Raw genomic sequence first — 144179 nt, forward strand, 5'->3', positions numbered from 1 at the left:
ACAAACAGATGGAGAGATATACCATGTTCTTGGATTGGAAGAATCAATATTGTGAAAATGACTATACTACCCAAAGCAATCTACAGATTCAATACAATCCCTATCAAATTGCCAATGGCACTTTCCACAGAATGAGAACAAAAAGTTTTACAATTTGTATGGAAACACAAAATACCCCAAATAGCCATAGCAATCTTGAGATAGAAAAATGGAGCTGGAGGAATCAGGCTCCCTGACTTCAGACTATACTACACAGCTACAGTATTCAAGACAGCATGGTACTGGCAGGAAAACAGAAATACAGATCAATGGAACAGGATAGGAAGCCCAGAGATAAACACACGCACCTATGGTCACCTAATCTATGACAAAGGAGGCAAGAATATACAGTGGAGAAAAGGCAGTCTCTTCAATAAGTGGTGCTGGGAAAACTGGACAGCTACATGTAAAAGAATGAAATTAGAACACTCCCCAACACCATACACAAAGATAAACTCAAAATGGATTAAAGACCTAAATGTAAGACCAGACACTATACAACTCTTAGAGGAAAACATAGGAAGAACGCTCTTTGACATAAATCACAACAAGATCTTTTTTGACCCACCTCCTAGAGTAATGGAAATAAAAATAAAAATAAACAAATGGGACCTAATGAAACTTAAAAGCATTTGCACAACAAAGGAAACTATAAACAAGATGAAAAGACAACCCTCAGAATGGGAGAAAATATTCGCAAACGAATCAACGGACAAAGGATTAATCTCCAAAATATCTAAACATTTCATTCAGCTCAATATTAAAAAAACAAACAACCCAATCCAAAAATGGGCAGAAGACCTAAATAGACATTTCTTCAAAGAAGACATACAGATGGCCAAGAGGCACACGAAAAGCTGCTCAACATCACCTAATCATTAGAGAAATGCAAATCAAAACTACAGTGAGGTATCACCTCACACCCGTTAGAATGGGCATCATCAGAAAATCCACAAACAACAAATGCTGGAGAGGGTGTCGAGAAAAGGGAACCCTCTTGCACTGTTGGTGGGAATGTAAATTGATACAGCCACTATGGAGCACATTATGGAGGTTCCTTAAAAACCTAAAAATAGAATTACCATATGACCCAGCAATACCACTACTGAGCATATACCCAGAGAAAACCATAATTCAAAAAGACACGTGCACCCCAATGTTCATTGCAGCACTATTTACAATAGCCAGATCACAGAATAACCTAAAGGCCCATCGACAGATGAATGGATAAAGATGTTGTACATATATACAATGGAATATTACTCAGCCTTAAAAAGGAACAAAATTGGGTCATTTTTAGAGATGTGGATGGACCTAGAGTCTGTCATACAGAGTGAAGTAAGTCAGAAAGAGAAAAACAAATATCGTATATTAATGCATATATGTGGAATCTAGAAAAATGGTACAGATGAACCTGTTTGCAGGGCAGGAATAGAGACGCAGATGTAGAGAATGGACTTGTGGACACAGTGGGGAAGAGGAGGGTGAGATGAATTGGGAGATTAGGTTTGACATAAATACACTACCATGTGTAAAATAGATAGCTAGTGGGAACCTGTTATAAAGCATGGGTAGCTCAGCTTGGTGCTCTGTGACGACCTAGATGGGTGGGATCGGGGTGGGGTGGGGTGGGATGGAGGCCTAAGAGGGAGGGGGCATATGTATACATATAGCTGATTCACTTCACTGTACAGCAGGGAGTAACGCAACATTGTACACAATTATACTCCAATAAAAATAAATTAATTAATTTAAAAAATAATGAGCCTAAAAGGGAAAAAGGCTCCAAGTTAATTTTCAAATCCAGTTTAACACAGATGCTTGCCTGATCCCTGTCACCTTTCATTATTGGCTCTATGCTACCTATCACATGTCAATTATAATTCTCTCTCTCTCTCCCACACACATACACACACACACACACTCTCTCTCTCTCTCTCTCTCTCTCTCTCACATAATCTGAGGCATGGTGTACCTCCTGAGGTGTAGGGACCAACCCAGCCTTAGCCCCAGGCTGAGGCCCCTCTTCCTTCACTATTGTTCACAGCAGGGAGAGGAACGGGAATGACCATAAAGGTGAGAAGACATCAGCCCCAAAGCTGCTCTCATCCATGTTTATTGAGAGAATAGGGGAAGAGTACGAATGCTCAGGGCTGGGCAGCAGGTCCCCAGCCTGTAGGTGGCAGCATCTTGTCCCCAGGCTGGGATAGTCCAGCCTCAGCTCAGCCAGAGAACGTCAGGGCCCCCTGAAAAGGAGAAGCCAAGCTTGAGTGTGCTCCCCCTCCTGCCACTGCCACTGGGAGAGTGAGGCAAGACCACAGACACCTGAAGGACCTCAGGCAGGAAGGTACAGCTGCAACTCTGGGGAGGGTTCCCAGGTAGGTCATGACACATACTTTGTGCTGGGACAGGCATGGGCAGCATTCCTGTGACATGTACGTCCAGTACCTTACCCCTCCGGACCTCCACGGCCCCCCTGCCGTTCAGATATGACCATCCTCCTGATTCCTGCCCGGGAACAGCTAGCTCCTCCTGGGGCTCGGAAATGAGGTTTCCCTGACATAGGACCCAGACGCCTCTTGTAGGATTTTGAGGAGTGAAGTACTTCCACTCTGCTGGAGGATGGCTGGAGGGGGCTGCTGGCACAGGGAGGGTGCCCACATTACCAGCAGAGCCTTCAGGGCCCCCATGGCCTCAGGGCCCAGCTCAGCCATACACTTCCTGGAGCCCTCTGCGAGATGCTCCGCTGGGTTTCCCAGGCTGGCCAGGATGAACTTCAGAGGGTTGAAGCCTTTGAGAAAGGGGTTGGCTGCAGCCCCAGCCCTGGCCTCCACGGCAGGGGCGAGGGCAGACGAAGGTGAGGCCACAGGCTTGGCTATGAAGTTCACGAAGAAAGCAGCAGCTGCAAACACTAGAGATTGAGAAATGGAATATTTCCTGCCATATCATTAAACAAAAGATGTCATAGTCATCAGCAAATGCAGCCACTAGGAATGTGAGCTGGTGAGCCCTGAGGAAACTCAGGAAGGAAAGCATACCTGCCATTTAGCAGCCATCAGACTGCAGCCACTCCCTACGATGAGCCCTGAGGCAACTCAGGATGTGAAAACACAGGATACTGGCTCCAGATAACTGAGGCGCATATCAAAGGAATGATTTCAGTGAGCCCAGACTCTTGCATCTTCCCATATATAGAAAAGCGCTAAATTCCTTAACTTGGGATATCTGGTTTTCTTTAATTTACAATAAACTTTTGATGTTCCCGACCACCTGCCTTTTGTTGCAAAACTTCTACATAACCAGGTTTCCCCCCTCGCCTCCTCAGAGCAGTTTTCTCAGGGTTACTTGAGATGCTGCCTCCTGGGCTTAAGTCCTAAAAATTTCTGCTGAATAAAACATAACTCTCAACTTTTAGGTTGTGAATAATTTTTTAAGTCCACAAGATGAACTGCTCCCCGGGACCTGGGGCCCCAAGGAGGCCTGCTGAAGGCGTGTCTCCTACAGGAGGTGCCCAGGGTGCCTTTACAGCCTAACCAGCACCCCTGGCCACCCACTCCCTCCCTCGTTGACAGCTGGCCTGTGCTGAGTCCAGGCAGACCTGGCCGGTTGGGAGAGGCAGCTGTATAAGCAGAGAGCTGGGGCCCAGCAAGGAGGTGGCTGGACAGAAGGACATAGGAGGTGGCGTAAGAGTGGAGGGAGAGAAGGTGAACTCTGTGCAAGCAAGGGTAGGCTTCCCAGAGGAAGGGACATCTGGGCTGTGCCTTAAAGAATGAAGCAGAGAGCAGACGAATGTTCCCAGACTAGGGCCCGTGCTTGCACCAGCTTAAGGGTGGGAGAGCCTGGTGTTGGTGGGTAAAGAAAAGAAACTGGGGTGGGCAGGGGCATGAGAGGAGGCCTGAGGGCTCAGGTGGGGCAGACCCCAGAGGGCTTGAAGACCTTAGGGATGAGCAAGACTTCCTGCGCAGAGGGAGGGGGCGCCCTGGGAGGTGGTAAGCAGAGGAATGTCCTGGTTCCTCCAGGGCACTAGACGGACCAGCATGAGGAGCCTGGTGCCCAAGGTGCGGAGGCAGCAGGGTCAGGACTGGCTGGAGTGGAAGATGGGGACAAGCAGAACCACTGTCAGGGGCCCATGGCGAGGTGACACGAACCAAGACCTGAGGGCTCCCCAAAGCGGAGACTGGTTCTGGGGTAAGTGGGGACGATAGCACAAGGCGGGTAAGGAAAATGTGGACACAGCTGAGAGGTTTCTCCCAGTTTCAAACCGAGGAGATTCTGTCTTTCCCCACCTTCCTCTTCCCCATATCAACATGAGTCTCCTGCCATTTTCTCAGCCCAAGACAGGGACGTGGTGTCCCCTGCACTCTGTCCCCTCCCAGGAGCAACACCTCCGCTTGGGATGGAGAATATTTGCCCTAAGGAGAAGTGGCTGGGGCAGCTGAGAATTGTCAGTAAAATTTCCTCACTGTATGTGTGTGTGTGTGTGTGTGTGTGTGTGTGTGTTGGGAGTGGTGCTGGTTTGGTTGGTGCCGGAATGTTCTTATATGCCCTCTTGTCCCTTTGAGGCTTGGGGACATGGGTCTTGGAAGAGCAGGTATGGTTCATGCCAGCTTGGGGTTGGGGAGAAGTGTCAGTTGTTCCCAGGGGCCCCCGACTGCTCAGGTCCACCCACAGCTGAAGTGCCCCAGACCCACTGTTGGCCAGCAGTGGTGGGCATGGGGGGCGGTCTCTGGTCTGGGAGAGCCACATGGAAAGACTGAGGAGGGCTGAGGTCAGACCGCCATTTGCCGTGGGGACTTGAGTCAGGACTTTCTTCAGCTGACGTTCTGTTGTGGGGACTGCAGAGAGAACTACACTCCTACAAATAGCACACTGCAGGTTGTGGCATTGTCGGCTTCACCCAGACCCCTTCGTCCTCTGGTGGTCAAAGAGCAACCCTGTCTATAGAGCTTGGACAACACAACTGAGCATGATTCCCAATCAGAACTGGAACATGGCAGAATTCGGGGTTAGTGGGTCCTCAGAGTCGACGTAATTACTGACCCATTTCCCGGCTCTCGGGCTGCATCTAAGCAGCTTTCCTTAGGATACCAGGAGCCACCGCCACGTCCCTAACGGCCAGGATCAGTAGGTCCTGACACCCCCCAAGGCCCAGTAAGTCACACCCTTAGCTGTGAGAAAGAGTGGGTTTACAGAAGAAAGAAAAAGAGGGACCAAGTTTCCTACAGGGGAAGGAGATCTCAGCCCCTCTGCTTCCCTGCCCCCCGACCCCAGCCACTGCCTCCCCCGAAAGATGGCTCCTGCCAGCCAGTTCCCTGCCTTGGATGGTTTGATGGTGGGTCCCCTCAGTAGTCAGCCTGCTGTTCTTCCTCTTTTTTCCTGGTGCATGTCGTTCATCCAGTGTTGGCCTTCTCTGTGCCTTGGCTCTTCTCTCTCGCAGCTACAGGACCAGGGAAGCAGCTCCTTAGGCCTGCAATCTAGGCTCTGGGCTACAATCCAGCATATCGGACCTATGAGTTCAGGACCCAAAATACACTGGTGTTTTGGGGTTTTTTGCCACTGCTTCCTTGGGGGTCCCAAATGGACAGCTGAAGCAAGACAGAATCCCTTGCGTTCTTGGCCAAAACCCATCTAACGGCACCCCAATCCTAAAAGCGGCTTCACTAGGGGCAGATGACTTTTTCTAGCGCTTTATCTGACCTTCTGGATCAAATGAATTAATGAGGGCCAGGGCTCAGCCAGGGAAGATGGTTGAAGAGTTGACCTGGAATTACAGAGGCAGGGCCTGCTGGGATCTAAACCTCCGTGACCTTCTTCACCAGAGCCACACCACCATCACTGTGTGCCTAACTGGCTCTCACCTTTGCTTCTTGGTGCCAGGGCAAGCAAATATTTGTTACATCTGCGATGAGAAGGGGAATTAAAGTACTTAATGAGGTTACATTAAAAACATTTTTTGTAAATTTTTTTTTCTGATATTAAACACAAGTTCCTCATGTTTTATTTGTGGAGTTTTCCCTGCTGCTAATTGCTGATTCTTCCCAAACTGTCCAGTGGAAAGCTTCATCGCCAGGGTCCTCTATGGGATGTAGATTTTTTTATGGAGATGCTTTTGTCAAGACTTCTGTCCTGCTCCATTCCGGTGAAGGGGTTCTCATGGCTGTCACATCCTGGGAATTCCCTTTGCTCTCTCCTGGGTTGTGTGAGTCCCATTACCCTCCACTTCCCCAGAGAGTCAACCACAGGCTCCAACCAGGATGGGACATTGGAGGTCAGCTGGCTGTGTGGGGTGGGAAGGGGACACAGGCCTTCAGCTGCTCCCCCCTCATAGGACCGTCAACTGGCCAGTCCATTTCCTGCCCTTGCATGGCCTCCCTGAGCCCTGCACGGGGCAGTCCCTGTGCAGACTGTGGGCTGCCAATCCGTCCACCTTCCAACCCCCGGGAAATGATTGTTCTTTTGTTCATCTAATAAAGTTTTTAAGAAATTATTGTTGAGATGAGATTCACATAACATAAAAATAACCATTTCAAAGCAAACCACTCAGCGACACAGTGTTGTGCAACCATAATTTTATTGAGCTCCAGAATATCTCATCACCCCAAAAGGAAACTTCATACCCACTAAACAACCCCTCCCTAATCCTGCCTCCTCCCCGGCCCCTGGCAACCGGCAATTGGTTATGTCTGTCTATGAATTTGCTTATTCTGGATATCTCATATAAATGGAATCATACATTATACAACATTTTTTGTATTGGCCAGCTTCTCTCACTTAGCATAGTATTTTGGAGGTTTGTTCATGCTGTAGCATATGTCAGTGTTTCATTTCTTTTTATGGCTGAATAACGTTCTATTTTAAGAATATACTGCAATTTGTTTACCCACTTATCCATTGATGGGAGCTGTTTCCACCTTTTGGCTATTGTGAATAGTGCTGCTATAAACATGTATGTACAACTATTTATTTGAGTACCTGTTTTCACTTCATCGGGATATATACCCAGGAGTGGAATAGCTGGGTCATATGGTTATTCTATGTTTAACTTACTGAGGAACTTCCTAACTGTTTTTCCAGAGCCTGGACTGTTTTCCAGAGGGCCTGGACTGCTATATAAATATAGCAATGTATGAGGGTTCCAATTTTTCCACACCCTCACCAACAGTCGTTGTTTCTTGGGGTTTTTTTTTTTTCTATTGTAGCCATCCTAATGTCTATGAAATGGTATTTTATTATAGTTTTAATTTGCATTTCCCTAATGACTGGTGGCAATCAGCATCTTTTCATGTTCTTATTGGCCATTTCTTTATCTTCTTTGGATAAATTTCTGTTTAAGTCCTTTGCACATTTTTTTTTTTTTTTTTTTTTTTTTTTTAAAGAAGGTTCAACTTTTTATTTATTTATTTATTTATGGCTGTGTTGGGTCTTCGTTTCTGTGCGAGGGCTTTCTCCAGTTGCAGCGAGCGGGGGTCACTCTTCATCGCCGTGCGGGCCTCTCAGTATCACGGCCTCTCTTGTTGCGGAGCACAGGCTCCAGACGCGCAGGCTCAGTAATTGTGGCTCACGGGCCTAGTTGCTCCGCGGCATGTGGGATCTTCCCAGACCAGGGCACGAACCCGTGTCCCCTGCATTGGCAGGCAGATTCTCAACCACTGCGCCACCAGGGAAGCCCCCTTTGCACATTTTTAATTGGATTGTTTGTTTTTTGTTGTTGTTGTGAGTGTTAGAGTTCTTTATGTTGATCAATTTTGATTGGTCACTGATCAGTTTTAATTTTTTCTTTATTGGGCTGAGCTGCACAGCATGTGGAACTACCCTGACCAGGGATCAAACCTGTGCCCCCGGCATTGGAAGCCTGGAGTCTTAACCACTGGACCACCAGGGATGTCTGGTCACTGATCATTATTGAGTTAATTTTTTTTAATTTAATTTAATTTAATTTTTATAAGCAGGTTCTTATTATTTATCTATTTTATACATATTAGTGTATATATGTCAATCCCAATATCCCAGTTCATCCCACCAGCACCACCACCACCACACCCCTTCCCCACCTTGGTGTCCATATGTTTGTTCTCTACATCTGTGTCTCTATTTCTGCCTTGCAAACCGGTTCATCTGCACCATTTTTCTAGATTCCACATATATGCATTAATATACGATATTTGTTTTTCTCTTTCTGACTTACTTCACTCTGTATGACAGACTCTAGGTCCATCCACATCTCTAAAAATGACCCAATTTTGTTCCTTTTTAAGGCTGAGTAATATTCCATTGTATATATGTACAACATCTTTATCCATTCATCTGTCGATGGGCCTTTAGGTTATTCTGTGATCTGGCTATTGTAAATAGTGCTGCAATGAACATTGGGGTGCACGTGTCTTTTTGAATTATGGTTTTCTCTGGGTATATGCTCAGTAGTGGTATTGCTGGGTCATATGGTAATTCTATTTTTAGGTTTTTAAGGAACCTCCATAATGTGCTCCATAGTGGCTGTATCAATTTACATTCCCACCAACAGTGCAAGAGGGTTCCCTTTTCTCGACACCCTCTCCAGCATTTGTTGTTTGTGGATTTTCTGATGATGCCCATTCTAACGGGTGTGAGGTGATACCTCACTGTAGTTTTGATTTGCATTTCTCTAATGATTAGGTGATGTTGAGCAGCTTTTCGTGTGCCTCTTGGCCATCTGTATGTCTTCTTTGAAGAAATGTCTATTTAGGTCTTCTGCCCATTTTTGGATTGGGTTGTTTGTTTTTTTAATATTGAGCTGAATGAAATGTTTAGATATTTTGGAGATTAATCCTTTGTCCGTTGATTCGTTTGCGAATATTTTCTCCCATTCTGAGGGTTGTCTTTTCATCTTGTTTATAGTTTCCTTTGTTGTGCAAATGCTTTTAAGTTTCATTAGGTCCCATTTGTTTATTTTTATTTTTATTTCCATTACTCTAGGAGGTGGGTCAAAAAAGATCTTGTTGTGATTTATGTCAAAGAGCGTTCTTCCTATGTTTTCCTCTAAGAGTTGTATAGTGTCTGGTCTTACATTTAGGTCTTTAATCCATTTTGAGTTTATCTTTGTGTATGGTGTTGGGGAGTGTTCTAATTTCATTCTTTTACATGTAGCTGTCCAGTTTTCCCAGCACCACTTATTGAAGAGACTGCCTTTTCTCCACTGTATATTCTTGCCTCCTTTGTCATAGATTAGGTGACCATAGGTGCGTGTGTTTATCTCTGGGCTTCCTATCCTGTTCCATTGATCTGTATTTCTGTTTTCCTGCCAGTACCATGCTGTCTTGAATACTGTAGCTTTGTAGTATAGTCTGAAGTCAGGGAGCCTGATTCCTCCAGCTCCATTTTTCTATCTCAAGATTGCTATGGCTATTTGGGGTATTTTGTGTTTCCATACAAATTGTAAAATTTTTTGTTCTCATTCTGTGGAAAGTGCCATTGGCAATTTGATAGGGATTGTATTGAATCTGTAGATTGCTTTGGGTAGTATAGTCATTTTCACAATATTGATTCTTCCAATCCAAGAACATGGTATATCTCTCCATCTGTTTGTGTCATCTTTGATTTCTTTCATCAGTGTCTTGTAGTTTTCTGAGTACAGGTCTTTTGCCTCCTTAGGTAGGTTTATTCCTAGGTATTTTATTCTTTTTGTTGCAATGGTAAATGGGAGTGTTTCCTTAATTTCTCTTTCTGATCTTTTGTTTTTAGTGTATAGGAATGCAAGAGATTCCTGTGCGTAAATTTTGTATCCTGCAACTTTACCAAATTCATTGATGAGTTCTAATAGTTTTCTGGTAGCATCTTTAGGATTTTCTATGTATAGTGTCATGTCATCTGCAAACAGTGACAGTTTAACTTCTTCTTTTCCAATTTTTATTTCTTTTTATCCTCTGATTGCCATAGCTAGGACTTCCAAAACTATGTTGAATAAAAGGGGCAAGAGTGGATATCCTTGTCTTGTTCCTGATCTTAGAGGAAATGCTTTCAGTTTTTCACCATTGCGAATGATGTTTGCTGTGGGTTTGTCATATATGGTGTTTCTTATGTTGAGCTAGGTTCCCTCATTGACCACTTTCTGGAGAGTTTTTAACATAGATGGGTGTTGGATTTTGTCAAAAGCTTTTTCTGCATCTATCGAGATGATCATAATGGTTTTTATTCTTTAATTTGTTAATATGATTTATCATATTGATTGATTTGTGTGTATTTAAGAATCCTTGCATCCCTGGGATAAATCCTACTTGATCATGGTGTATGATTCTTTTAATGTGTTGTTGGATTTTGTTTGCTAGTATTTTATTGAGGATTTTTCTATCTATGTTCAACAGTGATACTGGTCTGTAATTTTCTTTTTTTTGTAGTATCTTTGTCTGGTTTTTGTATCAGGGTAATTGTGGCCTCATAGAATGAGCTTGGGAGCATTCCTTCAGCTGCAATTTTCTGGAAGAGTTTGAGAAGGATGGGTGTTAGGCCTTCTCTAAATGTTTGATAGAATTCACCTGTGAAGCCATCTGGTCTTGGACTTTTGTTTGTTGGAAGATTTTCAATGGCAGTTTCAATTTCATTACTTGTGATGTTTGCTCATATTTTGTATTTCTTCCTGGTGCAGTCTTGGAAGGTTATACCTTTCTAAGAATTTGTCCATTTCTTCCAGGTTGTCCATTTTATTGGCATGTAGTTGCTTGTAGTAGTCTCTTATGATCCTTTGTATTTCTGCAGTGTCCTTTATAATTTCTCCTTTTTCATTTCAAATTTTATTGATTTGAATCCTCTCCCCTTTTTTCTTGATGTGTCTGGCTAAAGGTTTATCAATTTTGTTTATCTTTTCAAAGAACCAGCTTTTAGTTTCATTGATTTTTGCTATTGCTTTCTTCATTTCTATTTCATTTATTTCTGCTTTGATTTTTATGTTTTCTTTCCTTCTACTAACTTTGGGTTTTGTTTGTTCTTCTTTCTCTAGTTGCTTTAAGTGTAATGTTAGGTTGTTTATTTGAGATTTTTCTTGTTTCTTGAGGTAGGATTAAATTGCTATAATCTTCCCTCTTAGAACTGCTTTTGCTGCATCACATATGTTTTGGGTTGTTGTGTTTTTGTTGTCATTTGTTTCTATGTATTTTTTTTGATTTCCTCTTTGATTTCTTCAGTGATCTCTTGGTTATTTAGTAGCATATTGTTTAGCCTCCATGTATTTATGTTTTTTACAGTTTTTTTTCCTGTAATTGATTTCTAATCTCATAGTGTTTGTTGTTGTCAGAAAAGATGTTTGATATGATTTCAATTTTCTTAAATTTACTGAGGCTTGATTGTGACCCAGGATGTAATCTGTCCTAGAGAATGTTTCATGTCCACTTGAGAAGAAAGTGTATTCTAATGCTTTTGGATGGAATGTCCTATAAATATCAATTAAGTCTATCTGGTCTAATGTGTCTTTTAAGGCTTGTGTTTCCTTATTAATTTTCTGTCTGAATGATCTATCCATTGGTGTAAAGTGGAGTGTTAAAGTCTCCCACTATTATTGTGTTACTGTTGATTTCCCCTTTTATGGCTGTCAGCATTTGCCTTATGTATTGAGGCTCTCCGCTGTTGGGTGCATAAATATTTACAATTGTTTTGTTTTTCTTGGACTGATCCTTTGATCATTATGTAGTGTCCTTTCTTGTCTCTTCTAATGGTTATTTTAAAGTCTGTCTTGTCTGATATGAGTATTGCTAGTCCAACTTTCTTTTGATTCCCATTTGCATGGAAAATCTTTTTCCATCCCCTCACTTTCAGTCTGTATGTGTTCCTAGGTCTGAAGTGGACAGAATATATATGAGTCTTGTTTTTGTATCTATTCAGTTAGTCTGTGTCTTTTGGCTGGAGCATTTAATCCATCTACACTTAAGGTAACTATCAATATGTATGTTCCTATAACCATTTTCTTAATTGTTTTGGGCTTGTTTTTGTAGGTCTTTTTCATCTCTTGTGTTTCCCACCTAGAGAAGTTCCTTTAGGATTTGTTTTAAAGCTGGTTTTGTGGTGATGAATTCTCTTAGCTTTTGCTTGTCTGTAATGTTTTTGATTTCTCCATCCAATCGGAATGAGATCCTTGCTGGGTAATCTTGGTTGTAGCTTTTTCCCTTTCATCACTTTAAATATGTCCTGCCACTCCCTTCTGGCTTGCAGAGTTTCTGCTGAAAAGTCAGCTGATAACCTTTTGGGGATTCCTTTGTATGTTATTTGTGCCTTTTCCCTTGCAGCTTTTAATATTTTTTCTTTGTATTTAATTTTTGTTAGTTTGATTAACATGTGTCTCAGCATGTTTCTCCTTGGGTTTATCCTGTATGGGACTGTCTGTGCTTCCTGGACTTGATTGACTACTTCCTTTCCCATGTTAGGGAAATTTTCAACCATAATCTCTTCAAATATTTTCTCAGGCACATTCCCTTTCTCTTCTTCTTCTGGGACCCCTATAATTCAAATGTTGGTGCATTTCACGTTGTCCCAGAGCTGAGACTGTCCTCATTTCTTTTTATTCTTTTTTCTTTTTTTGCTCCACAGTTTTTTCCACCATTATATCTTCCAGCTCACTTATTGGTTCTTCTTTCTCAGTTATTCTGCTATTGTTTCCTTCTAGTGTATTTTTCATTTCAGTTATTGTGTTGTTCATCACTGTTTGTTTGCTCTTTAGTTCTTCTAGGTCCTTGTTAAACATTTCTTGTATCTTCTCGAGCAGTGCCTCCATGCTATTTCCGAGATCTTGGATCATCTTTACTATCGTTACTCTGAATTCTTTTTCAGGTAGATTGCCTATTTCCTCTTCATTTATTTGACCTTGTGGGATTTTACCTTGCTCCTTCATCTGGAACATATATCTCTGTTGTCTCATTTTGTCTAACCTACTGTGTTTATGTTCTCCTTTCTGCAGGCTGCTGAGTCATGGTTCCTCTTGCTTCTGTTGTCTGCCCCCTGGTGAGTGAGGTTGGTTCAGGGGCTTGTGTAGGCTTCCTGGTGTGAGGGACTTGTGCCCATGCTCTGGTGGGTGGAGCTGAGTCTTTTCCCTCTGATGGGCAGGGCCACGTCAGGTGGTGTGATTTCGGGTGTCAGTGAGCTTAGTACGACTTTAGGCAGCCTGTCTGCTGATGGGTGGGGCTGTGTTCCTGTCTTGCTTGTTGTTTGGCCTGAGGCATCCAGCACTGGAGTTTGCAGGCAGTTGGGTGGAGTTGGTTCTTGATGTCGAGATGAGGACCTCCAGGAGACCTCACATTGATTAATATTCCCTGGGACCTGAAGTTCTCTGTTAGTCCAGTGGCTTGGACCCAACACTCCCACCACAGATACTCAGGCAGAAAGAAAAAAAAAAAAGCAACAAACAGAAAAGAGCAGAACAATAACGAAGAATAAAAAGTAAAATAAAATTAGAAAAATAAAAAATATGTTAGGAAAAATAACAATAAAAATGGAACAACAACAAAACAAAAGAGCCACAACAGCAAAAAAATAAAAAAGAAAATAAAGAAAATTTTAAAATAAAAAATAAATTAAAAGATAAGAATAAAAAAAGAAAAAATAATACAAAATAAAATAAAATAAAAAAATAAAAGATAAAAAAATTTAAAACTCCCTGGTGCCTCCTGTATCAGTGTCCTTGCCCCCACAGTGAGCTACAGCCAACCAACTCCTGACTCCTCAGTAGGCCTCCAAGACCTCTAGGTGGGTCTCTGGACCCGCTGTGTCAGCCCCACCTCTGCATGTGTTTCTCTCACCAGCGTCTATTCCTGAAGTTGGACTGGAGCACGTGTGCCTGCGCAGGACAGCTGGGATGCAGGCCTCCACAGGCATGCCTGCAGGGGCTGGTGCAGCTGGACTAGGACTTGGAGGGGGACAGCCTTCAGCCTGCCGGGACCCACATGGCCAGAGACCCTGTCAGGGGCATCACTCGGGCTGCCAGTTCCCACAAAGCCAGAGGAGGCTTTGGTGGGGCTGGGGCTCAGGCCCAGGATCCACTCTGCCAGAAGAGGCTGTGTCAGGGTGGTGTGTGGGCTCTTGGGACCTGCACAGCCCACAGCAGCTTTGTGGGGGCTGGTACTCAGGTCCACCAGGACCCATGTGGCTGGAGGAGGCCCCAGCTGGTGCAGGGTTCAGGCCTGGGACCCATGCAGCTGGAGGGGACCTGGGGGGCGGGGCTCCAGCCAGAAAAGGCCTTGTGGGGTTGGGGCTCAGACCTGGGATTCATGTGGCTGGAAGTGGCCTTAGTGGGGCAGGGAGTGGGGGGGGTGGGTGTTCAGGCCCTGGACTCCATCAGGCTCACCAGGGCCCGAGTGGGCAGGGGAGATGTTGGCTGCATCCTCTCAGATCCCCCAGTCCCCCAAAGATCCCTCTCCATCCCCGCTGATACCCCATCATGAGTGGGCCCCTCCGATCATGGGAACTTCTCCTCTCCCCCAGCGCCACCTCAGGGGTGCAGGTCCTGTCCTGCCTCCACTTTTCTTCCCCTCTTCCTTCTCTCCCATGTCCTACCTGGTCACACATGGATTCCTCCCATCCCCTAGGATGTCCGAGTTCCCCCACCAGCACCTAGTAGGTGCTCTACTTGTGAGGCGACACGAACTCCACATCCTCTTACTCCACCATCTTGACTGTGCCCCTGCATTCTGTAATAACTTTAAATGTAATAACTTTAAAACTTCAACTTTTATAATCTATAAAAATATTGCATCACTATTTCTGTACACCTGAAACTAATATTTATAATATTGTTAATCAACTATACTTCAATTAAAAAAAATTTTTAAAGAAACATATAAACATATATAACTTTGTTTTCAGTGATGGTATAATCAGCAGAGAGGAACTATTTCAAGTAACACAAAAACGTAGTAATTTGGAACTCTGCATCCTGTACCCCGAGGACAAGAAGAACTGTAAAAACAATGAAAGTTTTCTGATTGGTGTCATTGCCATACTGAGGTCATTCTTTGCATATTCTAAGTCAAATGAGTAATTATGTTAGTGTCATTGAAACCTGAGATTTCTGGCAAAGTTGAAAGAAGATGCTGATATGAGATGATTAGAGTAAAAACCTTATAGCTCAAGATTTGAACTGGAAGTATAATTATAATTGCCTGATGTATTTTATCCTTAGGGGGAAAAAAACCTCTCTTATCTCTGTCTCCTAAAAGGACCAAGAAACTGACTAATCCCATAACATGACTAATGAGAATTGTGGCCTCTAGATAACATTTCCCACTAAAGGAACCAAGAATCTTTGGAGGAATGCCTGGTTCCAGGCCTGAAGCAGGAAATGTGAAAGATGAACCAGGAACATCTTTCCATACAGAATAGAAGGAGGCTACCAAACACTATTGGGATTGTGCCAAAAATACACAGGGACCAGTTTGAATAAAGCTCCCACTGGCCAAAGATGGGGTAACTTGAACATCAGTAGTGGTAGTAAAAACAATGGATGAAATTCACTAAATATGTTCAAATCCATATGATTTTGATACAGGGGGAAATAGTCTATGTGGTAACCATTAGAGACACAAGTAAATTAACTCAATATTCTGAAAACTGATAAATATTTTTTAAAAGAATGCTTATCACTTTGAAATATGTACTGAAATATTTACAGATTAAATGATATGATGTCTGGACTTTGCTTTTAAATAACCTAGGGTGTGCACAACATGTGGGATAGTTGAAACAAGATTAGCTATGTAATGGTAATCAAAGCTTGGTGATGGGTGAATTGAGTTCATTCAGTTGTTCTCTGGACTTCAGTATACGTTGGAAACATTTCAAAATACAAAGTCAAAAAAATAAAAAGATTAAAAGTGAGAGAATATACACAACACATATAACTGATAAAAGGTAAGTATCCTGAGTATGTAAAGAATTACGTATCAGTCAGAAAAGGACAAAACCCTCAATAGGCATAAAATCATAAGAGGAATCTGAAATATAATTGAAACCACAATGAAATATTATTATATCCACCAGACTGACAAAAATTAAAAATCAGACAAAAACAAGCATAGGCTAAGTTGTGGAACAATGAAAAATACTCACAAAGTGCTCGTGGGAGAGTAAATGGGAACAAACACTTTGAACAGAGTTAAGCATACCTAGTAAGTCAAACATGTGCATGCTCTATCACCTAACAATTCCAACCCTCAAGTTTATACTCCAGAGAAGCTCTTGTACTCCAGCAACTACCAGAATGTTCAGAGCAGAATGATTTGTACGGGTGGGGGGAACGTGGAAGAAAACTAGAAACAACTCAAAGACACTTGCAGAGAAGAATGAATAAATATATTTTGGAATATTCACACAATACAATATCATACTACAGGGAGAACAAATTAACTACAGCTATTACAACTGCATGCATTAGCATGAATTAATCTCAAAAACATAGTGACCAAAGAATTCAAGTTGCAGAAGAAATCATACAAAATGAATTCATTTATGTATTATTTTTGAGATAATTCATATACCATAAAATTCACCCCTCTAAAGTGAATTCAGAGGTTTTAGAATATTCAGTGTAGTGCAGTCATCACCATTACCTAATCTCAGGACATTTATATCAGCCCCAAAAGAAACTATACCCATTAGAAGTCACTCTTCATTGGAGAAATATTTATTCAAATCCTTTAACCATTTTTAGATTGGGTTGTCTTTTCACTGTTGAGTTGTAAGAGTTCTTTATATATGCTTGAGACTAGACTCATACATGATTTGCAAATATTGGGTTGTCTTTTTTTTCCCTTTGAAGCACAAAAGTTTTTAATTTTTTAAAATTTATTTTATTTATTTATTTTTGGCTGCGTTGTGTCTTCGTTGCTGCTCGTGGGCTTTCTCTAGCTGTGGCGAGCAGGGGCTACTCTTTGTTGCGGTGCAGTCTTCTCATTGTGGTGGCTTCTCTTGTTGTGGAGTTCGGGCTCTAGGCACGTGGGCTTCAGTAGTTGTGGGGGGCGGGCTCAATAGTTGTGGCTCGTGGGCTCTAGAGCACAGGCTCAGTAGTTGTGGCACACAGGCTTAGTTGCTCCGCAGCATGTGGGATCTTCCCAGACCAGGGCTCAAACCCGTGTTCCCTGCATTGGCAGATGGATTCTTAACCTCTGTGCCACCAGGGAAGCCCAAAATTTTTTAATTTTGATAAAGTCCAGGTAATCTATTTTTATCTTTGGTTGCTTGTGTTTTAAAAGGTGTCTTATCTAAGTTAATTATTGCCTAATCTAAGGTCATGAAGATTTTTACCTGTCTTTTCCCAAGGGTTTTTGTAGTTTTAGCTTTTACATTTAGATTTTTTGATTCATTTTGAGTTAACTGTATATGGTGTGTGGTAGAGGTTCAACTTCATTCTTTTACTTGTACATATTCAGTGGTCTAGCACCATTTGCTGGAGACACAATTCTTTTCCCTATTGAGGTGTCTCGGCACCTTTGTTCAAAATCAATTGAACAATGTAAGAGTTTATTTCTAGGCTCTCAATTCAATTCCATTGATCTATATGCTTTCCTTATGCCAATACCACACTGTGTTGATTACTGTAGCTTTGTAATAAGTTTTGAAATCAGGACGTTTGAGTCTTCCAAATTTGTTCTTTTTCAAGATTAGCTGTTGGGGTCCCTTAGGTTTCCGTATGAATTTTTAAGATCAGTTTGTAAATTTCTGCAACAAACAAAAAGCCAATGGGATTTTGTTAGGGATTGCATTGACTCTGTAGATCAATTTTGGGAGTATTGCCATCCTAACAGTATCAAGTTTTTCAATCCATAAAAATGAAATGTCTTTCCATTTACTTAGGTCTTTTTTCAATGTTTTATAGTTTTCAGTGTACAAGTCTTGCATTTCTTTTGTTAAATTTATTCCTAAGTATTTTATTGCTTAATGCTATTGTAAATGAAATTGTTTTCTTAATTTGGAATTGTTCATGGCTAGTGAGTAGAAATACAATTGATTTTTGTATACTGATCTTATTATCCTGTAATCTTGCTGAACTTACCTGTTAACTGTAACAGCTTCTAAGATTTTCTATGTACATTATGTCACCTCCAAATATAGTTTTACTTTTTCCTCTCCAATCAATTTCACTGTTATCTGATTCATCAGCATACAATTGTTCATGGTATTCCATAATAATCCTTTTTATTCTGTAGGGTTGGTAGTAATGTATCCTTTTCATTTCTGATTTTAGTAAATTGAGTGTTTTTTTCTGTACAGTATGGTTAAAGGCCCATCAATTTTGCTGATCTTTCCAAAGAACAAATGCCATATGGTTTTACAAACAATAAAAAATGCCTTTTATTTCACTTTCTTGCCTAATTTCCCTGGCTAGAACATCTAGTAGAATGTTGAATATAAGTCATAAGAGTGGACACTTTTTTTTTTTTCTTCCTGATCTTAGGGGGAAAGTCTTCAGTCTTTCACCATTAAGTAGGATGTTAGCTGTGGGTTCTTTGTAAATGCCTTTATCAGGTTGAGGAAGTTCTCTTCCATTCCTAGTTTGGCAAGTGGGTTTTTGTTATTTTTAAATGAAGTGTTGTAGAATTTTGTCAAATACCTTTTCCGTGCCTAATCTGATAATCCTGTCATTTTGTCCTTTAAACTATTGATATAGTGTATTACATTAATTGGGGATATTAAGCCAAGCTTGCATTCCTGGGATAAGTCCCACTTGGTCATAGTGTCTGATCTTTTAACATTTTGCTGGATTGTTTTGCTAGTTTTTTAAGAATTTTGCATCTATATTCATAAGTGATGTTAGTGTGTGGTTTTTCTTTCCTTATGATAGCTTTGTCTGGTTTTGATATTAGGGTAATATTGGCCTCATAGAATGAGTTAAGAAGTGTTCCTTCTTCAGGTTTTTGGAAGTTTGTGAAGAATCGATATTCTTCTTAGAATTCCACCAGTGAAGTCATCTGGGCCTGGGCTTTTCTTTCCATAGTTTTTTTCATTACTAATTCAACCTCTTTACTTGTTTTAAGTTTATATAATTTTTTCTATTTCTTCTTGAGTCAGTTTTGGTAGTATGTGTCTTTCTAGGTATTTGTCTATGTTATTTAATTCATTAGCATAGTATTTCATAATAACACTTCTTCTGTAAAGTTAGTAGTAATGTCCCCCTTTAATTCCTGATTTTAGTAATTTGAGTGTTCTTTGATCAATTTTGCTGATCTTTCCAAAGAACTAACTCTTGTTTTGCTCCTTTCTCAATTGTGTTCCTGTTCTCCACTTCATTATTTTCTTTCTTCTGGTTGCTTTGGGTTTACTTTGCTCTGTTTTCCAGTGTCTTAAATTGGAAGGTTAGGTTGTTCTTGTTTTTTTGTTGTTGTTGTTTTTTTTTTTATAAGGGCAACCTCCTTCTTTTTTTTTTTTTTTTTTAACTTTTGGGTTTATTTATTTATTTATGGCTGTGTTGGGTCTTCGTTTCTGTGCGAGGGCTTCCTCTAGCTGCGGCAAGCGGGGGCCACTCTTCATCGCGGTGCGCGGGCCTCTCATTATCGCGGCCTCTCTTGTTGTGGAGCACAGGCTCCAGACGCGCAGGCTCAGTAATTGTGGCTCACGGGCCTAGTTGCTCTGCGACATGTGGGATCTTCCCAGACCAGGGCTCGAACCCATGTCCCCTGCATTGGCAGGCAGATTCTCAACCACTGCGCCACCAGGGAAGCCCTAGGTTGTTCTTGTTTTAATAAATCTATGTATTTATAGCTATAAATTTCCCTTTAAGCAGTTTTTGCTGCATCCCACCAGGTTTGGTATGTCTTTTCATTTATTTCAAAGTATTTTCTAATTTTTCTTTTGAGTTTTTAGACCCATTGGTTTTAGGAGTGTATTGTTTAATTTCCACATATTTCCAAAGTTCTCAACTTTACATCTAACTTCATTATGATTGGAGAATACACTCTATATGATTTTAGTTCTTTTAAATTTTGAAGCTTGTTTTATGATGTAGCCTATGGAATATTGAATAATGTCCCATGTGCACTTGAGAAGAATGTGTATTCTGGTGTTGTTACGTGGAGTGCTCTACACATATCTGTTAGGTCTAGTTGCCTTATAGTGTTGTTCAAGTCTCTTATTTTGTTGATCTGCCCAGTTGTTCTATCTACTGAGAGCAGGGTATTAGTGTCCAACTGTCATTGCTGAATTGTCCATCATTCCCTTCCAGTTAGTTTTTGTTTCATGTAGCTTGGGGTTGCTTATCATTGGTGTTGCTCATCATTACAGACTGCCCCCTTTTATTTCTAATAACATATTTTGTTTTCAAGTCTATTTTATCTATTAGTATAGCCACTCCAACTTTCTGATAGTTTATTCCCATCCTTTTCCATCCTTTTACTTTCACTACTTGTATCTTTAAATCTAAAGTGTCTCCTGTACACAGCATATAGTTGGATCATGTTTATTTTTATCCAGTCTGATCCCTTATTTTATGGCTGGATTAATCCATTCACATTTAATGTTATTATTGGACTTTTGCCTACCGTTTAACTTCTTTGTTTCAGTGTCTCACGTCTTTTTTGTTCCTTTATTCCTTATTTACTTTATTGCATTGACTATTTTCTAGTGTAACATTTTCTTTCATAATTTTTGCAATTTCATAATTGAGTTCATGGTTGAAAAGGTAGACTCAAATATCCAAATTGCTCCAAATATACTTCTTTTCCCATAACTGAATCAACTACTCAAGAAATCATTAAAACATTTTTTTGGATCCATATCAACAAAATGTTTTTATATGAACCTATTTAACATTTTAGCAAAAGGTTATCAATTTCTCTCCAAGTTAAGAACTTTTCTGCTCAAGTACTAATTCTTGTGCCAACTCTAGGTTAAATCAAATTCAAAGGGAGGGGTATTTGCATAATTTCAAAAGCAACTCTAAGCTTATTCAGTGTCAATTAAGTGTTTTTCAAATTTTCCTGGTAGCTTTTGCAGCAAATTTACAAAATGCTAATTACAATGAAAATTTATAATGTCAGAAACTATGCAAAATCAGCATTTCTTGATCCGTATCATGATGCTTCAATTTCAACATAAACTTTTGTACCTGTGAAGGTCACAAATAAGCTTTTCCTTTCCTTGGAGTTTTAATTTTGGTTTACTCATATACAGTGTGGTATCAGCAAGAAAGTGTGTATTACACCGACATGTTTTGCTCTTGATTACTGAGTACTTGGCATTCCTTTTGTTGCAAGAAAATCTGAAACTGGAATAGAAATGTAAACCATTGTTAAAAATTCTTAATAATTCATCCAATGAGCATTAGTAAGGAGGACAAGATTGTTAAATTGTCTTTTATCACAAACTGGTTATGGTTCCTGGATTTGAACCTATATATACTGATCAATTTTAACAATGGTGACACTTTTCAGAGTCTGTTTCAGAAAACTTATTTGCAATAAGCATCTAGGTGAAGCAAAACAGTAAGGGAAATCCAGGCTCATTAAAAAATTCCAAGAGATCCAGATTTTTGACCTAACATAGCAGAAGCACTTTCTGCAGTGATAGTAACTTTTTTCTTTGTATCTAGCAAAATTCTTCTGCAGATGTCAAAGATGCAAAAACATGCCACAAGTGATTTTTTTTTAGGCTGAGAATTCATATTTTTTTGTAAAATTGGAACTCCTTTAATACAAAGCATACAAAGTATTAACTGGGCAGTGTCTTTTACATCACAGCTCATCTAAAGATAATATAGCTTCAGTTTTTCAATTTTGAATCAACTCATCTTTAGTACTATTAGAAAGGTCTTATATTCTATAGGTAATTGCTGGCTTAACAGAAGATATTTTTGTAAAACACTGTCTTTTCCTCGTAACTTTCTAACAAAATTTCCATAATAGAAACCATAAATCCAACAGAAAAATTGTTTTCTGTGCATGAATACAAGCTCTTTTATAGCTGGCCAAGTATATAAGCTCTTATCCTGTTATAAACTGTTTAAAAACTTTCTGTTGGACTTTTAATTCTGATTTCAGGTGATTAATTTCATCTATTCTTTTTTGACTGTTGAAACATTAAATTCAATATGCATTTGAAGAAAATGTATCTTAATATTGTTCACTTTATTTTTTTTACACAAAGTTTTTCTTCTGCTCTGGTGCAGCATATTGCAATAATCATTCATCATAAAATTCATGATATTATCTTCCAGTCTTTTCCAGTTGTGGTACTAGCTCAGTTCTATATCAGTAGAACTGGTTTTAAATTTAATAATTTGTTCATATTTTTTGAACTAGAAAACATAATTTAATTATATTAAAATGAATATAGGTATCTCAACTTAATTACTAATTGTGACTTACATAGGCACAGTAACTCATGCTGTTTGAATAAAATATTCAAATGAATACATTATCTTGGTTAGTAAATCATTGTTAGAATGGAACCAATTCTTTGACATCAACTGATGTGTTTATGCATAATACAAACAAGCAATACACTGGTTCCTTATCTTACACAATGCAACAGATAAAGGGAAATATGGTCCTATCAAAATTAATAGTTTCATTTAACAAAAACCATTTTACAGTTCCATTCACACTAGCCATATTTCAAGTGCTCAAAAGCCATGTGGTTAGAGGGTACCATATTGAACAACACCGTCTAATTCATTGCATGAGGGGAAACTTAAGTGGGTTTAGAATTGCTGGATTCCTTCCATTTATGTACTTCTCTACTGAAGCATCTTCTAATGAATAATCTTACCTAGTGATCTCTGACAGGCAGTCTTTTTACACATAAGGCATTTTCAAGAATACAAAAAAGCCTAAAGGAAACAGGCTGAAATAATCAAATTAGCATCAAGTGCTTTTATCATTTTCCAGAATTACTTAACTGTCTAGTAGGGGCACATTGGATCTCTCTTGCAGACTAAAATCTGAATGAATTATAATGGGAAATGAAGTCAAATGCAGTTTGAGAAACAAATTTGTTTGACTAAATGTTTTGGTGAGGTCAGTAAAGGAAAAACAAGGCCCTTGGTGATAAAGACATAAGAGATGTTGAGTCAGGATTTGCCTAATGGAAATAATGAATGAATGAACAAAACTCACTTACCTGTCTTTTCTCCCATGAATGAGGCAGGAATCAAGGTTTTTATTGATTCTATTTCCTAAATGTGTCAAGTTTCCCTTCATTTCTACTCTTACTGCTCTGCAAGCTGTCCTCAGCTTATCATCTGTCAACTGGACCACATCAGAAACCAGTTAACTAGTCACTGTTTTAATCCACTCTCCACAACACTGCTAGAATGACCTTTCTAAACACAAACTGGGTAATGCTACTCCCATTTAAAACCCTGTGTGGTTCTTTACCACCACCTACAGGATGAAGTTCACACTTCAGTACATGGTTCAAAGTTCAAAGGTGCCCACTGTGTTCCAGACACTCCACTAGCGCACTTCCCACTGAAAGACCTTCATCATGTTCAAAATCCATTCCATTCATAGCTATACACATTTCACAAAGGCATTTAATACAGCTCCTATTATTCATCCAGTAAACAAGTTCTTAGTCCTTCAAAACCAGTTCTACAGTCACCTGGAAGGCTTTATAGACCCATGTAGACAGAGATTTGCTCCCTCCATACCTGGTGTATCTTTAGCACATTATAACACTAGATTATAATGACCAATGAACAACCTGAAGTCAGAGAACGTCTGATAAATCTCTATTTCCAACCTAAACATAGTATCTGACAAGAAGAAATTCTAAATAAGTACTGGTCAGTATGGTGACTAGGAAAAGTAGATTAAGGACAACTCTGATTCATCGCAATGGACTAATTACATATAGTCCTCCCACTCATCAGGTCTGTTCAAAGTCACCACTAGCAAGCATCTTGTTAATGGGGAGGGGAGATGGTAACTCCCTATATAAAGCTCAGAATGTGAGCATATACCCCTCACACCTACATCATTGCTCTGAGAAGCAGCCACCTGCATCAGTATGAATATTAAAAGGAAAGCAAGTCCTGCATTTTGCAGCTTTCTTCTGCCTGAATTTGATCACACCAGCGTCCCTTTTCGATGTCTTTCATGGATCAGGCTTTCAAGAATTACACAAAGCTTGGAAAAAAATAGCACTAGCAGGACTGCCATGAAGGGGAGATACTGAAATCACCAGGGCTATAGGGTTGGCAGTCAAAAGTCATTAATAAATTAATGAAGCAGTCATGCTGAGTTGGCTCTCTGGGACCCCACAGCTTAAATTCACTTTGCTAGTAAGCCTGAAAAGTATCTGGCAGTAGGAGCTCTTGAGACCACCATCTCCAGTCACGTTGGTGTAGCGAACAAAGTTTCTCACAATGGGCCCAAAATAATTTAATAGCTTTTGAGTAGATTAGAGTGAACAGAAGTGTGCAGTTCAAAGAAAATGAGAAAATGGACATCTCCCTACTCATTTGATTTATTAAACTGTCAATGTTGCTAAAGTAACTGTAGAAACTGGTCTTCAAGTCACCTGGTAATCCAGCAGTCTTCTCAATTCCTAGCTATAGACTAGTTGGTTAGACTCATTTGAGGAACAATCTATCTAGAACATTTTTTATTATTTGGAGCAAATTATTAACTTATAGAAATAGCCTAAAATTCTTGTAAAATTCTAGTAAAAACTATCTTCTATAGGATTCTTATAATATATAACCTGTATATTAAAATTGCCTTTAAAGTATTTATGAAAGCTTATTTGAAACTCAATTTAAATTTGAATACATAAATAATACTCAAAGAAGGGAATTCTCAATATATATAAAATTGTTACCTAAAACCTAAAAACTTTATTGCATATATTTCAGTTCATGTTTCCTTAGACACTTGTTCCTCCACAGAACATTAACTAGAATTTATAAATATGGGCATATTTCATTAACTTCTACAACATTTTTTTGGCAATCATAAGGAAGAACAAGAATTCTGTTATAGAGATAAAATTATATATTAAGGATTAGGTAGAAAATGCCTACTTTAAAAACTGGACATCTCAGCAAACATTCATTTTATCTAATTGTGCTGTGATTTTAAAGGATTTTTTTCCCAGCATCTATATAAAAATTTACATTTATTTGTTAAAGAAGTAGTTTCTAAAAATGGACTCAATGCTCTGAAGAGTTGGGAAGTCAGACAATTTTAAAGTTTATATATACAACAAACTATACATGTAACAATTAAAACATTTAATGAATTAATATAACCCCACCAATACAATGTTTGCTACTGTATTAAAAGCATTTATTCAAAATATGTCAACCTCCTTCCAAAGGATGAAAGACACATGAGCCCATTTCTTATACTATGAGGTATATGGTAACAACAACAAAATTCCTAAATACAAAAGGATCATCAGTTGCCTAAATATAAAATTGAACTTTGGCAAAGATATGAGTGCTATGCAGAATAACACAGCCAATAAGGAGATCCTTAAGTTTGCACCATCTCCCTATATCATGGCACTGTCCCCATTCACTCTTCCCTTTCAAAGGGTGAGTTATAACCCTGTCCCAGATGACTCAGAATTTTAAATAGGTGGTCTGCTGATTAACACATATTTTCTCAAACCTCAATACTACAGCTATACAAATTACACTTTAAAAATATTTGAAACAGATAATTGAATTTATTGGTTGACTATGAGTAGGAAAATACATCGGTAAAGAAAAGAGACCCTGTATATAAATATAATACTAGCTAGTTACAATTTGACCAAGAAGGTTCCACTGAAAAGAAGAGTAAAAGCCCTTGTTACCACCAGTCCATAGGTCATATTCAGTTTCCCACTACCCTTATCAAAGAGCTGCCTAGGCAAATGGGACATTCTTTGAGCTTAGTGCAGATAATGTGCTGGGTTTTGTTACATGAATGGTAAACAAAACTTAGTCCAGTGCATTACACAATTTAATGTACTGTAAATAAAGACTAGATATTCTATTTTAAACACTACTTCAACATACTGGTTACTAAAATTTATGTAACCAAAAAGAAGAGCAAAGTGAACATCTCAAAATACTGTTTACAAGTAGGGGAGAAACACTTGCTAAAGGCTTTCTTTGAATTATCTGCAGCATTTGTACCGGGTATTCTTATTGGTTCATTAAAAGAGCAAATTGTTATAACTGTTTTGCTTAGGTTGGCTTTTATACTTATATAGCATGACCCCAAAACCTTAAAAGTCACTATGGAAACTAATTCCGTAAGTTTAAATAGTAAAAAATGGAATACTAAAATTGGAATTTATTATTGAAAACCAGAAATCTTTTAAGAGCTTTGAAATTTTAATTTCAACATTTAGAAGTGCATTCCACCCAATTTAATAATGTCCTTAGGTTTCAAAGTGCTAACTCAAAATAAGTTTTCCTGGCTGTCACCAAATCAAGTAAAAATAAAAGCACATTTCTTGGAGATGTTCCCTGCCTATCTTCTAGGACTATTAAAGTCGCAATCAACAATTTATTTCTACAACTTTAGTTTAAATTATGCCATAAATTAATTTTGATGAACATTGTTTAAATTCTTAAAGCATAAATAATTATCACTAATACAGTAAACTGTACTTCAGGAGATTTACAAGGAACTGATCGCCTCCAAATTTCTGATCATTAAAAACAGAAAATATACCCCAAATTTTCTGTAAAACATTCAATAAAATGGATTTATCCAGAAAGAATACTGAAATTACATTATGGCAACACCACATTAAATGTATTTGTTACAGAATTTTTGAAGAAAACCTATACTGTGAAAACATACTAGTTTTTATTGCATTTTAGGGAGTACGGATTATTGGAAATTATTCAGGACACAGAAAATATTTAAAACACAAATGCTTGCTTAACAGTCTATTTTGGTGTGACCATTTATTCCCTATAGACTTAAAATATTTTTCTCTCTTTTAAAGGTTACAATTGTAAATCTACACTCTTGGTTCAATTTATCACTATCTAATAAGGTGGAGAAGCTGTTCAAACTGACCCACAGAAGGTAGTCTGCCACAGAATGCAGTCTGCCTAGAAGAGGCAAGAACAAATATTTTCAAGACGTAACAGGCCATTATATCTTACTATGCTGCCCCCAAATTCAAATATTTTGTAGACAATAACAAACACAGATGAAAACATTTTGTGTAAAGCTCAAACCTTTAGCATCTAACAAGTGCACTCTAGTTCCAGCATCTATGAAAAGAATATATCCTCCATAAACAGAGTAAGTGCTTCTCCCCTTCCCCTTCCATAAAGCTCTCTGGACCTGTTATTACATAATGCAGATCATAGGAAAAGCAGTTTCCTTCATCTCATCAGTCCAACCAGCTCCAGCTTGCCCTTGCTGGAAATTGTCATGATGCACATTACCAACACAGTGTTTAGGATAAATGAGTAAACACACCTTTTATTCACACTTTACAAACAAAACAAAAAACCCAGAAAGAAACCCCATAAAAGTTATGCATTGGTTCTATATCAGTAATACCAACTTTCCAATGTACTGACTATAAACTGGATGTGTTCGGTGCCAGCACAACTTAAAACAAAAAGCAAAAAATAAAAAACCATCACAACAAAATGTTAAAAAAAAAAAAAAAACCTTCAAAGGAAAAACCAGGTCCCAGACAAAGATTCAAGATCAAAACCTTTTGGAGAATTTTTTCTTTTTTTTAAAGAAAAAGAAAAAGAAAAAAAAAAAAGAATCATTTACTTAAACAGTATGTGATTTTATTTTCTCTTAAAAACAGAATAAGCACATTTAAGTGCTAAACATTTTTCATAAAATTTTAAGTCATTATCCAAAATGACTCACTCTGTATAAAAACTGTTATTAACATTCAACAATTTCTTTTCTTAATGCTCACATACATGGTGTCCTTTTGCTCCCCTGCCTGCAGTTGAAACAAAAGCAGTTAGACCAAGTTCCCTGTGAATTCATTTGATTTTTTGGAGAGAATGAATGAATGAGAACAGAACATATAGGAGTTAACTTTGCGAAGTTAAAGCTGGCTTTAATCTCTACTAACAGCACTATGGGCAAAATACAAGGTATAATATAACTTTTATCTTGGTTGACATGTTAAAATGACTTAGTCACTTTTAAAATGATCTGAAGTATTGTCTTAGGGACCTGTTTTGAAAGTACATCTCATTTATTTTATACTGCTTCATAAACGGAAAATTACTTTTTTTTTAAAGGAATGATTTCTAAAAAACATGGAAACTAAGGAATACATGGAAAACAAAAAGAATTCACATGATAGTAGTACTCTGGGTGATGAACAGCACTGTGCAATGACACCAAGAAGCAGTGCTTGGGTCTGGTGAGTAAAGACCCAGGGACCCACCCTATGAACATGTTCCAAAACGTGATATTCAATGCTTCACAATGGAAAAAAAGCCACAGCCCATACAAAAGCATTTTCATAAAACTCTGACAAATGTTAAACAGTATTTAAAAATATAAAAGAGGATGCACAGATTTTCTCTGCATGCACAGGCAGTGCTTGGTGAGAACAAATTCAGGCAGGCACAGTGGAGATAGGACAGGAAATGTCTCAAAAAGGAGTTAAGAAGCTGTCCCTAAGCAGCTGTAATTCTGTAACTTAAAAAAGCTGAGGATTTAAAAATATCAGAATGTACATATATCAACCATTACATTCAGTCCATAATGCCTACAGATCATTCACTGCTCAGCTTATCTGTCCTGGTAGATAGTTTTTTGTAAAAACCCAGGAATTCATGGGTAAGTTGCCTCTGGTCCAAGAAAATGTCCTAAACTTTAAACAGATTTAGATTTAAAGAGCAATGTTCTCAATTTAAAAACAAAGTAGTACAAAAGGGCTAACAAAACCCTAACAGTGCAAATCATCAGCAGAGAAGGTCTGTTGCAACTTCTTTTACAAGCTGGCCTTTATAACACATGAAACAGGTAAAAAAAACTTAGCCTTAGATTACAATACAATCATTTCCAAATCTGATTTTTTTAGTACAAAATTTCATAAATCAGGTCTTCTATGGATCATATACAATCATAAAGGCTAAATTTAAATTCTATATTTTACAAACAAGTCTGAAAAAGGAGGGAGTAAAGTATGGAAGAATGATCTCTGGATGTTATTACTGGCCTCAAAAAAGTAGTGCTACAGATTTCTGTGCAAAGAGAATATGCTGTTCAAACATTTTCCTATTTCAAGGCATGAAAATATTATATTGGATAGAAGAAACAGGAAAATTACTTGTAACAAATTAAAGATAGGTGCAAACACACCAGTCCCTGTCTAACAGTATATAAAGCATATCGGGCTCAGAATTTGTCTGTTTGCTAGCACCTGGCTTTCATACTATATCCTTATCAAATAATCAGATTGAAAACTCAAATTATCATTAAGAAAAAAAAAAATCCCTAGTGGCCATACCTCACTCCCCTATATTCAGATTTTTTACGAGTTTATGAGTGAAACTGAGGTCATCCTCTGAAGGTACTTGACTACCTCCTGCCAGGAAGGTGAATGCCGTTAACTTGGGGCAGGAAAGGCAGTAAGAGCTCCAGTTGTGCAAAAAGTGAGAAGTGGTCAGAGGGGATGAGTGGGTGTGGGCAGCCGCTGATATTGTTCTCAACTAGCCAATGGTGGTCCAGAGGTCCCAGGATGCCTAAAGTGTTCAGCTGAGGTTTAGAATAGAAGATGTAGTCAATTATACCCTGAAAAACAGAAGGTAAAAAGAAAAAAAAGACAAGGCCCCACATAAGATAACACTTGAATACTGAGAACTTTCAAGACATATCCTTAGAGTCAAACAAAGAAACTTATTAGCCTGTAGGAAAAGGCAATACTACCTAAACCAAACGGCATCCCCAAATGTGAGAATGAAGAAAGTTTAGGGATGATAATCATTCTTCCTCCTATCTGGATCTTTTCAAAATCTTTAACAAGACCTAAAGAATCCTTCATGATAGGGCCTCTGCTTCTCTTTCCTAACTTAATTTGTGACACTTTTCCTTGCTCACTACTCCATTGCCATACTAGCCCTTTTTGGGGAGTAGGGAGGTGTGTGTGAAGTGGGGTACATTCCTTGTAGGCACCAAGCTCTTTCCTGCCCCAGGGCCTCCACACATGTCTGGAACACTATCTTCTACTTGTCAACTGGCTAACTCCTTCTCAACCTTCAAGTGCCAAGTGTAATCACTTTCCCAAGGCCTTCCTGAATCCTGCCCTCACCCACTTAATAGTTCCTACCACCTCTGATTCTTTTCCCTTGCTAACGCACACCCCAAGCTGTAGCTACATACTCATTTGTGTGGTTGAGACCCACCTCTCCCACCAGATCGTGATTCCACGAGGGCCAGGCTGTCTCGGCTCTTAACACCCTCGACAGTACCCTGGCGCAGCATCTGGCACACAGCTAGGTTACTCCTGGTTTGCTCCTTTCCTCCCTATAACTTCAGACTCTCCTTTACATGCTCTTGGCCAAGAGCATTTAAGCATGTTCAAGAGTCTTCTTCCTAACTTTCTATCAGGAGCAGGAACAAGAGGGAAAAAAAAAAATCCCTAATCTCTCCCACCTTTTAATTATCACCCTCACCTCTTCTTCAATCAACCTGCTTGAAATAAGAATCTAAAAGTTGGTTTTTCCTACATCATTGCTCAGTTATTCTCCAACTCATCATATTCTAGTTTCTCTGACTAGCTCTCCAGCGAAACAACTCTTTATCAATATCTTTCTGAAGCTTAACACTCACACCTCTTTCCCTAGAAAGGCTTTCTTTCCTTGGCATTTAAGTTCCTATACTGTCCTGGTTTTCCACCTCTCTGGTTACTGTCATTTACATGTTAGTTTTCCCCAGTCTACTCCAGTCTCTCTTCAACTCTACACACTCATCTGTTCCCAGGGTTAAATCATTATCTACAGTACTGTGGATCCTCCAAAGCCAAATAAAAAAAATTGTCAGTTTTCAACAGTTTCTCAAAGGAGTCTAAACAACCTCCCCTCTAAAATTAAGAACCAGTTAACACAAGTATTTACACTATTCTAATAGACAATCTAACCCGAATGATTATTTTCTCAGCAGGTTAGAAATGGAAAACTAGGATTTTAGAGAGCATAAATGCAAAAGGTAGCTAAAAAGGACAGTTGAACTCAAGTCCTAAACAACCACAGATAATAAAAATGAGGAGAATTACTAAGGAAAAGGCTCCATATTGTAATCCATTAATTGTAACAAGGCATATAAATAATATATATACTAGAAATTTAAAAATGGCTAATAATAAACGACATTTGGGTTCTCAAGCAGTACAGTTTCAGTTAAACTGAAATAGAGATGGAACACCTCATCTCAACTGACAGCAAATTAAATACGATGGTCCTGCATATCCAGCTGTTAGTAATGAGCCTATATAAAAAAAAAAATTGTCCCAAAAAGGTGACAGTTAACTCAGGATTTACTATCATTATTTCATCTGATTTCTTACCTTGGAAATGATTCTAATAGGTATCTATAAAGTAGGGATGGGACTCTAATCACATGGAATTCTACATTAAGAGTAATAAAAGAATGCTGCTGTCAACTAATTCGAGATGGCTTAATCCCATTCTGAGCATTAACATTTAAAGCCATCATAAAGTTATAAGACACTTTAAAAAAATGAAGGCTTTAAAAGTTTATTATCTCTGAACTCACCTTAAAATCAAACGTGTAATTTGTGTAAGGCATCAGGCCACTCTCATAGGCACTCTTCAACTTGAAACCATGAGTGATCCTTCCATTGGTTGTCCCATTTTTCCCATTACAACTGAATTTTGTAAGACTTTCATTATATCTCAGTTCCTTAAAGTCTTTATGATTTGTTTCTACTCCACCAGTGCTCAAATATTCCACAACACCTATAATGAAAATAAATGTACTTTTTGCACTGTCAAGTATAATACACAGCGTACAACACATAACTAAAAACATAATTCTGTAGTAAAGTTTTAAATCATACATAGTCCCACTTTCTAAAATGTTTCACTGTTTTTCACATTTGCCAAAACTTGTATAAACCCATTTTTACATGGTTTTAATCACAGTATACTGAATATTCTATACTGTATCACATGAACTTATGTTCATATGTCTTCTCAATTATTTTTTTTTAATGATTGCATAATACAACTGGGCTGATGTATAGTATTTAAGCTAGTTCCTTATTTTTTTTAAATTCATGTTATTTCTACCTTAAAAAAAAAAGAATACTATAATCAACATCTTAGTATGTAGGTTTCTGCTATGCTTAGTATAAAATACCAAGATTAGGATTCATTGTGCCTAAATATACATTGGGTTGGCCAAAAAGTTCTTTCAGTGTTTTCTGTAAGATGGCTCCAGTAGCACTTAACTTCATTCGAAACGATTTTGTTAGATTGTATGTGACAGCTGTCATATCAGCGTGCATTTAAAAAAAAAATTCTCAAAATTGGTGAATTTTTGTGTAGCCATTTTAATATTGAAGATGGAAGAAAAAAAGCAACATTTTCAGCATATTATGCCTTATTATTTCAACAAAGGTAAAAATGCAACTGAAACGCAAAAAAATGATTTGTGCAGTGTATGGAGAACGTGCTGTGATTGACTGAACGTGTCAAAAGTGGTTTGCAAAGTTTCGTGCTGCAGATTTCTCACTGGATAATGCTCCACAGTCGGGTAGATCGGTTGAAGTTGATAGCGATCAAATAGAGACATTAACTGAGAACAATCAACGTTGTACCATGAGGGAGATAGCCAACATACTCAAAATATCCAAATCAAGCATTGAAAATCATCTGCACCAGCTTGGTTATGTTAATCGCTTTGACTTTTGGGCTCCACATAAGTGAAAAAAACCTTCTTGACCAATTTCCGCGAGTGATTCTCTACCGAAATATAATGAAAATGTTCCGTTTTTAAAACAAATTGTGACGGCTGATGAAAAGCGGATACTGTACAACCATGTGGAACGGAAAAGATCGTGGGGCAAGCAAAATGAACCACCACCAACCACACCAAAGGCCGGTCTTCATTCAAAGAAGATGATATTGTATATATGGTGGGACTGGAAGGAAGTCCTCTATTATAAGCTCCTTCCGGAAAACCAAACGATTAAATTCCAACAAGTACTGTTCCCAATTAGACCAACTGAAAGCAGCACTCGACAAAAAGCGTCTGGAATTAGTCAACAGAAAACGCATAATCTTCCATCAGGATAATGCAAGACTGCATGTTTCTTTGATGACCAGGCAAAAACTGTTACAGCTTGGCTGGGAAGTTCTGATTCATCGGCCGTATTCACTAGACATTGCACCTTCGGATTTCCATTGATTTCAGTCTTTACAAAATTCTCTTAATGGAAAAAATTTCAATTCCCTGGAAGACTGTAAAAGGCACCTGGAACAGTTCTTTGCGCAAAAAGATAAAAAGTTTTGGGAAGATGGAATTATGAAGTTGCCTGAAAAATGGCAGAAGGTAGTGGAACAAAACGGTGAATATGCTGTTCAATAAAGTTCTTGGTGAAAATGAAAAATGTATACACACACACACAGCCAACTCTGAAAGAGTTACAGAACAACTTCACCATCCCTGGACACTATTTTTCCAATATGCGATGCATAAGATGGGTTCTGCAAATATTTAACTTTCATTTAATTAGTTAACAAGACTGTACACTTTCCCATGTGTTTGCTATTAAAATACTATATTTTGTAACATGGAAATAGGTCCTAAGAGCTGCATTATTTGACAAGAGTCTTGGCCCCTCAGATACTTTGTAGCTAAAAAGAGGATGCAAAGCATGTAGAGAAATTGCCGGTAATCCCCAGATGGCTTTGAAAGAAGAATTATGGATCTTAGACACCTTTATTTCCCCTGAAAACGAATTTTAACATAGTTTCTAACTTATTATCTATTCTCTCATCTATTGTGATAGCAGTGATGTGCTACTGAATTTAACCACTCCAAGTGTGTGAATGTCTGCGTGTGTGTATGTGTGAATGTGCGCATTCTTGCATGCATGTAAGTCCAAGGAAAAGTATTCTTGTGCATGTGAGAAAGTATAAACAAGGAGCTAAAAGACAAAAAGAAATACTCAGTTTGATATTACAAGGACTATGGTTTTTACTCACTGTACTATCTATGGAAAAGTATTTAAGAATAAGGCTTTCTGTAATCTTCTACTTTGTGATTACAAATCAAGATTCTTGATCTTTTTTTGTTAAAATCACTTGCCTGATCTGTGTAAATAAAAAACTCTCAATTTCCACCTAAGGTGTATTTTTCTAATCAAGCCCACCAAAACTGGAGATCCTTTAATATATGGTCAAATTTAAACTGGATTTTATTACCACATGCTGGAATCCCAAAGAGTCTGTCTTAATAACCTTTTCAGAGTGTGCATTACATATAACCTGGGGATAATGAAATACAATTATATGTTCTTTAATAAGTTACTTCAAGTTATCACCTACATGTTTACTGAAGATGATTAACATCCTTCCTCCTGAGGTTTTTCATAATACCATTTCATTATCAAAATGGTTCCCCTACTCCACAACACATTTTTTTTAACCTGATTCATAGCTGCCACTATAAACTGAATTTTCATTTTGACTAAATTTGTAATTATCAGAAACAACACATTACAAAAACATTTTAAGTCAGTAAGTATTCTATATAAAACAGAATTGTTTTGTTTTGTTTTTACCAGAGTCCGGCAAAGAATTAAGATCTGCACACAACACCAGTGGAATAGTTCCAAATTCTCCCAATGCACTGGACTGGAGGCTTCTCGAGGCTTTATCAATGATGTTCTTCACTTCTGAGAGGAACATCATTGTTTGAACCAACTTCACATCAGAGTATTCAGGGTCCCAGTGCATATGAGCATTAGCCACGAGAATAAGTTGTTTTTCTGTTCCAAGAGGTGGCTTTCCAGCTATATTAGATAAAAAGAAAACAAACAAACAAAACCTGTCCATAACCCCATATATGCTCACAGGGTCTGAAAGCAAGTAATATCTCAGAATCTTGGGAATAATAAAGAAGGCTAAAATTTAGTTAACAATCTCCCACCTGATGACTGAATCTACCCTACAACAAACCTGAGAAATAGACATCTAACCTCTCGGTTGAGTACTTCCAGCATAGGGTACTTGAACAGAGACAGCCCATTCTATTTGGGACAGCTTGATTTTTAAATAGTTCCATCTCCTTAAAACTTCTGGTCTTCTAGATGTCCTAAATTGAGCATCATAAAATTAAATTGACACCCTTTTTCTTAAGATATATTTAAGATAGTCACTAAGTTCCATCTTTCATCTTTTCTATCCCTCAGATTAAATATCCCCATTTCCAGCTGTTCCTCAAGTGACAGAAGTTTTCAGTTCTTAGCATGATGGTCACTCTAAATATACATTTAATTTGAAATAAGTGGTCCATTTCTCCAAAACTCAAGACCTTTAAAATAATGACTAAAAGGTCAGGAAGAGAAGAAGTCAGCATACAGAATATTCTTGTTGCCAAGAAATTATATAAGTGTATGGAGTTCTTCTCTCTGAGCAGTCATTTTAACTAATATTTACTTCAGCATTTTATGTGAAAAATTCTTGAGGAGAAAAGAAAGCTGTTTTTTTCCTTTGGCTTTACCCCTTTTAAGATTTGAAATACTTTTCTGGGCAATGCTTCCTCATCTTGAGCTTTGTGGTAAAGATAAATGGATATAAGGTTTTAGAATCTAAGATTTAAATTCTGAGTTTCTTCAGGTGTTAGACAAGACTATTAATATGTAACAAATTTTCTGTTTTCTATTAAATTTTGGAGGTCAATTTCATAGGAAGTGGAAAGGTCACTCACATGACATTTCAATCAATTCCTTTCGAAGTTCTAGCAGTACAGCAACTCCAATGTTATCTTTTGTCATGACTCTGTTCAGCATAGCTTCAGACCCTTCTGAATTTGCCATTGCTAGCTGATTAAATTCAACAGTGTGTTTCTGAACCAAAGTAAATCTAAAACAAAAACAAAAACAAAAACACACACATAAATATAAAATTGAGAATACCAAGACATTAGCTTTGTGGAAAATGCAATTTTCCCAAACTTCCTTAACAGATATGATGGCATGTAAATTACATTATGGAAAATCCTCCACACTTAACACCAAGCTTCCCATGTCCATTTAAGTTGTTCTCAGCCTGTTACGGATACAAATAACATTCTGATAAACTTTTACAACTTAAGATAATGTAGTCATCTTCTGTTTAGGTTTCACATTGGAAAATTCCATCTTATAATTTTAAAATAATTCTCTTCCTAAGTACAGGCTTAAGAATCTCTCCACCATCCCAGAGGGAATGCAATTACAAGGTGTTTCAAGTAACAGTTGGAGTTAAACCCTAGCAAACACCTGAAGAAACAGCAGCACTTTCAACATGTCCTCCAAAACACTATTTCTGATGAATCAAAACAAAACCCTCTAAGTCAACAGTACTGTTTTCTTGAGTAATAATGTAACGCCTCATTCTTTTACTTGCCAACTAATTTCCATTCCCTTGGCCCCCACCCTGCAAACAGAGAAAGTTTTCTTTTTAAGAAATAAGATGACTGGGAATTCCCTGGCGGTCCAGTAGTTAGGATTCTGCACTTCCACTGCAGGAGGCAAGGTTCGATGCCTGGTCTGGGCACTAAGATCCTGCATGCCATGTGGCTCAGCCAAAAAAAAGAAAAGAAAGAAAGAAAGAAGACGACTTACTTTTCTGTCTTAAAGAATATTGCACAGCCATCAACATGTTTTCTTTCTTGTTCTGACATTGTCCTAGCTCTAGATTTAGGACTAAAGAATCCATTATAGCCACGTTCTTTCAGTTCTACCAGAAAAAAACTGTAATACTGTTCTGTTTCAACCTCCTGAAAAATTGTAAATAGCAGAGTTATTTCATAAGACAAAAATCAGTCCTATGCATTACCTTTATATGTACAGTTTGAGAGCTTAAAATAATTTCAAAGGACTGATCTGCAGAATGAAGAATTACATTTTTTCGATGTAATTTACCTGAAACCAATCAGAACACCTACTTGTCATTTTACAGGTACCAGTTGATAAGGTCAATTCTTTGTTGTTTAGGAGTAAAGAATAGAAAGACATACACCCCTGTGCATATACATTTCCTTATATTTTAGAATTGGCGTAGAACAAAAATCAGAGAGGTAACAGGAACTCCACAGATCAAATTTCATGCCACAAGGAGAGTGACTTGCCCAAGGTCATCTAAGTTATTATGAGAGTTGGACTGAGAACCCAGTTACTGTGCACCAGGTTCAATGCCCTTTCCACTTTGACCTAACTATTCAATTACCACTGGTAGTAAAGCAAAATTATACCTTGATAGTGCCACAATTTCAGTAACATTGCCACCCAATTAAAAAATAGTGTACAGGGTGATCAGGGAGGAAAAAGTAAACATTTAGCTGTCATAGCAAACACTTAAAACCCAGCTTAACCCATTTGCTTAATTTGGCAGCACACTGCTACAAAGCACAGCAGGCAGTGAATGCTCCCAGAATTCACTAAATACAGAAAAAGTCCATATTTTAAGAACTGCTAAAGCTAGGACTTCAAATGTGTCAGTGTAATGCGTTCCCAAGCTGTTCCTTGCTTGATCAATGTTGGGGCATTTCTGCAATTTAAACAAGTGCTCTTCTGATGACTTACCTGAAGACTTATGACATCAGCATTGCAACTCAAGATTTCTTGAATAATGGCCTTTTTCCTGTAGTCCCAATTTAGTGCCCATGATGGACAGTAGCCATATAACTGCCGGGTCGCATATTTATCACAAAGAACATTATAGCACATGACAGAAAACAAGGCTGTAGGAAAGATAACTTTACTTATTCACACACGTGGCAGAAAAAAAAAAACATAATTAATTTCAATAGTTTTCACTTAAATGCTAAGTTTGACTTTATTCATTCAATATATATTCACTGAAAAGCTACTATATTCCAGACATGGCATAAGTAATGTTAGAAAATAAATGAAGGACAGGTATGTGGACAAATTATAATATAAATAAATAATGTGTCTCCTGCTACAGAGGTACACACAGAAGGTTCAAAAACTAACAGAATACGATCTTAAGTCCTTCAGCCTCTAAGACCAGGGCTCCTCATTTCTATGTTCCCTCCACCACTTCAACAATTGTTAATGTAGAATGTGGAAATGTGACAGGTAGTTTTCTTAACAGGCATCTCTACTTTTCTTCTACAGAGCAACTACTATTAATTCACATGAAAGAAAAGGGGTATTATAGACCAAATCCTGTTGCACACATCACAGAAGTGCTCAAACTATTTTCATAGAATTTTAAAAGGAGATTAGAGGTCATTAGTTCGATTTCTCTTTCAAGTAGGTGTTTTGGCTATCTTAAACTTTTGTATTATCAAATACATCTGGAACACAGTACAGTTTGGAAACTTACAGTATAGAAAGATTTTGGTGTATTTATTATAACTGAATTTGATCAATACTTTAGAGCAGAGTTCCTCAACAGCAGCACCTCTGATCTCTAGCCACAAGATGCCAAGAGCACTTCTACCAGTTGTTAACAATCAAAATATATCTCCAGGCATTGCCAAATGTCTTCGGGGGGATAAAATTGCGTCTGGTTGAGAAGTACTGCTTTATACCAAACTTTCCGTAGCATAGTATAGAGGCCAGGTAAACAAGTCTTCGTTATTATCTCCCAAACCAAATCAACCTTAAGCATTCTACTGTAACACTGCCCAAAATCTAAAGCATACCAACAATACTATTAGGTTTACAAAGAAAAAGTAAAAATAAGATTTAAAAAATTAGGCTACCAACCAGTTGGCCGTGTTCTGTCTGGTTCTTGTAACATAATCCAAGATCTTGGAGGTGGTTGTTCTGTTGAAACTAGTTGAATATAAAACACAAAATTAAACAATATTCTTACATGTCTTTCTAAAAAAAACGGTTTAATCAAATGACCACTTACTTCTTTTTGCAGTACCTGCCAAATTATCAAGCAAATAGTTCAGTAGCCTTCTTGTTCCATCTGGTTCCAGATAGAGGTTCAATATATCCTGGGTAAGTGGATTTCCTGGAAATGTTTTTTAAATAGGTAAAATGAAACCAAGACAAATACTAAAATATTTCAAAACTGAAAAATATGCCAAAATTATCAGATCATCTATAACAATGTATATTAACTATATATATTAACCATATATATAACTGTATATAAAAAACTATATATTAACGCAACATACCAAACTAGAACATTATTTTTTTCAGCTTTTGATGTGAAGAATAAAAATCATTCATACATTCATACATTCTATAGAAGTATCCAAAAAATGATTATTAATGGACTGATGTCAATATAGAAGATATCTAATAGTGCTCTGCATCTGACCCTGCCTCATCAACACTTTCATAATGATCAAAAGAGAGTAAAACTGGATTGGGGAAGAGGTGGAAGAAGGACTAGGCAAAGGAAAGGTGAGAGCCAATATAATGAATCACAGAATCAAAATTTAAGAACGCTACAAAGTTAATAAGAAAACAGCCTAATGACAAATGCAGTCTAGCACTTAGATTTTTTAAAATTCTAATGAATAAAGTAACAGGATGGGACAGACTTGGTTTAAGATTAAGCCACTAATGAAGGGGGAAACCCCAGGGCAGTGATCCAACGGTAAATTCAATCACTGTTTCATAAGTGCCAAAAATGAAAGCAAATGCAATGATTTACATGTATTGTTAATAGTCTCAAATTCTCTCAGAAGGACTTCTTATGTACAAGTAACAGCACAGTACACTGTTTCAAAAGCAAAGTTCCTATCCATGCTCCATTTTAAGAAAGGCTAATAAATTCTATAGATGGAAGATAGGTAAAATGATGAGAGACCTTAGCCATTCCAAATTAAAAAAAAAAAAAAAAGGTATGGAATATAAGAATGATCACCACACAGAGAAAAAAGCGTTTTTTTTCCTTTTCTCTTGTGAAAGAGTAGACTCAAAAGGCAGAATGAGGACCAAGCTCAGAATAGAAGTGTTTGTTAAACATTAGAATTATTTAAGATGAAATGCCCTGACCTGTGAGGTAGTGGAGTATCCTTCATTAAAAGCTGGATTACACGGATGGGAAGAATCCTAAGTTAGGATTTTAAGAACTGTAAAGGTAAAAACATGCTCCTATAAGTGCAAAGTATATATTTGTAGGAAGACAAGTAACAATAGTATCATTCCCCATATGTGTACAGTTCTTTACAGCTACCAGAGTCCTGAAATTTTCATTTAGTCACAATCCTTTGAGACAGGTAGCTATAACCTGAAAGTTACCAGGACCCTGTTAAGGATATCTCGAGAAAATGAAGTCAACCAAAAAACTTCTCAGTACCAGGTAAGCATCCCATTCTAACTAGACCTACATTACTGCTGTATTTTTACTACTTTCTAGTGCAAAAGTATTTAAAGGTAACTGCTGAGTACTTATAACTATGTGATCCTCCCTTCTAAGATCTTTCTATAAAATTAAAAACGATCCCCAAACCCAAACATCTATTTTTGACTCTCTAATAAATGCATGAAGCCAAATGGTATATTTCCCCCAACATCTGCTTGTTCTTTGGAATTCCTTTAAATTTAAAATTAATCTACTTTTCATTGCCTAGAAAAATAATACACATAGGGTAAACTTAACAAGTACAATACAATTCTGGAATTAACACATGATATTGAGTCTCAGAACTAAGGAACAAAAGTGAATGAGAGAAGTCGTTTCTGGAAAGATGAAGTAAACATACTTTTCCCTATTTCTCCTGCTGAATACAACTAAAATCCCATTAATTATGTGTAAAGAAATGTAAGACTCTGAAATGTGGTAAGAAGGCAGAATGTTCAGAGACCTCAGGACCTGAGGAACAACACAGTGGTGAATTCCTTGGGTTTACTCTTTGTCTCATATATCCCAGACACAGAGCTAAGAAGCCAGCAACACAGACACACCAATGGGTACAGAAAAAAAAATTCCAACAAATGCCAAAGGGCCAGGAAAGGGCAGCCTAACAAAACAAAACTTTTAGATAGTAACAGCTCTACTACAGCTAAACACCAAAGAAACATACATGGCATCCTCTCTACTCATGCCAGCAAAGACCAAGCAGGGAGCTTAGACTTCCACCCTTATGAGGAAGTAAGGAGGTACCCCAACACCCCTAGCGGGGTAGGGTCAGAGAAGGCCAAGAAGGTAGCTGGGACTTTTATCCCCTCCAGGCAGTAACAAGCACCTCCTCCTCTGCCCTGTGGTGTCAGCAGAGACCAAGAAGGGAAGCCTGGACTTCCACCCCAACCCGCAGTAATGAGGTGCTCTTCCACCTCCTTTCTGGGGATGACATCAGAGGAGGCTGAGGAGAGTCAAGACTTTTACCATCTCCCACCAGTAATGAGGTCACCCCAATGCAGTGACTATGGAGACCACATAAGGAGCCAAAACTGCCACCTGCACCCAGCTGACCCTCAGGTGTCAACAAAGGCTAAGTGGAATCTTAACTCCTGCCTCCCCTGGCAGTAAGGAGATGGTGTTCTCCATTTTCCCTGCCACAGCAGTGTTAGAGAAAGCCAGCAAAAAGGTTTAAATAAGATCCAGAGTCTTATAACATAATGTGAATATGTCCAGCTTCAAATGAAAATCACTAATCATACCAAGAACCAGGAAAATTTCAAACTGAATGAAAAAGATAATAGATTCCAACACTGAGATGATAGAAACATTAGAATGATCTGAGCAAAACCGAGAAGGCATGATAAAAATGCTTCAATGAAAAACTACAAACATGCCTGAAATAAAACGACAAAAAACAAGAAGACTCAGTAAACAAAAAGAAAGTTTTGGTAAACAAATGAAATGTAAAAAACCAAATGGAAATATTAAAACTGTAAAATAGGATAAATGAAGTAAAAAACTCAGTTGGATGGGTTCAACAGCAGAATGGAGGGTCAGAGGAAAGAATCAGTGAACTGGAAGATATAACACTAGAATTACGCAATCTGAACAACAGAAACAGATTGAAAAAAATAAATGAACAGAGAGCCTCAGGGACCAGTGGAACTACAACAAAAAATTTAACATTCATGTCCTCAGAGCAACGGAAGCAGAAGAGCACAGGGCTGAAGACGTACTAAAGAAATGGTGAAAGCTCCCCCAATTTGGCAAGAAACCTAAACCTATAGATTCAAGAAATTCAAACAGGACAAACCCAAAGGAATCTATACCAAGCAACATCATAATTAAACTTCTGAAAACTAAAGACAAAGGAAAAAATCTTGAAGGCAGCCAGAGAAAAACAACCTTATCTGTAGGGGAAAAACAATATGAATAACCACAAATTTCTCATCACAAACCAGAAGAAAGTGGCATGGTATTTTTCAAGTGCTGAAAGAAAAGAACTGTCAACCCAGAATCCTATATCCAGTGAAAATATCCTTTGGGAATGAAGGAGAAACAAAGACACTTTCAGATGACAGAGAACTAAGAGACTCTGTTGCCAGCAGACCCTCCCCTAAGAGAACCATTAATGAAAGTTCTCTAAATGGAAAGGAAATGATAATAGAAGGAACCCTGGAATATCAGGAAGGAAGAAAAAAGATTATGGTTTAATAAAGGGGGGGCAAATATAATAGGCTTTCCTTCTCTTAAGTTTTCTAAATCATGTTTGGCAGCTAATTGGGGGAGCAGGCAAATAAAAGGTCATAAAAAGAGTTATGGTTTTTATACGTCACTCAAACTGGTAAAGTAGTAACACCAGAAGACTGATAAATTAAGTTTATACACTGAAATACCTAGAGCAACCACTGAAAAAGATAATTCAAACACATCACAGACAAATTAAAATGGAAATGTAAAAAGATGCTCAAGTAACCCATAGGAAAGCAAGAAAAAAAACAGAAAAACAAAAGGAGAACAAACAGAAAACAAAAAATAAAGTGGCAGATGTAAGCCCCAATAAATCAATAATTATAGTAAATGTAAATGGTCTAAATAAACCAATTAAAAGACAGAAAATTGGCAGAGTGAATTTAAAAACATGACCCAACTATATGCTATCAACAAGAAACTCACTTCAAATATATATAAGCAGGTTGAAAGGAAAAGGATGGAAAAAAATCATGCAAACATTAGTCAGAGGAAAGCAGGAGTGACTATATTAATATCAGATCAAGTAGATTTCAGAGAAAATCACTACACTGCTAGTGGCCTTATGTAACGATAAAGGGCCAATCCTCCAAGAAGAATTAGCAATTCTAAATGTGTATCTATCAAACAACAAAACTGCAAAATATTTTAAGCAAAAACAGTTCCATCCAAAAACTGATGGAACTGAAAGGACAATAGAGAACTCTACAATTACAGTTGAAGATGTCAACACCCCTCTCTCAAAAATTGATAGAACCAGACAAAAGTCCACAATACCATCAATCTAATAGATACTAGACAAATATATTGGTTCTAATTGCTATTTATACATCATCTACACAATAACAGCAGAATACAAAACTCTTGTCCAATGCCAAGGGACAAATACTAGGACAGATCATATCCTGGGCCATAAAACCAAATGTCCACAAATTTAAAAGAACTGAAATTATGTAGAATGTATTCTTCAACCACAATGGAATGACACTAAAAATCAATAACTGAAAGACAATAGGAAAATCTGCAAACACTTGGAAAATTCTGAATGATCCATGGGTCAAAGAGAGAGTCTGAAGGGAAATTTCAATATGCACTGAGCTAGTGAAAATAAAATTTGTTGCTGGACACAGCTAAAGCAGGGCCAAGAGGGAGAGTTACAGCACTAAATGCATACATCAGAAGAAAAAAGTCCCAATTCAATAATCTAAGCTTCTACCCTAAGAACCAAGAGGAAAAGAGTAAAACAAACCCAAAGAAAAAGCAGCGTAGAAATACTAAAGAGCAGAAATCAGTGAAAATGAAAACAGAAAAATGGAGGAAAAATATTTTAAAGCTGTTTCTTTGAAAAGATCAATAAAACTGACGAACCTTTAACCAAGACTGATAAAGAAAAAGAGAGACAAAAATTACCAATATCAACAACGAAAGGGGGATAAGGGTATCACTACAGACCCTACAGAAATCAGAAGGATAAGGGAATACTATAAACAACTCTACATACATAAATTTAACAACACAGATGATATGGGCCACTTCCCTGAAAAACACAACCATCACAACTCACCCAGTAGATAATTTAATAGCACTACACCTAGTAAAGGAAATGAATTCATAATTTTAAAACTACCAGAAAAGAAATCTCCAACCCAGACTGCTGCACTGAAAAATTCTACTAAACATTTAAAAAAGGATTAACTCTAATTCTACAGAATCTCTTCTGGAAAACAGAAGATGAGGGAACACTTTCAAATTCATTTCATAAAGCTAATATCACCTTGATACCAAAACCAGGCAAAGTGAGTATAAAACAAACAAAAAACAAAACTACAGACAAATATCTCTCATGAATACAGTCAAAAATCATTAAAACATTAGCATACACTTATCAGCAATAAACAAATTATACACCATGATCAAGCGGATTTTATTCCAGGAATGCAAGCCTGGTTCAATATTCAAAAATTAATTACCAGGCTAAAGAAGAAAAATTATATATCACATCATATCAACTGATGGAGACCAAACATTTGACAAAATTAAATACCCATTCATGATTTAAAACTCTCAGAAAAAGAAGGATAGAAGGAAAAATCCTCAAATTGATAGGGCATCTACAAAATACCCATGCTAACATTATACTCAATAATGAAGACAGAATACTTTCTAAGATCAGGGAAAAGGGGGGATGTCTGCTCTCACAACTCTTATTCAACACAGTGCTGCAAGTTCTGGTCAGTGCCATAAGGCAAGAAAAAGGAAAGAAAAACATACATATTGGAAAGAAATAAACTTCTCCCTATTTGCAGGTGACCAATTTTCTACATAGAAAAAAATTTTTTAATTACCAAAAAATCTACAAAAAACAGAAAAACCAACTCCTAGAACTAGAATTGGGTTCAACAAAGTAGAAGGATACAAAATAAAAATACAAAAATCCATTATATTTCTATATACTGGGAATGAAAACATGGACAGCAAAATTTAAAATACATTATCAAGTATAAATCTAACAAAACATTTACAGGACTTTTATACCAAAAACTACACAACAGTGATGAAAAAAATCAAAATCTAAATAGATAGAGAGACATAACACGTTCATTGACTCGAAGACTCTACATACTGAAGACGTCAGTTCTCCCCAATTTGACATACAGGTTATCAAAACCCCAGTAATATTTTTTGTAACTATAGATAAGATTATTCTAAAATGTATATGGAAAGGCCAAAGAATTAGAATAGCTAAAACCATTCTGAAGAAGTAGACTATAGAGGAGGAATCAGTCTATCTATTTCAAGAATTATTACCCTATTTCAAGTTCCAAAAACTACGTGATACTGGCAGAAACACAGACACACAGATCAATGAAAACAACAGAGAATCCACACAGATTTGTCCAATTGTCCAGTGCAAAAGCAATTCAGTGGAGGACAGACTTTTCAACAAATCTTGCTGGAGCAACTGGACATGCACGAGCAAAAAACAAACCTTGAATTAATCCTCACGTCTTTTCACTCAAAATGGATTACAGACTTAAATGTAAAACAAAATCATAAATCTTTTAGTACAAAAAACTGGAGAAAATCTTTGGGATCTAGAGCTATTTCAAAGAGTTCTTAGACTTGACATCAAAAGCAAGAGCCATAAAAGGAAAAACTTAAAAACTGGATTTCGTCAAAATTAAAATTTTCCTACATAAAAGACCCTGTGTGGTATTGTGATTTATATTAAGAAATATGTATTTGGTTTTCATCCACTGTTCCTGGCACACATATCCTAAAACCTCTGATATTTCCTAAGTGATCAGAGTGATAAAGATGCCTCGTTATGTTAATGAGGTGACTTTTGGCCTTACCTGAAAGACGGGGCTGGTTGCCAAGAGAACCCACTATGTGATTAGAGAGTTGGAACTTTCAGTCCCACCCTGCTAAAGGGAGAGAGGCTGGAGGTTAAACCAATCACCATCAATGGCCAATGATCTAATCAATTATGCCTATGTAATGAAGCCTCCATAAAAACCTGAAAGGATGGGGCTCAGAGACCTCTGGGTGGGTGAACATGTGGAGACTCAGGGAGAGTGGTGTGCCTGGAAGAGGGCATGGAAGCTCTGTGCCCTTTCCCCATAACTTGGCCTATGCATTTCTCCAATTTGGCTATTCCTGAGCTATATCCTTTCACAATAAACAGGTAATCTAGTGAGTAAATGGGTTACCTGAGTTCTGTGAGTCACTCTAGCAAGTTAATCAAACCCAAGGAGGGGGTCATGGGAACCTCCAATCTGTAGCTGGTTGGTCAGACGCACAAGCACAGATGACAACCTGGGTTGTGACTGGCATCTGAAGTTGGAAGGAAAGGGGAAAGGGGCAGTCTTGTAGGACTGAGCCCTTTACCTATGGAAACTGATGCTATCTCTAGGTAAGTAGTGTCAGAACTGAGTTGAATTGTAGGACACCCAGCTAGTGTCCTAGAATTGCTTGTTGGTGTTGGGGGAAATCACCCACCCACCCTCCCACCCTATTAAGTGGATGAAAAGACAGGCTATATACTGGGAGAAAATATTTGCAAATCGCATATTTGACAAAACCATAGTATCGAAAATATATAAAGGACTCCCAAACTTCAACAGCAAAAAAGTAAACAATCCAATTAGCGCATGGGCAAAGGAATAAGGAATATTTCACATACAATGCTATACAGAGGACAAATAAGCACATGCAAAGATGTTCAGTACCTTTAACTGTTGGGGAAATGCAAATTACAACTACAATGAGATATCACTATACAGCTATCAGAAAGGCCAGAATAAAAATAGTGACAAAATCAAGCCTTGGTAAATTTAAGAAAATTGAAATAGTATCAAGTATCTTTTCCGACTACAATGCTATGAGACTAGATATCAATTAGAGGAAAAAAATCTGTAAAAACCACAAACACACGAGGCTAAACAATACACTACTAAATAACCAAGAGATCACTGAAGAAATCAAAGAGGAAATCAAAAAATACCTAGAAACAAATGACAATGAAAACACGATGACCCAAAACCTATGGGATACAGCAAAAGCAGTTCTAAGAGGGAAGTTTACAGCAATACAATCCTACCTCAAGAAACAACAAACATCTCAAATAAACAAACTAACCCTACACCTAAAGCATTAGAGAGAAGAAGAACAAAAAAACCCCAAAGTTAGCAGAAGGAAAAGAAATCATAAAATCAGATCAGAAAGAAATGAAAAAGAAATGGAGAAAACGATAGCAAAGATCAACAAAACTAAAAGCTGGTTCTTTGAGAAGATAAACAAAATTGATAAACCATTAGCCAGACTCATCAAGAAAAAAAGGGAGAAGACTCAAATTAATAGAATTAGAAATGAAAACGGAGAAGTAACCACTGACACTGCAGAAATACAAACGATCGTGAGAGATTACTACAAGCAACTCTATGCCAATAAAATGGACAACCTGGAAGAAATGGACAAATTCTTAGAAAAGCACAACCTTCTGACACTGAACCAGGAAACTGAAAATATAAACAGACCAATCACAAGCACTGAAATTGAAACTGTGATTAAAAATCTTCCAAAAAATAAAAGCCCAGGACCAGTTGGCTTCAGAGGCAAATTCTAGCAAACATTTAGAGAAGAGCTAACACCTATACTTCTCAAACTCTTCCAAAATATAGTGGAGGGAGGAACAATCCCAAACTCATTCTACGAGGCCACTATCACCCTGATACCAAAACCAGACAAAGATGTCACAAAAAAAAGAAAACTACAGGTCAATATCACGGATGAACATAGATGCAAAAATCCTCAACAAAATACTAGCAAACAGAATCCAACAGCACATTAAAAGGATCATACACTATGATCAGGTGGGGTTTATCCCAGGAATGCAAGGATTCTTCAATATACACAAATCAATCAATGTGATAAACCATATTAACAAATTGAAGGAGAAAAACCACATGATCATCTCAATAGATGCAGAAAAAGCTTTCGACAAAATTCAATACCCATTTATGATAAAAACCCTCCAGAAAGCAGGCATAGAGGGAACTTACTTCAACATAAGAAAGCCCGTATATGACAAACCCACAGCCAACACCGTTCTCAGTGGTGACAAACTGAAACCGTTTCCACTAAGATCAGGAACAAGACAAGGTTGCCCACTCTCACCACTATTATTCAACATAGTTTTGGAAATTTTAGCCACAGCAATCAGAGAAGAAAAAGAAATAAAAGGAATCCAAATCAGAAAAGAAGAAGTAAAACTGTCACTGTTTGCAGATGACATACTATACATACAGAATCCTAAAGATGCTACCAGACAACTACTAGAGGTAAGCAATGAATCTGATAAAGTAGCAGGATACAAAATTAATGCACAGAAATCTCTTGCATTCCTATACACTAATGATGAAAAATCTGAAAGAGAAATTAAGGAAACACTCCCATTTACCATTGCAACAAAAAGAATAAAATACCTAGGAATAAACCTACCTAAGGAGACAAAAGACCTGTATGCAGAAAACTGTAAGACACTGATGAAAGAAATTAAAGATGATACCAATAAATGGAGAGATATACCAAGTTCTTGGATTGGAAGAATCAACATTGTGAAAATGACTATACTACCCAAAGCAATCTACAGGTTCAATGCAATCCCTATCAAACGATCAATGGCATTTTTCACAGAACTAGAACAAAAAATTTCACAATTTGTATAGAAACACAAAAGACCACGAATAGCCAAAGCCTGAGAAGGAAAAACGGAGCTGGAGGAATCAGGCTCCCTGACTTCAGACTATACTACAAAGCTACAGTAATCAAGACAGTATGGTACTGGCACAAAAACAGAAATATCGATCAATGGAACAGGATAGAAACCCATGTACGTATGGTCACCGTATCTTTGATAAAGGAGGCAAGAATATACAATGGAGAAAAGGCAGCCTCTTCAATAAGTGGTGCTGGAAAAATGGAGAGCTACTTGTACAAGAATGAAATGAGAACACTCCCTAACACCATACACAAAAATAAACTCAAAATGGATTAAAGACCTAAATGTAAGGCCAGACACCATCAAACTCTTAGAGGAAAACCTAGGCAGAACACTCTATGACATAAATCACAGCAATATCCTTTTTGGCCCACCTCCTAGAGAAATGGAAATAAAAACAAACAAATGCAACCTAATGAAACTTAAAAGCTTTTGCACAGCAAAGGAAACAATAAACAAGACGAAAACACAACCCTCAGAATGGGAGAAAATATTTGCAAATGAAGCAACTGACAAAGGATTAATCTCCAAAACATACAAGCAGCTCATGCAGCTCAATATCAAAAAAACAAACAACCCAATCCAAAAATGGGCAGAAGACCTAAATAGACATTTCTGCAAAGAAGATATACAGATAGCCAACAAACACATGAAAGGATGCTCAACATCACTAATCATTAGAGAAATGCAAATCAAAACTACAATGAGGTATCATCTCACACCGGTCAGAATGGCCATCATCAAAAAGTCTACAAACAATAAATGCGGGAGAGGGTGTGGAGAAAAGGGAACCCTCTTGCACTGCTGGTGGGAATGTAAATTGATACAGCCACTATGGAGCACAGTATGGAGGTTCCTTAAAAAACTAAAAATAGAACTACCATACGACCCAGCAATCCCACTACCAGGCATATACTCTGAGAAAACCATAATTCAAAGAGTCATGTACCACAATGTTCACTGCAGCTCTATTTACAATAGCCAGGACATGGAAGCAACCTAAGTGTCCATCAACAGATGAATGGATAAAAATGTGGCACATACATACAATGGAATATTACTCAGCCATAAAGAGAAACAAAATTGAGTTATTTGTAGGGAGGTGGATGGACCTAGAGACCGTCACACAGAGTGAAGTAAGTCAGAAAGAGAAAAATAAATACCGTATGCTAACACATATATATGGAATCTAAAAAAACAAAAAATGGTCCTGAAGAACCTAGGGGCAGGACAGGAATAAAGACACAGATGTAGAAAATGGACTTGAGTACACCGGGAGAGGGAAGGGTAAGCTGGGGCAAAGGGAGAGAGTGGCATGGACATATATACACTACCAAATGTAAAACAGAAAGCTAGTGGGAAGCAGCCACATAGCACAGGGAGATCAGCTTGGTGCTTTGTGTCCACCTAGAGGGGTGGGATAGGGAGGATGGAGGGAGGCGCAAGAGGGAGGAGATATGGGGATATATGTATATGTACAGCTGATTCACTTTGTTATACAGCAGAAACTAACACACCATTGTAAAGCAATTTTACTCCAATAAAGATGTTAAAAAAAAAAAAAACAGTGACAATACCAAATGCCAATAAGGATGCAAAGAAACTGGATCACTCATTTATTACTGGTGAAAATGTAAAATAGTACAGCCACTCTGGAAAACAACCTGGCAGTTTCTTAAAAAAACTGACCATGAAACTAACCGATGACCCAGCAACTGCACTCCTGGACATTTATCTTAGAGAAATGAAGACTTACATTCACACAATAACCTGCTCACAGAATGTTAACAGCAGCTTCATCTGTAACAGCAAAATACTGAAAACCACCCAGATGTCCTTAAATAGGTCAATGGTTAAACAACCTGTGATACATCCATACCAAGGAATACTACTCATCAATATAAAGGAGCAAACACCCAACAACCTGGGTGAATCTCCAAAGAATTAACCTTGGGTGGGGGGAGGGGAACCCAATCTCAAAAGGTTACACACAGCATGATTCTATGTATATATTATTTTTGAAATAACAAAATTATAGAAATGGATAACATATCAGTGGTTGTCAGAAGTTAAGGAGTGAACTGGGGCAAGAGGAAAGCAAGTGTGGCTATCAAAGGGCAACATGAGGGATCCTTTGGTGATGGAACTGTTCTGTACCTTGACTGTATCAATGTCAATATCCTGGTTGCGATGCTGTACTACAGTTTTTGTTTTGTTTTGTTTTGGTTTTGGTTTGTGTTTTCTGGCTGCGGTGGGTCTTCGTTACTGCGTGCGGGCTTTCTCTAGTTGCAGTGAGCGGGGGCTACTTTTTGTTGTGGTGTGCGGGCTTCTCATTGCGGTGGCTTCTCTTGTTGTGGAGCACAGCCTCTAGGTGCGTGGGCTCGGTAGTTGTGGCTCACGGGCTCTAGAGAGCAGGCTCAGTAGTTGTGGCACACGGGTTTAGTAGCTCCTCAGCATGTGGGATCTTCCCGGACCAGGGCTTGAACCTGTGTGTCCTGCATTGGCAGGCGGATTCTTAACCACTGTGCCACCAGGGAAGTCTATGTACTATAGTTTTGAAAGATGTTATCACTGGGGGGAAACTGGTAAAAGGCACATGGATTGTTCCCTGCATTATTTCTTACAGGTTCATGTAAATCTCTTATCTCAAAATAAAAAAAATGAATACACTATCTAAGGTTCTAGTCCTAACTTTCACAGTAGAACAATTTTGAAGAACATGGAAAAATGTAAAAAAATAAAAATAAAAGGGTCGCATGCTAGCCCTATGCAATCAACTTTAAAGAAAATGATATGAACTGATTCACGAGGCAGAAATACTCTGGCTCTGTACAAATGGATAATATAGCAAATAGACGTGATTTCTGAACTAAGTGATACATTTTCTCTTCCAAATAATTAACTGGTGCCAATGAGAAATCATGAAAGAAGTTTTCAGAGAGCAAGGAAAATGTAACTGTTTTTTAAGAAGTAGCTAGCACAGCATTAAAGTGTAAGTTGCAAAGCTCAGGAAAACAACATAGGATTTGTCTTAAAAAGGTGAAATCAAGTGAAAAGACCGCTATTGTAGACAGACGTGTAACAATGTCCAACAGAATAGCTGAGATAAACAAATTATCTCGGCGAAACTATACTTCCAAGAAAGAAACATAAAGGCGTAAATGCCCAACAGGAACGGATCTTTCTGAAGTGGAAGACCAAGGACTAATCAAACACAAATGTGCCATAAAGACGTCCCTACCTGCCCAGCGTTTACTTCAATCAGTGTGAAAATTTGTGAACAATGACCCTAACTTCAAATAAAGTTTGTAAATCCTTAGAGAAATGAATACAGATTAAGGTTTATAAAATATATACTATAAGATTACAAAACCTTGAACCAGAAGGACATACAACAGTAGCTGCCTCTGGGACAAGAAAGAGACTAGAAGAGGAACAAAGAGGGCCTTAATGTTCTGTAATGTTCTATTTCTTTTGCATTAAAAAACAGACACAAAAGTGACAAAATATTAATTGTTAATTCTGGTAGTCTGTATATGAATTACACTTTGCTACATTTTATATTTTTGTTTTTCAAATTTAAAAATAGGAAAATAAGAATAAATTAGACTTATCATGGGGAGATACAACAGAAAAGGCATTTATTTGCAGCTCACATTTCCCTGACTTCCATTTTAAGAGGCCTCAGCCAGTATAGCCCATACAGACAAAAACTTTCCAAAGAATGATTTATAAAGCTGATGTTTGTTGAACATGGTTTTACATATATTTGTCAATGTATTATTTGCATTTTTCCATTTGTTTTTGTGAACAATACCATTACTTTTATAATATGAAATGGATTTACAGAAATAAAACCTCACTTTATAACTGTATTTTTAAGAAATAAAAGTACACTTCTTGAAGACTTCATCACGCGATTTTTTTTGGGGGGGCCACACCACATAGCATGTGGGATCTTAGTTCTCCCACCAGGGATCAAACCCATGCCCCCTGCAGCGAAGGGCAGAGTCATACATAACCACTGGACTGCCAGGGAAGTCCCCCTGTGATCTTTTTTAAGGAATCAATTATAGAGTAAGCTGGATACATCTACAAGACTGGTGAAGAACCACAATGTGATAAAAAAATTTATAGGTTTTGACATATTATTAAAATGGGACTTTTAACCTTGCTGGTTTAAAAAAATATTTCCCAATAGTTCTTACTAGGTTAATTATGTCCCCGAGTTCTAACATATTAGTAAAGTCCTTATAAATCAATTTTATTTTTGATTTTTAAAGAAGTGCTTAAATACTGGTCTTTATTAGAGGATCCAAATAGATCAAAATTTTCTACTTGCTTTCTGCATTTTGTGAGAATCTCCATTTTTGAGATTTGAACGTAAAACAAAAAAGCTGTTTTACAGCATGATGAAATAAAGTCTGACGTCAGGAATGTATCACCAAAACACAGAGGTGACTAAAAGAAAGGCTAGAAAAGCAAGGCTGGGCTAGGAGCAAAAAATAATAAGAAGACTAGCAGACCATCTATAGGTGAAAAAGAAAGAAAACCACTGGACTGTATCTAACAAAATGATGAACTCTGGGGAAGAGTGAACCTGCAAATCCCTGGCAAAAGGATTCCCTTTTATGGCTTCTTTAGACTCAAAGACATACATACAAACCACAAGAAGCACAAATATGGGAAGTCATACCTTTCAGGCCTAAAGTCTGCAACTGAAACAGTTTTCCCAGCTCAAAAGGTAGAACTCGTAACAGGTTGTTATTTAAATGGAGTTCCCTGTTGATGTAAAAATTCCAGGAAGTCAGAAGATATATTAACCTTTAACTAACAGCTAAAATCAACAATATAATTTCTAGGAATATAAGATATAAGTTCCTAAGAATACAAAATTTAGTATTATATGCCAATGTCTAGTATAGTGCTTCTTAAATCATATGTGGTTAAAATAACAAACAAACAAAAAAAGACACAACAAAAAACCCCAAACTGCCACAGACCAATACATTTGTAAAACACAGGAAAAAAATCAATTACTATAAAAATGTGATGAGAAAAAAAAAAGACCAACAAAATATAAGCCTCAATTTTTTTAAGGGTATTGGATTCAAAAGACACTTGCTGTGTATCTCACTGCAGGCTGGTGACACAGTCTGAAAATGGCACAGTCCAGATACCACCCTGAGAGCAGAACTGGTCTAGCATACATGGAGGTCTACTACACATGTTTAAGAAAGTGGAAATGATAAAACAGCCTAACATGTGAATTGTTAAAAGAAAATTTAAATGATCATACAGTACCAAATCAAAAGTTTATGGCAGCTGCACAATATGTTTATGATTAATAATACTAAAGTTTCACTTTAGAAATAATGGCAGCTATATTAATAACTACTGATTATTTTAATGATTTGTTTTGTATAGAAAATATAACGATGAAAGGAATCTTCAGTAGGAAAAAAAGAAAGACCCAATATTAAGATACTGGCAATGTCCTATGATAAGTTTTATTTGTCAATTTTTACATGTGAATGAGAACTACTGATACTTCTATAGCCCTTGGTTCTTGGAATTTAAATGAAGCTTGGTTACCACTGAGTAAACCAGAGGTTGGTGAGGCCATAAACTGAGTAAGAAAAACTCACTCTGAATACTTGGTTCCTGTTTATTTCCAAATATATCACACAGGAGAGAGGTCCTTTAAGTAAATTTGGTTCAGGGGATTAAAAATAGTCATGGTATATACTCAATAATTAAGCCTAAAAAATGTCAAAGGGCTGGAATGGAAGCAATAGAGGTAAAGAAACTCTCACAAGGTCCTTATTCCTTGTTATTATGCAGCAAATGATAGAAGGCAGCAAAAAAGCCAGTGGAATTAAAAAAAAAAAAAGGGGGGGGGGTAATATGAAATGGGGCAAGATTTTCTATTGGGATTAACATAATAGCTGGAAATTGGCTTTATATTCAACCTGGGTAGATCTCATCTATCTTACAAAACAGAGGTTACAGCAATTACCATCTACTAACACCATATGTACCAAGCAGTGTTGCTAGTAGTTTCTTAGCCATTATCTCAAATATCTCTAATCTCAGCCTTAGTTGGGTCATTATCATAGCAACTTCACGGATGAAGAAACACTCCACAAGGTTGTAAGGCTTGCCCAAAATCACACAACTTGTAAATGACTGAGTCAGGTTTCTAACCTGAACTCTGTGTGACTCCACATCCTATCCACCTCCTATAGTCCACACTATAGGCCCCCATAATCAATCACTGATTCTAGCTTCTTTCAAGTCCTGGCTTTGTTACTATCATGCATACAAGCCCTGGGATGGCCAAAATGGGATCATTAATTGGCAATGGCTTCCTGGATCCCATATTAAGGATGGTATAGGGCCCCAGAATTTAGTGGGGGAAAAGCATCTGAACTGTCTGTCACAGATGAGTGCATAAATGGGATAACACAAGTGCCTTCTATTTGTTTGCCCCACTTTGTCCAAAATATTTGTTTCAAAAATAAAGTATATTACACAAAACAGCAATAAAATAAATTTTAGGCAATGGATCTATTAGCTGACATTCAATTTTCCCAGAAAACTTTACCTGAAGAACATAGTCATGTTTAACTATGTTCAAATATCATTAAATTGACAATGTCATTTCCCAACAAAGTGGTGTTTCCTAACAATATAATAATATATTCTTTTAGGGGGTATATAGCTATGTACTAAGTTGAATCTGTATACCTGAGTGATACCATGTTTCCGAGTTCTGCCGGTAAACTCCGGATTTTATTAGAGGACAGGTCCAGATACACCAGATTGTGAAGCTTGGCAATGTCTGAAGGAATGCGGGACAGGGAATTGTCACTTAGATACAAAGCTGTCAAGTGAGTTAGTGACCACAAAGATGAGCTTAAGCTTCTTACTTTTCCTGTAAAAGAAGAAAAAAATGGGGTAAGAATTATATAGTGTTCTATACCAAACGTAAAATAGATAGCTAGTGGGAAGAAGCTGCATAGCACAGGGAGATCAGCTTGGTGCTTTGCATCCACCTAGAGGGGTGGGATAGGGAAGATAGGAGGGAGACGCAAGAGGGAGGAGATATGGGGATATATGTGTATGTATAGCTGATTCACTTTGTTATACAGCAGAAACTAACACACCATTGTAAAGCAATTATACTCCAATAAAGATGTTTAAAAAAAAAGAATTATATAGTGTTCTCTACAGTTTGGTCCCTGGATTAAGTAACATTTTAGATATTTTATTGAGTAATAATTTTTTTTTAATAAATTTATTTATTTTTGGCTGTGTTGGGTCTTCGTTGCTGCACATGGGCTCTCTCTAGTTGTGGCGAGTGGGGGCTACTCTTCATTGTGCTGTGTGGGCTTCTCATTGTGGTGGTTTCTCTTGTTGCAGAGCACAGGCTCTAGGCGCGCAGGCTTCAGTAGTGGAGAGGGGGCTTCAGTAGTTGCGGCTTGCGGGCTCTAGAGCGCAGGCTCAGTAGTTGTGGCGCACAGACTTAGTTGCTCCACAGCATGTGGGATCTTCCTGGACCAGGACTCAACCCGTATCCCCTGCATTTGCAGGTGGATTCTTAACCACTGCCGCCACCAGGGAAGTCCCATATTGAGTAATAATTTATCACACAAAAAATTGTGAGAAAGGGGTCAATAGTAGAAACCTTACCGATTCTAGAACAATTCACTGCTATGATTAAGTTATAAACTCTCCACTTGGCAGACTAAAAAAAAAAAAAACCCATTTAAGGCAATATATCAATATTTAGATTCCACTGTTATTTTTAAGAATACAATAGTTAAGACTTTATCCTTTAAATTAGCCTCAGCTATGACAAGAAAAAGCATGAATAATTTATAGTAATGATAAGTCCAATATTTCAACATGATTTGGACTTATACAAAAAAAAAATCAAATCTAGTATCTCAGAGGCTATTCATATCTATACTCCAGAAAACAAGAATTTTGCCTAAATACAGAAGGTACATGAGATATTCTCAGCTTAGCAAACTTTTAAAACCAAGAGTACCAAAGTAATAATTTCATCAATAATCATGTAATTAGACAAATCTGTACTGTATAATTAAAAGGAAAAATACCTGCACAGAAGCATTTCAGATATTAAGTCATAACTATACATAATCAAACAGTAACAGACACAGGATTCAAGAGTCAAAAGTAGTGACTAGAAACAGAATAATTTCTTTCAATGCAATATTAAATCTGTACTTTGGCAGTTCTTGATAAGATGACAACTGTTTCTAAATTCACCTAAGAATTTTCCCCATAATATCTTTAATAGTGCAGGTTATAGTCTGAGAGAGAATGAAACAAATGTATGTAATGAAAATATAAGTCTTTGAAAACTGATTTTCTATTGGCTGAAAAAGCAGTCTAGAGACTTCTAATCAAAATGGAATAACAGGGACCAAATTTACTACCCCACCTGAACAATTATAAAACCAGACAATATACATGAATCAACAAATATCAGAGATCAGACACCAATCAGCACAGGAGAGTGATCCCTGAAGGATGGAAAACAAACAAGACAGGCCAACAGCAGCACAGGGAGGGGATTCCAGGGAAAGAACACTGATCTCCCACAAGTTCAGGACACAGAGCAAATGTCCAGGGAAGCCAGGATGACTAGAATTTACAAAGGCAGAGTACCAGAGAGGAGAGACATGAACAGAAAGGTCTGGAGATTTGAGGTTCCCCTCAAGCTGTCAACTGAGTACTGATCACCATATGCATGTGAGAAATTGCCTGACCCAAAGGGAAAAAACACCCAAAAGGAGTAAAGGTAACAACCCCTAGGTTCACACATCACCCAGGTTCACACATCACTCAATAAAGTAAAATTCACAATATCTGGCACCCAATTAAAAATTACTAGGTATGTAAAGCAACAGGAAAATATCCATAATGAAAAGTCAGTCAATTAAGACCAGTCCAGAAAAGATAATGATGATAAAATTAGTAGACAGACATTAAAAGTTACTTTAATTATATTCCATATGGTCAGAAGCTAGAAGGCTAAACATAGTAACTAGTGATACAAGATAGCACGCTCAAATTGAACTTCTAAAGTTGAACACCATGGTTAAGAGGAAATGGGGAATGACTGCTAATGTGTTGAGGGTTGCTTTTGAGGACAGTGAAAATGTTCTCAAATTGACTATGGTAACGGGTGCACAACTCCGTAAATATATAAAAACTACTGAATTTGCACCTTAAGTGGGTGAATTGTGTGAATTATACTGTTACCAAAAGAGAGGCAGACAGACACACACACACAGAGGTAGAAAAATTTCCACATTAATGCACTGAAGGAAAAAAGTCCTATCGACCTAGCAACCCAGAAAAAAACTTCCAAGAGTGATGGCAAATTGCAAGATGAAAAGAGCTATGGAGATGGATGGTAGTGATGGATGCACAACATTATGAATGTATCTGATAAAAAAACCTTCCCACAAAGAATATTCTAGAACCAGAAGAGTTCATTGGCAAATACTACCAAACATTTAAGGAAGAATTAATATCAATTCTACACAAATTCATCCAGAAAACTGAAGAGGACACTTCCCAACTCATTCTATAAGGTCATCATCATCCTGACACCAAAACCAGACAAAACTAGTACAAGAAAACTACAAAATGACATCCTCATGAACATAAATGTAATCTGACAAAACAGATCCAACAATATATTAAAAGGATAATGACCAAGTAAGATTTGTGCCAGAAAAATGCTAGGTTTGTTGAACATTCAAAAAATATAATTTAAAAAATGTTTTCTCAGAAAAGAAAATCATCTAAATAAATGCAGGAAGAGCGTTTGACAAAATCAGCATCCATTCCTGATTTTTAAAAATCTCTCATACCAGCTGATTTTTCAGCAGAAACTCTACAGGCCAGAGGGGAGTGGCACAATATATTTAAAGTAATGAAAGGGAAAAACCTGCAACCAAGAATATTCTACCCAGCAAGGCTCTCATTCAAATTTGGAGAAATCAAAAGCTTTACAGACAAGCAAAAGCTAAGCTTTACAACAAACCAGCTTTACAACAAATGTTAAGAGAGCTTCTCTAGGTGAAAAATAAAAGACCACAACTAGAAAGAAAGTTATAAAAATGAAAAAGCTCACCAGTAAAGGCAAGCATACACTAAAAGTAGGAAATCATACACACACACAATCCTAGTAGGGAGGCTAAAAAACAAAAAGTAGTAAAATCACTATGTCCACAATAAGCAGTTAACAGATATGCAAAAAACTAAGATGTAAAATGTGATCTCAAAAATAGTAATTGTAAGGGGAGGAGAGTGAAAATGCAGGGTTTTTAGAATGCATATACACTGCTATACAAACCTCATGGTAACCACAAACCAAGTATCTATAATAGATATACACACAAAAAAGAAAAAGGAATCCAAACATAACACTAAAGACAGTCATCAAATCACAAGAGAACAAAAGAAGAAAAGGGAAAAAAGACCTAAAAAACCAAATCTAAAACAATTAACAAAATGGCAAAAAGAATATACATATCAATAATTACCTTAAACGTAAATAGACTAAATGCTCCAACCAAAAGACACAGAGTAGCTGAATGGATGCAAAAACAATACCCTATATATGCTACCTACAAAACACTCACTTCAGAGCTAAAGACACACACAAAGTGAGTGAATGGAAAAAAGGAATTCTACCCAAATGGAAACCAAAAGAAAGCCAGAGTAGCAATACTTATATCAGACAAAACAGACTTTAAAATAAACATTGTTACAAAAGACCAAGAAGGACACTACATCAGGACCAAAGGATCAATCCAGGAAGAAGATATAACAACTGTAAATATATACATACCCAACATAGAAGCACCTAAATATATAAGGCAAATATTAACATACATAAAAGGAGAAATCAACAATAACACAATAATAGTAGGGGACTTAACACCCCACTTACATCAACGGACAAGTCATCAGAGAGAAAATCAATAAGGAAACAGAGACCTTAAATGACACATTAGACAAAATAGACTTAATTGATAAATATACAGAGCATTCCATCCAAAAGCAGCAGAATAAACATTCTTTTCAAGTGCACATGGAACATTCTCCAAGACAGATCACAGGCTAGGCCACAAAACAAGCCTCGGTAAATTTAAGAAAATTGAAATCATATCAAGCATCTTTTCTGACCACAATGCTACGAGACCAGAAATCAACTACAAGGAAAAAAAATGCAAAAAACACAAACAATATGCTATTAAACAGTCAATGCACCACTGAAGAAATCAAAGAGGAAATCAAAAAAACCTAGAGACAAGTGAAAATGAAAATGAAGCTGAAAACACAATGATCCAAAACCTATGGGACACAGCAAAAGCAGTTCTAAGAGGGAAATTTATAGTGATACAAGCTAACCTCAGGAAACAAGAAAAATCTCAAATAAACAACCTAACCTTACACCTAAAGCAACTAGAGAAAGAACAAACAAAACCCAAAGTTAGTAGAAGGAAAGAAATCATGAAGATCAGAGCAGAAATAAATGAAATGGAGACTAAAAAAATAATAAAGATCAATAAAACTAAAAGTTGGTTCTTTGAAAAGATAAACAAAATTGATAAACCTTTAGCCAGACTCATCAAGAAAGAAGGGGAGAAGGCCCAAATCAATAAAATCAGAAATGAAAAAAGGAGAAGTTACAACCGATACCACAGTACCACAGAAATACAAAGGATCATAAGAGACTACTATGAACAACTATATACCAATAAAATGGACAATCTATAAGAAATGGACAAATTCTTAGAAAGGTATAATCTCCCAAGAATGAACCAGGAAGAAATAGAAAACATGAACAGACCAATTACCAGTATTGATTTTGAATCAATAATTTTAAAACTCCCAACAAACAAAGTCCAGGACCAGATGGCTTCACTGGTGAATTCTACTAAATTTTTAGAGAAGAGTTAACATCTAACCTTCTAAAACTATTCCAAAAAATTATAGAGGAAGGAACATTTTTAATCTCGTTCTATGAGGCCAGAATCACCCTGATACCAAAATCAGACAAAGATATAACAAAAAAAAGAAAATTACAGGCCAATATCACTGATGAACACAGATACAAAAATCCTCAACAGAATAATAGCAAACTGAATCCAACAACACATTAAAAGGATCATACACCATGATCAAGTGGGATTTATCCCAGGGATGCAAGGATTTTTCAATATCCACAAACCCATCAATGGGATACACCACATTAACAAATTGAAGAATAAAAACCATAAGATCATCTCAATAGATACAGAAAACACTTCTGAAAAAAACCAACATACATTTATGATAAAAAACTCTCCAGAGATTGTGGATATAGAGGGAACTTACCTCAACACAATAAAGGTCATATATGACAAACCCACAGCTAGCATCATACTCAATTGTGAAAAGCTGAAAGCATTCCCTCTAAGATCAGGAACAAGACAAGGATGCCCACTCTTGCCACTTTTATTCAACATAGTTTGGAAGTCTTAGCCACAGCAATCAGACGAGAAATAAAAGGAACCAAATTAGAAAGGAAGAAGTAAAACTGTCACTGCTTGCAGATGACATGATACTATACATAGAAAATCCTAAGGATGCCACCAGAAAACTACTAGAGCTCATCAATGAATTCAGTAAAGTTGCAGGACACAAAATTAATATACAGAAATCTGTTGCATTTCTATACACTAACAACAAACTACCAGAAAGAAATGAAAGAAACAAAGTCATTTTGCATCACATCAAAAAGAATAAAATACCTAGGAATAAACCTACCTAAAGAGGCAAAAGACCTGTACTCCAAACAACTATTAGACCCTGATGAAAGAAAATGAAGATGACAAAAACAGATGGAAAGATATATCATGTTCTTGGATTGGAAGAATCAATAATGTTAAAATGACCATACTATCCAAGGCAATCTACAGATTCAATGCAATCCCTATCAAATTACCAATGGCATTTTTCACAGAACTAGAACAACAAATTTTAAATTTGTATCAAAACAGAAAAGACCCCGAACAGCCAAAACAATCTTGAGAAAGAAAACCAGAGTGGGAGGAATTATACCCCCTGACTTCAGACTATACTACAAGCTACAGTACTCAAAACAGTATGGTACTGGCACAAAAACAGACACATAGATCAGTGGAACAGGACAGAAAGCCCAGAAATAAACCTACACACTTATGGTCAATTAATCTATGACAAAGGAGGTAAGACTATACAACAGAGAAAAGATGATCTCTTCAAAAAGTGGTGTTGGGAAAACGGGACAGCTATATGTAAATGAGTGAAATTCTCTAACACCATGTACAAAAATAAACTCAAAATGGATTTAAGACCTAAATGTAAGACCAGACACTAAAAAACTCCGAGAGGAAAACATAGGCAGAACAATCTTTGACATAAATCGCAGCAATATTTTTTTGGGATCTGTCTCCTAAAGTAAAGGAAATAAAAGCAAAAATAAACAAATGCAACCTAATTAAACTTAAAAGCTTTTGCACTGCAAAGGAAACCATCAACAAAACAAAAAGACAACCTACTCAATGGGAGTAAATATTTGCAAATGATATGACCTATAAGGGATTAATATCCAACATATATAAAAAGCTCATATAACTCAATATCAAAAACAACCACCCTGATTAAAAAATGGGCAGAACTGATTAGTTTTCCAAAGAGGAAATGCAGATGGCCAACAGGCACAGGAAAAGATGCTCAACATCTCTTATCATTGGGAAATGCAAATCAAAACCACAATGAGATACCCCTCACACCTGTCAGAATGGCTATCACCAAAAAGAACACTAATAACAAATGTTGGTGAGGACGTAGAGGAAAGGGAACCCTCCTACACTGTTGGTGGGAACGTAAACTGGTGCAGCCACTGTGGAAAATAGTATGAGGTTTCTCAAAAAACTAAAAATAGAATTACCATATGACGCAGCAATTCCACTCTTTAAACACTAATTCCAAAAGATACATGCGTCTCAATGTTTATAGCAGCATTATTTGCAATTGCTAAGACATGGAAGCAACCTAAGTGTCCATCAACAGATGAATGGATAAAGATGTGGTATATAGATACAATGAAATACTACTCGGCCATAAAAAGGAATGAAATTTTGCCATTTGCAGCAACATGGATGGACTTGGAAGGCATTGTGCTAAGTGAATAAGTCAGACAGAGAAAGACAAATGTTGTATGATATCATTTATATGTGGAATCTAGAAAATATAACTAGTGAATATAACAAAAAGGAGGTACACACTCATAGATATAGAGAACAGCCTAGTAGTTACCAGTGGTGGGAGGGCGGGGGCGATATACGGGTGGGAGGTACAAACTACTGGGTGAAAGACAGGCCACAAGGATGTACTGTACAACACGGAGAATACAGCAAATATTCTATAATAACTGTAAATGGAGTGTAACCTCTAAAGATTGTATAAGAAATTTGAAAAAATTTTTTAATAAAATGAAACTTCTTGTACACTAAAAAAAAAAATTTTTAACTCTCAGTAAGCTAAGAATAGAGAGCTTCCTCAATCTTGATAAAGGGCATCTACAAAAAGCTTAGTGGTTAAGGGATAAATCCTTTCCCTAAGGTCAGAAACAAAGCAAGAATATCTACTCTCACCACTACCATTCAACATTATACCAGAGGTCCTAGCCATTCCAAGAAGACAAGAAAAATTAAAAACTGAAAAGGGAGAAGTAAAGCTCTTTATTTGCAAATACCAAATAATCTATTTAAAAATCCAATGGAATCTATAAAAATTCTACCAATATGTGAGTTTAGCAAAGCCGAAGAACGAAAGATCGATATACAAAAATACCATATTTCTGTATGCTAGCAATGAACAATCAGAAATTGAAATTTAAAAATCACAACATTTACAATTATTTACTGAATATCAAAATTATGAAACATTTAGGGGTAAATTTGACCAAAAAATGTGCAGAACCCGTGTGTACTAAGAACTACAAAACAATGCTGAGAGAAATGAAAGAAGTCCTAAGTAAGTGAAGAGAGATACAGTGTTCACAGATCAGAAGATTCAATATTGTTAAGACGTTAGATGTCCCCAAAGTGGTTTACAGAGTCAACACAATCCCAATGAAAATATCAACAAGTTTGAAACTGGCATTTTTAAAAATTCATATGAAAATTCAAAGGACTTAGAAAAGCCAAAGCAACTCTGAAAAAGAACAAAGCTAAAAGACCAACACTACCTGATTTCAGGACTAATTATATAAAGAACTCTCAAAACTCAATAAAAAGAAAACAACCTGAAACAGGTAAATGATGTGAACAGACACTTCACCAAAGACGACATAGAGATGGCAAATAATCACATGAAAAGATGCTCAACATGAGTAGTCATTCGGGAAATGCAAATTAAAACCACAATGAGATACCACTGCACACCCAGAAGAATGGCTGAAATTAAAAAGACTTGCCTTGGGGCTTCCCTGGTGACGCAGTGGTTGAGAATCTGCCTGCCAATGCAGGGGACACGGGTTCGAGCCCTGGCCTGGGAAGATCCCACATGCCGCAGAGCAACTAGGCCCGTGAGCCACAACTACTGAGCGTGCGCATCTGGAGCCTGTGCTCCGCAACAAGAGAGGCCACAATAGTGAGAGGCCCGCGCACCGCGATGAAGAGTGGCCCCCGCTTGCCACAACTAGAGAAAGCCCTCACACAGAAACGAAGATCCAACACAGCCATAAATAAATAAATAAATAAATAAATAAATAAATAAATAAATAAATAAAAAGACTTGCCTTGCCAAGCGTTGGTGAGGGTATGGATCAAAGACATGTAACAGGAATGTAAAATGAGACAACCTCTTTGCAAAACAGTCTGTCAGTATTTTTAAAAGTTAGACATACACCTATCATATGACCAGTTCCATTCTTAGGTATTTGCCCAAGAGAAACAAAGCTATGCCCACACAAAGACTTACACATAAAATGTTCACAGTAGCTTAATTTGTAATAGCCAAATACTAGAAATCATCCAAATATGTTCATCAACAAGTGAATGATAAACAAATGTTGGCATATCCAAATAATGGAATAATACTCGATAATAAAAAGAATGAACTACTGACCAACAAAAATGGGTAAATCTCAAATTAAGTAGATAAAAATAAAAGAGTACATACCTTATGACTTCACTTACATAAAAATTCTACAAAATGTAAAGTAATCTATGGTTATAGAAATCAGAACAGTGGTTGCCTGCATATCGGAGAGGGGATGAAGAAATGAGGGTGGCAGGGAAGGATGGACTACAAATTTAGGGGAATGATGGGTATGTTCATTCTTGAATGTGGTGATGGCTTCAAAGATGTACACGCAGATCAAAATACATCACATTACTCAATTATTACATGTCAACTATACCTCAATAAAGTTGTGTAATAAAATCTATCTTGATCTAAGAAGGTGTTTTTCCTTACTGTATAATAATTAAGAGTAGAATATGTGACACAGACTATTTGTAAACTCAATTTGATTTACTTAATTTTCAGGTCATAAAACTGAAACACACAGCTAATATTCAATATGAATAAAGCACTTAAAATATAATAAACTATTTACTGAGAGCCTACCACGTGTTTCAGCCCCCTACACTCAAGGTACTACTTAAGAAGAAAAGGTAAAAGGACTTGAGAAATGTATTTTTTTTTTAAATTTTTTTTCCCCCTACTTTATTTATTTATTTATTTATTTTGGCTGTGTTGGGTCTTCGGTTCGTGCGAGGGCTTTCTCCAGTTGCGGCAAGCGGGGGCCACTCTTCATTGCGGTGCGGGGACCGCTCTTCATCGCGGTGCGCGGGCCTTTCACTATCGCGGCCCCTCCCGTTGCGGGGCACAGGCTCCAGACGCACAGGCTCAGCAGCTGTGGCTCACGGGCCCAGCTGCTCCGCGGCATGTGGGATCTTCCCAGACCAGGGCTCGAACCCGTGTCCCCTGCATTAGCAGGCAGATTCCCAACCACTGCGCCACCAGGGAAGCCCGAGAAATGTATTTTTATACTTCAACTTAATTGGAAGGATATAAAATTCTCAAACAATACGGTAGACAAAAAGAAAACCAGAAAGTCTGTGAAGAAGGGAAGGGAAAAAAAAGTCAAGTATAAGGAATCATGTATAAATACATCAATCATACAGGGGTTGGAGAGAGAAGGGAAGGGAAGACTCAGATCTCTACCATACGCCAAAAAGAAAAATTCTGGAATAAATTTATAAACACCAAAACCCAGAAAAGAAATGGAAGAGAATATATCTAAGCATAACTCATATCCTAGAATCCAACAATGAAAGCACTGTCAGGTTTGAATTCATTAAAATTTAAAACCTCTACAGTTGACCTTTGAACAATGTGGAGGCTCCACACATAACCTGCAGTAAGTCCTCCGTATCTGCAGTTCTGCATCCTCGGATTCAACCAACCTTGGATCGTGTAGTACTACAGTGTGCATTTACTGGAAAAAACCTGCATATAAGAGAGCCTATGCAGTTCAAACCGGTAATTTCAAGGGTCAGCTGTATACGGTGGAGATGCCAACATGTTTGGCAGCCAAAGAGATAACATCCATTAACTCAGCCAACTTTCAGTGACTAGTATACTGGTGTGGGGACAGAATGGTAAATAAGACAAAGTTCCTACCCTCAGGATTTTTTATGTGAGCTCCATAATAAAAAATAAAACAAAAAGTATGGGCTTCCCTGGTGGCACAGTGGTTAAGAATCCACCTGCCAATGCAGGGGACATGGGTTTGACCCCTGGTCTGGGAAGATCCCACATGCCGTGGAGCAACTAAGCCTGTGCGCCACAACTACTGAGCTTGTGCTCTAGAGCCTGAGAGCCACAACTACTGAGCCTACGCGCCTAGAGCCTGTGCTCTGCAACAAGAGAAGCCACCGCAAATGAGAAGCCTGTGCACCGCAATGAAGAGTAGCCCCTGCTCGCCACAGCTAGAGAAAGCTGCGCGAAGCAACAGAGACCCAAGGCAGCCAAAAATAAATGAAAGAAATTTTTAAACAATAAAAAATAAAACATAAAACAAAAAATAAAGCAATCAGCAATAGGAAAATGAACAACAGATAAGAACAAGTAAATCAATCAATAAAAAACAAAGGATCAGTAATTTTAAAAAGTTCATTTCAGTAATGAAAGAGATGCAAATTTAAATAAAACACTTCTACCTATGCACGTAGCAAAATAAGAGGATTAATACCCAGTAATGACAAGGCTAAGAGGGAAACAGATGCACTCATGCATTATGGGAAAAATACAACCATATTTTAATCCTGTAGTAATAGCTACTAAAATTTTAAATCTGAATATTCTTTGCCCCACCACAATTCCACAATTAGAGGTTTACCTTATGAAAATGCTATTCAAGTATGCCAAGATATATACTGTTAGTAGTAGGGAAAAATTTGAAATAACACAAATGATCATTAATAGGGCATACTTAAATTTTGGATCACATATACAATGCAATTCTGCAGCCATTAAAGAGGATGCAGTAGAGCTATATACACTGGTACGGAAAGATGTTTTTTTAAAAAAAAGAAAGTAAGAAAAAAGCAAATTTCAAAGCATTATATTATAGTACTCCATTTTTGAAAAAATTTTGGTTTAAAAGATCAAAGGTTATAGAAGCAAAAGAATGTAACATACTGTAGAGAAAGATAAATCTCTACTGGTAGAACTAGGTAATCCAAGAAATTAAGGTTCCTAATTTTCTGGTAGAGGTCAATGAACAAGGAAGACAACTTTTGAGGTTCTGATGACATCTATTTACTTCTCCATAAACTGAACATATTCTTGAGCACTCAAAAATTTGCATTCAATTTTAAGCAGTTTAGTGACTTGAGAAAAGCTGGGATTATCCTGGTCTAGGTTAAGAGCCCTGTTTTGATAAGTAATTTCTTTCTAAAGTGCCCAGAATCCTTTATTGCTAAATATCAGGAGACAGAAAGAATCTAATTAGTGCTCCCTGAAATGAGAGGGGTGATTAGCAAACACTAAAGAGATTAGGTGTAATCAGGGTTACCTACAGAGACATCACTACCTCCACATTTGCAGATACAAAAAAACCCCGAAATCTTGACTAAATCTCTAAAACTCTGACATTGTAGAAGAAATAAGAATTACAGCTGATCTTCATTACTCCTGGATTCTGTATTTGCAATTTGCCCGCTCCCTCAAATTTATATGTAATTCCCAAATCAATTCTTACAACGATTTCACAGTCATTCACAAATATGCGCAGAATAGTAAAAATTGGAGTTGCTCAAGTTTCCAGCTGAGATCCAACAAGGCAACACTCCTTCTTCTTGTTGCAGCTCTCACAATGTAAACAAGTATCTTTTTCACTATTTAGTGCCACAGTTTTTGCATTTTTGTGCTTTCTGAGTGATTCTGATGAATAAAATGGCCCTCAAGTGTAGTGCTGAATGCAAGGCTGCGTGATGTGCCTTTAGATAAAGCTTCCTTCAGGCACAAGTTACACGGCTGCTGGCCATGAGCTTAATTTTAATGAGTGACAATATACATTAAACAAGGTGTCTTGAAATAGAAACACACAAAACAGCTTAAGTACTGATCAGCTGACAAAAATGTTACCACCAGAGGTTCATAGGAACCTAACTCTATTTCCTCTGGGAGTAATGGTTCAGTATTTGCTAACTCAGGTAGTTATATAGAACATAACTACAGCGAATAATGAGAATCAACTATAATTGGAAAAGGTGGTAATTTGAATTTTTCTGCAGTCACAACTCCTGATGAAGTTCAAGACTAGGATTTCAAGCTCCTAGCAAGGGAAACTGCAACCTCACAAAAGGAAGACTCTGTTTTAAGATTTGGAAAGAAACTAGATTAAATTACACAAAGGGTGCTAAGGAAAACATTTGGCAGATTAAATACAGCAATAATGCTTAGTTTAAAAATAGCAGCGTTGACAAGGGAGGAAATGAACTTAATGCACCAAGTGTTAAGTTCGTATGAGCTAACAAATGGAAGTTTCGATCCATAAAGGAAAACACAATTGCAAAGGTACATACACATCGTTGAAGTGTGGTGGGAAGGAATTCATGTCCTCATAGCAACAGAGAGATGCAGCTTGTACAAATTAAACAGATCTAATTTAAGTAAAAGATTATACCTGAAGGTAATAAGCCTAGAACCTGAGAATGGAAAGACTAAGGCCAAATATTTAGGAAGAAGACAAAAAGTGAGAGAAAGGGGAGAATGTTAGTTCAAAATAAAATGACCACCACAGTGTGATGTAGAAAAGAATGATGCATTCAAAGTCAGGGGACTTACATTTTACAGTTCTGTGCTCTACCACTAAGTAGCTCTACCACTTAATAACTGCCCTTAAGAAAAGAAGATGTTTTTTGCAAAGCTGAGTCACTAACATCTAAACTAGTTAATCTCCTTACACTTTTCTTAAAAACATAACATTTTTTAGATGAACATGCTTATTAAATAATACAGCACCATTAAAAAACAAAATTCTAGCATAACTACCATTATATCATTCATATTGTTAATATAAAAAATAAATAGGAATCAAAATGGACTGAACTATACATGCTTCTTCAATTTGATTTAATAAAAGAAAAAATGAAAAACTAATGGAACTATAGACCTTCAAACTTTTTTTTCTTTTTCTTTTGCTAAAAAAGATTTTCTAAAATCCCTCTAAGGTTAAGAGAAGTTCTAAAAAACATTAAAGGTTAGAGTCTTTATAGTTTTAACTGCATGTTTCACTTTTAAACTTGACTCCCTATAATAAAACAGAAAGAGATCATCGCTTTACATTTCTTCCCACCGAGTCATTACATTACTTCTGTCAAAATTACAAATGCATATACCATTTGACCTACTAATATATCAGCAGAAATACAAAATAACCTACAAGGTTATTCACTACAACACTGTTTGTCACAGACTGACCATCAGTACTGTATCACTGAAATAAATTACAGTACACATGTGATAGAATATTATGGAGCTTAAAACATACAGGAAAGCTATCTATATACTTATTTAGAAATCGCTCCAAAACATGTTACATTAAAAAAAGGAGCACAGTGCAGAAATATGTATATAATATACTACCTTTTGAATTAAAAATAAGGTATGGAATAAGAATCTATTTTGTATATGCACAGAAGGACTCCAAAGGGATGCAAAAGAAATTAATAAAGCTGTATGTGAATGGCCACATGCCTGTGCATGCTAGGAGGTATAACAGGGGAATGAGAGACTTCCACTGTATACTTTTTTATATTCTCACATGTCCCCTCTTCCTGAGATGTGGTTAACTCTGCTTTCCCCTGACTAATATCATTAACTCAGGAGTCAGCTATTCTAAGGATGCTTTCCATGATTCCCCCTGGTTCAGACAATCTTAAAGATGATAAATGGTTCAAGCTTTCTCCCTGTATTTATCATGGTTTGATAATTACCTTATTGTGGGAATTTCCTCCTATAGCCTGCTGGATTCGTGAAATCTTATGTCCCATCAGAAGTTTCAGAATAAATGAATGAATGACATGTAAGTGACTCTAATGAGTTCATGATGGCCTTCAGAGCCACCATTCAGTACCTGTTGCCTCTACTTGGGTTTCCCTCCTCCCCTGTTTACCCACCCCCACTATGAACTTCCATATAGCAGACACCAGGGTTGTCCAGGGGGTGAGCAGATACACAAGCTGATAACATAATGAAAGCTACCTGACTCTGGAGCTACACTTCTCACATTACCAAAACAAAGCCAAATATAATATTTAAATTTCTTTTTAAATCAGAAGTATTTGATCCAGAATTTGAGAGACATGGTCTATCACTCTCCAATGGAAAAACAGTAAGTGTGAATACAGGTTACTTTCATGATAAACTCAAGCTTTCAAAATGTTGGAAAATGTCACAAAGTAGAAAAGACTAATATGCAGCCTACAGCCAGGGCACCTGATTCAAAGATCATTTAATGACTACCAAGGAGTCCAGACCCAAGCCCCTATTTCCTGGAAGGTTCCTGGATGTGGCTCTGGTTAGTACATTCTCCTTGCCCTACACTGCTATTTCAAGAGGCTGGAACAAGTAGTTGTTCTGGGATACAGATGTATCTCAAAAACAGGTAACCAGTGTTTCCCCCATACAATGAAAAAACAATAAGACCACCACCAAATGAGGAACCTGAGAGTTGTTTGGTATCTGCAGATTCTTTAAGCAGAATTTTCAAATCTGTGCACATCTAGATTTCAGTTTCCTATAACAAGAGAGTAATTTGTTGTTGACCAATCATCCCACTGGGGGGAAAGAAAAACTAGGTAAAAATAGAGGAAAACCCCCCCCCAAAAATGAGCTCAAAAGCAATGGAGGACTACAGAGGCAGCAAAGACATGAGAGACAAAGAACCTGGAGGAAAGGGAAGCAAATAGAAGTAATGAGCGAGACACATCCCACCACATTACTTCTGGAAGAATATGTTAAATCACAAGCAGCAGAAGCAAGTAGATGAGGTGAAAGCTGGGGCTGAAAGGCTGAGGTGTTGAGCACAACTTTAAGTCCTCTTACACATTTGGGAAGACAAAATGGGAACTGAAGAACCACCAAAGAATTAGACTCTGTTAACCATCAAGATTCCAGTTGGCATCTATAAATGAAATAGGGGTGACCCTGAAGTAAGTCAACTCTTACAACCACTAAACACCAGGCTTAAATGAGATGAATGAATCCCTGATTAGATTAAGGTCACCCACCCATTCCTATCACAACTGCCTGACAAACACAGAAGCAAATTCACTCCTAAGAAAGAGAATACCATCCAGACCATCAAATTATTCTACCAATTCATATATAATTGCTAGTATTTAATAAAAATTACCAGACCAAGGGAGTGAAAAACAGAAGAAAAAGAGAAACAACAAAACAGAACCCCCAGGAGATTCAGATACTGGAGTTACCAAACACAATTTTTTTTTTTTTAAAAATTGATAGACTTACATTTTCAGCAAGATAGAGTAATATGGACTGGATTTACCCTCCCCCCAAAACAACGAAAAAACCGGACAAATAAATGAAAAACTGAGTTTCGGACACTGGACAACAGGCAGCACAGGACAGTGATCGTTGATAGATGGGGAACAAACAAGGTGAGCCCTTAAGACTGTTCGAGTTTACTGCTACAGTTTCCAGAAAGTAATGCAGGGAGACAGAAACCAGGTGGAGTCTGCCGATATTATTTAAGTTGAGGAGATAAAGCTGTGAGTCCAAAGATGCCAAGGTGGCTACAGTTCACGGGGCAGAGGGCCAGAAAGGAGAGACTAAACAGACAGAAAGCTCTGGAGATCAGAAGAGAATACTCCCATCCACCCACCCACCCAGCCACACTATCACAACTGGGAGGAATTTAGTGCAATTCAGTAATGAGTGCAAAGTGTCCACAGTAAGTCTGAAAGTAGTCTGGGCCCCAGAGATTCTCCAAACTGACCAGCCAAGGCCCCACACTGGAAAAAAAAGCTCCAAAAATGGAAATAAAATTAAATAGGACAGGTATAAAAAGAGAAGAAGGGAAAAAAAGGTCCAGATAAAAATGAGAGACGGGAACAGAACCAGAAAGTTTCAGAAAACAATTTCCCACATTGCGAACACTCTGCAAACAAACAAAACACAGAAGAGGGAGCTCGGAAGTTAGAAAAAGTATCCTGAATCACAACTAGAAGTTCAGAAAAACTAAATTTAAATAAAAATGAACAACAGAAAAGTTTTAAGGTCAAATCCCATAAAAGTAGTTACATATTTTTAAAAGATAGTATAAGAAAAAAGAGTGTAAGGACTAGAATAACTCCCTATAGACAACAAAAACATAACACAAACACACCCCAAAAACTATCACCTACAATTTCAAAATGAGCTGAAAGGTATTAAGAAATGATAAAGCAATAAAAGAACATAAATTAGATTTAGAAAAACTCAGTAAAGGAAAACTACACTACAAAGAACTTAATAATGAATAACCACACAAGAGAACACTTTTAGAAAAGAGAAAAATTGTTTTAAATCACGAAGGAAAAAATAAGAAAGGATTAAAAAACCAATCACTTTCTTATATACCAGAGATAAACAAATGGAATTTGACATTAAAAACACAATACCATTAGCACCTCCCAAAATGAAATATTTAGTTATAAATCTAACAAAATATGCACATGCTCTGTATGAGGAAAACTGTACAACTCTGATGAAAGCTATCAAAGAACTAAATAAATGTAAAGATATTCCATGTTCCTGAATAGGAAGACTCAACTTTGTCAAAATGTCAGCTCTTCTCAACTATCTATAGATTCAATGCCATCTCAACTAAATGCCCAGCAAGTTATTTTGTGGATACTGACAAACTAATTCTAAAGTTTATATAGGAAGGAAAAAGATACAGAATAGCCAACACAAAATTGAAGGAGAGAACAAAATTTGGATGCTATCTGACTTCAAGACTTACCATAAAGTTACAGTAATCAAGACTGTGGTATTGGCAAAAGAACACATAAATAGATCTATGAAACAGAGCCCAGAAATAGACCCACATAAATACAATCAACTGATCTTTGACAAAGGAGCAAAGGCAATACCATGGAGAAAACTCATTTCAACAAATGGTGCTGGAACAACCAGACATCCACAAGCCAAAAAAAAAAATAATCTAACCTTACACTCTTCATAAAAATTAACTCAAAATAGATCATACAACTAAACATAAAACACAAAACCATAAAACTCCTAGAAGATAACACAGGAGAAAATCTACATGATTTGAGTTTGCAATGACTTTAAAAACACCACCAAAAGCACAATCTGTGAAAGAAATAATTAATAAACTGGACTTTATTAAAATTAATAACTTCTGCTCTATGAAAGACACTTAAGAGAATGAGAAGACAAGCCACAGACTGGGAGAAAACACTTGCAAAGACATAGCTGATAAGGAACCGTTATCTAACTTATACAAAGAACTCTTAAAACAAGAAAACAAACAACCCAATTAAAAAATGGGCAAAAGACCTGAACAGACACTTCACCAAAGAAGATATGCACACAGTAAATAAGCATATGAAAAGATGCTCTTAATCATATGTCATCAGGGAAATAAAAATTAAAATAACATGAGATACCACTACACATACCCATTAGAATGGGCAAAATCCAGAACAATAACAATGTCAAATGCTGGAGAGGTTGTAGAGCAATAGGAACTCTCATTCATTGCTAGTGGAAATGCAAAACGATACAGCCATTTTGGAAGACAGTTTGGCAGGGTTTTTTTTTTACAAAATTAAACATATTCTCACCATATGATCCAGCAATCGTGCTCCTTGGCATTTACCCAGGAGTTGAAAACTTACATCCACACAAAAACCTGCATGTGGACATTTATAGCAGCTTTATTCATAATTGCTGAAACTTGGAAGTAACCAAGATATCCTTCAGTAGGTGAATGGATAAACTGCGATACATCTAGACAACGGAATATTACTTAGCACTAAAAAGAAATGAACTATCAAGCCATGAAAAGACATGGAGGAACTTAAACGCACATTACTAAGTCAAAGAACCCAATCTAAAAAGTCTACATACTGTTTGATTCCAAGGATGTGGCATTCTGGAAAAGGCAAAACTATGGAGACAGTAAAAAGATCAGTGGTTGCCAGGGGTTCAGGGGGAGCAAAGTAGGAAAGAACAGGCAGAGCACAGAGGATTTTTAGGGCAGTGAAACTACTCTGTATGATATGAGAATGGTGGATACGTGTCATTATACATTTGTCTAAACCCCAAAATGTACAACACCAAGAGCGAACCCTAATGTAAACTATGAACTTTGGATGATAGTGACGTGTCAATGTAGGTTCATGGATTGTAACAGATGCACCACTCTGGGGGGGGATGTTGACAGTGGAGGGGTCATGAACTGTACTTTATGTCAAAGGTGCCTGTGAACCGAAAACTGCTCTAAAAAATAGTCTAGTAAAAAAAAAATAAAAAATCAGCAGTTGCTAGGGGCTGAAAGTGGGGGGAGGGTCTGCCTACAATGGAGCAAGGGGAAGTTTTCTGGGGGGATGAAACCATTCTATATTGTAATTGTGATGGTGGTTACACGACTGTCTGTCTGTACTTGTAAAAGAATGGTACAACAGTAAGGGACTGAACTTACTGTACTTTATTTTTAAAAGTGGTTCTGAGACAAATATGGAAATACTCAAATTCAGAGAATAAATCTCTCTGAAAGAAAAATTAAAGCAAGGGATCAGAACAAATACTAAAATTATAATCCAAGGAAACTTTCCTGAAATTAAAAGAGAAAATATTCAAACTACACATTGAAAGAGCATATTATACCTGAGAATATCAAGGCAGAACAACCTATACCAAAATATATTCAAGTAAAATTACTGATTTTAAGGGGAAAAAATCCTTTGGGCAAATAACTAATAATGAAAAAAAATTAGACTGTCATCAAGCCTACAGCAAAACTGGAGTGACATATTTAAGACACTTAAGGAAAGAATTCACATTTCCTTATTCCCAAGGAATTTCATTAAACCAAACTAACTCTCAAATATAAACTCTCAAATGAGTTTCTTGCAAGTTGTTATCAACTTGCAAGAAACTCAGAATATTGTTCCCATGAGCCCTTTCTAAGGAAACATCTAGAGAACAAGCTTCCAGAAAACCAAAATAGGAGGTACTGAATATAGTTACTTGCAAAACTAATTCTAAATAGGAGGGTTTATGCAAGTTAAATGGGAAAGCTGATAGTATGTAATGGCTACATACTATGACAATGTAGACTGAGTGCACCTATTTAATTGGGGGGGATAAAACTCATATTACTGGTGGTATTTTTAGTTCTATTATTGTAAGATTATTATGTGTGTAATATGGGATAAAGCAATTAAGTAATTATGGGATACTCAAACTCCAGCATCCCATGACCCTGAGAACTAGGACTCTCAGTATGAAAGAAGATATAGATGTAATTATAAAAAAGGTTAGTTAAAACTCCTGTTATTCTGAATTTGAGTCAAAAATAGTATATTTTCTTAAGATATTTTAATTTTAAATATACAAATATATTTTATAGCTTTAAAGATATTTTATCATAAAAGTACGTATATATTTTTTATCACATCTTTCATCATAAATGTATATAACCACATACATATATGTCAAATTTCCTAGCACAGTCCAGTGAAAAGACCTACAAACAATGACCAACCCAGTAGCAACGAGCACTCCTAGCACTAGGTATTATGGTCTTGAAATAGCATTTCCAAGTAAAACAACCAATTCTTCCTTGGGAAAAAATGACATACTTCATGTTTGAGGCAGGAAATACAAGATGAGGCAAGAAAATCTTGCCATTTAATCTTTCCAGATAGCAAGGAAACCACCAAAGACAACTAAGGTTATGTCAAAGAACCCAGAAGTCATTTAAAGAATCTCTCCCATTTGCCAACAACAGGACAATTTTAAGCAACAAAGTAAGAGTAATCATGACAACTCATGGCATATGTTTGAAACCAAATATACTAGTTAATAATGATACTTTAAAAATCTAACTGGTCACCCTCAAAGGACAATAGTTTATCCTGAAAACCAGTAAATAAAAGGAAAGAAATAAGCATTCTTTTCTGCCTTTCCTATACAAATTGTACCTTGAGTAATCAATTAGTAAATGAGGGAGTAAATCAACAATACTCCAATATAAAATAAAAATTAAATTTTAAAAAAATGAAGGAAAGTATCTCTTTACAGATGCAGCTCACTTAATTTAAAAAAAGACAGAATATCGCTATTTTGCAACCCTCAAAGAATTAATGGCTCTAGGCACTGCACTGAACATCAGTAGGAAAGGCGGCCTTTTTACCTTATGTGCCTGCTGAAGTAAAAGGACAATACCACATACACAACACAACCTTCAGTCCTGTCAAGGGTCTGAAATTCTGAGTCTGATCAAGCCTCTGCATCCTGCTGCCCATATGGATGAGAAACATGTTGAAATGCATGCAGCAAAATATAGACTGTGGAGTAACAACAGGTCAAACTGCTCAGGTTCAACAGATAAATTGTAAAGAAAAGGATGGAGGGGGAACATGTAAACTAAGACATATCAAATAAAAAAGGGGGAGACTAAACTAAAATGCTTAGGTGTACATAACTTGGTGTTAAAACTATAAGGAAACAAAAGAAGTGATTACTATAAAAGTCAGGGTAACAGTTACTTTTGGGGAGCAGGGAAGGACTTGTGATTGGCTATGGTGTGGAAGGGGTTCTGGGATAAGTGAAAAACTTCTAATTCTTGACCTGCGTATCATAAGGCTTCTGGCCTTATAATAATTCACTAATATATCTGTGTGGTTTTCTTGAGGATTTTTTTTTTTTTTGACCGCAGCACGCAGCTTTGTGGGGGGAATCTTCATTCCCCAACCAGGGACTGAACCCAGGCCCTCGGCAGTGAGAGCTCAGAGTCCTAACCACTGGACAGCCAGGGAATTCCCAGTTTTCTTTATCTCTGTTTCATTTTACAATAAACAAGGCTTTCTTTAAAAAGTAAATGATTAATAGTAATTTGGCTTATCTGGTTACCTCCAAATGGCACAAGGATCTAACCACCCATCTCCCTAGAACCAGAAGAGTATATTAGATTACTGCAGGTCCAGGATTCAATGACCTCAGATCCCTGGAACTTTGTATCACAGGATCTTAAGGAACTGATGCTAGAGCATATTCATGAAATAACTGTCTTAGCATGAAATGAATTCAGCCTTGAAAATTTCTACACACAGAAGTTTATGTATTAGGGATTGACTTAAGACAATAAAGTGGCCTTCCTGATAGTGGCTTTGTTAATTATAAGGTCTTGTTCCACAGACCTATTCAATCAATAGTTTATCCTCCATGATACTTGGTAAAGATAAGACTTTGTTAAGAATGTTACTTTAGAGGAATCTTTCCTCTTCCTTCCTATCTTGTACACAGATTTCTTCCCAAAGTTTAGAGTAAGCAGAGAACAGTGACTCAAAATTGCCAAGGAGTTGCCAACATGAGGTAGAGGGAGGAGAGAGTGAAGAATCCCCTTAACCTCAGATATACAATCTCACTGACCTAAGTGAGCACTTTCTAGATTACCCAAACTTTCTAGAAGCAAAGGACTTGTAATTCAAAAACGGCTAATACAGACTGAAAAAAAGAAAAATATAGTTAAATACCAATCTGGCAGAAATTAAAAGGGGAAGTTGGAGTGGTGACCGCCTGTGCTTCAAAGGCTCCCCTGACACAGAAAATCAAATTTGACAGGAGAGGCAAAAGAAGAGAGAAATTTCACTCTCCATCACACCATACCAGCTCTCCAAAAATCGAAGAGGGAGAAAAGGAGAGACCCATGTGGGCACCGACCTCTACTATGGCTGCAGAGGAGGGTGTTTAGGTTTACTCAATAGATTAATCAGAACTCTTGAGCTGACAAGGGAGAAATACTATCATCATTACTTCCTTTTTGCTTTCTGTATAGCACCCTTCTGCTTAGACTTGGCAGTTATATTTTGTCTATTAGTTATTTACACTGGTATATTCCCTTCTTCTCACTCCCTAGTATGCCATAAGCTTCAGAATGAAAGGGAATATGTTTTTTTCATCTATATATTTTCCATATGCTTAGTATAGCACCTGGCAAAATGTTTTACACATAGCATATACTCAGTATGTTTGCTGCATTAAATTAAAAAAAAAAAAATCAAGGGCAGTCAGGTGAAAGAAGAGAAAACTTGCTCTGTATTATTTCAGAAGGCAAAAACCAAGACAAACTAGAAGGAAAGTATGGGGAGGCCAACATGAACACAAACTTTCTTTAGCACTGGTTGCCTTGAGAAGTAATAATGTCCCTTTGCCACTTCTGAAGACTACATTAAAGGTAGAAGGGAACTTTGAGAGCTGCTCCAATCGCTTTTAAGATTTTGTTTCTGAATAAGGCTGTCCCCAGAGACTAAGACTGAAAAGCAAATGAAGAAAATAAGGAGAAACAAATCTATCCCAGAACCTATACTAGAACCGGCATTTCCCATCTCATTGGAAACCTGTAATTTGATAATGTAAAAGCTCTATCCTACTTTATTAGAGAATTAAGTATCAGAACAAACCTTTGTACACTAGGCATTTCACATGTGTTATTTTCATTCCATCCTTGATATTATTATCCCCATTTTATAAAAGGACACTGATAGTGAGAGAATAAGCAATGAATGGGTTTTGAACTTTGATTCAAACCATGTTCTTTCTACTGAACCTTCCAGCTTCTAAGATAAATTAGCACTGGTAAAATACAACACTGCTTTCCTTGCGTATTAGCATTAGAAAACAATTTTCTACCATATCTTAACTTCCATACCATAAATTTTTGCTTGCATGTCTTACCACTTATTTCAAGCTCCACCCAATGTGATTTCTTTCCATTTGCTGCTTCCTCAGAGGACATAATTGTGTACATCCTCCGAGGGTCAGGGGGCTCATATTTTTCTTTGGGCATGCCTGTTGAATTAAGAAAAGAAACCAATCAATACTCAGAAGAATCAAATAACTGAAAATAACATCTTTTTAAAAAGTAGACACCCATATTATATCTCTAAACACAATTTCCCACTAAAAGGAACTAGGAGCTCCTTGGAGAAATGGAGGATTTCAGGTCTGAGATCGGAAAAATACAAACAAGCCTGGACACTAAGAAAGATGCTGTGTCTGTGAAGGACACAGGAGCCAGCTTGTAGCGGTCCCACTGGCCACAGATATGACAATCTGAACATCAAAAGAAAGACTACGAGTCATTTCAAACTGCATGAATCCAAAACTTTAACAGGAAAAAAACAACAACAACAACAAAAAAATGCAGTCACCTGAAAATTGGAAAATAAAGGGAAAGAATCAAGCATTTATCCTGCATTTCTGGCAGAAACTAGATGAGGAAATGTTCTTAACAGAATTCTAGCTAATAAATGTAAAAAGAGTTACATAATTAGAAAAAACACTATTTCACAATCTCTAATGAAAAAATGGATGACCATCCATGGTTAATAAAAGCATTAGGTAAAAAAGTCCAATGAAAAAATTTTAAATAGATCGGGCTGTAAGACCTCAACCCAAGGATCGATCTCAGTATTAGGACAACTAGACTCAACATGCCAACACTATGTATGCTCTTGCCCCTTCATCCAAAAAATTAAAAGTAAAATTGAACCTGAATCAAATCAGCCTCTCTAGATCTGGTACCAGTTTACACTAAGTAAGGGAGACAGAGGAACATGTTAAAAATAACACGAGACACAACAATGTGAATATACTTAACACTACTGAACTGTACACTTAAAATGATTATTAAGATAGTAAATTTTGTTATAATTTTACCATGATTAAAAAATTTTTTCTTAATTTAAAATAATGCCACAAGAATACAGCCAGCCAGACACAGACCATGGAAAGTTCAACATGACAGAAGACCCAGTTTCTTCCACAAATGAATGACATGAAAAAGGGGGAGTAAGAGGAAGTTGATATTAAATGACTTAAGAGGCACAACAATCAAATGCAATGTATAGACCTTGTTTGGGTCTGATCTGACCAAATCAAGTGTAAAAAACATTTTTGAGAATTGGACAAATTTGAAGAAGAACTAAACCTAAGTTGATATTGGGACTATTGTTCATTTTGCTTGTGGTTATTTTTAAAATTCTTATTCTTATAGAAACATTCTGAAATATTCAGGTGAAATGAAATCTCACTTCCTTGCATATTCTCCCAAACTCCTTGCCCCAGTCTCACTTCACCTTATGTGTTTGGATGAGCCATAATCTGCTCTAACCAAGTCTCTACCTACTCTGGATACCTACACAGCTAAACAAAGCTGGAGAAAAACCTAGCATCATGTGAATTTAAAGTAAGCCAGTCAGCAATCACTTACGTCAAATGGACTTACTGTTGAACGGGTTCGAGGTTTTAGTTTTACAAGAAGAAAAGAGTTATGGAGATGGATGATGGCGATGGCTGCACAACATTATGAATGTATTTAATACCACTGAATGTTACACTTAAAAATGGTTAAGATGGTAAATTTTACATTACGTGTATTTTCTACAATAAAAAAAAAATGGAAAAAAGTTAAAGCAACTTTCATTATGCTATGCTGCTCCTCTAATGATGACAAGTAGAGCTATCTTTCAAACATAGAAATGGTTTTGACCATGTAGTCAAAACACAGAAGGAGATAAGTAATCCTAAAAAGCTTTTTGAAGAAGGCAAAAATATAAATGGTGAGACTAATCATCTGCACAAGAAACAGCACATTTTTTTGTTTTCTCAAATATTGTTAATAAAACTGTTCTCCTACATGTTAATTTCTCCAAAACAGAAATACAGTGCCTGAAGTTTTTAGACTAATACAAAAAATACCTAACAGAGAGAGCTACACAGTCAAGAACTGTTCCTGTTCCATCTAGAGGACAATCTGGTGAAGCAAGTGCCCATTCTGAATCATATGAATATACCAATAATAACAGAATGCTGTGTAAGGCTACCAGAGCTTGAGGACAACATCCCTTAAGACTCCTTAAGATCACCCAAATGCCACTATTCTGACTAAATTTTATTTACGACCGAGTGATCTTCACTGGCTTTTCCAAATAGAATTTAATAATGGTAAGCTGCTCTCTCCAGCTGAGGTTAGTATTTTGAGTTACTATTAATTATTAATCATTTGACTTCTTTTTTTTTTTTTTAAGTTTTTTTTTTTTTTTAAGGATTTTCTTTTTTTTTTTTTTAATTAATTAATTTATTTATTTTTGTCTGTATTGGGTCTTCGGTTCGTGCGAGGGCTTTCTCCAGTTGCGGCAAGCGGGGGCCACTCTTCATCGCGGTGCGGGGACCGCTCTTCATCGCGGAATCATTTGACTTCTTAGTGAAAGTTCAGAAGTCTGATTTAGCACTCTCATGTGAGCTTATTTAGTGTGAATCAAGGTCTGGAATTTGATCACGCTTCAGAGAATAAATAAAAGTATTACTGAACTTAAATCTGAAATCCAAGCCCTAGACCTGGGGTCATTCCATCAAAGAGTCATGATTTCTGCCTAAGCACCCAACCACTCCCTCTCTTGGTTTTCATGACATATGATGTGTTGCCTTAAAATTTAAGAGACAGCTCATTACTTGAAAGCAGTGAGATCATCTTATTTTCCGAATCCCTGACAGTGCAGATTAGGAAGTGGGGGGAGAAAAGAATATGATAGAATAAAAGAAACGGCAGCAAATTGGACAATCAAGCCCTTCTGAGGAGCATATCTGCCCAGTGAGCAACCCCACCCATTTTTCTTGGAGTCCAACTGAACATAGTATTGGAAACTAGGTAGAGAAAAGGATATAAGAATACAAACAGGGGCTTCCCTGGTGGCGCAGTGGTTAAGAGTCTGCCTGCCAGTGCAGGGGACACGGGTTTGAGCCCTGGTCTGGGAGGTTCCCACATGCCGTGGAGCAAATAGGCCCATGAGCCACAGTTGCTGAGCCTGCGCGTCTGGAGCCTGTGCTCCGCAACAAGAGAGGCCGCGATAGTGAGAGGCCCGCGCACCGCAATGAAGAGCGGCCCCCACTTGCCAAAACTAGAGAAAGCCCTCGCACAGAAACGGAGACCCAACACAGCCATAAATAAATAAATAAATAAATAAATAAATAATAAATAATAATAATAAATAAATAAATAATAAATAATTAATAAATAAATAATAAATAAATAATAAATAAATAAATAAAAATAATAAATAAATAAATAATAATAATAAATAAAAATAATAAAAAATAAATAAATAAATAAATAATAAATAAATAAATAATAAATAAATAAATAATAAATAAATAAATAAATAAAGACTTTCTTAAAAAAAAAAGAATACAAACAATTTAGGATTTTTTCCAAGGCTTGAAATCAACAAGCAGATCTTACTCTCTAAAAAATACAGTATGTCACTGCAGATTACTATCTAAAAAGAATAAAACGTTTCCAAAATAGGCTTGAAAACTGTCAAGTAGAATTAAAAGACTTTTAAAAAATAGCTAGGCCAGAGTCAGCAGGTATACAGCCCCTGACTAGTCAATCTCTAACTCCTCCAATCCAGTGCCAAACATCACTACTGATCCTGGCAGCGTAAAATCTGTCCCTGATCTAGATCTCAGAGAAACGGTTTTTCAGTATCTTAGAATAATTATTTACCTTAAAGAAATACAGGACATTATTTACCAGCATAGAAAGATATGCTTTCATTATTAAACATTTTATGAAATGGCTTAAAAAATACACAGGGGAGGGGGGTAAAAGGGAAGAAGCAGGGGGGCGCAGGGCGGGGGAGAGACCATAAGTGCAAGTCAGCCACCATTTGAGGCAGCTTTTAAACTAAGAAAATTGGTACTAAATAGAAAGATTTAAGTCTTTATCCTTTCAGTGGGTACTGTATTTCAGAGTCATCAAATAGCCCCAGGTGAAAAAAAGTCCTATTTTACAAAAGAATAAATGAAGAATGAAAGAATAAAAAACAAAAACAACATCATTTCATAATTCCTAATGAGCCTTTTTAAAACAAAGATTTATAAACTGGGTTAAAACCATTAGATGAATCATTGGCACTGGCATAATGCTAAGGTTAACACCACCACCCAGATTGTTTTTTGATTATAAGGTAGAAAAATGTTCAAGAGAGGAATAAACTGTTACCCCCTTCATCAATCTTCCCAACACTAATGGGGGTAGAACCAGATACTGTGGGTCTTCAGATCTGACAGAATATGAAATACACACCAACAATGTTTACCTTGATTAAGAACTAGAGGAACTAGCCAGATGACACCAAAGAAGCAACTGGAATGCAGGACTTTCTGCAGGGTAACTGGTCTGCTACCTTTACCAAGCTGGTGTCAGGACTATTCTAGACTTAAAGAGAATTAAGGGATATATAGAATGAGATGCAATGAATGGTCCCTATATAGGATCCACAAATCTGCAACAAAGGACATTCTGTGGACTGTTGGAGAAACATTTAATACCTAGTTCATATTTTGAAATATTAATGAATTATTATGAGATCATGTTATTTTGGCAATGAACAAAAACGCGTTTCTTGTTAAAAGGCACTCTGAAGTTAAATAATTTATTTAAATTGTATTGGCCAGATTTTTTTCCAAGGGAAATGAGGCTCAGTTATAGCCAATCTTAACTGACAAGATAAAATGCTAAATTCCTCTTTTCCTTTCCTCGCTTGTTACACATTCTCCTCCATTCTTGGTGCTTTACTTCTTTCACATACACAAAGGAGAAAAAAAGGAAAGGCGCAGAGGAAAGGAAGGGAGGGGAGAAGGAAGAAATAAACTCATGTGCAGAAAAATCCTTTTATTTGATGATCGGGAGCCTCACAGAGCTACAAGTTATGGAATATATGAAAAGGTAGTGCCACTAGCCTTGGTGCCAATTTACTTCTTCCTATCCAAATTTTCACTACGTCTTACCCAATTTTTCACTAAATCCCACTGATTTTTACCTCTTCAGGACTTCTAAACCTGTCTTCTCCATTTTCACAGCTACTGAAGTTAATTTACACCCTCATTTCTCAGCTACAACTTTTAAACAATCTTCTCTATGCCTTCCTGATAGATGCCTGCTCATGTCACTCTCCTGCTTAAAAATCTAAGATGGCCTTTTCTGCCTACCTAGCTAAAGCCCTAATTTCACTTTACAATCTGGATTTAGGCAACTATTTTCTCACTCATCTTCAGCCACTGACACACAAGTCACCCTATAAAATCCTAAGTTAATCAAAGCAAACCTACTTCTAAGACATAGTCTTTCAATAACACATGCTAATCCCTTCACCAAAGGGAACCTTCACCCTCAATTCCTACTCACCCCCTTCACGGCAACTCAGGTTAGATGTCAGAGTCCCTGTAAGCCCTTCCCAACAAAGGCACAAGTTCACTACTCTTTCCTCTGCACACCATACACTTACTACAGCATCTATCACCCCAGTTTGTATCTCCCAGTGTCTTGTGTAAGACCTAGCACATTGTACTAATAAACTGGTCTAAACATTCTTTCCTTCATGAATCAAGATCAGGTTTTCAAAGAAAAATCCAAAAAAAGCAATTCAATACATCCGAACCATGCTCCCTTAAGGGAGCTTTCTTTACAGAATCATTCATTCAACAAATATTTACTAAGCACCTTCTGCCTCTATGTGCCAAGCACTCTGCCAGGTTCTGGGAATAAAGAATAAATAGGAAATACGTACATGATCTTGGATCTTAATCTACTGGGGAGTGCAAACAAAATCTTACGATGATGTAATCACACTACAACCCTTTTTACAAACATCACTCTAATTCAGGACTTCTTCCCTACCCCTCACAAACACAGGAGTTTATCATTCCCTGCTTTGAGCTATTCTGAACCTTGAAGATATTTCTAATGTTATATTCTTTAATCCCACCTTAATTTTTTTTGACATGTCTCATTCACCTACTCTAATATAGGCTCTTTGCACTTACATTTTAAATATTTTTATATTTTCAGAGCCTGGCAAATAGTGTTTGGTGAATACTTATAAGAATTCAAGGGGATAAGCTGGGACAGTAAAAAAAAGCAAACATTTTGTAAGAGACAAGTATGCTAACAGAACAGTGCCCATGTTACCAGGAGTAAGAAAAACTAACATAGGCCTCTAATCTTGAAGGCAAAATCTAGAGAAAGCAGACAGAAAGGACCTAAGTGACCAAAGGCTGAGAATATTCGTTCTAGGATAGGCTGGGATATGAAGCAAAGGGACAAACTTAAAGGTAAAACTGTATAAACATAATCTTAGTGACACGCTATGGCAAAATAAGAGCAAACCTCTAACAGGTGGGGGTAATGGCAAAACTGTGTTGGAGTGCCTATCTGCCACACTCTGCACTAGGCACATAACAGCTAACATGTTTTGAGCACTCACCAACTGGCAGGCCCTTCACATACATTATCTCATTTGACCCTCAGGACTCCTATGAGTAAATACTATTGTATCATTCTCCATACATAAAGAAAGAACGGTCCAGAAAATGAGTCATTTAGCTGAGATCACAGAGATCCTACTGGCACAACTGTGATTTTAACCCAAGTCTGATCCAAAAGTCTATGCTTTCAAGCACTATGCAATAATTTACCGGTGATTACCTCGATTTAATTCTCATAGCGATCCATGAAGTAGACACTATCCTCATTTTATTTTGGATGAGGAAACTGAGACTCTGAGTTTAAATAACTTGCCCAAGGTTGCACACACTTAGTAAGTAGTAGAGCTAGGATTTGAACCTGGGACAATCTAGCTGCAAAGCTGTACTCTCTAACACCAATGCCTCACACAAGTCTAGAATTCTGTCACTGATGAAACCAAGATCTTGTGTTCATTCTCCAAATATTATGTTGCTAAGACCATGAGCCCCTGAGTTTCCCTCTCAGATGTACCATCTTTCCAAACTACTCTTCACCTGTATTCTCTACTCCCAAACTCTGCCTAATACTTAACACAGCAGACCTCAAATGCTATCATCTCAGGACCCTTATACTAAGTACCTCAAAGACCTTTCAATTGTGTGGGTTATATCTATCAATATTTACCATACTAGAAATTAGAAATAAGGAATTTTAAAATATGTATTAACTCATTAGATATAATAAACCTATCACATGTTAACATTTTTATGAAAAGTAACTACTTTCAAAAACAAAGTAAAATTTTGTGAGAAGAATGACACTGTCTTACATTTTTGCAAATCTTTAAGGTCTGACATGCTAGAAGATAGCTGGATTCACCTATCTGCTCTGAATTCAATTCATCAGATATTACACATCATTTTGTCAGTCTCTGGAAAACTCCACTGTATACGCATAAGAGGAAGAGAATGAAAAAGGCAAATAATGGTGTAATATTTCTAAGAACTTAAGGTTTCTGTAGCCACCTCCTCCTGCCTCCCAAAATCTCAATTCCTTAAATCCTTTTCTCAAGTAGAATAAGAATAAATTTAAGTCCATATTGGTTTAACTAAAATTTCCAATCAATAAGACCTCTGCGAAAAAAGATTTTAAAATTATGATAAAATATTCCTCCAAAACAGAGTCAAACAGCAGATGTAGTAGTTAGTCTAAGCTCTAAAAGAAGACCAGCATACCAATCTGCATCCGCAGTGCCCAGCCAATAACCAACAGCCCATAAGAGTTTACTAGACTGCTGTTAAAATGCAATTCTAATCATGTGCCTGTGCCTAATAACACAAGTGAATATAAAATACAGTCAGAGAGAAGCCTGAGTGTACTGCAACACCACAGGAAACTACCAATTTTGAAGGTAAAAAATGGTTAAATACTAGCAATTTCATTCAACTCAATAAATTAACTCAAAATATAACTATAAAGATACACTAAGTATAGGTCATCCACAAATTTCAACTTAAAACACAAATACTTCTTAGCTTAAAATTTTTAATTTCTATATTTTAAGTCAAATATAAAGTATAGAACAAAAAAACATGTTAGGACAATTATGATTTATGATCTAGCCAGCAAAGCTGAGGGCCCACTAACATTAAGTCAAACCATGATTTGTGTGATGAAACGTCACCGAGATCAAAAAGGAAAGGAGAGGGAGCCGTCGATATTAAATCTGTTCTCTTAGGATGAGACAAGCAACCGTCTAGTTTACACCTCCAGCAATGATGGCTGCCAACAGAAATCTTTTCATTTCTTTCTTATCTTTTGACAGTTTCCATAATCTATTTGCTCCTCCCACTCTTACAATCGCAGTATTCTAGCTACCCCTATCTAGTTGGAATTTTGGCTTTTTGAGGCATTCAACATTTATTCTAGCTGCTAATTCATGTATACAATCATTTTGGGAAGTTCTAACATAGTAGCAATCAGTTTTGACCCACTAGTCTTTTTTTCCCCTAAAAACTAAGAAAGAAAATTATTCATGAAATGCTGACCTTATAAATCATCAAGAAGCCTTTAACAACTCCAGAATATTTCTCTCACAAAGGCTTAAATGAACTCTCTGACCCCAGTTTCTTGACCCCGCCCCCTTCATCCAGCCTTCACATTTTTACTATGTCTCCTGAAAAAAGTATGTCACACACACAATTTCCCCACCCCATCTACCTAAACTCTCAATGAATCCCTATTATATACAAACGAAAGTCTCAACACTTTAAGAAAAAGCCTATGACTATTCACAGACTGTTTCTGGCCACTCCTCCTGTCCCTTTCATCTTTGCATCCTATGATTCACAGCCCAAGCTGTATGTAACTTGACTTTGCACATGTTCTTTCTTCTCACTAAAAGGTCCTACTCAGTCTAACAAACCTCTATTCAACCTTCAAAGCTAAGCTCAAAGACCTCTGAGATGACTCCCTCAAGTTTCCCAAGCAGAATTAGTTGCTCCTTCTTTAGCATGCCCCAAATGCCTTGTGTATTCCTCATTACTATATAACCTGATGAGCACTTTATTGGTTCATTTGTTTTTCTCTCCATACCATTATAAACCCATTTAGAATAAAAGAGCATAAGCCCTATTAGAGGAGCAAGTCTATAATGGTGCCTGACACATGGGTGTTTCCAGTATTTTTGGAACTGAGTTTTAGCCCTATTTTAAAATGCTGTGTTCAAGTATAATCAGTTCTGCTGTATCACTTATTCTGAAAATAATCTGTTCCAACGTAACTGATATATTAGAAAATTTGAGCTTAACACAAAATTCCCATTTGCTTATGTGTGATTTTGTCTGTGAAAAAAACTAGATGAAGGTAGAAACCTGCCCCCAGCTGAACTGAGCTGCATAGAAATACACAAAATACACACACCTTAAAACACCTACCAGCTACATCAGTTCACTCTGTGTGTGTGCACATGAGCTGAGCCACACTCACCCACCTCTGGTGTTGTTATACCATTCCATTTGATTTCAGGTAACCCTCCTTCTACCACTGTACAGTAACTCACAAGCAGCAACCTTTCTGATGCCCAGTAACACAAGCAAACCAGGTCTTTTTCAAGGTAAAGTGACACATTTATTGTAGTATTTATGTATACCATAACCATTTAACATGTGTAAAACTATGCTACCATTTTTACCAGGTTCCTTTTTATTAAAATAAGTCACTGACAAAATTTTGAGCGTTGTGCCTTAGTTCCACTTTTCCCAAAAGGCCTGTAGTTTTTACTGCACAATTTTCCATATCATAGTGATTTTTAGGAACCTATATGTTGCTTTACAGCAGAACTGACTATATAAATTAACAGCTGTATGAGGAGTTCTTAGGTTTTAAGAAATTTTCAATATTTCAATTCCAATAATACACAGAAGAGAAAACTCTGCCCTCTCCCCAATTTCACAAAATGTTTACAGTCCATATCCTCACAGACCATCAGGATAGCCATAACCGTTAAGCTTGGTGGCTCTCACTTCTGGTGAGCAGAGAGTTGATTTTTCCAGCTTAAGCTCTACAGTCTGCCTAAGCCTAACTCAGAAGACAAGTTCTGAATGCCTGAACTTTCACATGTACCATTATATGGGTTTCATTTCTTTTATTGCTCTTAACTTTTTTCCAAAACATTTTGATTTTAAATTACCCTGTATTATAGAGCAATTGAACCGAGCCCTCAAGCCCACTATAAAATGGATCAGACACAAAAGACCCTATATCCAAGTTTAAAATAGATTTGGAGTCACTAACTCCATAGTATCTCAAATGTGACTTTTTTATATGTATGGATCCACTTAATTCTCCGCACTGATGCCCAAATGATCTCTAAATCACCTTGTTCCCCTATGAAAAATATTTTGGCTCTCTCTTTTGCTATAGGATAAAGATATAAACCTCACTTTTAGCTTAGTAAGTATGGTTCTTCAAAATCTAGGATGGACACACCTTTGCAGGCTCCTCTCCAGTCACTCTCCCTGTTTCAGTAACACATCGATATTGGCCTTACCCCAACACTTGGCACCTCAGTGCACCCACAGTTCCTTTTGTCTGAAATGACCCCATCTCTCCAGTTTGACAAACACCTATTCCGTGCTATTTTCTGTAAACTGCTCCCACACATTCTACAAATTTCATCATTCTCTCCTGTTCTCCCCACAGCACTCTGTACACCTACTAAGACGACAGCAACAAGAAAACAGCAAATGAGTGTTATTCATTTTTTAATTCCCAGGGTCCAACACTATGTCCAGCATATACTATTCCTTGCACATAACTTATCAAGAAAATAAAAATGGATGAGGGAGAGGTAAAGCCCAGAGAAGGGTAAGATTAAGGCAGTCTAAATGAGTCCCCATCTTACATGCAAATAAACACTTTAAAAGCAGCTTCCCAACCAGTATACCTTCCATATGGGAAAGTTACAAGTGTGCTGAAGAGGGCCCTCACCTCTCATGGCCCAAAGGCTACAGCTGTGAGCAACCATGACCATTTATTCCAGTATGCCTTACATATATTATCCCTTTCTGTTGCACTATGAGATGAAAAAGGTTTATGCTTTAAATATAAAAAAGGCTAATATGAACATGGTGGAATGCCTACGCATTAACCAAAATGCATTATTTATAAACCATAAGTACAGAAGCAAATGCCTTTATTTGTAGCCAGGACCAAGTTCTGTAACCAACTCATATCTGTTCAAGAGTCTGAAAAGTTTTACTTTGCCACCAAGGTTTAAGAAACCTGAAAATACCTACAAATCAAACAGGCATTCAAAAGAGCTTCCTCATCTATGTTACCATTGATCAAGACACTTCTGAAACTATGCAAAATCTTCTGAGTCTCACAGGAAACTTTGTCTTTGGTCACATCCTCGTTTTTTGACCATTTCATTAAGTATCTTATTCACCTACTGAGAACTGACCAGACTCAACTACCTCAAATAACTTCCAGCCATTAAAACGCACTCCGCCCTCCCAAAAAAACTAATCTCCATCAAGTACCTCACTCTCATGTGCTCTCACATTTACACAAAACCTGGTCCTTTCCCTCTTAACTGTAGTATCTTGGGCAAGTCACTTTAACCTTTCTAGGCCTGTTTCCTCAACAGCAGCTATTCAGATATTTTGTTTAAAGGAAGTTGACTGGACTAGATGACTGGTCCAAAAATACTAAGCAATTTTTATTCTAAAAGTCATCACATTCTAAAGACTGCGATAATTGCTCTGATAGCAATTACAAAACAAGTCTTCAAAACCTTTTGATCAATGGACATAGCTCCTAAAGCCTACAAAACTGTTTTGGGATGATAAATTCTAGTGCACTGTGAAAAACACAAAGTGCTATTATATGCCATTTTATTTTTCACTTGTTCATATTCACTCTCTTCCTCTCCAAAATTAAAATCCCCAGACACAAAGAGGCAAGGTTCCGCACTACCACTAATGGGGCAAACCACCTGGAAAACAGGTAAGTATGGGAACTCATGTTCAAGGAGATTATTTAAACGTCAGCTTAACACAATAACAAATCCAAAAAGGACAAGCAAGATGACCATTCACAATGCTGTCATTTGCAGTAACAGTTCAAGAAGAGGTTACAGGTGTTCATTAGCAGGCTCTTAGGAGAAGCTGTAGGAGAAAAAGAGTCAAAAAAAAATTTCCAAAGAAAATAATGATTGGTGTTTAGAAAAAAAGAAAAGAGATACGATTCAGGTTATTACACAAAACTTCACGTAATTAGAACTATCTCTGAGTCCTCAGCATTATCATAAATCTCTTCATCTGGTGCTAAGGGCTTCTTTAGCCATGTCATTCCCATCCCCCCACCCCCCCAAAAATTTGCGTTAAACTGAACTTTAAATACATTTGGGGGAGGGGGTAAACAGTTGGTTTCCCGCTTTGCGGTAACTCCGAAGTTCCACACTCCACTCCGCGCAATCCCACACCGCCACTTCTCCAAAGTTGCCACCCATCCCAGCCAAGAGTCCCGGACACCAACTCCCCTCCTCCGGGTGACCAGAGCCAGGGTCGACAGCCAGGGCATCCCCCAACCCTGGCGCCCCCTGCGCGCCCCCGGCCCCGCCGTCTATCAACACCCCCCAGCCCCGGACTCGGCGCGGGGGCGCGGTCCGGGGACCAACTGGATGGCGACAGCCGCGCGTCTAGGGACCCCCAACAGCCACCATCTCCTCCAATCTTCGGGCCCGCTGCACGCAAAACTCAAGGTGCTCTTGCTCGAGTCCCCCCCGCTACGGTCCCGGGGACACGACCGAGAGGGGCCCGTGGGCAGCCAGTGTGGGGAGCAGCGCCCAGCCGGGCCTCGGGCTGGTCTCGCTCACCTCTTGGGGTGCGCCGCCTTCCTCCGCCGCTGCCGCCGCCTCCTCCCTGTGAGTGCAGCGGGGTCTGACCTGTGGAACCACCATACCAGTCCCGCCCGCTGCTGCAGCGCCGCCGTCGCCGCTCCTCTGCCGCCTCAGCCGCCGCTCTTTGTTCTCCCTCCGAGATCCACCGCGTCAGCCGCCCGCTTCAGCCGCCTCGATGGGCCGCCACTACGGCCTCCCGGCCTCTCGGCCTCCGGCCTCGCCCTCCTCGCTGCACCCACTGCTGCCTTCGCCTTCGCGCAGCCGACGCCGCCGCCACCGACGCCGCCGCCTCCTCCTCCTCTGCGCCCCCCTCGTTTTCATTGAAAGCAAACAAGCATCATGGCGGCGGCCGCCGTCCCACCCCCTCCCCCTCCGGCCCCCCCCACCTCAAGCCTGCGAGCGCCGCGACCGACGCTGCCGCTCCAACATCCCGGCCGCCCATTGGCCGCCGCCGCCGGGCGCGACCATTCAGCATCCGGGGAGGTCGCTCTCCGCTCGTCCCTCTCTTCCCCCACCCCCGCGATAGGGAGCAGTGAGCCGGCCGGGCGCGCACCGGGGTCAGACCTTCCTCTCCTCTTCCCGCTCTCCTCGCTCGTTTCCTGCCTTGTCGCTTCTACTTTCTCTTCTTCTTAACGCTCCTACGCTTTTCAACTAGCTCTTTTTTTTCTTTCTTTCTCTCTTTTTTTGTCTCAGGCTGTTCATTTTTGTTCCTCTCTTCCCTCTGTTTCCTTGATCTTCCTCCCTTTCGTTTCGCCTATCAATTACATGGAAACAGGGACAAGCTCTCAGACTTTTGACCCTTAGCCAGTATCCTGAGCTGCCTAAAGACAAGACATTCAGTCGTGAACAGTGGCTTGATTCATCCTGCCTCAGATATGAAGAAAAAACTAATTAGTGGCACGTTTCGGTCCATTAATGGTCATTCAGTCCAGTAAATTCAGGGACAATTCTGGTGGGATCCTAGCCCAGAGTAACTGTCCGCAGCTGTGTTCAAAGAGCAAGATGTTCTATTCAGGTGGAGATTGAAAATGAGCAGAGAAAGGATTGATGATGCTTGCATCAGTGCACATTAGTTGACTGGTGGTCAAGGTCCTGTGCTGGGACCAAGGTAAAGAGATGAATCAGGCCCCGGCCTGCCCTGAGTAAGCTCACAGCCTAGGGACAAGAGATACACCCAACAGACTGTTAAAACCCATTAGAGGTGCATGAGGACAGGCATGGCCTGAGGAAAAAAGAATAGCTGTCCACTCACCTACTTGGCAAACTAGGATGGGCTCCTCGCTCTTTCCTGGAAAACCAACTCAGAAGAAATGAGAGTGAAACAGGTTCCAGGAACTAACAATAGCAACAAAATGAGACACCCTCTCTTGCTATACTGGGCTAGAGGATATGGGAAATGGTTGGCTGCTGTTGGGGCAGAGGAGAGCTAGAAGGGCAAGGAAAAGATTGAGACTGTAGGACTCCTGGGCACGGAAGCTTTTCAAACAGTTGCTAATCAGGGAAGGGAGGGGTTGCAGAGACAAGGGAGGAGCAGCCAAGAAATAATAGTGCAGCCTTGGGGCAGGGTCCTGGTACTACCTCAAGGGATACACATAACAGTATCTTTGAGCTCTTTACAGAACTAAAACCCCCGACAAATAGAAGATGTCAGCATTCTTCATTCCAGAGAAGACCACTTGAGGCCAGATTAAAGGAACCAGAGAAACTCATCAAGAGATTACCAGAGACCAGATTAAAGGAGTGAATGCCCTGCACACACTCTAATCTTATCAGCAACCCTGCCCTTGAACCATTGCTATAAAACTCCTCACCAAATCCTTCTAGGTTGGGACACACAGTTTTTCAGGGGCACAACCCTGCTGTGTCCCCCCTTTGCCTGGCAAACCAATAAAGCTATTCTTTTCCTCTTCACCCAAAACTCCAAGATTCAATTCAGCACCAGTGCACGAAGGCTGAGTTTTCAGCATCAACGGTCCAGTCCTCTAGTGTCAGAGGACACTAGACAACAGCAGGACAACATGAAAGCCCAGGAAGGGTAGGGGGTTGCTAAGAACAAGTGCAGACTGACTGGCTGCCTTTGGGCATCCCTCCACAGCCTCCAACCCCAGGCTTCCGAACACTGGGGTTGTGCAGCCCCTGTGCTCTACAAAGTGTCACCAGACTGAGGGAGGAGCCAGTGGCACTCTCTGCCCCCCATGTGAATGCTGTGCCCTGGCAACCTGTGCTCCAGCCTGGAGAGAGGGGTGAATTTTTGTAATTCATCTGCCCAGAAGGAGCTACTTTTCGTGATTGGTACCATGTGTATGGGGGCAGGGAAGTCCAGTTGCATAACAAAAAAACTTGCATAGAACCACAAGTTTATTACATCTCATTACTCTAGTGCTCCAGGTCTCACTTGGGGTCTCTCATGCCTCTACTGAGGTGGTGGCTGGGGTTAGATTCTGGCACCTCCATGTCCCCAACAAGCCCTCCCTGTGTAGTGTTTTATCCTCCCACTTTTCTTTGTGGCTTCTCTCCAGCAGGTTATCCTGAACATCTTTCATGGCAACCCAGGGCTCCAAGAGAGAGGACGTACAAGACCCTTTGAAGAATGTCACTTTCTCTGTACTCTATTGGTCAAAACAGTCACAAGCCCAGTCCAGATTTAAGAGAAGAGGACATAAGCAGTGCAGGAGCTGCATGCACATAAAGGGAAGGAGAGACTTATTTGGGGCCATCTCAGTAGACTAGCTACCACAGAGAAGGAACCAATGGTGGCCCTGCCTGTGCACATCCTGTTCTTTCTGAATATCTGAAGAGAACCCCACCAAATGCCTTTCCAGATCCAGATCAAAGTGCCCCTCATATTAGGCAAGACCTCCCTGTGTAAGTTATAAAACCCAAACTCAAATAGGCTTGACGCAGAAAGAGGTCATTTATGTATTCAGGTATCACATAACTGAAAAGTTCAGGCATCTTAAAATAACAACAAGAATCAATCCAATCTCACTCTTCCACCCTCCACTCAGCTTTCCTCCCCACTGGCTTCACAAGGGCTGTGCAACCAGGCAGGAAAGATAGCCACTAGCATCTACAGGCTTAGATTCTAACAGCTCCAGCTGCAAATGCATACCTACTTCACTTTATTGTGCTTCACAGATAGTGCATTTTTTACAAATTGAAGGTTTGTGGGAACCCTGCATTAAGCAAGTCTATTGGCATCAGTTTCCATCAGCATTTGCTCACTTCATGTCTCTATGTCATGCTTGATAATTCTCACAATATTTCAAACTTTTTCATTGTTACTATATTTGTTATGGTGATATGTGATCAGTGATCTTTGATGTTACTCTTGTAATTGTTTTGAAGCACCACGAACTGGGCCCACGTAAGACAACAAATTTAATGAGTGTTGTGTGTGTTTTCACTGCTCCACTGACCAGCCTTTCCTCTGTCTTTATACCTCTCTTCAGTCCTCCCTAATCCCTGAGACACAACAATATTGAAATTAGGCCAGTTAATAACCCTACAATGGCCTCTAAGTGTTCAAATGAAAGGAAGTCACACATCTCTCACTTTAAATCCAAAGCTACAGATGATTAAGCTTAGTGAGGAAGGCATGTCAAAAGCTGAGATAGGCTGAAGGCTAGACCTCTTATGCCAAACAGTTAGCCAAGCTGTGAATGCAAAGGAAAAGTTCTTAAAGGAAATTAAATGTGCTACTCAGTGAACTGATGAATGACCAGAAAGTGAAACAGCCCTATTGCTGATATGAAGAACATTTTAATGGTCTGGATAGAAGATCAAACCAGCCACAACATTCCCTTAAGCCAAAGCCTAATCCAGAGCAAGGTCCTAACTCTCTTCAATTCTATGAAGACTGAAAGAGGTGAGGAAGCTGCAGAAGAAAAGTTTGAAGCTAGCAGAGGTTGGTTTACAAGGTTTAAGGAAAGAAGCCGTCTCCATAACATAAAAGTACAAGGTGAAGCAACAAGTGCTGATGTAGGAGCTGCAGCAAGTTGTCCAGAAGATTTAGCTAAAATAATGAATGAAGGTGGCTACACTAAACAGATTTTCGATGTAGACAAAACAGCATTATATTGGAAGAAGATGCCATCTAGGACATTCATAGTTAGAGAGGAGAAGTCAATGCCTGGCTTCAAAGCTTCAAAAGACAGGCAGACTCTCTCATTAGGGGTTAATGTAGCTGGTGACTTGAAGTCAATGCTCATTTACCATTCCAGAAATCCTAGGGCCCTTAAGAATTATGCTTAATCTACTCTGCCTGTGCTATATAAATGGAACAACAAAGACTGGATGACAGCACATCTGTTTGAATCACAGTTTACCAAAAAAAACTACTGTTGAGACCTACTGCTCAGAAAAAAAGATTCCTTTCCAAATACTACTGCTCATTGACAATGAGCACCTGGTCACCCAAGAGCTCTGATGGAGATATACAACATTAATGTTTTCATGCCTGCTAACACAACATCTATTCTGAAGCCCATGGATCAAGAAGTAATTTTGACTTTCTAGTCTTATTATTTAAGAAACAGATTTTGTAAAGCTATAACTTCCATAGATAGTGATTCATCTGATCAAGGCAAAGTCAATCAAAAACCTTCTGGAAAAGTTTCACCATTCTAGATGCCATTCATGACTCATGAGAAGAGGTCAACATATCAATATTAGTGGGAGTCTGAACAAAGTTGATTCCAACACTCATGGAAGACTTCAAGGGGGTTCAAGACTTTAGTGGAGGAAGTAACTGCAGATGTTATGGAAATAGCAAGAGAACATGAATTAGAAGTAGAGCCTGAAGATGTGACTGAATTGCTGCAATCTCATTATAAAACTTAATGGATGAGGAGTTGCTTCTTATGGATGAGCAAAGAAACTGGTTTCTTAAAATGGAATCTACACCTGGTGAAGATTCTTGAAATGACAACAAAGGATTTAGAATATTACATAAACTTAGTTGATAAGGCAGCAACAGTATTTGAGAGGATTGACTCCAATTTTGAGAGAAGCTCTTCTTTGGGTAAAACACTATCAAATGGCATTGCATGCTACAGAGAAATGGTTCATGAAAGGAAGTCAATCAATATGGCAAACTTCATTATTGTCTTATTTTAAGAAAGTGCCACAGCCATCCTAGCCTTCAGCAATCACCACCCTGATCAGTCAGCAGCCATAAACATCAAGACAAGACCCTCCACCAGCAAGAAGATTATGACTTGGGCTTCCCTGGTGGCGCAGTGGTTGAGAATCCACCTGTCAATGCAGGGGACATGGGTTCCAGCCCTGGTCCAGGAAGATCCCACATGCCTCAGAGCAACTAAGCCCATGCGCCACAACTACTGAGCCTGCGTTCTAGAGCCCGCAAGCCACAACTACTGAAGCCCGTGCGCCTAGAGCCCGTGCTCCGCAACAAGAGAAGCCACTGCAATGAGAAGCCCACGCACCACAACGAAGACCCAACGCAGCCAAAAATAAAAAATAAATTAATTATTTTTTTTTAAAAAAGATTATGACTTGCTGAAGGCTTAGATGGTTAGCAATTTTTAGCAGTAAGGTATTTCTTTTTTTTTTTTTTAAGTCTTTATTGAATTTGTTACAATATTGCTTCTGTTTTATGTTTTGGTTTTTTGGTCGCGAGGCATGTGGGATCTTAGCTCCCCGACCAGGGATTGAACCCACACCCTCTGCATTGGAAGGTGAAGTCTTAACCGCTGGACCGCCAAGGAAGTCCTAGCAGTAAGGTATTTCTTAATTAAGGTATGTACATTTTTTTAGACATAATGCTATTGCACACTAAATACACTACAGTGTAAACATAACTTTTATATGCACTGGGAAACCAAAAAATTTGTGTGACTCACTTTAACATGATATTTGCTTTAGTGCAGTGGTTTGGAACTGAACACACAATATCTTTGAAGTTTGCCCATATATAGTTTTTTTCCCTAAGATTAAACCACCTTATTCATTGTGATAAAAAATAATTTGTGGTCATGGTTTAAAAAAAAAAGACTAAATTACAGAAAGGCATGAATAAGAAAGTGGAGGTCTCATCCCTGGCCCGACTCCAGCCACACTCCTCAAAAATTTGAATTGTTTACAAGGCTTTGGCCTTAAATAACAAAATAAACAAACTGAAACATTCTCAAACATGCTTACTGAATAAGGATATTTACTGACTCCGGTCACTGAAAGTCCAAATGTAGGGCAGCCTTTAGGGTTGTTTGATTTAAGGCCTACAGGCAGATTGATCATTGATACTGCCCTGGGCAAAAAACATTTTGTTACTTTGCTGCTTATTATGGGATATGGGGTGTTGGAAACCTGACTTGAAGTAATTTAAGCAGAAATAAGAGTGTATTGGCTCAGCATAATACTAGCGTCCCTAATAAACAGATACAAAATTTCTTGCTCATATAACTATTCAGCAGGTGATTTTTCTTCCTAGTAGTGACTCAGGGGCCTAAACCCTTTCCTCTTACGGCTCTGTCATCCCTAGGACAGGGGTTCTTATTCTGGGGTCCATGTACCCCCAAGAGATCTGTGGATAGAAGTCAGGGAGGGGTGCAGCAAACCCAGATGGGTCAAGTTTAGCTTTTCCTGCCATTCTGAGTCTAAATAACAAACCCCAGTAGGATGTGACTATAACCAATGACAAACCTCAGCCTGATATTTTCATATCCTCTCACAGTTGTACAATAGAGATCTTTTCCTCCAATTTCATTTTTTCTTTTTTTAATTGAGGTAAAATTTACATAACTTAAAATTAACCATTTTAAAGTGCACAATTCAGTAATATTTACTACATTCACAATGTTGTGCAACCATACCTCTCTCTATTTCTAAAACAGTTTCATCATCCTAAAAGAAAATGTTAGGTATATCTAGAAATATCATTTTCACGCATTTACGACTTTGAAAATGTGGTAGATATTAGACCCACCAGTAGAACATGCATTTAACATACTATTTAAATGCATAAATACTATTATGTCATAATACTTAAAATATTTTGGTAACTGTATTTCAGTATAACTGGTTTCCTTTGTAATCCTATGTATTGGGTTGGCTAAAAGTTCATCTGGTTTTTTCCTTAAGATGACTCTGGTAGCTCTTAGTTGTCTTTAACTTCATTTGAAACAATTTTGTTAGATTGTATGTGACAGCTGTCATATCAGAATGCATTTAAAAAAAGCTTCTCAAAATTGGTGAATTTTTGTGCAGCCATTTTAATATTGAAGATGGAAGAAAAAAAGCAACATTTTTGTCATATTATGCCTTATTATTTCAAGAAAGGTATAAATGTAACTGAAATGCAAAAAAAGATTTGTGCATTGTATGGAGAAGTTGCTGTGACTGATCGGACGTGTCAAAAGTGGTTTGCGAAGTTTCGTGCTGCAGATTTCTCACTGGACAATGCTCCACAGTCGGGTAAATCAGTTGAAGTTGATAACAATCAAATTGAGACATTAATTGAGAACAATCAACGTTTTACCACCTGGGAGATAGCCGACATACTCAAAATATCCAAATCAAGCACTGAAAATCATTTGCACCAGCTTGGTTATGTTCATCGCTTTGATGTTTGGGTTCCGCATAAGTTAAGTGAAAAAAACCTTCTTGACCATATTTCTGTATATGATTCTCCACTTAAACGTAATGAAAACTTTCCATTTTTGAAACAAATTGTGATGGCTGATGAAAAGTGGATGCTGTACAATAATATGGAATGGAAGAGATCGTGGGGCAAGTGAAATGAACCACCACCAACCACACCAAAGGCCAGTCTTCATTCAAAGAAGGCGATGTTTTATATGTTGTGGGATTGGAAAGGAGTCCTCTATTATGAGCTCATTCCAGAAAACCAAACGATTAAATTCCAACAAGTACTGCTCCCAATTAGACCAACTGAAAACAGCACTCGACAAAAAGCGTCTGGAGTTAGTAAACAGAAAACGCATAACCTTCCATCAGGATAACACAAGACCGCATGTTTCTCTGATGACTGGGCAGAAACTGTTACAGCTTGGCTGGGAAGTTCTGATTCATCGGCCGTATTCACTAGACATTGCGCCTTCGGATTTCCATTGATTTCAGTCTTTACAAAATTCTCTTAATGGAAAAAATTTCAATCCCCTGGAAGACTGTAAAAGGCACCTGGAACAGTACTTTGCTTAAAAAGATTAAAAGTTTTGGGAAGATGGAATTATGAAGTTGCCTGAAAACTGGCAGAAGGTAGTGGAACAAAATGGTGAATATATTGTTCAATAAAATTCTTGGTGAAAATGAAAAATGCGTCTTTTATTTTTACTTAAAGACCAAAGGAAATTTTTTGCCAACCCAGTATTTTATTTTATGCTTTTTTTAATTAATTTTTTTATTGGTGTATAGTTGATTTACAATGTTGTGTTAGTTTCTGCTGTACAGCAAAGTGATTCAGTTATACATATACATATATCCACTCTCTTCTAGACTCCACTCCCATATAGGTCATTACAGAGCACTGAATAGTGCTATACAGTAGGTTCTTATTAGTTATCTTTTATATATAATAGTGTGTATATGTCAATCCCAAACTCCCATTTTATCCCTCCCCCCCCTCCTTATTTTATCCTTTTAAAAAACATTATTACGAACAGGGCATCTACCAAGAGGCTCATATCATAAAAAATGTCAAGAACTCCTGCCCTTGGTTTGGAGCCCTCTGTATCCACTGGTAAAGAGAGGAGAGATGTGGAGAAAGCACAAGTGCTTCTTAACTAGCTCAACCTCAAGTCACTCGCAGCACTTCTCCTCACACTCTATTGGCAAGAACTAGTCACATATCCCCACCAAATGTGAAGAAGACTTGGGAAAGTTTTTCACAAGCTTGGAAATAACTTACTCAGTTCCATCTGAGCAGCTGCTTCTCAGCAACAATGAAAGGAAAAAAATGAATTTTGTTGAGCAGATAAATATCTCTGCCACTGTCCACCCTTGTGACTACCAAATATCCCCATTTATGCTTCTTCCAACAAATAGCACCTATTCCTCCTGTCCCCAAAGAAGGCCTCATCCATTGCTGCAACCTTCCCCTTAGTCCTTCTTCTTTCCTGCTGCCTAGAACGTGGAGCTGCTGTCTTGGACCACGAGAATGAGGCCCATGATATCAGAATAAGAAAGGGAGCTGAAAGAAGCCTGGTTTCTGAACATTTCATGGAGCAGACACCACACCAGTTCTAGGCTGAATTCCTCCAAAATCATGGTAATATTTGGCAGGAGATAAGATTGATGCCCTGTCACGCAGAAACCAAAAGCTTACTGGCAGAAAGTAGATTGAGAGTGTTGCTTTACAAACTAAGTTGATTAATTTAAAAATGGCCTCAGATTCATTAAGCTGTGAAATTGGGTAATGAGCAGACCACAAAGGCAGATGTTGCAAGTCTTAAAATTTAAAAACTATGTCCAGGCAGACCTTTGGCTATGGGTACTGTCACATGGAACTAATGGGATGAAAGTAGACTGGAAGCCTACTAGGTTTTTTAGGGAAATGTCAAAGAAACCACCTACAATCCTATAATTTTTTAACCCCAAAAGAAGTGCCCAATCTCCCACACATGCACCAGCAGGAAGCAGATGTTTTAATTCCCAAGTCTAATGTGACCATGAAAGAAAATATAACTGCCAGAAGGCAGGGGCAAAGCTTTAGAAGCCAGTGGACAAAGGACTGCTAGGTGGGCTGATCAATAACACTACTTCCAGAGAAGGGAGACTGTGGTGTTCCTAGAAAACCAAGTGGGCAAGAACCAGTGACTGCTGTATGTCTACCATCCTCCCACTTTCTGAATTAGATTGTGTTTGTTTGTTTGCTACAATTGTCCTGTTCCTACTGACAGTTACATGTTCTGTGTGTTGGAGGCAGTAGTCTTTTAGTTCCCAGGTTACTGGACCACAACAAGCCACATTGGGACCTGCTGGCTACTCTGAGCTACACCAGCCTCTATGTTGCCCCCTTGGGGTGAGTGCTCTGTGTATGGGAAGAAGGGTGCACATGGATATATAGGAGGCCAAAGAGAGAAGTTGTACCAGGACTGCAGGATAACTCTTTTTCCAGCACAAAGATGAAATTTCCCCCCCTCCCTTTACTTGCCAGCATTCTTAGAGTTGAGTAGGAATAAATATCTAGAAAGCCCTCTGCTTTACTCGCAACAGAAAACAAACCCTCAGAGTAGGGAGGGGCAGACACCTGGCTAAGCAGAGGGAGGGAGAGAATATGAGGTCTAATTTCCTCTCAAAGTGCTTTCTCCTGTCCTTCTTGATCCTATCCTCCCCTACACTTAAAAAAAAGTATAAATTTCAGGTGCAGCTGTAGCTGATGCCAATTTCTGAGACCTTTGAAGATTTTGAAGTTTTGTTTTGTTTGTTTTCCTTCACAGGAGTCCCCTTCCCCTTAAAAAAACCTTTTCATTTTGAAATAATTATAGATTCACATGAAGTTGCAAAGAAATGTGCAGGGAGGTTCCATGCACCCTTCACCCTACCACCCCTGATATTTACATCCTGCAAAACTACAGAACAATATCAAACCCAGAAAATTGACATTAGGTACAAACCATTGAGTTTATTCAGATTTCACCAATTAATACATGCACTCGCGCACGTGTGTGTGTGCGTGCATGCATGTGCATGTGTAGCTGTATGCAACTTTGTCACATGTGTACCTTCATGGAACCAACACTGTAATCAAGATACTTAACTGTACCATCACTTCAAGTCTCCGTTGTGCTCCCATTTACAGTCACATCCTCCCCTCCCCAGCCAGCCCTGTCCTGGTCAGCCACTAATCTCTGTAATTATGTTCTTTTACAAATGTAATATAAATAGAATTATGCAGTATGTATCCTCTTGAGGTTAGTGCAGCATAATTTCCATTATGTTCATCTGAGATGTTGCACATATCAATAGTTCCATCCTTTTTATTGCTGAATAGCATTCCATGGTATGGATGTACCATAGTTTCTTTTTTTTTTTTTTTTTTTTTCAAACATCTTTATTGAAGTATAATTGCCTTACAATAGTGTGTTAGCATCTGCTTTATAACAAAGTGAATCTGTTATACATATACAATATGTTCCCATTTCTCTTCCCTCTTGCATCTCCCTCCCTCCCACCCTCCCCATCCCACCCCTCTAGGTGGTCACAAAGCACCGAGCTGATCTCCCTGTGCTATGCGGCTGCTTCCCACTAGCTATCTATTTTACATTTGGTAGTGTATATATGTCCATGACACTCTCTTACCCTGTCACATCTCACCCCACCCCCTCCCCATATCCTCAAGTCCATTCTCTAGTAGGTCTGTGTCTTTATTCCCGTCTTGCCACTAGGTTCTTCATGGCCTTTTTTTTTTTTTTTTTTTTTTTCCCTTAGATTCCATATATATGTGTTAGCATACTGTATTTGTTTTTCTCTTTCTGACTTACTTCACTCTGTATGACAGACTCTAACTCCATCCACCTCATTACAAATACCTCCATTTCATTTCTTTTTATGGCTGAGTAATATTCCATTGTATATATGTGCCACATCTTCTTTATCCATTCATCTGTCGATGGACATTTAGGTTGCTTCCATGTCCTGGCTATTGTAAATAGAGCTGCAATGAACATTTTGGTACATGACTCTTTTTGACCTATGGTTTTCTCAGGGTATATGCCCAGTAGTGGGATTGCTGGGTCGTATGGTAGTTCTATTTGTAGTTTTTTAAGGAACCTCCATACTGTTCTCCATAGTGGCTGTATCAATTTACATTCCCACCAACAGTGCAAGAGTGTTCCCTTTCCTCCACACCCTCTCCAGCATTTATTGTTTCTAGATTTTTTGATGATGGCCATTCTGACCGGTGTGAGATGATATCTCATTGTAGTTTTGATTTGCATTTCTCTAATGATTAATGATGTTGAGCATTCTTTCATGTGTCTGTAGGCCATCTGTATATCTTCTTTGGAGAAATGTCTATTTAGATCTTCTGCCCATTTTTGGATTGGGTTGTTCGTTTTTTTGTTATTGAGCTGCATGAGCTGCTTGTAAATCTTGGAGATTAATCCTTTGTCAGTTGCTTCATTTGCAAATATTTTCTCCCATTCTGAGTGTTGTCTTTTGGTCTTGTTTATGGTTTCCTTTGCTGTGCAAAAGCTTTTCAGTTTCATTAGGTCCCATTTGTTTATTTGTGTTCTTATTTCCATTTCTCTGGGAGCTGGGTCAAAAAGAATCTTGCTGTGATGTATGTCATAGAGTGTTCTGCCTATGTTTTCCTCTAAGAGTTTGATAGTGTCTGCCCTTACACTTAGGTCTTTAATCCATTTTGAGTTTATTTTTGTGCATGGTGTCAGGGAGTGTTCTAATTTCATACTTTTACATGTTCCTGTCCAATTTTCCCAGCACCACTTATTGAAGAGGCTGTCTTTTCTCCACTGTATATGCTTGCCTCCTTTATCAAAGATAAGTTGACCATATGTGTGTGGGTTTATCTCTGGGCTTTCTATCCTGTTCCATTGATCTATATTTCTGTTTTTGTGCCAGTACCAAACTGTCTTGATTACTGAAGCTTTGTAATATAGTCTGAAGTCAGGGAGCCTGATTCCCCCAGCTCCATTTTTCGTTCTCAAGATGGCTTTGGCTATTGGGGGTCTTTTGTGTTTCCATACAAATTGTGAAATTTTTTGTTCTAGTTCTGTGAAAAATGCCAGTGGTAGTTTGATAGGGATTGCATTGAATCTGTAGATTGCTTTGGGAAGTAGAGTCATTTTCACAATGTTGATTCTTCCAATCCAGGAACATGGTATATCTCTCCATCTATTTGTATCATCTTTAATTTCTTTCATCAGTGTCTTATAATTTTCTGCATACAGGTCTTTTGTCTCCTTAGGTAGGTTTATTCCTAGATTTTTTTTTTTTTTTTAAAACACTTTTATTATTTATTTATTTATTTATTTATTTATTGGCTGTGTTGGGTCTTCGTTTCTGTGCGAGGGCTTTCTCTAGTTGTGGCAAGTGGGGGCCACTCTCTTCATCGCGGTGCGCGGGCCTCTCACTATCGTGGCCTCTCTCTTGTTGCGGAGCACAGGCTCCAGTCACGCAGGCTCAGTAGTTGTGGCTCACGGGCCTAGTTGCTCCGCGGCATGTGGGATCTTCCCAGACCAGGGCTCGAACCCGTGTGCCCTGCATTGGCAGGCAGATTCTCAACCACTGCGCCACCAGGGAAGCCCTATTCCTAGATATTTTATTCTTTTTGTTGCAATGGTAAATGGGAGTGTTTTCTTAATTTCACTTTCAGATTTTTCGTCATTAGTGTATAGAAATGCAAGAGATTTCTGTGCATTAATTTTGTATCCTGCTACTTTACCAAATTCATTGATTAGCTCTAGGAGTTTTCTGGTAGCATCTTTAGGATTCTCTATGTATAGTATCATGTCATCTGCAAATAGTGACAGCTTTACTTCTTCTTTTCCGATTTGGATTCCTTTTATTTCTTTGTCTTCTCTGATTGCTGTGGCTAGGACTTCCAGAACTATGTTGAATAATAGTGGTGAGAGTGGGCAACCTTGTCTTGTTCCTGATCTTAGTGGAAATGGTTTCAGTTTTTCACCATTGAGGACAATGTTGGCTGTGGGTTTGTCATATATGGCCTTTATTATGTTGAGGAAAGTTCCCTCTATGCCTACTTTCTGCAGGGCTTTTATCATAAATGGGTGTTGAATTTTGTCGAAAGCTTTCTCTGCATCTATTGAGATGATCATATGGTTTTTCTCCTTCAATTTGTTAATATGGTGTATCACATTGATTGATTTGTGTATATTGAAGAATCCTTGCATTCCTGGGATAAACCCCACTTGATCATGGTGTATGATCCTTTTAATGTGCTGTTGGATTCTGTTTGCTAGTATTTTGTGGAGGATTTTTGCATCTATGTTCATCAGTGATATTGGCCTGTAGTTTTCTTTCTTTGTGACATCTTTGTCTGGTTTTGGTATCAGGGTGATGGTGGCCTCGTAGAATGAGTTTGGGAGTGTTCCTCCCTCTGAAATATTTTGGAAGAGTTTGAGAAGGATAGGTGTTAGCTCTTCTCTAAATGTTTGATAGAATTCGCCTGTGAAGCCATCTGGTCCTGGGCTTTTGTTTGTTGGAAGGTTTTTAATCACAGTTTCAATTTCAGTGCTTGTGATTGGTCTGTTCATATTTTCTATTTCTTCCTGGTTCAGTCTCGGCAGTTTGTGCATTTCTAAGAATCTGTCCATTTCTTCCAGGTTGTCCATTTTATTGGCATATAGTTGCTTGTAGTAATCTCTCATGATCTTTTGTATTTCTGCAGTGTCAGTGGTTACTTCTCCTTTTTCATTTCTAATTCTATTGATCTGAGTCTTCTCCCTTTTTCTCTTGATGAGTCTGGCTAATGGTTTATCAATTTTGTTTATCTTCTCAAAGAACCAGCTTTTAGTTTCATTGATTTTTGCTATTGTTTCCTTCATTTCTTTTTCATTTATTTCTGACCTGATCTTTATAATTTCTTTCCTTCTGCTGGCTTTGGGGTTTTTTTGTTCTTCTTTCTCTAATTGCTTTAGGTGCAAGGTTAGGTTGTTTATTCGAGATGTTTCCTGTTTCTTGAGGTAGGCTTGTATTGCTATAAACTTCCCTCTTAGCACTGCTTTTGCTGTGTCCCATAGGTTTTGGGTCGTCGTGTCTCCATTGTCATTTGTTTCTAGGTATTTTTTGATTTCCCCTTTGATTTCTTCAGTAATCACTTCGTTATTAAGTAATGTATTGTGTAGCCTCCATGTGTTTGTATTTTTTACAGATCTTTTCCTGTAATTGATATCTAGTCTCATAGCGTTGTGGTCGGAAAAGATACTTGATACGATTTCAATTTTCTTAAATTTACCAAGGCTTGATTTGTGACCCAAGATATGATCTATCCTGGAGAATGTTCCATGAGCACTTGAGAAAAATGTGTATTCTGTTGTTTTTGGGTGGAATGTCCTATAAATATCAATTAAGTCCATCTTGTTTAATGTATCATTTAAAGCTTGTGTTTCCTTATTTATTTTCATTTTGGATGATCTGTCCATTGGTGAAAGTGGGGTGTTAAAGTCCCCTACTATGATTGTGTTGCTGTCAATTTCCCCTTTTATGGCTGTTAGTATTTGCCTTATGTATTGAGGTGCTCCTATGTTGGGTGCATAAATATTTACAATTGTTATACCTTCCTCTTGGATCGATCCCTTGATCATTATATAGTGTCCTTCTTTGTCTCTTGTAATAGTCTTTGTTTTAAAGTCTATTTTGTCTGATATGAGAATTGCTACTCCAGCTTTCTTTTGATTTCCATTTGCATGGAATATCTTTTTCTATCCCCTCACTTTCAGTCTGTATGTGTCCCTAGGTCTGAAGTGGGTCTCTTGTAGACAGCATATGTATGGGTCTTGTTTTTGTATCCATTCAGCCAGCCTGTGTCTTTTGGTGGGAGCATTTAATCCATTTACATTCAAGGTAATTATCGATATGTATGTTCCTATTCCCATTTTCTTAAATGTATTGGGTTTGTTATTGTAGGTGTTTTCCTTCTCTTGTGTTTCTTGCCTAGAGAAGTTCCTTTAGCATTTGTTGTAAAGCTGGTTTGGTGGTGCTGAACTCTCTCAGCTTTTGCTTGTCTGTAAAGGTTTTAATTTCTCCATCGAATCTGAATGAGATCCTTGCTGGGTAGAGTAATCTTGGTTGTAGGTTTTTCTCCTTCATGACTTTAAGTATATCCTGCCACTCCCTTCTGGCTTGCAGAGTTTCTGCTGAGAGATCAGATGTTAACCTTATGGGGATTCCCTTGTGTGTTATTTGTTTTTTTCCCCTTGCTGCCTTTAATATGTTTTCCTTATATTTAATTTTTGACAGTTTGATTAATATGTGTCTTGGCGTGTTCCTCCTTGGGTTTATCCTGTATGGGACTCTCTGTGCTTCCAGGACTTGATTAACTATTTCCTTTCCCATATTAGGGAAGTTTTCAACTATAATCTCTTCAAAAATTTTCTCAGTCCCTTTCTTTTTCTCTTCTTCTTCTGGTACCCCTATAATTCGAATGTTGGCACGTTTAATGTTGTCCCAGAGGTCCCTGAGACTGTCCTCAGTTCTTTTCATTCTTTTTTCTTTATCCTGCTCTGTAGTAGTTATTTCCACCATTTTATCTTCCAGGTCACTTATCCTTTCTTCTGCCTCAGTTATTCTACTATTGATCCCATCTAGAGTATTTTTAATTTCATTTATTGTGTTTTTCATCATTGCTTGGTTCCTCTTTAGTTCTTCTACATCCTTGTTAAATGTTTCTTGCATTTTGTCTATTCTATTTCCAAGATTTTGGATCATCCTTACTATCATTATTCTGAATTCTTTTTCAGGTAGACTACCTATTTCCTCTTCATTTGTTAAGTCCAGTGTGTTTTGAGCCTGCTCCTTCATCTGCTGTGTGTTTTTCTGTCGTCTCATTTTGCCTATCTTACTGTGTTTGGGGTCTCCTTTTCACAGGCTGCAGGTTCGTAGTTCCCGTTGTTTTTGGTATCTGTCCCCAGCGGCTAAGGTTGGTTCAGTGGGTTGTGTAGGCTTCCTGGTGGAGGAACTAGTGCCTGAGTTCTGGTGGATGAGGCTAGATCTTGTCTTTCTGGTGGGCACGTCCACGTCTGGTGGTGTATTTTGTGGTGTCTGTGGCCTTATTATGATTTTAGGCAGCCTCTCTGCCAATGGATGGGGTTGTGTTCCTGTCTAGCTAGTTGTTTGGCATAGGATGTCCAGCACTGTAGCTTGCTGGTCGTTGAGTGAAGCTGGGTCTTGATGTTGAGATGGAGATCTCTGGGAGATTTTTGCCGTTTGGTATTACGTGGAGCTGGGAGGTCTCTTGTGGACCAGTGTTCTGAAGTTGGCTCTCCCACCTCAGAGGCACGGCCCTGATGCCTGGCTGGAGCACCAAGAGCCTTTCGTCCACACGGCTCAGAGTAAAAGGGAGAAAAAATAGAAAGAAAGAAAGAAAGAAAGAGGCTATAATATAGTGAAGTAAAATAAAGCTATTGTAAAGCAAAGCTATACAGACAAAATCTCACCCAGAAGCATATACATATACACTCACAAAAAAAAGGAAAAGGGGAAAAATTAATATCTCCTGCTCCCAGAGTCCCCCTCCTGAATTTGGGATGATTCGTTGTCTATTCAGGTATTCAGCAGATGCAGGCACATCAAGTTGTTTGTGGAGTTTTAATCCGCTGCTTCTGAGGCTGCTGGGAGAGATTTCCCCTTCTCTTCCCTGTTCGCACAGCTCCTGGGGTTCAGCTTTGGATTTGGACCCGCCTCTGCGTGTAGGTCGCCTGTTCCCCGCCCAGACAGGACGGGGTTAAAGGAGCAGCTGCTTCGGGGGCTCTGGCTCACCCAGGCCACGGGGAGGGAGGGGTACGGAGGAGGCGGGGCGAGCCTGCGGCGGCCGAGGCCGGCGTGACGTTGCACCAGCTCGAGGCGCGCAGTGCGTTCTCCCGGGGATTTTGTCCCCGGATCCCGGGACCCTGGCAGTGGCGGGCTGCACAGCCTACCGGGAGGGGCGGTGTGGAGAGTGACCTGTGCTCACACACAGGCTTTTTGGAGGCGGCAGCAGCAGCCCCAGCGTCTCACGCCCGTCTCTGGGGTCCGCGCTGATCGCCGTGGCTTGCGCCCTTCTCTGGAGTTCGTTTAGGCGGCGCTCTGAATCCCCTCTCCTTGCGCGCAGCGAAACAAAGAGGCAAGAAAAAGTCTCTTGCCTCTTCGGCAGCTGCAGACCTTTTCTCGGTCTCCCTCCCGGCTAGCTGTGGTGCGCCAACCCCTTCAGGCTGTGTTCACGCCGCCAGCCCCAGTCCTCTCCCTGCGATCCGACCGCAGCCCGAGCCTCAGCTCCCAGCCCCGCCCGCCCCGGCGGGGGAGCAGACAAGCCTCTCGGGCTGGTGAGTGCTGCTCGGCGCCGAGCCTCTGTGCGGGAACCTCTCCGCTTTGCCCTCCGCACCTCTGTGGCTGTGCTCTCCTCCGTGGCTCTGAAGCTTCCCCCCTCCGCCCCCCGCAGTCTCCGCCCGCGAAGGGGCTCCTAGTGCGTGGAAACCTTTCCTCCTTCACGGCTCCCTCCCACTGGTGCAGGTGCCGTCCCTATTCTTTTGTCTCTGTTATTTCTTTTTTCTTTTGCTCTACCCAAGTACGGGGGGAGTTTCTTGCCTTTTTGGAGGTCGGACGTTTTCTGCCAGCGTTCAGTGGGTGTTCTGTAGGAGCAGTTCCACGTGTAGGTGTATTTCTACTGTATCTGTGGGAAGGAATGTGATCTCCGCGTCTTACTCTTCCGCCATCTTCTCTATCATCCTCCCATAGTTTCTTTAAACATTCATCAGTTGAAAGACATCAGGGTCATTTCTATTTTGGTGCTATTATGAATAAAGCTGCTAGAACATTCACGTGGAAGTTTCTGCATACAAACAAGTTTTCATTTCTCTATGCTAAAAGCCCAAGAGAGTAGATGCTGTTCATATGGTAATTCCATTTTTAGTTTAATAGAAACTGCCAAACTATTTTCCAGAGTGCCTGTATGTTTTAATCATATTACCTTGAGTGGGATATGGTGAGACCAGACACAGGTCAAGAGAGAAAAAATGGTTAATCAGAGTTCAATAGGAGAGAACAGAGCACTTCACACAGGGCCACACAAGGAAGCAGCAGGGTCAGTTAAGAGGCAGAGGGATGGGGGAATTGTGGGCAAGCATATTTATTGTGGTTTCTGCAGGAAGGAATGGCTCAGGCAGGGTAAGCAGGTTTAGCACTGGATAATTTGAGTAATTTCAGTCAGCCCTGGGGCATAGGATCTGTCCTTGGTTGTCTGGTACCTGGTCTTGGGGTGATTAGGGCAGGTGTATAGTGGCTAGGAGTATGAGAGCCCAGGAAACTCAGTATTTGGGAGTATGGGCTTAATTGGCTGCTCAAGAAGGAGAACTGACCAACCTCTAGCCAGGGCCTCAAAACTGGGTCAAGACAGCATTTTAAAAAATTATATTACACTGTATTATTTTACATTCCCACCAGGAATGTATGATGGATCCAGTTTCTCCACATCCTCACCATCATTTGTGTTATTACTATTTTTATTTCTGTCATTCTGAATGGTATGTAGTGATGTCTCATTATAGTTTTATTTGGCATTTTTCTAATGATGTTGAACATCTTTTCATGTGCTTATTTTCCAACTGCATATCTCGTATATCTTTATCTTTGATAAAATGTCTACACATTTCTTTTGCCTATTTTAAAAATAGGATTGTTTGTCTTTTTAATGTTGGGTTTGAGGAGTTCTTTGTATATTCTAGATACAAGTCCTTTGTCAAATATGTCATTTGCAAATATTTTCTCCCAGTCTGTAATGTGTCTTTTCATATTCATTAATAGGGTCAATTGCTCAGCAAAAGTTTTAAATTTTATGAGGTCCAATTAATCAAATTTTCCTTTTATGGATCATGCTTTCAGTTAAGAACTCTTTGCCTAATCTAGGTCTTGAATATTTTCTATTTTTTTCCTAGAAGGTTTACATTTTTCATGGTCCATGGTCCATTTTGAGTTAAAATTTGTATAAAATTGGAGGATTAGTTCAAGGTATTTTGTTTTTGCTGTGGGTACCTACTTGCTCCAGCACCATTTACTGAAAGGCTTATCTCTATCTCTTGGAAATGTTTTGTTCCTTTGTTTAAAAGTAAATGAACATATTTGTGTAGGTCTATTTCTTCATTTTCTATCTGTTCCATTAATCTATATGACTATCCCTCTGCCAATATCATACTGTTTTTATTACTGTAGCTAATAGTAAAAACTTAACATCTCAAAGAATGATTACTCCTACTTCTTTTCTTTTTAAAGTTTGTTTTGGCTATTGTAGGGCCTTTCCTTTTCCATCTAAAATTTTGAGTAAGGCTTTCTGTATCTATAAAAATAAAGTTTGTTGAGATCTTGGTAGAGATTGTGGTAAATCTGTAGATCAATTTCGGGAGAATTAGCATCTTTGCTGTGTTGAATCTTTCAAATGTTGAACAAGGTATATATCTTCAGTTATTTAGGTCTTCACTGATTTCTTTCATCAGCATTTTATAAATTTTACCATATTGATGTTGTGCGTGTTTCGTTAGATTTATACCTAAGTATTTCATTTCTTTGGAGCAATTCTAAATGGTATTTTAAATTTTGGCTTCCACTTGTGTGTCATCAGTATATAGAAATACTTTTGCATGGTAACTTTGTATCCTGCCATCTTACTGAACTTACTTATTAGTTCTAGATGATTTTTATACATTCCTTGGAATTTTCAACATAGACAATCATGTTGTCTGCAAGTAGAGACAATTTTATTTCTTTCTTTTCAATCTGTATGACTTTTTTTTTTTTTTGCCTTTTCTTGCCTTGTCACAGTGTTTAGAAATTCCAGTATTATGTTGAGTAAGAGTGGTGAAAGCAGACATCGTTGCCTTGTTTTCTCAGTCTTAGAGGAAAAGTCATGCCATTAAGTATGATGTTAGCTATTGGTTTTGTAGATGCTCTTTGTGAGGTTAAGTCCCCTTTTATTCCAGAGAATTTTTATCATGAATGGTTAGGTAGTTGAATTTAGTCAAATGTTTTTCCTGCATAAATTGGAATAATCATATGACCTTCATCCTTGATTTTTGAATATTTAACCAACCTTTATAACTGGAAAAAAATCCCACTTGGTTGTGGTGTATCATCTTTTTATATGTTCGTGTATATAATTTGGTAAATTTTTCTTGAGGACTTTTGCATCTAAATTCATGAGGGATATTGGTCTGTAGTTTTCTTTGTTGTGCTATCTTTTCTGATTTTGGGATCAGAATAATACAGGCTCATAAAATTAGTTGGGAAGTGTCCTTCCTCTCCTATTTTCTGAAATAGATTAAAATCAGTTATTAGGAGGAGGAGGGAGAAGATGGTGGAAGAGTAAGACGCGGAGATCACCTTCCTTCCCACAGATACAGTTGAAATACATCTACACGTGGAACTGCTCCTACAGAACACCCACTGAACGCTGGCAGAAAACGTCCGACCTCCAAAAAGGCAAGAAACTCCCCCCGTACTTGGGTAGAGCAAAAGAAAAAAGAAATAACAGAGACAAAAGAATAGGGACGGCACCTGCACCAGTGGGAGGGAGCTGTGAAGGAGGAAAGGTTTCCACGCACTAGGAAGCCCCTTCGCGGGCGGAGACTGCGGGTGGCGGAGGGGGGAAGCTTTGGAGCCACGGAGGAGAGCGCAGCCACAGGGGTGCGGAGGGCAAAGCGGAGAGACTCCCGCACAGAGGCTCGGCGCCGAGCAGCACTCACCAGCCCGAGAGGCTTGTCTGCTTCCCCGCCGGGGCGGGCGGGGCTGGGAGCTGAGGCTCGGGCTGCGGTCGGATCGCAGCGAGAGGACTGGGGTTGGCGGCGTGAACACAGCCTGAAGGGGTTAGCGCACCACAGCTAGCCGGGAGGGAGTCCGGGGAAAAAGTCTGCAGCTGCCGAAGAGGCAAGAGACTTTTTCTTCCCTCTGTGTTTCCTGGTGCGCGAGGAGAGGGGATTCAGAGCGCTGCCTAAACGAACTTCAGGGACTGGCGCGAGCCGCAGCTATCAGCGCGGACCCCACAGCAACAGGGGCGCAGAGGAAAAACGGAGAGATTCCCGCACGGAGGCTCGGCGCCGAGCGGCGCTCACCAGCCCGAGAGGCTTGTCTGCTCACCCGCCGGGGCGGGCGGGGCTGGGAGCTGAGGCTCGGCTTCAGTCGGATCGCAGGGAGAGGACTGGGGCTGGCAGCGTGAACACAGCCTGAAGGGTTTAGTGCACCACAGGTAGCCGGAAGTGAGTCCGGGAAAAGGTCTGCAGCTGCCGAAGAGGCAAGAGACTTTTTCTTGCCTCTTTGTTTCGCGGCGCGCAAGGAGAGGGGATTCAGAGCGCCGCCTAAACGAACTCCAGAGAAGGGCGCGAGCCGCGGCGATCAGCGCGGACCCCAGAGACGGGCGTGAGACGCTGGGGCTGCTGCTGCCGCCTCCAAAAAGCCTGTGTGTGAGCACAGGTCACTCTCCACACCGCCCCTCCCGGTAGGCTGTGCAGCCCGCCACTGCCAGGGTCCCGGGATCCGGGGACAACATCCCCGGGAGAACGCACTGCGCGCCTCAGGCTGCTGCAACATCACGCCGGCCTCTGACGCTGCAGGCTCGCCCCGCCTCCTCTGTACCCCTCCCTCCCCGCGGCCTGGGTGAGCCAGAGCCCCCGAAGCAGCTGCTCCTTTAACCCCGTCCTGTCTGGGCGGGGAACAGACGCCCTCAGGCGACCTACACGCAGAGGAGGGTCCAAATCCAAAGCTGAACCCCAGGAGCTGTGCGAACAGGGAAGAGAAGGGGAAATCTCTCCCAGCAGCCTCAGAAGCAGCAGATTAAAACTCCACAAACAACTTGATATGCCTGCATCTGTGGAATACCTGAATAGACAACGAATCATCCCAAATTCAGGAGGTGGACTTTGGGAGCAGGAGATATTAATTTTTCCCCTTTTCCTTTTTTTGTGAGTGTATATGTATATGCTGCTGGGTGAGATTTTGTCTGTATAGCTTTGCTTTACAATAGCTTTATTTTACTTCACTATATTATAGCCTCTTTCTTTCTTTCTTTCTATTTTTTCTCCCTTTTACTCTGAGCTGTGTGGACGAAAGGCTCTTGGTGCTCCAGCCAGGCATCAGGGCCGTGCCTCTGAGGTGGGAGAGCCAACTTCAGAACACTGGTCCACAAGAGACCTCCCAGCTCCACGTAATACCAAACGGCAAAAATCTCCCAGAGATCTCCATCTCAACATCAAGACCCAGCTTCACCCAACGACCAGCAAGCTACAGTGCTGGACACCCTATGCCAAACAACTAGCTAGACAGGAACACAACCCCATCCATTAGCAGAGAGGCTGCCTAAAATCATAATAAGGCCACAGACACCACAAAATACACCACCAGACGTGGACGTGCCCACCAGAAAGACAAGATCTAGCCTCATCCACCAGAACTCAGGCACTAATTCCCTCCACCAGGAAGCCTACACAACCCACTGAACCAACCTTAGCCACTGGGGACAGATACCAAAAACAACGGGAACTACGAACCTGCAGCCTGTGAAAAGGAGACCCCAAACACAGTAAGATAGGCAAAATGAGACGACAGAAAAACACACAGCAGATGAAGGAGCAGGCTCAAAACACACTGGACTTAACAAATGAAGAGGAAATAGGTAGTCTACCTGAAAAAGAATTCAGAATAATGATAGTAAGGATGATCCAAAATCTTGGAAATAGAATAGACAAAATGCAAGAAACATTTAACAAGGATGTAGAAGAACTAAAGAGGAACCAAGCAATGATGAAAAACACAATAAATGAAATTAAAAATACTCTAGATGGGATCAATAGTAGAATAACTGAGGCAGAAGAAAGGATAAGTGACCTGGAAGATAAAATGGTGGAAATAACTACTACAGAGCAGGATAAAGAAAAAAGAATGAAAAGAACTGAGGACAGTCTCAGGGACCTCTGGGACAACATTAAACGTGCCAACATTCGAATTATAGGGGTACCAGAAGAAGAAGAGAAAAAGAAAGGGACTGAGAAAATTTTTGAAGAGATTATAGTTGAAAACTTCCCTAATATGGGAAAGGAAATAGTTAATCAAGTCCTGGAAGCACAGAGAGTCCCATACAGGATAAACCCAAGGAGGAACACGCCAAGACACATATTAATAAAACTGTCAAAAATTAAATATAAGGAAAACATATTAAAGGCAGCAAGGGGAAAAAAACAAATAACACACAAGGGAATCCCCATAAGGTTAACATCTGATCTCTCAGCAGAAACTCTGCAAGCCAGAAGGGAGTGGCAGGATATACTTAAAGTGATGAAGGAGAAAAACCTACAACCAAGATTACTCTACCCAGCAAGGATCTCATTCAGATTCGATGGAGAAATTAAAACCTTTACAGACAAGCAAAAGCTGAGAGAGTTCAGCACCACCAAACCAGCTTTACAACAAATGCTAAAGGAACTTCTCTAGGCAAGAAACACAAGAGAAGGAAAACACCTACAATAACAAACCCAATACATTTAAGAAAATGGGAATAGGAACATACATATCGATAATTACCTTGAATGTAAATGGATTAAATGCTCCCACCAAAAGACACAGGCTGGCTGAATGGATACAAAAACAAGACCCATATATATGCTGTCTACAAGAGACCCACTTCAGACCTAGAGACACATACAGATTGAAAGTGAGGGGATGGAAAAAGATATTCCATGCAAATGGAAATCAAAAGAAAGCTGGAGTAGCAATTCTCATATCAGACAAAATAGACTTTAAAATAAAGACTATTACAAGAGACAAAGAAGGACACTACATAATGATCAAGGGATCGATCCAAGAGGAAGGTATAACAATTGTAAATATTTATGCACCCAACATAGGAGCACCTCAATACATAAGGCAAATACTAACAGCCATAAAAGGGGAAATTGACAGCAACACAATCATAGTAGGGGACTTTAACACCCCACTTTCACCAATGGACAGATCATCCAAAATGAAAATAAATAAGGAAACACAAGCTTTAAATGATACATTAAACAAGATGGACTTAATTGATATTTATAGGACATTCCACCCAAAAACAACAGAATACACATTTTTCTCAAGTGCTCATGGAACATTCTCCAGGATAGATCATATCTTGGGTCACAAATCAAGCCTTGGTAAATTTAAGAAAATTGAAATCGTATCAAGTATCTTTTCCGACCACAACGCTATGAGACTAGATATCAATTACAGGAAAAGATCTGTAAAAAATACAAACACATGGAGGCTACACAATACATTACTTAATAACGAAGTGATTACTGAAGAAATCAAAGGGGAAATCAAAAAATACCTAGAAACAAATGACAATGGAGACACGACGACCCAAAACCTATGGGACACAGCAAAAGCAGTGCTAAGAGGGAAGTTTATAGCAATACAAGCCTACCTCAAGAAACAGGAAACATCTCGAATAAACAACCTAACCTTGCACCTAAAGCAATTAGAGAAAGAAGAACAAAAAAACCCCAAAGCCAGCAGAAGGAAAGAAATTATAAAGATCAGGTCAGAAATAAATGAAAAAGAAATGAAGGAAACAATAGCAAAAATCAATGAAACTAAAAGCTGGTTCTTTGAGAAGATAAACAAAATTGATAAACCATTAGCCAGACTCATCAAGAGAAAAAGGGAGAAGACTCAGATCAATAGAATTAGAAATGAAAAAGGAGAAGTAACCACTGACACTGCAGAAATACAAAAGATCATGAGAGATTACTACAAGCAACTATATGCCAATAAAATGGACAACCTGGAAGAAATGGACAGATTCTTAGAAATGCACAAACTGCCGAGACTGAACCAGGAAGAAATAGAAAATATGAACAGACCAATCACAAGCACTGAAATTGAAACTGTGATTAAAAACCTTCCAACAAACAAAAGCCCAGGACCAGATGGCTTCACAGGCGAATTCTATCAAACATTTAGAGAAGAGCTAACACCTATCCTTCTCAAACTCTTCCAAAATATTTCAGAGGGAGGAACACTCCCAAACTCATTCTACGAGGCCACCATCACCCTGATACCAAAACCAGACAAAGATGTCACAAAGAAAGAAAACTACAGGCCAATATCACTGATGAACATAGATGCAAAAATCCTCCACAAAATACTAGCAAACAGAATCCAACAGCACATTAAAAGGATCATACACCATGATCAAGTGGGGTTTATCCCAGGAATGCAAGGATTCTTCAATATACACAAATCAATCAATGTGATACACCATATTAACAAATTGAAGGAGAAAAACCATATGATCATCTCAATAGATGCAGAGAAAGCTTTCGACAAAATTCAACACCCATTTATGATAAAAGCCCTGCAGAAAGTAGGCATAGAGGGAACTTTCCTCAACATAATAAAGGCCATATATGACAAACCCACAGCCAACATTGTCCTCAATGGTGAAAAACTGAAACCATTTCCACTAAGATCAGGAACAAGACAAGGTTGCCCACTCTCACCACTATTATTCAACATAGTTCTGGAAGTCCTAGCCACAGCAATCAGAGAAGACAAAGAAATAAAAGGAATCCAAATCGGAAAAGAAGAAGTAAAGCTGTCACTATTTGCAGATGACATGATACTATACATAGAGAATCCTAAAGATGCTACCAGAAAACTCCTAGAGCTAATCAATGAATTTGGTAAAGTAGCAGGATACAAAATTAATGCACAGAAATCTCTTGCATTTCTATACACTAATGACGAAAAATCTGAAAGTGAAATTAAGAAAACACTCCCATTTACCATTGCAACAAAAAGAATAAAATATCTAGGAATAAACCTACCTAAGGAGACAAAAGACCTGTATGCAGAAAATTATAAGACACTGATGAAAGAAATTAAAGATGATACAAATAGATGGAGAGATATACCATGTTCCTGGATTGGAAGAATCAACATTGTGAAAATGACTCTACTTCCCAAAGCAATCTACAGATTCAATGCAATCCCTATCAAACTACCACTGGCATTTTTCACAGAACTAGAACAAAAAATTTCACAATTTGTATGGAAACACAAAAGACCCCCAATAGCCAAAGCCATCTTGAGAACGAAAAATGGAGCTGGGGGAATCAGGCTCCCTGACTTCAGACTATATTACAAAGCTTCAGTAATCAAGACAGTTTGGTACTGGCACAAAAACAGAAATATAGATCAATGGAACAGGATAGAAAGCCCAGAGATAAACCCACACACATATGGTCAACTTATCTTTGATAAAGGAGGCAAGCATATACAGTGGAGAAAAGACAGCCTCTTCAATAAGTGGTGCTGGGAAAATTGGACAGGAACATGTAAAAGTATGAAATTAGAACACTCCCTGACACCATGCTCAAAAATAAACTCAAAATGGATTAAAGACCTAAATGTAAGACCAGACATATCAAACTCTTAGAGGAAAACATAGGCAGAACACTCTATGACATACATCACAGCAAGATTCTTTTTGACCCAGCTCCCAGAGAAATGGAAATAAGAACACAAATAAACAAATGGGACCTAATGAAACTTAAAAGCTTTTGCACAGCAAAGGAAACCATAAACAAGACCAAAAGACAACCCTCAGAATGGGAGAAAATATTTGCAAATGAAGCAACTGACAAAGGATTAATCTCCAAGATTTACAAGCAGCTCATGCAGCTCAATAACAAAAAAACGAACAACCCAATCCAAAAATGGGCAGAAGATCTAAATAGACATTTCTCCAAAGAAGATATACAGATGGCCTACAGACACATGAAAGAATGCTCAACATCATTAATCATTAGAGAAATGCAAATCAAAACTACAATGAGATATCATCTCACACCGGTCAGAATGGCCATCATCAAAAAATCTAGAAACAATAAATGCTGGAGAGGGTGTGGAGGAAAGGGAACACTCTTGCACTGTTGGTGGGAATGTAAATTGATACAGCCACTATGGAGAACAGTATGGAGGTTCCTTAAAAAACTACAAATAGAACTACCATATGACCCAGCAATCCCACTACTGGGCATATACCCTGAGAAAACCATAGGTCAAAAAGAGTCATGTACCAAAATGTTCATTGCAGCTCTATTTACAATAGCCAGGACATGGAAGCAACCTAAATGTCCATCGACAGATGAATGGATGAAGAAGATGTGGCACATATATACAATGGAATATTACTCAGCCATAAAAAGAAATGAAATGGAGGTATTTGTAATGAGGTGGATGGAGTTAGAGTCTGTCATACAGAGTGAAGTAAGTCAGAAAGAGAAAAACAAATACAGTATGCTAACACATATATACGGAATCTAAGGGGAAAAAAAAAAAAAGGCCATGAAGAACCTAGTGGCAAGACGGGAATAAAGACACAGACCTACTAGAGAATGGACTTGAGGATATGGGGAGGGGGTGGGGTGAGATGTGACAGGGTAAGAGAGTGTCATGGACATATATACACTACCAAATGTAAAATAGATAACTAGTGGGAAGCAGCCGCACAGCACAGGGAGATCAGCTCGGTGCTTTGTGACCACCTAGAGGGGTGGGATGGGGAGGGTGGGAGGGAGGGAGAAGCAAGAGGGAAGAGAAATGGGAACATATTGTATATGTATAACTGATTCACTTTGTTATAAAGCAGAAGCTAACACACTATTGTAAGGCAATTATACTTCAATAAAGATGTTTAAAAAAAATCAGTTATTAATTCTTTGGATGTTTGGTAAAATACTCCAATGAGAGAATGTCTGGGCTTGGAGATACTATTTTTTCCATCCTTTTTCTTTGAACCTACCTCTGTCATCATGTTTGAAGTGAATTTCTTATAAACAACATATAGTTGCATTATTATTTTTTAATTTACTCTTCCAAATATCTGTCTTTTTTCCCAAATCTCTGTCTTTTAATTGGTGTATTTAGACTATTTACACTTAAAGCAACTGTTGATATATTAAAAGTTATAGCACCTGGTGGTGCTATAACTTTTGCTTCATCCATAAAATATAATTAAGGAAACTCATGAGGTGAAGGGTAATCTATTGTGCATACTTCTGTTTACTAATTTTATTGTTCTTTATTGTTCTTCTTTCCTTTCTGAGGGCTCTCTTCTGTCATCATTAACTTTCTTTCTGGAGAGCTCTTTTTAGCCATTCTTTAAGGATAGGTCTGCTGGCAATAAATTCTGTTAGATGTTCTTTATCTGAGAATGTCTTTATTTCCTCCTATTTTCTGAAGGACAGTATCACCAAATTTATGCTTTGGAGCTGACAGTTTTTCATTCAGCACTTGAAAAATTTTGTGCCACTTCCTTCTGACCCCCATGGTTTCAGAGGAGAAGTCCACTGTCATTTGAATTGCTGTTCCTTTGTAGGTAGTACATTATTTCTCTTTAGCTGTTTTCAAGAGTTTTTCCTTTGTTTTTAGTTTTCAGAAGTATAATTATGATGTGTCTTGGTGTGGATTTCTTTGGGTTTCTCATATTTGGGATTCTCTCTGATTCTTGAATCTGGAGGTTTATGTCTTTCACAAAGTTTGGGAAATTTTCAGCCATTGTTTCTTTGAATGCCTTTTTGGTCCCACATCTTCCTCCTCTCCTCTGGGACCCTGATTATATGGATCCTTTAATATAGACCCACAGGGGGGCTTCCCTGGTGGCGCAGTGGTTGAGAATCTGCCTGCCAATGCAGGGCACACGGGTTCGAGCCCTGGTCTGGGAAGATCCCACGTGCCACGGAGCAACTGGGCCCGTGAGCCGCAATTGCTGAGCCTGCGCGTCTGGAGCCTGTGCTCCCAACAAGAGAGGCCGCGATAATGAGAGGCCTGCGCACCGCGATGAAGAGTGGCCCCCACTTGCCACAACTAGAGAAAGCCCTCACACAGAAACGAAGACCCAACACAGCCATAAATAAATAAATAAATAAAAATTAAAAAAAAATATAGACCCACAGGTCCCTGAGTCTCTGTTCATTATTTTTTCAGTCTATTCTCTGTTGTTCAGATTGTCTTCAAGTTCACTAATTCTATCTTCTGTCATCTCCACTCTACTGTTGTGTCTATTCAGTGAGTTTTTAAATTTTGGATGTTGCATTTTTCAGTTCTACAATTTTCATTTGATTCTTTTTTTATAACTTTTTTCTTTGCTGAAACTTTCTATTTTTTCATGTGTTTCCAGACAATTTGTGATTGATTGTTGGAGCATTTTTTATGCCAGCTGCTTTCAAATCCTTGTCAGATAATTCCAACATCTGATTCATCTCAGTATTGGCCTCACTTGATCATCTTTTCTCATTTGGATAGTGGTTTTCCTGCATCTTGGTATGACAAGTGATTTTCTATAGCACCGTTCCATTTGGGTTATTATGTGAGGAAACTCTCAGTCCCATTCAATCTTCCATGTTATCAGGCAGTCACCAGGTTAGTCTGTGGGTTCTGTCTACTTTTGTAGACTTTAGTTCCAATGACAGTTTAGTTTTCTGAGCCCTGCCATGCATTCTGGTCAGCTTTGTTCTTCCGGTACTGCTGGGCTCCTGCTCAGCACTGGCTGGTGCCGTCTATGGGGGCAGGAGGCACTTGCTGGGTTTACCTGCTATATCTGGGTGTCTACAGCAGAAGATACTGGGCCTGGGTCACCTTAGGCCACTGGGTGAAGGGCATGGAAGCATAGCTTTCTTCCTGGTGGTGCCATTGCAGGGCCCACTAGTCTCTGGTTGTAGAGTGTGACCCAGCACACACCAAGACTTTGCTGCTGCTGCAAGCAGATATCACCATCACCTGTGCCCTGGTTGTGGCGTGAGAGCTGGTGTAACCAGGGACTTTGCTGATCTGCAGCTGCTGGTGGATCACATGGTCCATGTTGTGGTGCAGGGTTTTAATCCAGTTTGAGGTTTTAATCAAGTTTCTCAGCTTTCCTCACTCCTGGCTTATTGTTTTGATTATCTGGAGTCTAAGTCAGTTATGATTCAAATATCTGCTTTCTAGCTTCCAAATTTTTATCGATGTTTTCCCCTCTCAATTCTCCCCATTTTTGTTTTGTGGGTTTATTTACCTCTTTTCATCCCTTTATTGTGGTTTTCATGGCAGTGAAATCAAATACATACAGACAGTACTCTATCCAAACAGAATTCTTACAATTCTAATCTCCTATAAATCTAAGGTCATATTCTTTCCCAATATTGCTCATTTCTGTTTCTAGCTTTTTCCCCCTTAAAGATGTATTTGTCAGAGTTTTGTCTATTTTGCTGGCATTCAAAAAATAGTTATTTATTGGGGCTATTTTTGTTTCTTATTTCATTGCTTTTTTAATTTTTATTAATTTCCTCCTCTTACTCTTGGTATTTATTTTATTATTTATTTTCTTTCTAGAGTGAATGCTTACCTCATTTGTTTTAAATTTTCTGTATTTTATAAAATTTCATAAGATTGTGGTGGGTTTTTTTCCTGTGTTTTCCTTTGGTTGTACTCTATATCTTTTAATATATAAAATTATTATTAACATGACTTTATAAATTAATATTTCACTCTATGTTACTCCTTTTAAAAAATAGTTACTTGTTAAATTTTAAAATTCTGGTGGCTTTAGAATTCCAGTAGGTGTGGGAGAATAAGGGTGGGGCAGGAAGAAGCTCTCTTTTTGTAATTATATTCTCAATTATTGCTTCTTGGTAAGAAAGTACTCTGCACAATTGCTACATTTTAAAATTTACTGAGGTGCTCCTTATGGCTGAGTAAAACAATTTTGGTAAGTGTTCTGTGAGTATTTGTAGGCAGCGATTGTTTCTGTGAGAGAGTCTCATGCTTGTATATAGAAAATCAGAAAAAGAATTTTCACTGCCACTCTCTAACTAATATTCACTGAGTGCTTATTCTGCGCCATGCGCTATTCCAGGGTTTCTCAACATTGGTGATACTGACATTTTGCTCTGGATAATTCTTTGTGCATGGGAGCTGTCTTGTGCAATGTAAGATGTTTAGCAGCATCCCTGGCCTCTACCTACCAGATTCCAGTAACAGCTGCAGCCTCCTTCCCCAAGTTGTGACAACCAAAAATGTCTCCAGACATTGCCAAATTTTCCCTGGGTACAAGATTGCCCTTGATTGAGACACATTGTTTACATTTATGAATTCATTTAATCCTAATCACAAACCTACTGCTACTCCCATTTTACAGATAAGTATCTATAAGCCTAGCTTCTGTAAACAGAAGCCCAGAGAGGTTCAAAGTAACTTTCCAAAGTCACAGGGCTATTAAGCATTATTTGTAATTGCAGAAACCAAAACAAAGCAAAACCAAATCAACCTAAATGTCCTTCAATAAATTGTGAAACATGCATACAAAGGCATTTTGAAAAACTTAATTACTTGATTTATTTACAATGAGTAAATCTCAAAAACCACACCGGGAGAAAAAAGCAAGTTGTGGACATCTTTTAGGTGAGGATAACAAATGCAATATGAGGATTCTAATTAGTCTTTCCTCAAGTGCCGGGTGGCTCCTGTTCTTGCGTTCGCATGTACAGGGAAGAAACAACCAGTATATTGTGCACAGGGCTTGCTGGCTGGCAGCTGCCACCACAGAGCTGACTTTGTCCTGGGAGAGGGCAGGTGCCCCGGCCTTGGCCAGCCTGGTGCTATTGGGCCCCACAGACAGCTAGGCTCCCGAACTCCCCCTGGGCTGGGTGGGCTTGAGGGTCCCAGGAGGTTCTGCTGCAGCCCAATTCACACACTTCCGATTCCTCTGTGGAAACCTTTAACTGTCAACACCCCCTTTCCTTTTTTTCCCTTTTCTTTTATTGAGGTATAATTAACAAATAACATTATATTAGTTTCAAGTGTACAACATAATGATATCTGTAGATAGTGCAAAAGGATCATCACAATAAGGCTAGTCACCTCTACTCTCTGAGTCTCAGTTTCCCCATCAGTGAAACAGGATGAGGATATCACATGTAAGGAGTTTTGGGGAAAATTAGAAGAGATACTGTGTGTAACGAGCCTATCCCATGTCCAAGAAGGGGAATCACTGGTAACCTCCCTTTAGGAGCGCGTGTAACTCACCCTAAGACCGCCAGGTGGGGCCATTGGCATCAGTGAAGAAGAGCAGCCAGCACCAAAGTTCGGTGGGCATCTGCATCTCCTGAATCGTTTTTGTTTTGTTGTTTTTTTCTTTTAAAATACTAACTCCCCAAGGGAGACAGAATCAGAATCTTTTTTGGGGCTAGGGCATCTGTATTTTAACAAGTGATTTTAGTCCACACTATGAAAATCTGAAACCAACTGATTGAGCACAGGGGGTGGTTTCCCTCCCAGAAACTAGCACCCAGCGAATATAGGTATACTTTATTGAGGGATTAAGATGGACTTTAAAAACTTGAAAAATTAGGGAGGGTGGGAGGGAGATGCAAGAGGGAGGAGAAATGGGGATATATGTATATGTATAGCTGATTCACTTTGTTATAAAGCAGAAACTAACACACCATTGTAAAGCAATTATACTCCAATAAAGATGTAAAAAAAAAACTTGAAAAATAATTTGCAAGCCTTTCAAAATTTACATAGTGGAAATAGTCAACCTATATTTCCATAATTCTATGCATATTTTTATTTTGAGTAAACTGATAGAAGTTTGCAGTTTTTAATTTTTTTCTTTCCCTGATTCAAAATGTATTGTCATTTACAGAGGAATGGATAAAGAAGATGTGGTACATATATACAATGGAATATTACTCAGCCATAAAAAGGAAAGAAATAATGCCATTTGTAGCGATGTGGATGGACCTAGAGATTGTCATATGGAGTGAAGTAAGTCAGAAAGAGAAAGATAAATATTGTATCATATCGCTTATATGTGGAATCTAGAAAAATGGTACAGATGAACTTATTTGCAAAGCAGGAATAGAGTCACAGATGTAGAAAACAAACTTATGGTTACCAGGGGGGGAAGGGGGGGAGGGATGAATAGGGAGATTGGGATTGACATATATACACTACTATATACAAAATGGATAACTAATGAGAACCTACTGTATAGCACAGGGAACTCTACTCAGTGCCTGGTGGTGACCTAAATGGGAAGGGAATCTAAAAAAGAGTGGAATATGTATATGTATAACTGATTCACTTTGCTGCACAGCAGAAACTAACACGACATTGTAAAGAAACTATACTCCAATAAAAATTAATAAAAAAAGAAAAAACCCAGAATGTATTGTCATTTAATATAACCTCTTTTTTAAAAAATCTGCTAGGGTTAAAAAATAAAATAAAAATCTTTGCTTTAAATATGTCCTATAAAATTATTATAAATCAAGTGAAAGGGGACAATGCCAGAAACATACCATTAACTTGCACTACTAGGTTAGGGTGGACTTAGGGACGTTTCCTGTGCAGTATGTGCTTTTCTTTCTTTTCTTTATGTATGATCGATCCTGTTGGTATTTTCATTATCACATTTCTCAGAGCTAAGAGGGTATGTATATTCTGGCTACTTGGGAGGGAAATAAATTAAATTTCCACACTGAAAAAAACCAAAAAACAGAAAAAACAAAAAAGGCTCTCTCTTGTTTTGGCCCAGGACCTTCAGGCCCACTGTCAGAGGGTTGATGGGATGACCCCATTAAAGTCCATTTCCCGGCTTTGATCTTGATAGTCCCTCCAGGACTCCGCTCTGTGCACATCCTCCAGCCTTGTACAGCATGAGTGGTAAGGAGCATCTGGGACAGCAGCCTGCCCTTGGTCATAACTCTGTTAGCAACTGTGGCCAAGGTGCCTGGATAAGTAATACTTCTCATGGAACATTTGATTTCTCCTAGGAACACCACTTAGCAACATGAACCAAAGGGAGACTGGTCAGGAGGTGCTGAAACAATCCAGGTTAAAGACCATGGGACCTGAACGCAGGTGTGGTAGGAGAAAGGGAGAGGGGATAGATTCAGGAAGTATTCAGGATATGGAGGGGGAGATGAGGGAGAGGGAAGACCAAAAGCCACCCTCTTCCAACTGGGCTCCAAGGACCAATAGCAGTGGAGGCTTGTCAGAAATGCAGAATTTGGGGCCTCCCAGAACTGCTGAATCAGAACCTGTATTTAGGTGATTTATGTGTACCTTAAAGTCTGAAAGCCCTGGTCTAGAGTGCTGACTACTTTTCTGGCTTTTGTGACATCACCCTGATAGAGGATGCAAGAGGAGAAGTAGGAGCCAGCAGTGAGCAGGGGGTTGGGGGTGGGGGAAGATTATGTAAGTTTCATTTGGCCCTATGGGATTTGGGGGTGCCTGAGGACACCTGGGTGCAGTGTCTGGGAGGATCCTGGGGGTAGGTCCGGATCTGGCAAGAGGTGCAAGGTGTGGGAACTGGGAGCATACCTGCCATGGCTAAGTCCTGAGTGCAGATGAAATCCCTCTGGAAGGGTGGGTAGCACTGAAGGATTTCCCCAAATCCATTTACTTCTTATTTCCACTGCCACCACCCTGGTCCAAGAACGTCATCTTCACCAGATGACTGCCATGGCCTCAGGTATGTCCCAGGATCCAGTCTTAACCTCTCCCATTCTCCCCACCCACAGCAGCCAGAGTAAGTTTCCCAAACACAAATGGTTCCTACACATTTCCCAGGAGTCTACCCGTGGCTTCCTATTGATCTAAGAACAAAGCCCAAACCTGCTACCAGGTCCTCAGCACATGCAACCTGTCCCACTCTGCCTGGACCTCTCCCCACCGCAAGCAGCACCAGCCTCCTGCCTTCCTGCTGCATCTCAGGCCCACTCAGGAATGCCACAGATTTCTGTAGCAGGCTCCTTCCCCACCTCCCCACCTCAGAGAGGCCTCAGCTCTCATCTCCATTCTCAGCACACTGATCATTCCCTTCAACACCATGTCAAAGTTGCCATGGTGTATTTGCTCCTTCCCCTGCTTGTCTGTCTCCCCCACGACTGTCAGCTCCAAGAAGTGAGGATGGTGGGTGCTCTTTTCTCCATGAGTGCCCAGCATACACTAGTTTTTCTGCCAGTGTTGAGTGATTCACTGACATGTTCCAGGAACCAGAGAAATTCCAGGTTCCTGTGGTAGGAGTGGTCAGGAAATGATTCCTGAAAGGCCTTCCTGAGATAAAGCTGGAAGGAGGGACAGAAGCTCAGGGTTTTAGTAAGCTGTAGTTTGTAAGTACAGACTATTTCAGGCGGGGTCAATTGTGAGATGAGATGGAAATGTGCTTATGGAGAGAGAAGAGACTGACCTATAAAGGCGGAATCGTGGAAATGACTGGAGGGGTTCAGGGATGTGAACACAGAGGGCCTCAAACACCGGGTGACCATGTCGGGCCCAGGAAGCCCCAGAGGCCTCTGAGTGGGATCCAGCTGATACTCCTGGGTCACTCCTGATGCCCTGCCTCCTGACCTGACCCTGCCCTTTGGGTCAATCCACAGCACAGCTCTGACCCTACTGGCCCAAGCTCACCTTGGCTTCTGTGCCCCTGACTCCTGTTGGCCTTCCCGACACTCAGACCTTCCGTTCTCCAGGTCAGTAATTACAACTGCCACAGAGGTTTGCCCTTTCCCAGAATGAGCCCATCAAGCTCCTCCTTCCACAGCCCAGTGTCAGCAGTTAGCAACCCTGGGCTGCTTCCAGCCTGCTCCCACCTGCCTGGCCCTTAGGCTGCTTTATCGACTCCTTGAGTTCCAGTTTTCTTGTCTGTAAACTGGGGTGAGAATGTCTTCTCCCTGACAATGAGAAATGCTTCTCTTACCTTCCATACTCCAGATCTTCTGGGCCAGTGAGGAGGGGCCTGCTGGGGCTGACCCAGGACCAGAAAACAGTTCCCATGAGCCCTGAAATTTGACCAGAGACATTCCTTTCTTCTTGCACAACAGCTGGATGAGGTGGCCCCCTTTGTCACCCTCTCCCCTTAGCTCTGTCGATTCTTATCTTGAGTGCAGGGCAGGGCCTTGGCTCAGGGTCCCAGGTTCTCCTCCCTCCTGTTAGTCCTCGCAGCCCACCTCCATCTCTGCCAAAAGCAGAGTGTGCCAGCTGCCTGCCCATGGGTACCCGCCCAGGGCTTCCAAGCTGTGGCCAGTGCAGGAAGAACAAGACAAGACCCATGATAACCTGGAACTATGCAGGGATGGAAATTCTGGGAAACAGTTTTAGTTTGGCTAACTCAACACAATACAAATCTATCACACTTCAACACAGAGAAGCCACTGCCTTGGTTTCCCTCCAGTCACTTGGGCCCCTGGCCTCCATGCCAATTCACAGGTCTCCTGGTCCGGACACAGTCACACAGACTGAAGATCCGCAGTAATCAGGGCCCGTCATCAATTCTTGGTGCACAGCGGCATTCTACCTGTATCTATATATGCTTTCAAGGAAACAATGCTCTGAGGAAGGCAACTGAGGCCATTTTCCCAGGCAGGCTTACTTTTCTGAAGAAAGGGTCCAGACCTGCTGTAACCTTTTCTTATGAAAGTGTTCCCTCTTTTTCTCTGGAATAGTTAAGTGAGATGATTGCAATTTCTTCCTTAAATGTTTGGGACAATTCATCAACGATGCCAACTAGGCCTGCAATGTTTTGTAGGAAGGTCTTAAATTATAGATTAAATCACTTTAATATTTTAACTCTTCATATTTTCTATTTATTCTTCTTTTCATTTTGCTAAGTTGTGCTTTTTTCAGGAATCTATTGTGTCTAGATTTTCAAATTTATTGTCGTAAAGTTTTACATAACATCTTATGATATTTTTAATGTCTAAAGAATATGAGATCCTGCCATTTGTGACAGTGTGGATGAACCTGGAGGACATTATGCTAAGTGAAATAAGCCAGACACAGAAAGACAAATATTGCATGACATCACTGACATGTGGAATCTAAAAATGTTGAATACATAGAAGCAGAGAGAACAGTAGTTACCAGAAGCAGGGCGGCAGTGGGGGATATGAGATGTTGGTCAAAGAGTACAAAGTTACAGTTAAGTAAGGTGAATGAATCAAGTATGCACATTATAGTTAATCATACTGTATTGAATACTGGAAAATTGCTAAGAGAGTAGATTTCAGGTGCTCTCACCACACACACACGCACACACACATGCACACACACACACACACACAGATAACCATGTGAGGAGAAGAATATGTTAATTAGCTTAACTGTAGTAATCATTTCAGTATGATTTGTATATCAAAACATCATATTGTATACCTTAAATATATATAATTTTTATTTATAAAAAAGAATATGTCGTAACATTCCCTTTTTCATTACTGGTTATTTGTGTCTTTTCTTTTTTTTCTTAATCTCTCCAGGTGTTTATAAATGTCAGAATCTTCTAATAGCTAATATTTTCGGTTTCTAAATTCTCCCTATGTGTATGCTTCTTTTATATTCATTCATTTTTGCTCCTATCAGTATTACTTCCTCCTCTTATTTTCTTTGAGTTTAATTTGCTATTCTTTGCATTTTTGAAAGCCTGCTTATTTTCATTTTAGTGGGATGTTTGTATGGAGCAGAGGTCTAATGTGTGTGTCAATCTAGCGTTTTTAACTAAAAACCTAGGTTTATTTATAATATATAAAACTGGAAAATAGTTAATTACTCAGCCTTAGGCCTAACTCAAGGTCACAAATATTTTCTCCTGTGTTTTCTTGTAGAAGTTTTATACTTTTGTGTTCTACATTTAGTCTCAGATCCATTTTTTGTTAATTTATGTGTAAGATGTGAGATATATGTTGAGGGTTTTTTTTCTCCCAATATGAACATCCAATTTTTCCAGCAACATTTGTTGAAAAAAACTATCCTTTTTTCACTGAATTGCCTTCACATATTTGTCAAAAATTAGTTCTCCATACACGTGTGAGTCTAATTTCTCAACCCTATTCTGTTCCATTGGTCTATTTCTCTATATGCAAATACCACACAATTTTGATTACGTAGCTTTGTAAGTAGTATTAAAATCAGGTAGTGATAGTATTCTAATTTCGTTCTTCTTTACCAAAGTTATTTTGACTATTTTGTGTGATTTTAATATTTTCCTAAATTTTACAATTTTTTAAATTGTCAATTTCTACAAAAAGCCCTGCTGGATTTTTTAAAAAACATTTATTTATTTATTTCGTTGAGCCAGGTCTTAGTTGCAGCAAGAGGGCTCCTTAGTTGTGGCATGTGGGCTCCTTAGTTGTGGCACATGAACTCTTAGTTGTGGTGTGCATGTGAGATCTAGTTCCCTGACCAGGGATCAAACCCAGGCCCCCTATATTGGGAGTGTGGAGCCTTATCCACTGCACCACCAGGGAACTCCCAGCTTGCTGGATTTTAATTGGGATTGCTTTGAATCTATAGGTTAATTTGAGGAGAATTAATATGTTAATCTGCAATAGTTCATTGCTAATATATAGGAATAAAATTGACTTTCGTACTTGGATCTTGTATCCTGCAACCTTGTTAAATTCATTTATTAGTTCCAGTAGCTTTTTTATAGATTCTACCAGATTTTACATAGATAGACAGTCATGTGGTCTCTGAATAAAGACTTTTACTTCTTCTCTTCCAATCTGGATTGGTTTTATTTCTTCTTCTTGCCTTAATGAACTGGCTAGAATCTCCATAGTAAGAAATTGAAGATTTTGAAGTAGCATTTTTAATGGCAACAAAAAAGTGAAATACAAATAAATCAAACAAAAGATGCATGACACCTGTACACTGAAAACAACAATACATTGCTGACAAAAAATTTAAAAGACCTAACTAAATGGAAAGATATACCTTGTTCATGGGTAGGAAGATGAGTTGATCTATTCAGTCAGTCATTACACCAGAGGAAATATATGGGTGTCAAATAAGCATGTGGACAGTTGCTCAACATCATCAGTCATTAGGAAAATGTAAATTAAAGTTATGATGTGATGCCAACACTCACCTAACTGAATGGTGTATTATAAGGACTTGACATCTTTGAGCCTCATGGGACCCAAAAGGCCTGTGAATTCCCTGCTCTTGTCAGACATGCCCCCATCCAGGGGGAAAAGCTCCCCACCCAGCTAGCTCCTCTATCAGCTAGACCAGCTACACCCCGTCCAGTCCACAGCCTAAGCGGTTTCATCTCTCTGCTAGCCCATGAATTTATTCAAACAAGCCAATCACAGCCTCCCACAGGAACAAAGGGTCAGTCCACCCTCTTGTCACTACAAATCCTGCCTCCCACAGCCCCTGCTGGTTCACTGTGCTCCTGAGTGCAGGCCCCATGTGGCCCCGCATGGCGTATAACGTCCTCTTCCCCTGGGCTATGAGTATATGTGACTAATAAACTGTTGTCCATCTCGTCTGTCCAGTGTTAGGTGTCATGTGTTTGGCCATCTCATGCTATTTAAGGTGGGGTTCCCTCCCTTGCAACAGGGTGAATAGGAGACAATCTGAACAAATGGCTAGAATTAAAAAGACTAACCATACCAAGTGTTGGCTGAGATATAGAGACACTAGAACTCTCAAAACTGTTGGCAGGAATGTCAAATGGTGTAATAATTTTGGAAATAAGTTTGGCAGTTTCTTAAAAAGTAAGATATGGGTGGCATTACAGAAAATGGTAGAGTAGGAAATTCTGGGGCCCATCCCTTCCCCAAAACACTGAAAAAAATTGGCAAAAATTTCTAGAAGCAACCTTATCAGAACTGTAGAAAATAGTCAAATATTTATAGCAACCAAGCAAAAGCTTAACCAGAAGAAAGACCACTGAAACATGATGGGAGAGCTTTGTGGCAGTTTAACATACCCTTTCCCAATTCCCTCCTTGGAGTGGCAGTAGTTGAAAACAGCAGTCCACATTCCCAGTGTGGTATCCAGGAACAGAGTGAACCCTGTTCCCAAGGATGTGTGGTTGCCTATTTTGACGTATCTATGGGGTTCCCTGAAGGACCAATGCAAGGGACTTGCCTTTGTTTTGCCAACTTCAAACTCTCTCTGGGTGGACAAGTGGCTGCATTGAGGATATTCATCAAAAACATTGAAAGGCAAATGAACAAAGTTGCTACCACCTGAGGAGGAAAATAACAATTGGGGCAAACAATAGACATGCCAGAAACCTGGGAAGAAAAGCTAGAGGATGAGATACTCTGAAGAATAAGGGCTTTGAAAAGCTCCCACATATAATGAGGGACCTAAAAAACCTTGTGCATACCCAAGGAAAGATTTGTGCTTAGAAAATTCCTGAGAAGACCCTAAGCTTTTACCTCTTGATGACCTTAGGCTCCACAAAAGCATGAAGTGAAGGCCAAGGTGAAGTTGTAAATGACCTTGCTAAGCATTGACAGGGTGCCTCAACACAGAGACAATCTGCAAAGACCTGAACAGTATTTTGTTCTTTTTTCTTCTCTCTGTCTCTTTCTCTCTCAGCTCAAGGCATTTGAAAAAATTTCTACTTCCAAAAAAAAAAAAAAAATTTTCTACTGAACCACTAGCTGATGCCTAACTTAAAGAAACAGAGACTTGAGAGGCCACACATAACAAAGAATACAGTCTTTACAAAAGTAGTTTTAAAAAGTCACTAAACAAGCAAGCAGCTGAAACTCACAGCAAGCAACAACAAAAAATCCTGATGAAGAGGTAGAATCTGATTTCCAGATTACCACAGCATAGTATTTAAAATGCCCACTTTTTTAAACAACAACAACAAAAACTGTCATTCTAAAAACCAAAAACTATGGCCTATTCACAAGAAAAAAAAATTAACAGAAAGTGTCCCTGAGGAAGCATACATATTGGAATTACTAGAAAAATACTAATTTAACTGTCATAACTATACTCAAAGGAAAAAAAAGAAAGAAAGAAACTATGGACAAAGAGTGAATGGAAACCAGGAGAAGGATGTCTCAACAAATAGAGAATATTGATAAAGAAATAGAAAATATAAAAAGGAACCAAATAGAAATTTTAGAGATTGCTTTAGACTGAATGTTTGTGTCCCCCCAAAATTCATGTTGAAACCTAATCCTCAATGTGAGGTGGAACTTTTGAGGAAAAGGAGTGCCCTCATGAATGGGATTACTGCCTTTATAAAAGAGACCTTGGAGAGCTTGCTTGCCCCTTCCACCATATGAGGGTATAGTGAAAAGGTGGTAGTCTGTGAAACAAAAGGTGGGCTCTCATCAGACACCAAATCTGCTGACATCTTGCTCTCAGACTTCCACCCTCCAGAACTATGAGAAGTAAATTTTGTTTGTTCATTTGTTTTTGGCTGTGCTGCGTGGCTTGTGAGATCTTAGTTCCCCCACCAGGGATCGAACCCGTACCCCTTGCAATGGAAGTATGGAGTCCTACCCACTGGACTGCCAGGGAATTCCTCCTAAATTTTTTTGTTTAAAAGCCATCCAGTCTATGATATTCTGTTATGGCAGCCCAAATGGACTTAGAGATGAAAAGCGCAAAACCTAAAATGAAAAATTCACTAGTGGGGACCAAAGCAAATTTGAGCTAACAGAAGAATAATAAGAGAACTTAAAAATAGTTCAAATAAACTAAATGTCTTACAATTAGAAAGAAAACAGAATGAAGAAAAATTAACAGATTCTAAGAGACCTATGGGACACCATAATGCATACCAACATATGCATCATAGAAGCCTCAGAAGAAGAGAGAGCAAGGAGCAAAAAGAATATTTGAGGAAATAATGGATAGAAACCTACCAAATTTAATAAAAATACGTAAATCTACACACCTGTGAAACTCAACAAATTCCAGGTGGGATAAACTCAGAGATCCACACTGACACACATAATGAAAATATTGAAAAACAAAGACAAAGAGAGACTCTTGAAAGCAGCAAGACAGAAGTGACTTGTCACATATAATGGAACCTCAATAAGATTAATAGGTTATTTCCCATTAGAAACCATGGAGACCAGAAGGTTGACATATTTAAAATGCTGAAAGAAAAAAAAAAAAGGTCAACCAAGAATTTTTTATCTAGAAAAATATAGTTTAAAAATGAAAGAAAAATTAAAACATTCCTAGATAAATGAAAGCTGAGGGAGTTCATTGCTAGTAGAACTGCCCTACAAGAAATGCTAAATGGAATTCTTCTAGCTGAAATGAAAAGACATAAACAGTAAGTCAAAGTCATATGAAGAAATAAAAAACACTGGTAAAGGTAACTACATAGGTAAATATAAAAGGTAGTATATTTGTACTTTTGGTTTACAACTCCTCTTTTTTTCCCTATATGATTCAAAATACAAATACATAAAACAATGGTTATAAATCTATGTAAGTGAGCACACATGTATAGAGATGCAATTTGTGACAATAAATAAATAACAAAAGGGGATGGATGGACATATACAGGAGCAGAGTTTCTGTATTCTGTTGAAGAGAAGTTGGTATTAATTCAAACTAGGTTGTTATAATTTTAACATGTTAATTGTAATCCCCAAAGCAGCCACTAAGAAAATTAACTACAAAGTGTATGGAAAAGGAAATAAAAAGGGAATCAATAGTACACTACAAAACATGAATTAAACACAAGAGAAGGCAGTATTGGAGGAAATGAGGAACAAAAAAGGTATGACATAAGGAAATAAACAGAAAAATGGCAATATTAAGTTCTTCCTTATCGTTATTACTTTAAATGTAAATGAAATAAACTCTCAAATTAAAAGGTAGAGGTAGCAGAATGGATTTTTTAAAAAAGTGATCTATCTATATGCTGTCTACAAAAGACTCACTTTAGATCCAAAGACACACACAAAAATTGAAAGTGAAAGGATAGAAAGAGATATTCCATGCAAATAATAACCAAAGGAAAACTGAAGTGACTCTACTAATATCAGAAAAAATAGACTTAAGTAAAAAAATTTTACAGGAGATAGAGAATGGCATTATATACTGCTAAAAGTTTAAATATATCCAAAAACATATAACAATTATAAACACCTATGCACCTAACAATAAAGCTCTCAGGCACACTGTATAAATAAAAATACAATACAATAATAGTTGGAGATTTCAATACACCATTTTCAATAATGATAGGAATGTAAGCAAAACAAAAAGGCAACCCTCAGAATGGTAGAAAATATTTGCAAGGGATTAATCACCAAAATATACAAACAACTCATGTAGCTCAATATCAAAAAAACAAACAACTCAATCAAAAAATGAGCAGAAGCTCTAAATAAACATTTTGCCAAAGAAGACATACATGGCCAAAAAGCACATGAAAAGATGCTCAACATCTCTAATTATTAGAGAATTATTAGAGAAATGCAAATCAAAACTACAATGAGGTATCACCTCACACTGGTCAGAATGGCCATCATCAAAAATCCTACAAACAATAAATGCTGGGGAGGGTGTGGACAAAAGGGAGCCCTCCTACATGGTTGGTGGGAATGTAAGTTGGTATAGCCGCTATGGAGAACAGTATGGAGGTTCCTTAAAAAACTAAAACTAGGACTACCATATGACCCAGCAATGTCGCCCTTAAGCATATACCTAGAGAAAACCATAATTCAAAGAGAAACATGTACCCCAATGTTCACTGTATCACTGTTTACAATAACCAGGACATGGAAGCAACCTAAATGTCCATCAACAGAAAAGTGGGTAAAGAAGATGGGTACAATGGAATATTACTCAGCCACAAAAAAGAACAAAATAATGCCATTTGCAGCAACACGGATGGACCTAGAAATCATCATACTTAGTGAAGTAAGACACAGAAAGACAAATATCATATGATATCACTTATATTTGGAATCTAAAAAGAGGGTACAAATGAACTTAGTTACAAAACAGAAGTAGTCACAGATGTAGAAAACAAACTTATGGTTACCAGATGATAAGGGTGGGGGGATAAATTGGGAGATTGGGATTGACATATATACACTACTATATATAAAATAGGTAACTAATAAGAACCTATAGTATAGCACAGGGAACTCTACTCAATACTCTGTAATGGCCTATATGGGAAAAGGATCTAAAAAAAAGAGTGGATATATGTATATGTATAACTGATTCACTTTGCTCTACACCTGAAACTAACACAGCATTGTGGATCAACTATACCCCAATAAAAATTGTAAAAATAAAACGATGTAACAGTTATAAACACATATGCATCTAACAATAAAGCCCCCAAGCATACCAAACAAAAATTGACAGAATTGAAGGGAAAATAGATAGTTCTACAATAATAGTTGGAGACCTCAATACACCTCTTTCAATAATGATAGAAACATGAGACAGAAGATCAGTAAATAAATAGAATACAGTTAACCCTTGAACAACCTCAGTTTGAACTGCATGGGTCCACTTATATGTGGATTTTTTTCGCTAAATGCATACTACAGTACTACATGATCTGCAGTTGGTTGAATCCACGATGTGGAAGTGCAGATACAGAGGGCTGGCTGTAAAATTATATGTGGATTTTCAACTGTGTGGAAGGTTGGTGCCCCAACCCCTGTATTGTTCAAGGGTCAACTGTACTTAAACAATAGTATTAACCAACTAGACCAAAGAGAAAATATACATAACAGTCCATATAATGACAGCAGAATACAGTATTCTCAAGTGCACATGAACATTCTCTAGGACAGACCATATATTAAGCCACAGAATAAGTCTCAAATAATTGCAAATGATTAAGATCATACAAAGTACTTTATTTGACCACATGGAATGAAACTAGAAATCTATAACAGAAGGAAAATTCACAAATATGTGGAAATTAAACAACATGCTCTTAAGCAATAAGTTAAAGAAGACATTACCAAGGAGATTAGAAAATACTTTGAGATAAATAAAAATGAAAACATAAAATACCAAAGCTTATGAGATGCAGTAAAAACACTGCTCAGAGGGAAATTTATAGCTGAAAAAAACCTACATTAGAAAAAGAAGGTCTCAAATCAATAACCTAACATTCAACCTTAGGAAGTGAGAAAAGAAACAAAGTAAAACTAAAGCTAGTGGAAGGAAGGAAATAATAAAGATTAGGGTGAAGTGAAATGAAACAGAAGATACAAAAACAACATAGAAAATCAACAAAACCAAAAGTTGGTTCTTTGAAAAGGTTAACAAAATTGACAAACCTGTAGCTAAATTAGCTAAGAAAAACAAAGATGCTGATTATTAAAATCAGAAATAAAAGTGAGAACATTACTACCAACATTACAGAAATTAAAGAGATTATAGAAGAATACTACATACCATGAATACTACATATGCCAACAAATTAGATGAAATGGACAAATTCCTAGAAACACAAACAACTGACTAAAGAAGAAATTAAAAATCTGAATAGACCTATAACAAGTAAAGAGATTGAATTAATACTTAAAAACCACCCAGCAAAGAAAAGTTCAGGACCAGGTGTCTTCACTGGTAAATTCCACTGATCATTTAGAGAAGAATTAACACCACTTCTCAAACTCTTCCAAAAAAATAGAAGGGAAGGGAACACTTTGAACTCATTATATAAGGCCAGCATTACACTGATACCAAAGCCAGATAAAGATATAACAAGAAAAGAAAAGTACACACCAATATTTCCTATGAAAACAGATGCAAAAATCCTCAACAAAGTACTAGTAAACCAAATTCAGCAGCTATTAAGAGGGTTTTACACCATGATCAAGCAGGATTTGTCCCAGGAATGGTTCTGTATGAAAATCAATACAATACACCATATTAATAGGATGAAGGATAAAATGACCATCTCTATTGATGCAGAAAAGGTGTTCGATAAAATGTAACACCTTTTCATGATAAAAAATGCTGACCATACAGTAATACAAAAGACTAGGAAGAGAAAGGAACTTTCTCAAATTGATAAAAGCCATATATGGAGACCCATCAGCTAACAACATATTCAACAGAGAACTGATCCCAAAGATCTGGAACAAGACCAAGATACTTGTTTTTGCTGCCTTAGTCAACATTGTACTAGAAGTTCTAGCAAGAGAAATTAGGCAAGAAAAAGAAAAAATGATATGCAGTTGGAAAAGAAGTAAAACTCTCTCTATTCACAGATAACACCATCTTAAGTGTAGAAAATCCTGAAGAATCAAGAAAAAAAAAAACCTGCTAGGACTAAAGAAAAAAAAAAACCTCATTAAAGTTGCAGGATACAAAACACCCCAAAACAAAAACATACAAAGACTAGTTGCATTTCTGTATACTAGCCTGAACAATCTGAGAAGGAAATTAAGAAAAATAATTTTATTTACAATAGCATCATAAAGAATAAAATACTTATGAATAAATTTAATCAAGGAGGTTTAAGACTTGTACACTGAAAACTACTAAACATTGCTGAAAGAAATTAAAGAAGACATAAATAAATGGAAAGACAACTTGTGTTCATGGGTTAGAAGACTTAATATTGTTAAGATTGTAATACTACCAAAAGCAATCTAGAGATTCAATGCAATCCCTATCAAAATCCTAATGGCATTCTTTACAGAAATAGAAAAAAAATCCTAAAATTCATATGGAACCACAAAAGACCCTGAATAGCCAAAACAATCTTGAGCAAGAAGAACAAAGCTGGAGGCATCACAATTCCCCATTTTAAAATATGTGATAAAGCTACAATAATCAAAACAGTATGATGCTGGCATTAAAAACAGACATATAGACCACGAAAAGAATAGAGAGCCCAGAAATAAGTCTAAGCATCTACAGTCAATTGATCTTTGACTAGGGTACCAAGAATACAAAATGGGAAAATGATAATTTCTTAAATAAGTAGTGTTGGGAAAACTGGGTATCCACATGCAGAATAATGAAGTTGGATAGTTATATCACACCATACACAAAAAGTCAAGCCCAAATGGATTAAAAACTTAAACATAAGACCTGAAACCATAAAACTACTAGAAGAAAACATAGAGGAAAAGCTTCTTGACATTGGTCTAGGCAATGATTTTTTGGAAAATGACACCAAAAACACAGGCAACCAAACCAAAAAGAAAGTGTGATTTCATCAAACCAGAAAGCTTCTGCCCAGCAAAGGAAACAATCAATAGAATGAAAAAGCAATCCATGGAATGGGAGAAAATATTTGCAAACCATATTTCTAATAAGGGGTTAATACCCAAAATAAAAAAGGAACATGAACAACTCAATAGCAAAAACCCAAATAACTCAATTGAAAGATGGACAAAGGATGTGAATAGACACTTCTCAAAGTAAGACATAAAAGCGGCCAACAGGTATATGAAAAGATGTTCAACTTCACTAGTCATTAGAGAAATGCAAATCAAAACCACAGTGAGGTATCACCTTATATCTGTTGAATGGCTATTATCAGAGAGATGAAAGATAACGAGTGTTGGTGAGGATTTGGAGAAAAGGGAACCCCTGTACACTTTTGGTAGGAACGTAAGTTGGTATGGCCTTAATAGAAAACATTACGAAGTTCCTCAAAAAATTAAAAATAGAACTACCTTATGATCCAGCAATCTTTCACTTTTGGGTATATATGCAGAAGAAATGAAATCAGAATTTCAAAGAGATATCTGCACTGCCATGTCCATTTCAGTATTATTCACAGAAGCCAAGTTATGGAAACAACCTAAATGTCCATCAACAAGTGAATGGATAAAGAAAATGTGAGATATATATATATATATATATATATATACACACATACAGATACCTATCGATCTATATATATATATATGTCTCACATGGAATATTATTCAAGCCTTGAAAAAGAAGGAAATCTTGTGATTTGTGACAACATGGAAACATGAATGAACCTGGAGGATATTACTCTAAGTGCAATAATCCAGATACAAAGACAAATACTGCATGATCTCACTTACATGTAGAATGTAAAATAGTTGAACTCATAGAAGCAGAGAATAAAATGGTAGTTGTCAGGGGATGGGGGGAGGAGGAAATGGGGAGATGGTTGGTCAAGGAGTACAAAATGTTAGTTATGCAAGATGAATAAGTACTAAAGTTCTAAAGTATAGCAATGTGACCATATTAACAACACTTGATTGTATACTTGAAATTTGCTAAGAGGGTAGATCTTAAGTGTTCTCACCACACACAGACACAGACACAGACACACACACACACACACACACACACACACACACACCTAACTATGTGAAGAGATGGATATGTTAGCTTGAATGTGGTGATTATTTCCCAGTGTATATCAAATCATCAAATTGTACCTAAATTAATCATCTTAAGTATAGAAAATTCTTAATTTTCAATTAAACCTCAATTTAGAAATTAATTTTTAAAAAAGAGAGTGAAAAGACAACCCACAGAACAGAAGAAAATATTACAATTCATATATCTGATAAAGGTCTAATATCCAGAATATATAAAGCACTCTTATAACTCAACAAAAAGGACAAACAATCCAATTTAAAAAATGAACAAAGGGCTTGAATAGACATTTCTCCAAAGAAGAAGAAGATATACAAATGGCCAAGAAACACATGAAAATATGCTCAACATCCCTAATCATTAGGAAAATGCAAATCAAAACCACAATGAGATGCCACTTCACACCCACTAGGATGGCAATAATAATAATAACAACAGAAAATAACAAGTGCTGGCGAGAATGTGGAGAAATTGGAAAATGATGCAGTCACTGTGGAGAACAGTTTGGTGGTTCTTCAAAAAGTTAAACGTCATAACAGTAATATGGCCCAGCAATTCCACTCCTATGTATATACCCAAAAAAGTTGAAGACAGGTACTCAAATAAATACTTGTACACTAATGTTTATAGCAGCATTATTCAATATGGCCCAAATGGGTAAATAACCTAATGTCTGCCAACAGATGAATGGATAAACAAAAGGCAGTTTATGGATACAATGGAATATTATTCATCTAAAAAAAGAATGAATTGCTGACACTTGCTACAACTTGGATGAACCTGAAAAACATTATGCTAACTGCAAGAAGCCAGATACAAAGGATAACATATTGTATTCCATTTTTATGAAAAATCCACAATAGGCAAATCCATAGAGATAGAAAGCAGATTAGTGGTTGTCAGGTGAAAGTGATTAATGGTTTCCAGTGGCTGGGGCCAGGGAAGAATGGGAAGTGACTGTTAATGGGTGTGGGGTTTTCATTTGAGATGATGAAAAAGTTCTGGAACTAGATAGTAGTGATGGGTGAACATTATAAATGTACTTACTGCTACTGAAATGTATGCTTTAAAATGGCTTAAATGGTAAATGTTTGTGTATTTTACCACAATTTTTAAAAAAGTAAAATACGAATCTACTTATGATGCGTCCCTTCCATGATCAGTAGTCAGGGCTCAAGTCCTTGTTCCTCCACTTCCTTGTGGAAGACCCTGTACATGACCCATCTCTTAAGTCTCCTCTCTGAGACCCTCAGAGATGACAAGTGGGATCAGCAGAAAGCTCTGTTAAGCCTTAAAGCCATACTTAAATGGGACATGAGGGCCCAGAACCCTGACAGTAGGGTTTGAAATCAGATTATGGGGTAAGAATCGAGGAAGCTGGAAGTGCAGTCACCTGTGCAAGCCTGTAAGGGTTTGGCCTCAGTTTCCTGTTCTAGAAGTCCCAGAGGACACCGTAGAGAGAGACAACCTGGTGAGGGCTGGTTCTTCATGTCTGTTTATCTTCAGTGCCTGCTCCCCAGAGCCTGACCCCAAAGACACAGATCTGGGTTAGCATCTCAGCTTTACACACGAAACCAGTAAACTTAGTGAAATTACCAATCCCTTGGAGCCTCAGTTTCCTCATCTGTTTCCCATCTGACATGGGGATAATAATATCTACTGTGGACTATGGTGAAGAAATGGTGAAGAGAGATTTTATGCCGTGCCTCATTCTAAGGTTTTGAGGTAGCAGGATAACTTGTGCCAAGGACCTAAACCAGTAAGTCTACTTTATTCTATTCCCTCTCCCCTCTATGGGCCCTCCCTCCTCCCCTCCTTCTCCACCCAAGATTTCAGGAGAGGGTCTGACAATCTCACCCTAGTGGGGAAGGCCTGTCCGTGTGTAAGCACAGAGTTCCAAGACTGGCGGAGAGGGGCTCTTGGGAGAAATGGGGCAAGGACAGGGCTTCTCAGTACCCCTGAAAGCCCAGCTTTGCCCTATTGAAAGTCGCTGTGCTGGATTCTCAACAAGTAATTAATCACAAGCCACTCCAGGCTCACACTCCATTTCCAAGGAAGTTATATTTGTGGCCAAGACAGCAGAGTACCAGCTTGGAAAAACCTCCAGCGCCTGCTTCCCAGCAGGACTGCCCCTTCCCCAGACGTGGCAGCACTCCCACTCTCCTGGCTCTCTGCTGGTGTGGACCCCAGGCACACGTGCCTTCGTGTGGCTGTAATCACAGTGCATTGCTCAGGCCTCCAAGTTGCGACACAGCTCTTAGCACTTTGCTTTCCAACGCCATCAAGCCAAAGTATGTAAGTCAAACAGCCACGCCTTGCTGTGAGAGGTTCCCCCTCTTTTGGATTATTTCATCAGAGTAAATTCCCAGCAGTGAGATTCTTGGGCTAGAGGATATGAACAAACATTTTTATGGCTCTTGCTGCTTATTGCCAAATTATCTTCCCATATGCTTGTACACTCTCACTATCAGTTAATGAATATACTTGGTTTCACTACAGTATTACTGACTTTGATTCTTATTTAACTTTTCAAATTTTTTGCAAACAGTTTTATTCTTCCATTTTTAGAAATAAAAATTGCTTCTTATAATATTCTTACACTATGGATGAATAAAGAGGCCACTGGTAATTAGACATCTTACAGAAAATAACTAAAATCCTAAAATCCCCTATATACCTCATAAGGACATTTTCCTACATAAATACCATTATGACACTAAGTAATCAAGAAGTCTTTGGTGTCATTTAACACCCAATCCACGATCATATTTCC

The 144179-nt window shown here is 38.4% G+C and overlaps 1 protein-coding gene across 7 annotated transcripts; it reads right to left on the bottom strand.

Annotated features, from left to right (window-relative positions):
• Positions 1–21128: 21128 nt before the first annotated feature.
• On the bottom strand, positions 21129–92977 carry CNOT6 (CCR4-NOT transcription complex subunit 6). Of its 7 annotated transcripts, XM_057540975.1 has the most exons (13): positions 92582–92977; positions 79626–79739; positions 56727–56781; positions 55782–55968; positions 53728–53813; positions 39047–39151; positions 38896–38964; positions 37741–37898; positions 36781–36935; positions 35883–36037; positions 34735–34965; positions 31701–31903; positions 27624–29720 (listed from the first exon to the last, which is right to left on the bottom strand). In XM_057540975.1, the coding sequence occupies exons 4-13, from the start codon at positions 55793–55795 to the stop codon at positions 29508–29510; spliced, it is 1389 nt and encodes a 462-aa protein (XP_057396958.1). In that variant the 5' UTR covers positions 55796–55968; positions 56727–56781; positions 79626–79739; positions 92582–92977; the 3' UTR covers positions 27624–29507. The 7 variants fall into 7 exon arrangements, with proteins under 7 accessions (XP_007169897.1, XP_057396958.1, XP_007169895.1 ...); XM_007169835.2 differs by lacking the exons at positions 27624–29720; positions 56727–56781 and adding an exon at positions 21129–21247; XM_007169833.3 differs by lacking the exon at positions 56727–56781 and having other exon boundaries at positions 39062–39151.
• Between the last annotated feature and the right edge of the window lie 51202 nt (positions 92978–144179).

The sequence above is a fragment of the Balaenoptera acutorostrata genome, chromosome 2 (assembly GCF_949987535.1).
Source record: "Balaenoptera acutorostrata chromosome 2, mBalAcu1.1, whole genome shotgun sequence".
Taxonomy (NCBI): Eukaryota; Metazoa; Chordata; class Mammalia; order Artiodactyla; family Balaenopteridae; genus Balaenoptera; species Balaenoptera acutorostrata.

Coding starts and splice junctions, on each gene's coding strand:
- CNOT6 (XM_007169832.2), bottom strand. CDS start 79,737: ATGCCCAAAGAAAAATATGAGCCCCCTGACCCTCGGAGGATGTACACA. Junction 37,899..38,895: donor AGACAGAACACGGCCAACTG/GTTGGTAGCCTA, acceptor TCTTTCCTACAG/CCTTGTTTTCTGTCATGTGC. Junction 31,904..34,734: donor TAATTCTTTGCCGGACTCTG/GTAAAAACAAAA, acceptor TTTTCATTATAG/GTGTTGTGGAATATTTGAGC.